The following is a 144,179-nucleotide window of genomic DNA, read 5'->3' as shown; positions in this document are numbered from 1 at the left end:
TTGCGCCGCCGTTGTGCGAATCAGAGTTAGTTTGTCCGCATAGGCCATGCTCAGTATATGGGGTTGAGCTCCCCCATGGATTATAATTATAAAAAGAACCGTCCCAGGCCATGGATTCTACATTATAACACATATCTAATCCACCCGGCACCCGTTCGCCTTGAAAAGCCATCTTATTTCGTGGAAATAATTTTACTGCTCGTGGTTTGGTGGGAATCGAGGGTCGCTCCACCAACCCCTGAACCGATTCCCGTGAATTTAGTTGGAGGTGGGATGGATCTGAATCCCACTCCCGGACACCAGTGTTACGAATTCTGGCCCGCCTGGCGTGCAATCGGCCGTGTAACTCCAATATCAGCTGCATCGCCCACCGGACGGACAATTCAGTCGTGACCCTCCTGGAACTACCGCCAGGAGCCAGTCACGGGTGGGGGGTTAACCTCACCACAACCCAGTCCACATTCTACCCGCGCGAAATAGGGTGAATCGCCGAATGTCGATATACCTAAATACCCGCGCGGGTAACCTACCGAGGGGTTGCACCACGCCGCAGGTCGGCTTAGGACATGAACCGCTGAAGTGGTTCGTTCCGTGCTACAGGGATAACCGAGCAGTGTTATCGCCGACCTCGACGGTTCAGTGATTCTTCTTTACTCGGGTGTTCAAAACCCACGACTCATTCCACGATGCAAGATGGCACTTTCAAAGGGGAAATAGGACACGATGAACGGGATACAGTCAAACAAAGCACATTTATTTATACAGCACGTATGTACAGCAAAGGCAGTCATGCAATATTCAGAAAAAAGCATGGAAACAAAAAGCAATAGCACCAAATATGCTTATAGTGTACAGTCACTTAAACAGGTTCCATTTACGGACATGGCGCCACATCATTCACACAGAACAAAAGAAATGACCCCCTCATAGGCAAGGGCGTAGACGGGGTTCGTAAACCTTTATGGCCGTGGGCTGTGGATGACCGAATGGGCCTACGAGACCGACGCTGGTTACCTGCACCCTCATGGTGCGACGGTCGGCGAGCTCTCTCCGGCACTCTCCTCCCGTGTGCACAGGCTTGCGCGCCCGAGCTGGCAAAGCGGCGCCTCCCATCCATGACCCAAGAAAAGAAGAAGCCCGAGCTCACGAACGAGCTGCTCGAAGGAGAAGAACCACCACGGACTGAACTGAACACGAGCTGCGAGCTTGACGAGCAGCCACCACAAACTGAACTGAACACGAGCTGCCCAAACTGCCAAGAGAAGAACGAACTCGACCCCGACCACCAAGAGAGGTTGGAGAGCCCACGTGCGGTCCGCCTGACATAGCGCGGGGCTCCGCCCTTCGATCCTCCCCGTTTTCAGCTCCGCCTTCCTTCGAGAAGCTTCTCGAAAAGGGGCGTGCCCTCACTCTGACCGCCTCACGCCCCGTGTCCACCAATCGCGAGCGCGCTCCTCGCCGCTTCTCGTGCCAGCCTTGGCGGTGCAAAAACGGCGGGAAAACTCCTGCGTCATCCCAGTTCTTTTCACTGGGCATTCGCTCGACGTTTTCGGACGGTTTTTGCGGTGGAAAGGGTCGTAGCGTGCTCTGTCGGACCAAAATAATGATAGCAAAAGAAAAACGGCTATCTCAAAGGGTCGCAGCCCAGTGAACACAAAGAAATTCCCTTTAAACAAAGGTGGGGACCTATCTGCACATAAACTTAGCGTCATAACTGAGCTGGGGACCTCTATGGTGTATTGCGAATTTCCACAGCCGTAACAATATATTGTTGCGAATTCACGCCCGCCGGCGTGCGGACAGCCATGTCACTCGAATTGCGACCGCGTCGCCCACCGGACGGACAATTCAGTCGTGACCCTCCGGGAACTATCACCGGGAGACAGTCACGGGTGGGCCTTTCGACCTCACCACAATCGTGCCAATCGGCCACCCGCGGAGGATAGGGTTGTTCGCCAAACTCGACCTACCTCAGTACCCACGCGGATGGTAAACCGGGCGATCGTACCTGGCCGCAGGTCGACTCTGGACACGAGCCGCTTGGGCGGCTCGTTCCGTACTATCGGGATAACCGAGCAGTGTTATCGTCGACCTCGATGGTTCAGATTATTTACCGTGCGTTTTGCACCCTCTACGAACCCTTTACGTGAAGCAAGATGGAGGGTCAATAAAGAAAAGACGAAGCGAAACGGGAAAACAGTTCACACAATGCACATTTATTTCCCGGCACACGGAAAGCACATAGATACAGCCAAACAGTCAAAATGCACATATAGCAACCAAAACAAAAGCAACAACGACGCAGAGTTACTACCGACTACGCGCACACACGGCAACACTTATAGAGTTCTACTTTACAGATGGCGCCAACACACATTTACTCAAAAGCAAAGGAAAGAAGCCACCCTCATAGACAAGGGGGCAGACAGGCCTGTAGGCCAATTGTGCGCGTGACCTGGAGGAGGGGCCATGTCCGCGAGACCTGGGGGGGTCCTACCCGCGTCCTCGTGACGGGTTGGCAGGCGAGCCACAGATGTGGCCGCGTGGCTGTGTCCCGACTCCGTGCTCCTTGGCGGGTTTCGTTGGCACGACGTTTGGAGTGGGGTGGGAACGGGGCCCCCTTTTTGCACTATGCCAGCACGGGGGAAAGGGGGAATTGTTGATGCCCTGGGGGAAGAGAATGGCTGGCTGGCTTGGGTCCCGCGATGAGCAATCCCACACTGTGACCTCGCCGCCGACCGCCATCCTTCTTGCCTCGGACCCGAGCTCCTTTGCCTCTTCTCGCAACTCTTCTCAGCCGACTCCAGAACCCAACTCTTTGCCACACCGATGACTTCGCCACCCGACCCCACTGACTTCATTCGCCTTGCGCTCGCCTACTTATAGGCTGGCAGGAGCAGCTAATATGCAAATATCCGGATCAGGACGACCTCGGGGGCGGAGCCACGCTCGCCCATTGGTCGGAGGAAAGGAGGCATGAATCTCCCCTGATCCTAGAATTTGCATATATCGATTTCACACAGACGCGCCTGGAGGCGGGGCCAAGCCGCCCCGCGCTTGCTAATTGGACGGAGGAAAAGTGGGCGTGTAGCGTTCTTGATCCGAATTCTCCCTTGGAAAAGCCGCGATTTGCGCTCGCGGCTCGGTGTGTTCGGCACCAATCGCCGAACAGGCCCGAGACAGCCCGACGCTCAGTGTTCACAGGTGGTGCGGGAATGGCCGTAGAAGGAGAGAGGTGAAGGTGGTGGAGGGTTTTCGGTGCTGGTTTGGTGGTTATGGTGCCGTTTGGGAATGGCGGTGATGCGATGTATGTGGGATTGAGTTGTGAAGGAAAAGGTCGTGGCTGTTGGCGTTGTTGTTGTTGTCTGAGGGTTGGAGCGTGGTTGGTTCAAAATAAAGATAGAACAGAAAAAATGGCTATCTCAAAGCATCGCAGCCCAGATGAATCACATAAATTCCCTCTATACAACGGGTTTGGGGCTAACTACACATGTACTTAGAGATATCTCACCTACGGGCCCTTCATGGTGTAATGCGAATTTCCACAGCCGTGACAAAATATATATATATATATATATATATATATATATATATATATATATATATATATATATATATATATATATATATATATATATATATATTGTTGTGAATTCGCGCCCGCCGGCGTGCGAACAGCCACGTAACTCGAATCGCGGCACGTCGCCCACCGGACGGACAATTCTGTCGTGACCCTCTCGGACCAACGCCGGGAGCTAGTCACGGGTGGGCCTTTCGACCTCACCACAATGGTGCCAATCGGCCACCCGCGTAGGATAGCGTTGTTCGCCAAACTCGACCTACCGAAGTACCCACGCCGATGGCAAACCGGGCGACCGTACCTCGCCACAGGTCGCCTCCGGACACGAGCCGCTTGGGCGGCCCTTTCCGTACTATCGGGATAACTGAGCGGTGTTATCGTCGACCTGGACGATTCAGATTAATTACCGGGATGTTGCACCCACTACGAACCCATTACGTGATGCAAGATGGAGAGTCAATAGAGAAAAGACGAAGCGAAACGGGCACAGTTCAACAACAAGATGAATCACATAAATTCCCTCTATACAACGGGTTTGGGGCTAACTACACATGTACTTAGAGATATCTCACCTACGGGCCCTTCATGGTGTAATGCGAATTTCCACAGCCGTAACAATATATACAAATACATATATATATATATATATATATATATATATATATATATATATATATATATATATATATATATATATATATATATCTTCTTCTTCTTCTTCTTTTGGCTGCTCCCTTTAGGGGTCGCCACAGCAGATCATCCGTATGATCCGCATTGTGATTTGGCACATGTTTTACGCCGGATGCCCTTCCTGACGCAACCCTGGTCGCTTCTTACGACACAGCGAAATGGTACACCTATTTTAACCGGGGTATACACCGGCCCAGTACACTGGTAATCTCGCCGACCTCGGAAGGATGACAGGCTGAGTCAACCCCCTGGTGTATTAATTCAGTGGCCCAACGGGGCTTGAACTCAGGACCTTTCAGATCCCAAGCCGCTGCCCTTCAAACTGCGCCAACACCAGGCTATATATATATATATATATGTATATATATATATATATATATATATATATATATATATATATATATATATATATATATATATATATATATATATATATATATATATATATACATACATATATATATATATATATATATATATATATATATACATATATATATATATATATATCTATATATATATATATATATATATATATATATATATATATATATATACATATATATATATATATACATATATATATATATATATATATATATATATATATATATATACATATATATATATATATATACATATATATATATATATACATATATATATATATATATATATATATATATATATATATATATATATATATATATATATATATATATATATATATATATATATATATATATATATATATATATATATATATATATATATATATATATATATATATATATATATATATATATATATATATACATATATATATATATATACATATATATATATATATATATATATATATATATATATATATATATATATATATATACATATATATATATATATACATATATATATATACATATACATATATATATATACATATATATATACATATATATATATATATATATATATATATATATACATATATATATATACATATATATATACATATATATATATATATATATATATATACATATATATATATATACATATATATATATATATATATATATATACATATATATATACATATATATATATATATATATATATATATATATATATATATATATATATATATATATATATATATATATACATATATATATATATATATATATATATATATATATATATATATATATATATATATATATATATATATATATATATATATATATATATATATATATATATATATATATATGTATTTGTATATACGATTACGGGCCCGTAGGAGCGGACCCGTAGATACGTAAACGACGACTGGATTGGTACTTCCCAGCGTCAATTGTGACGTCATATCAAACGAAGAAGAATTGTGATGCCCCCTCTCTCTCACCCCTCCTCTCTCCCCCTCCTCTCTCACCCCCACTCTAACCCCCCTCTCTCCTCCTCTCTTGAATTGTGACGCCCCCTCTCTCTCACCCCCTCTCTCCCTCCCCTCTCTTGCCTCCCCTCTCTCGCCCCTCTCTCACCCCTAGTCTCTCCCCCTCTCTCCCCCTCTCTCACCCCTAGTCTCGCCCCTCCTCTCTCCCCCTCCTCCCTCACCCGCACTCCCACCCCCTCTCACACTCCCTCTCCCATCCCCCTCTCTCGCCCCCCTCTCTCCCCCCTCTCTCCCCCCTCTCTCCCCACCTCTCTCCCCACCTCTCGCCCCCACTCCCATCCCCTCTCACACCCCCTCTCCCGTCCCCCTCTCTCGCCCCCACTCCCACCCCCTCTCTCTCACCCCCTCTCTTGCCCCCCTCTCTCCCCCCTAGTCTCATCCCTCCTCTCTCTCGCCCCCTCTCTCATCCTCCCCTCTCCCGTCCCCCTCTCTCGCAGATATATGGCCGTAACTTGGGAACCGCTCGTCCGATTAATATCAAACCTCGAAAAGGCACATCCGCGGGTCCCCAGCAATATTCCTGGCAAGTTTCAATCAGATCAGACCGTCAATCATGCAAAAAAATAATAATAATAATAAATAAATACATAAACATTGTGACGTCATAGCACCGTGTCTTGTCATTGGTCAACAGATAAATGGCCGTAACTTAGGAACTGCTTATTCGATTAATATCAAACCTTGAAAAGGCACATCCGCGGGTCCCCAGCAATATTCCTGGCAAGTTTCAATCAGATCGGACCGTCAATCGTGCAAATAAAAAATATTAATAAATAATAAAAATAACAAATAAATACAATAAATCTGTAAAATAAATAAACATTAATTGTGACGTCATTCGTGACGTCATCGCACCGTGTCTTGTCATTGGTCGACAGATAAATGGCCGTAACTTGGGAACCGCTCGTCCGATTGATATCAAACCTCGAAAAGGCACATCCACGGGGACCCGGCAATATTCCTGGCAAGTTTCAATCAGAAGAGGAAGCATTGTGACGTCATTCGTGACATCATAGCACTGTGTCCTGTCTGGTTGACAGACAATTTCCAGGTCGTTATTGGTTGACAGACTGGTCATTGTATCACATTATTCTTTTTATTAAATTATTGTGCTATTATTGTGTACTGGCAATTATTGTGCTATTATTATTATTATTAATATGCTGTTATCATTATTCTGAGAAAAAATGGAATGATAAGGGGAGAAGGTGGAACGACACTTCAGCTGCGATATATACACCTTTCCAACACTGAAAAAGGCAATAAAATGGCAGTAACTTGGGAACCGCTCGTCCGATTGACATCAAACCTCGAAAAGGCACATCTGCGGGGCCCCAGCAATATTCCTGGCAAGTTTCAATCAGATCGGACCAGCGGTGGACGAGAAACGGCGGTCGCAGACAAACAAACAAACAGACAGACAGACAGACAGACAGACAGACAGACAGACAGACACACACACACACACACACACACACACACACACACACACACACACACACACACACACAGATTGCTGGAATTATAGATGTATATGTATATGTATATATATATATATATATATATATATATATATATATATATATATATATACATATATATATATATATATATATATATATATATATATATATATATATATATATACATATATATAAACATACATACATATAAACATACATACATACAGTGGGGAGAACAAGTATTTGATACACTGCCGATTTTGCAGGTTTTCCCACTTACAAAGCACGTAGAGGTCTGTAATTTTTATCATCGGTACACTTCAACTGTGAAAGACGGAATCTAAAACAAAAATCCTGAAAATCACATTGTATGATTTTTCAATAATTAATTTGCATTTTATTGCATGAAATAAGTATTTGATCACCTTCCAACCAGTAAGAATCCCAGCTCTCACAGACCTGTTAGTTTTGTCTTTAAGAAGCCCTCCCATTCTCCACTCGCTACCTGTATTAACTGCACCTGTTTGAACTCGTTATCTGCATAAAAGACAGCTGTCCACAGTCAATCAGACTCCAACCTCTCCACAATGGGCAAGACCAGAGAGCTGTCTAAGGACATCAGGGACAAAATTGTAGACTTGCACAAGGCTGTGATGGGCTACAGGACAATCGGCAAGCAGCTTGGTGAGAAGGCAACATCTGTTGGCGCAATTATTAGAAAATGGAAGAAGTTCAAGATAACAGTCAATCTCCCTCGGTCTGGGGCTCCATGCAAGATCTCACCTCGTGGAGCCTCAATGATCATGAGAAAGATGAGGGATCAACCCAGAACTACACGGCAGGACCTGGTCAATGACCTGAAGAGAGCTGGGACGACAGTATCAAAGAAAACCATAAGTAACATACTACGCCATCATGGATTAAAATCCTGCAGCGCACGCAAGGTCCCTCTGCTCAAGCCAGCGCATGTCCAGGCCCGTCTGAAGTTTGCCAATGATCATCTGGATGATCCAGAGGAGGAATGGGAGAAGGTCATGTGGTCTGATGAGACCAAAATAGAGCTTTTTGGTTTAAACTCCACTCCCCATGTTTGGAGGAAGAAGAAGGATGAGTACAACCCCAAGAACACTATCCCAACCGTGAAGCATGGAGGTGGAAACATTATTCTTTGGGGATGCTTTTCTGCAAAGGGGATAGGACGACTGCACCATATTGAGGGAAGGATGGATGGGGTCATGTATCGCGAGACCTTGGCCAACAACCTCCTTCCCTCAACAAGAGCATTGAAGATGGGGCGTGGCTGGGTCTTCCAGCATGACAACGACCCGAAACACACAGCCAGGGCAACTAAGGAGTGGCTCCGGAAGAAGCATCTCAAGGTCCTGGAGTGGCCAAGCCAGTCTCCAGACCTGATCGCAATAGAAAATCGTTGGAGGGAGCTGAAAGTCTGTGTTGCCCAGCGACAGCCCCGAAACCTGAAGGATCTGGAGAAGATCTGTATGGAGGAGTGGGCCAAAATCCCTGCTCCAGTCTGTGCAAACCTGGTTAAGAACAACAGGAAACGTCTGATCTCTGAAATTGCAAACAAGGGTTTCTGTACCAAATATTAAGCTCTGTATTTCTGATGGATTCAAGTCCCGCAACCAGAGAAGCTCGACCAGACCGCACGAGGTGGACAGGTGCAAGTGCAGACTCTTGCTCTCAGCTCACCTTCCCTCCCGAGCTGAAGGGCAAAATAAAGGCCGCGACCACCATTTATTTTGGGTGTGTGCGTGTATGTCTGTGGGCCCAGTCTATAAGTAACAATTGTTTCAGTGCCTTGTACATTACTTGCATTCCTTCTTGATAGTCGGTTTAACTCTGCTCTTTTTGTGCTCCCCTGCCCCATTATAAATAAACCCTGATTGTTCAATGTACCAGCTCGTTGTCTGTCACTTTCTTTCATTGGTTTAGCACGGTGCGTATTGGGAATTAGGGAGGCCTTGTTGCTGTAATTTTTCATTTGGACCGACGGATCTTGGTAATCCCCGCTCGGTTTACACCCGGATCGGGCTCGGTAAATGGCCCGTTCTGCCCGAGGTCCATTGAGGGTGTGGTTTTCCCCGGTCGTTAGACGATGTTGGTACTTAGGTATATTTAAATTAGGCAATTAACCTTACCCCACGCCCTCTAAATATTGGCGACCACAGTCCGCTAAGGGACCCGTGACCTTTGGAGTTATCCAAGGGTTAAGACCTTGCAATTCTGGGTGTTCGGTGGAGACGACCCCACTGCTCCACCTTGCGGTCGCTCCTCGCCACCAACCCCCAGCCCACAACAATATGATGGAGATCTTTAAGATAATGAAAGGTGGAGAGAAAATAAGTGAAGGTGAATTATTCAACAGAGTAGACAGTGATAGAACCAGGAGCCATAGATTGAGGGTAGAGAAGAGGAGAGTTAACATGGTAGTACGGCTGGGGACTTTTACTCAGAGAGTAGTTGATGCATGGAATGGTCTCCCTGGAAAGGTGGTGGCAGCAGAAAGAGTAGATAAGTTTCAATTGAATCAAAGAAAAAGTAGATAATTAGATAGGTACCTGGAAGTTATGGAGATAGAGGGGTATAGGCTTGTTGACAGGACTTTTAGGTAGTTTGAGCATTGATGGGTGATTGTGTGCATGTGTATTATTGGTGGGAATCTCATCAAGGCTGTTGGTAGGGGTCTCATCAAGGGGTATTGTGTGGTTGATGTGTTTTTAACAAAGCCCATACCCCCTCCCCTGAGAGGGGGGGGACATAAACAACAAAAACTTAAAATAAATAGATTTTTTATATATGTGTGGATATATATATATATATATATATATATATATATATATATATATATATATATATATATATGCATGCATTTTCTAGGTTGGATCTTGTGTTGACAAATTAGTATGGTGCTCGTGCATGCATGATGGGCTGAATTGCCTCCACCTGTGTATGTTTTCCTTGTGTAGAACGCACATCATTTATCCCCCTTCTTTGCTTCCCCCTCCCCCTTTTCATGTTGGGACCAATGTAAGCTGACAAACTTGCGTCATGTAAGTGAGAGGTCGCCAATAAACCCTGCCTCCTTCTTCTCTGTCTATCACCCTTCCTTATCTTGTTTCCCAGAGTGTATGAGGCGCTGACATGTGTAGAAACGTACCAAGATGACTGACTAAGAGAGTTGATGTACTTAGGGGATAAGACCCTCCTCTTGTGAACTGTTTGCCTATAAATACGTGTCCTTTTGATCTTTATAAACCATTTCCAAATTGCCCCCATCATCTTTTCTCCATTGGTTAGACCATAGTGTGTTCTCGTGGCAGGGAATTCTGCCCCGCCGTTCTGTTATGGTTAGCCATTAGCCAACGTCCCACAAAAGGTAGCACTCATCCATTTTGATTAACAGCAGTGTGGCATTTACAGCACAGTTCCCTATCTGGGACGTTGAATTCGCCAGAAAGGTAAAGCAGTTAGATGCTGAGCCCTGCTTGAATTTAACATCTTCGATGACATCCGTGGTTGCTTAGCAACCCGTCATGCCATGGTGTTATCTGCGGTTCGTTGGCTTCAGGGTCACCGACTGGGAAGTGGGCCAAGAAACTCCCCTCGAGACCGTGCACCCCCCTACCGAACCCACAATACACTTGTAGTAGAGTCAATATACGGTTGAACCCCAAAAAATATTGAAACAAAACGTTTTATTGTTTTAAATGCTTTATCAGGTCATGGTGAATTCCAGAAAAAAAGTCTGGGGTAATCTGACCCCGGTGAAAGGGTTAATTTGCATATTTTCAAGATGGCCAGCAATGAAAATTTCAATGTACTGCAAACTTTTTTATGGTTGATTTTAGACCCTATATATGTATTAGCAACAGATAGGAACATGGGGTTTCTGAATCAAATAAACATAGTTCCATCCACCTATGACGTACTATGATGCAACTATGACATATATGACGTCATAGTTAAAAGATAAATGAGTATGCGATCGAAAAGCTGTTGTTTTTGTAATATGTAATGACATGTGATGCTATCATTTAACTCCTTGAACGAGTTAAGCTGTCCCTTTCCTGTAATTACATAGATGGGACGTCATCAATCCAAAAGAAATCTGTATGTATGCCACACAGCCTTTCCATAATATAAGCCACGCCCATTGTCGCCCGAGATCATCTCAGCATTGTCATTGTCATCATTCTCATTCTCATCCCCCAACATTTGATTGAAAGGGTTGCTACATGATTGCATTTGGCACTGTCCACAAGCTGATGTGCATGGTAGACCGTAGGTTCTGCATGTGCAACGTTGAGTACTGCACCCGGTAGTGCAGTTACAGTGAACTACCTTAAGCAAAGAGTCTGGTGCGGCATTAATTTCATTCATTCATTACTGGGATGAACTGATTCTCCTCTGTTTTCCACCCCCAGTCTTGCTTCCAAATCTGCCTCTTCTCCCATCCATGCCATGATCTGGAAATACGTGCGGAGTGAATGGTGCTTTGTAGCTGCTTCAGTTGGCGGCAGATGCTCTGGGATAACAAACGACACAGCCGATACCACTTTCTTTGTCAAGATGCTGTGGCGCAACGAAGTGAGAGTATCTGTTCCCTTTCCATCAAACACCTGGACCATTGCCTTGTACCCAATCTCTAAAATTGCATCTGTGCTTTGACCTGGTGCAGCAAATGCTTGGGCACATGACCTCAAACCAGCATCACCTTTCATGACTTTCTGGAAGAGATTTCTTGCCAACCCCAAATATGCGCGAAGTCGTATCACATCCAGTAAAGGCATGTACGAACAGCATCATGGTAGATGCCTGGGATCCTAAGAGGCTCTTCAGTCTGTTTATGTGATGCACTCTGCTTTGGTCCTGAGTCTTGTCAGATCGGAAGTACAAGTCCCGGTTGCCACCTTCAGCAAAATGGTGAAGCAGAAGAATAAGTAAGCCCGTATCTTCGCCTATCAGTGTTGTTGACTGCAGCTGGGAAGCTCGTACTGCTGCTTGCACGATGTCGTAGTCTGCATCACCTGTTGTGTTTATCACAGTGCACCCCTTTTCCTTTTGCCTTTGGCTAATGATGTTTATCAGTTCCTGCTTGTTGGAACCATGTGATAAGAACTCATCTTTTTTCCCCATGAACACGGTGTCTTCTGTGAAGTTGACTTTGGGATGATGTTTCTTTTGACGACGCTGGTGTGTGCTGTCCTTGATATATGGTTCATCCGAATAACCGTCGAAGACAACAGTAGCTTTCCCATAATTGTGGAGTACGAAGTCAACATAGCAGTTACCTATAGATCCGTATGTGCTCCCTTTCGTCCACTTAACGCGATGCATCAGTGAGCCACCATCCAACACATAGTGGTCCGTCTTGGGTACATCGTCCGACTCATCCTCGGTAGACAAACCTTTTGCATATTCATCTATTGCTCTCGCAAGCTGTGGCTTGTCCGCTTTCCTGAATATGTGCTTTGCCTCAAAGAGAGCTGGGGGAAATGGAGACAATTCATATTCAAGAACGTCCTCCAATGAGAGGTTCCCTGCCCGAGAAATGACAAGTAGCCTCTGAAACAGAAGAGCAGGGTCTATAGTTCGGTCGCCAGTAACCTGGACAGCAGATGAATCTCCCAGAGTTTTCGCTTTGTCCTTCCTTTTGCATGTGTAGGTGAAAACTGGTTGTCCAGTCAGCTTTTCAGCAACTTCTTTCCCCTCTACCTGCGAGTTGTCGACATTCACTTCATCCTTGGCTACAACATCAGTGAAAACATTTCTCAAGGCTGGATCATCAGAGAACGGATTGCATGACTGAAGTTTTTCTTGGATTTTTGCTAGATCTGACTGGTCCCTCTCCATCCTGGACTTGGTGGCCTCCTTGTGCTGTTCACTCGCGTGTAAGTGCAATCATTGAATTCTTGCATGGCTACATTATATTCCGAACATACGGGGGACGACAGTGTCCACAGGACACGTTGCTCCTTCGTCATGCCACTACCCCGGGTCATCCCACCAGTCGACTTGAGTGATCGCATAAGTGTCTTCGATAACAAGATCAGACCCAAGTCCAGCCCAGAACTGATCACTCCGGCAAACCACATGGAAAGAAAGGGGGTTGGCTTTCGGTTTTAGCTATGACGTCATAAACGTCATAGTTACGTCATAGTACGTCATAGATGGGAGAAACTATGTTTATTTGATTCAGAAACCCCATGTTCCTATATGTTGCTAATACATTTATAGGGTCTAAAATCAACCATAAAAAAGTTTGAAGTGCATTGAAATTTTCACTGGCAGCCATCTTGAAAATATGCAAATTAACCCCTTTACCAGGGACAGATTCCCCGAGACTTTTTTCTGGCACGCAACATGACCTATTAAAACATTAAAAACAACAAAACGTTTTGTTGCAATTTTTTGGGGGTAAGGTGATACGGATCATATTTTGACTCGACTATTGACAAATGAGCAGGGTAAGGTGTTCTCTGAACTCTCAAGTTTTATAATCATTATTTGTTGCCAACATAACAACCTGGCCTTTTGCATCGTCTTGGTAGTCACTTTCTTGGGTGTTCCGTTCGGACGATTAAACTACATTTTTACATATTCCTTCACAACAAATTGTCTGCTTTAACTAATTAATCACACATTTATTTTCCTACTATTTTCCAGTTTGGACCTCTGTCTTGTTGATTATATCTTGTTGGGGAGTACCTAATAATACAGATGCTTGAAGACTGTGGACTCCACTAGAATTTCGTCACTGTAGGAGAAAAAAACTCGTGGAAGGGACATCATATAGCTCGTAGTGGGTCTACGTATATTGAAGGATAAAAAGATGATGCCCTTGATGAACATGTGATCTTGACACAAAGACAAAGCTAACCTTCAAATTAAAGAGCAACCACATGGTGGTGGTGGTGTGGGCAGAGGATCACCAGTAGTGTCATGTACTCTGGAGACGAGTCCGTCATGGTGAACAGGCATATGAAAGCTCGTCACACTCATGGATTATTCGAGGCTTCGGCTATCTTCTGTGACTGTGTCCATAGCTATCTAACTGCAGCACATCTTCCACAAGCAACTTCAGCCATAGTCCAAATAAGGTTTCTCACACGTTCTCACAATATATATATATATATATATATATATATATATATATATATATATATATATATATATATATATATATATATATATATATATATATATATATATATATATATATATATATATATATATATATATATATATATTGTTACAGTTGAGGAAATTCGCAAACCACCATTCAGGTCCCATAGGTGAGATATCTCTGTAAGTACATGTGTAGTTAGCCCCAAACCCATTGTTTAGAGGGAATAAATGTGATTCATTCGGGCTGCGACCCTATAAGATAGCCGTTTTTCTGTTCTATCTTTTTATTTTGAACCAACCACGTCTCAACCGCCATCACACAACAACCACCAACCGCAACGCCGCTTCACAACAACAATAACGCCAACAGCCACGACCTTTACCTTCACAACTCGCTCCTGCAAACATCGCATCACCGCCATTCCAAACGTCGCCATGGCCATGGACCAGCACTTTAAACCCTCCACCACCTTCGCCTCTCCTTCTGCGGCCATTCCCGCACCGCTTGTGGGCACCGAGCGTCAGGCTGCCCTGGCCTCGTGCGGGACGCGCGCCGAGCCGCGGGTGCAAATAGAGGCCTTTCCGAGGAGAAGTCGGATCAGGAATTATACACGCCCACTTCTGATCCGTCCAATCAGCAAGCGCGGGGTGGTTTGGCCCCGCCTCCAGGCACGTCGGAGTGGAATCGATATATGCAAATTCGAGGATCAGGGGAGACTCACGCCCCTTTTTCTCCGTCCAATGGGCGAGCGTGGCTCCACCCCCGTGCTCGTTCTGATCCAGAAATTTGCATATGGGTTCTCCTGCCGGACTATAAAGCGCCGAGCGCGGGGCGAATTTAGTTTGTTTGGGAAGAAGTGAGTAAGGGAAGAGTGAGAGTTGGAGAAAAGGTCGAGGCAGTCAAGTCGGGTCTGGAGAGGAGCAGTCTGTGGAGCCTTGAGTCAAGTCGGGTGTGGAGAGTGGCAGTCTGTCGGGGTTCGGAGTCTGTCGGGGAGCTTCAGAGAGGGGAAGCCTGAAGCCTGGAGCGCGGTCGAGGTGGTTTGCTGCAGTCGGCTGAGGAGAATTGGGGAGGATGTCGAATAGCTCGGGTCCAAGGCAAGGAAGACGGCGGTCGGCGACGAGGTCGCAGTGGAGTCGCTCGGCGCGGGACCCAAGCAAGCCAGCTATCCTCTTTCCCCAGAGCATCAACAATTCCCCCCCTTTTTCCCCCCGCGCTGAGATAGTGCGAAAAGGGGGCCCCGTTCCCACCCCACTCCAAGCAGTGCCAATGAAACCCGCGCAGGAGCGCGGAGTCGGGGCGCCACGACATTTGTGGCTCATCACAAGACACGGGTAGGATCCACCCGGTCTCGCGGCCCACAGGCCCCGTCTGCCCCCTTGTCTTTGAGTGTGGCCCTTTTCTTTTGCTTTTGAGTAAATGAGTTGGCGGCGCCGTCTGTAAAGTAAAACTGTGTAAGAGTTGCCGTGTGCTCGCGTAGTCGGTAGTAGATCTCCATTGTTGTGTTTCTTTTGCAACATCTGCTTTTGGTGCATAATTGTTGTAATTGTATATGTGTGCTCTCCATGTGCCACGGAATAAATGTGAATTATGTTGAACTGTTTTTCCCGTTTCGCTTCGTCTTTTCTTTAATTGAATCTCCATCTTGCTTCACCAAGGATCTGAGACGGAGACTTAATTCCTTTGGTACCAGGTCTCTTCGGAGAATCCTTGGCTATCGCTGGTCGGATTTTGTGTCCAACGAGCGGTTGCTGAGAGAGACTCGGATGAGATTTGTTACCTGCATAGTCCGTGAGCGTCAGTTGCGGCTGTATGGACATGTGGCTCGTTTTCCTGACTCTGATCCTGCTCACCAGATTCTCTCAGCGAGGGAGTCTCATGAGTGGAGGAGGCCAGTGGGTCGACCACGTGCCTCATGGTTGCAACAGGTTGACCATCATCTCAAGGAGATGGGGATGGGCCTGGCATCTGCCTGGGGGATGGCCAGACGGAGGCCCCTGGAGTACTGGCGGAAAGTGGACGCAGCGACGTGCTGTTCTGGCACATGCTCCCATACCTGACCTGACCTGATGCATATTGTTTAGCTCACTCATTGAACCTATAAAGATTTGTTCATTCTCAAATTCCTTCAATAGTTTAATTTTCTTTGCACAATAATCCCCATCTAAAATATTGAAAAACAAAACATTTGAATCTTTATTTTTTTAAGATACCCTTTTTGTGCTATTACGAAATGATAAACTTCTCTTAATGATCTCATCTGGCCACCGCCCGAGTTGCAAATCATTTTTGTACATAAACCACGCCATAAAAAAAGTTTTGTTTCAAATGTTTTCAGTTCGTGCCATGAAAATGAGGAAGTGTTTTTTTTGACACGGTCGTGCTGTGTGAATGAGGAAGTGTTTTTGGACAGTCATGCTGTGAAAAAATAGGAACTATTCTGTGAGACAAGGTCTCGTGTTTATATTTTATCTCAGAACACGAACTGAAAACATTTGAATCAAAACCATTTTAGGGTATTTTAAGTATGTTTTAAAAATGATTCATACAATTTGAGAATATATCTCCCAGTTATTTTCCAAGCTGTCTCTCCCGAAGTGTCATTTCCTGTGGCCACACCCAATGATTAAGCAATCTCCTCATCGTTGCTTCATAAGTGATTCGCCAGACAAAGTTTCTGCCAGACGGGATTTTCATTTTTACAACTGAGACATGAGCGATCTTTCTTCCGCGAACAAATCAGCTCAACACAAAGTTGGTAAGCCTGTGTATAGGTTCCTCTTTGAACGATGAAGCAATTGATTATAAATTAAATCGTGATAATTCTGATATATATATATATATATATATATATATATATATATATATATATATATATATATATATATATATTTTTTTTTTTTTTTTCTTGGCAGGTCCTTGGAAGAAGAGCAGTTTACATATCACGACGAGGTGCATGAAATTAATGCTCTTATTGAAGAGGTCAATCATCTTAGAAGAGAATTGAAAAACATTTTTAAAGACTGACACGACCTCTTATCACGGCCTCTGATCTTTTTGCCATCTTGTACCAATGGTAAAAAAAACTGAGACATGGACTCACTCTCTTCCGATGAAGATAACAGCTCACTACAAAGTTGGTAAGTTTGTGTATGGTTTCCTCTTTGAACAATGAAGCAATTGATTATTAATTAAATCGTGATAATGCGAAAATATATATTTTTTCCTGGCAGGTCCTTGGAAGAAGTGGAGTTTACATATCACGATGAGGTGCATCAAATGAATGCTCTTATTGAAGAGGTTAATGATTTTAGAAGAGAATTGAAAAACATTTATAATGACTGGTACGAAGTCTTATCACGGCCTCTGATCTCGAATAAATTAAACCAATGGTGAGACACGTGTGTGTGTGTGTGTGTGTGTGTGTGTGTGTGTGTGTGTGCGAATATATGTGTGTGTGTGTGTGTGTGTATATATAAATAAATATATATATATATATATATATATATATATATATATATATATATATATATATAAATAAATATATATATATATATATATATATATATATATATATATATATATATATATATGTGTGTCTGTGTGTGTAAATGTGTGTATGTGTGTGTGTCTCTTTCCCTGTCTGTTTGTCTCTCTCTATCTCTCCCTGTCTGTTTGTATGTCTCTCTGTCTGTCTTTCTACCTACCTCTCTCTGTCTGTCTCTCCATCTATACCCTTGACTCATTATTTTTTTTTCAGCGCTATCACACAACATCAGCTGTTGAAGCAATGTGGTACAACACATGATTTTCTGGAGGTAAATGTTTCTGAATTATTATTTGGTTATTCTTTTATTAATATCACTCTCTCTTTGGAATGTCGTCTTATGTTGGTTGCATCATTAGTTTGGACGCGGTTTTACCAGTACACTGGAATTCATTTTATTGACCTTGGAAGGATGACAGGCTGAGTCGGCCTCCTGGTGTGTTAATTCAGTGGTCAACGAGGCTTGAACTTAGAACCAACAACAGGCTTACTCATATTACCATGTAATTATCTTTATAAAACCTAATTATTATCCACTTTTTGTTTCAAAACAGAATATGGTGTCTGAGTTTCGAAATCACAAGACATCTGAAGAAGATTGCTGGGAAAGATTATACATTCTCGCAAATGAATATTTAATATTTGCAATTTTGATTAATTATATTTGTTTTGTTTACAATTACTTGATTTTGAATTTCAAAAAAAGGATTGAGACATGAAGGAAAGGGAGGGAGGGGTGGGGGGGGTAGGTGCGCTCCCCCAACGACCCATCACCCCTCATCCCACCCCTCCCCTCCCCATGTGTGTGTGTGGGGAAGGGTGGGGGTGGGATGAGGGAGGTGGTGGGTCAAAGGTGGGGGCGCACAGGGGGGATAAGGGGTGGGGCTTGTGTGGGTGGGGTTTATGTGGGCGGGGCTTCGGTGTGGGCGGGGCTTGTGTGGGTGGGGTTTATGTGGGCGGGCTTCGGTGGGGTTTATGTGGGTGGGGCTTCGGTAGGGTTTATGTGGGTGGGGCTTCGGTGGGGTTTGTGTGGGAAGGGTTTATGTGGGCAGGGTTTATGTGGGCGGGGCTTCGGTGGGGCTTATGTGGGAGGGGTGAATGTGGATGAGGTTTGTGTGGATAAATGGATGGGTGGAGAGATGGGTGGATGGGTGGATGGGTGGAGCTTGTGTGGATGGGTGGATAATTTTTTAATTAAATAAACATGTTGTGTGTGGGGAACTAATTAACTAATCACTAATTATGTGAATATGATGAATATGGGTGGAGCTTGTGTGGAGCTTGTGGGGGGTTTGTGTGTGGTGGGGTTTGTGTGGGGTTTGTGTGGGGTTTGTGTGGGGTTTGTGTGGGGTGGGGTTTGTGTGGAGCTTGTGTGGGGTGGGGTTTATGTGGGTGGAGTCAAAAAGGGGCGGAGTCAAAAAATTTCAATTTATCTTTGTCTTTTGTAATTCCTGTGAATAAAATGAACCTAAAATCTCTTACCCTTCCAAATCATATATCTTATAAGTCCAAGGAACCGTATCTATTACATCAACAATTTTTAAAAGTTCGTTCGTCCCTCGTTTAGTAAAACCCTTTTCAAAATGAGATTTCCACCTATATATTCTTACGATATCACCAACTTTGAACTTAGGTTTTCTGACATTAATCTCTTTTTCATATTTTAATTTTGTAAATGTTTCTGATGGTTTCATATTTGTTGACGTGTGAATCGTGTCATTATACTTATCCACAATATCTTGAATAAAAGATGACCATTGTTGTGAACCGAGTTGTGTGAATTTTTTATATAGTCTCTCTTTTAAGGTACGATTAAAATGTTCAACAACAACTGCCTTCCCTTCATTAAAGGTACTGTATAATGTAATACTGTTATTTTTTGGAAAATTCATAAATGTCTTGTTATAAAACTCTCTACCCTCATCAGTCCACAATTTTTTAGGTTTTCTCTTACTTTTATTAAATATCTGTTGAAAGGCTAACATAAGAGTATTACCTGTTTTGTTTTTTAATGGTACAACCCATGCGTATCGACTCCTCAAATCAATAACGGTTAAAGCATACTTGTACCCCTTATCATTATTGAGTTCAATCAAATCAGCAGACCAGATATAATCTACTTCCTTGGAATAAACTTTCCTTCTCTGAAACTTTGTGAATATTGGTTTATGTAATTCATCAGCTAATTGCTCTTCAGTCTTAATGACATCATTAGAGCCTATACGTTTTTTGAATTTCCAAGTCCAAGTTTCAATTTAGCACTGATCATCTTCTTCACAATGAACCGATCAACTTTTTCTCTCAAGGTTGGATTTTGTATCAGAGACAAATTATACAACATTTCTCTATCGGCTTCATGCTTTTCTTCCAACGTTGTGGTATTCCCATAATCAATATCGTGTCTCATGCACACTTCATCCACTCTATTGATGGGTTTACTCCAGGATTTAGGATTGTCTGCCTCATCTAATCTTTTATCCAAGTTTGTGCCTGGACCGCAGAAAGAATACCCTGGAAGATGTAATTCCCCTGGTATTCCAGTAGTTGTAAATTTACTTCCTGATAAAAACTTTTGTATATCTCCTCCTCGTTTGTGTTTGGAGATAAATTGATTTTTTTTTTTTGAACCACACACCGAACATATACCTTTTTGTATAACCCTGTTATTTTTACTTTTAATATATGAAATATTTTTAGTATTAGTTTTCTTTTTACATTTGAGACAATAACTCATTTATTTATGAGAAAAATTCCTGCAGAGTGCAAAAACCTTTTTAGTTTCCAACATGCACATTTGAATCTTAATTTTTAAAACATAAAGAATCCTTAGAAATGCCTTCACTATCTCCTCCATTTATTGAAGAAAAAAATAAAAATGAAAAACTTGAATTAAAATGAATATCTTGTCGATGTCAATAGTCTTGAAGAAAATATTTCAAATAGACTTGTCAATTCTTTGTTTTCCTCAGTGGGTTGAGTTATTTTCTGAAATACCACCAATCTTTTTTTTAAATCTCACTGGTTTCCATATTTTCATATTTATTTCGTCTCGCTCTTTCCTCTGTCTCCTCCTTCTCTCTCTTCTCTTTTTCCTCCTTCTCTTTCTTCTCTTTTTCCTCCTCTTTTTTCTCCCTCTCCTCCTTCTCTCTCTTCTCCTTTTCCTCCTCTTTCTTCTCCCTCTCCTCCTTCTCTCTCTTCTCCTTTTCCTCCTCTTCCCTCTCTTCTTCAACTCCTTCCTCATCCCTTATTATCCTTGAATCGCTTACACCCCATAGAATATCATACATATATTCATCAGGATTTCTTGTTATTCCTGTATCAAAAATAATTTTTTTTAAAACAGGAAACCAATAACCGAAACCGTCTGGTGTCGTCCACCAGACGGCGGTCTCCTTGGGTTAACCTGAGGCGGTCCCTTCGGGTGGGTGCCTGGAATGTCCTCTCCCTAAGAGAGGATGATCACCTGTCTCTGTTATCATCTGAGCTCAAGAGTTTGGACATCGGGATTGCAGCTCTCTCTGAGGTTCGGAGAACGGATTGCGGCGAGATAATGGTGGGTGGTTACACCTACTATTGGTCTGGTCGCTCTGATGGTTACCATACCCAAGGAGTTGCTGTAGCTGTGTCCAATAAGCTGACCCCAATGATAATTGAGGTAACACCGGTCAACGAGCGTATTATGAGATTAAGGATTCGTCACTCCTTCGGTGTCATTTCCCTGGTCTCTGTTTATGCTCCGACTGAGGCGAGTGATCTCACCGTGAAGGATGCATTCTACGCCACACTCGAGTCTGTGGTTGATCAGTGCCCCAGACGAGATACACTTCTAGTCTTGGGGGATTTCAATGCATCGACTGGAACTGATAGGGACGGTTATGAGGTGTGTGTTGGTCCCCATGGGTCAGGAACTATGAACCAGAATAGCACTAAGTTCCTTGACTTTGCAAGAAGTCATGGACTTAGGGTGGCTGGTTCATGGTTTCTGCCCCCACAAGCTCATCGCTGGACTTGGTATTCCAACGCTGGCAGTGTGGCAAAGGAGAATGACCATGTCCTCATTGACGGTCGTTGGAGGATGATCCAGAACTGCAGGGTCTACCGGAGTGCTCAGTTCCTCAATACTGACCACAGGCTTGTTGTAGCAACTCTAAAGCTGCACCTTAAATCCTGGAGAATGGTACCATCCCAGCCGAGGCTGGATGTTGCCAAGCTCAGGGATGAGAGAGTAGCTGAGGAGTTTGCGAACAGGCTGAGTGGACACTTGGGGGGTCTGGGTGCTTTGGGGGGTCCTGAAGAGTTGTGGAGCGCCTTCAAGACCACCGTCCTTGATGATGCCGGTGGATGCCTTGGAGCTCACCGCAGGCAAAGAAGAATTTTGTCTCTCAAGGGACACTGGATACCATTGACCAGAGTCGCAGGGCCAGGCTGAATGGCAGAGCTGAGCTGTTCAGGGAGCTGAGGCGCAAAACTGTACGTGCACTGAGGGTGGACAAGGAGGCCGATGTGCGAGGAATCTGTGAGGGGGTAGAGCATCACCTGTGGACAGGTGATTCTCGTCCCGCTTACAGGGGAATTCGCGCATTACGTTCATCCAAGCCCATCCCTCGGAGCACTACAGTTCGAGCAGAGAGTGGTAGGCTCTTGACAGAGGAGTCTGAAGTGAAGGCCCGCTGGGCCGGTTACTTTGAGCGGTTGTACCAGGCTGATCCCCCAACTGTCGAGTTGGACGTCAAGGGCGTTACAATCCCTGTTGCTGACCCTCGAATCAACTGTGGTCCACCTACGCTTGTGGAAACACGGGCTACGGTGAACCAGTTGAAACGGGGCAAAGCTCCAGGGATCTGTGGCATCCATGCCGAACTTCTCAAGGCTGGTGGAAATGCTGCACTCGTGTCGTTGCATGCAGTTTTGTGCTCTGCCTGGAACACAGGCATCATCGCAACTGACTGGAAGAGGGGCCTTGTTGTCCCTCTCTGGAAAGGGAAGGGTGATCGCCAAGACTGCAACAACTACCGAGGGGTGACGCTGCTCTCAGTGCCGGGCAAGGTCTTTGCTCGGATAATTCTCGATAGGGTTCGCCACCATCTGCTTGAGCACCAGCGTCCAGAGCAGTCAGGCTTTACACCAAAGAGGTCAACGATTGACCGTATCCTTGCACTTCGTGTCCTCACCGAACGCAGACGAGAGTTTCGGCAGGGGCTGCTTGCAGCCTATGTTGATCTCTGTAAAGTGTTCGATTCAGTGAATCGGGATGTCCTCTGGAGGATTCTTGGTCTTCGTGGGGTGCCACCAAAACTGATCGATCTGATGTCTGAACTCTACTCTGGTACTGAGAGTGCTGTGAAGTGTGGTGGTACCATCTCTGACTTATTTCCAGTTGTTACTGGAGTTCGTCAGGGATGTGTACTTGCCCCCACACTTTTCAGCACTTGTATGGACTGGATTCTAGGGAGGATGTCGGAGAGATCAAGTTGCGGTGCGTCATTTGGGAATGTCAAGATCTCGGACCTTGACTTTGCAGATGATGCAGTCATCTTTGCGGAGACTTTAGACATCCTCTTAGGGGCCCTCGAGGTGCTGAATGAGGAGTCAGAACCGCTGGGATTACGGGTTTCTTGGGTCAAAACTAAGATCCAGGCTTTCGGTGACATCTTGGATGCTGCTGTCCTGTCTGTGTCTGTTTGTGTTGAGGATGTTGAGGTCGTGGAGAGATTCACTTACCTTGGCAGTGATATTCATGTCTCTGCTGGCTGCGAGTCAGAGGTCAATAGACGTCTGGGTCGGGCCTGGGGAGTCATGGATTCACTGGATCATGGGGTGTGGCGCTGCCGGTACCTGTGCGGGAGGACGAAAGTCCGAGTCTTCAGGTCCTTGGTACTTCCAGTCTTGCTCTATGGGTGCGAGACTTGGACTCTGACCAAGGATCTGAGACGGAGACTTAATTCCTTTGGTACCAGGTCTCTTCGGAGAATCCTTGGCTATCGCTGGTCGGATTTTGTGTCCAACGAGCGGTTGCTGAGAGAGACTCGGATGAGATTTGTTACCTGCATAGTCCGTGAGCGTCAGTTGCGGCTGTATGGACATGTGGCTCGTTTTCCTGACTCTGATCCTGCTCACCAGATTCTCTCAGCGAATTAGTCTCATGAGTGGAGGAGGCCAGTGGGTCGACCACGTGCCTCATGGTTGCAACAGGTTGACCATCATCTCAAGGAGATGGGGATGGGCCTGGCATCTGCCTGGGGGATGGCCAGACGGAGGCCCCTGGAGTACCGGCGGAAAGTGGACGCAGCGACGTGCTGTTCTGGCACATGCTCCCATACCTGACATGACACCAATAAAATTTCTTTTGAAATTCTAAAAGAGCCTTTCCTTTTCTTAACTTTATAATTTTTTTCATTATTTAACATTCTCATTAAATCTAAACTTGTCGGTTTATCAACATCAGCATAATGCCAATCTTTTATTGAAAACACCTCATTCTTATGTTGTAGAACATATTTATTAAAATACCGAATACCCTTTTCTTGAATGTATGCTTGGACACAGAAATGATAATTTTCTTGAAACATTCTTTCTTGCATTTATGTATAAGAAATATATGTAAGAATAATATTATGGCACGAAACACCTCCCCATCTTCCCATAGTTAAATCATTTTGTATTTCCTTACTTATTATATATAATCCTGTTTTTTCTGTTTTCATGAGATAAACAAGGGCAAAACCATTATTGTATTTACCCTTATTAAATTATTTTATTTGATGTTTACTAATCGTGGCCCCACAAAACTCATTCTCGATACCAAGTGGATAATATTCTTCCTTACGAGACTGATTTAATTGTTCCAGGTCTTCGAGGTTAATTTTAAATGACCAATTATACCATAAATCATTCATATCATACCCCCATTGTTCTATTCTCATACAAACGATACGCCCTTCTTTATAAAAATTTATTTTAATTCGAACTGTGAATTCTGTATGACCTGGAGATAATATCAACACTTCTGTATCTTTGGAATACACGGCCGTTTTATTTAAGGATATATATAGTGATAAATCGCTTAATCTCACCAAGTCATTCGTGTCAGTCGGGCTTGGATAATTTTTTAATTTATAAGCATTTTTCATGTTAATATTTTTGGTTATATTATATTTATGTCGTTCAGCCTGTGCCTTTGTGTAATAATTTGATAAATCAATATCCAGTTCTTGAGATACACCAAAGATAGAACCATCTTTACCAACATAAGTCATTTATATTAGATTAAAAATAATATCATAAAATGTTTTATTTTTGTTGAGTTGAAATAACACATATAGACATAATTGACCACAACACTTAGAATTTAATTCTTGGACTTGAAATGTTTGATAAACACCATTCTGTAAGAATTTTATGACTTCAACAGGTGGTGGAAGACCAAAACTATCAAAATAATATTTGTCTTGACTATTAAAAATACAAACCCAATGAGAACCGTTCCCATTATTATCTTCTAAGTTCATCATAATATTCTTTGTATGTTTCGGCACATTTGTTAATTCATCTCTCATACAAATAACCACATGATGAATTTTTAATTTCTTACAATATTTGACAAGTTGTAAATTTGATGTTGTATTCTTTCCAAATTCTTAAAACCACTCATCAATGCTCATTTATTTATTAGAAAGATATAATCCATTAACTCTTTTCGTTAATTTTACACCTGCTTGTGCTGTAGAAGAAAGCATATCTCCAACTAACAATCTCGCTTTATCAGGCAGACCTTCAAGTTTTTCAGCAAAATCTACAATTACACCACTTCCACTAATTTGTTTCTCCAACTCTTTGTTATGTCTTTCCAATTCTTTTTGAGCCTGGAGTTGAGCCTTCCTTTCGTTGGCAGTTTTCACCGCTGTTGAAATACCACCCGTCAATGCTCCAACCGCACTTAAACTAGCAAATAAAGGAATTAGAAATGGGAGAAATCCTCCACTCGTCTCTCTTATTGAATATTTTTTCAACATTGGTTTTGTCATTTTAATTTTAAGTGAGCCAGTGTCATTCAAGATTTTAACCTGTTCTCTTGTGAGCAAAACATCAATTCTTACTGCTCCTTTTCTCTGAATTGTATTAACGTTAATCGTACAAGGCTTTTGATTTTGAACACAAGATGATAGTTTATGAAGATTGATTTGATTAACATATACCCCAGTTGGTACTTTGCCACTCATTTATTTAACAAAAAATTATGTGAGATAATCATCACACCATTATCTGTATTAATCTGTAATTCTGTTTCTTCCAAAAGCAAACAATATGTATCAATTTCTTCACTCTCTCCTCTTTCAATGTATAGGGAAGTATCCACTCGATTAGACTTTATAGTTTCCTTTTGAGTGCTCAGGTCAAACACATAGATTGTATACAAACTTTTAAATGCTGTCATATCCAAAATAGGTTCTTTATTTCCATTACTTTCACACACCTTTTGGTAAGACTTGTATGCTTCAGCAAAATCATTTTTTTCCCAATTAATTTCCAATCTATCTCGTGGATAAAATGTTCCATCTAGAGAAACGCGAAGTTGTTTCACCTTAGCATTATCACTCAATGCATTATTCTTATCAGTCGCAGTATCACCATCTGGCTTTTTAAAAATGATCCACAGATATCGTGGCTTTCCTTCCAGAACACCCAAATTCCACGTGTAAGTAGTTTGGTTGAGTTTAACGTGTTGACATCTTCTTTTGAGGTATGATACACTAAGTGGTTTCTTTGAGTTAAGTCTTCGATTCAACATCTCTTCTGTTTTAAGATTAGGAGTATATTCACTGATATACCAACTCATCTCTTCAATTACAAATTTATTCTGTTCACCAACAGAACTACCAACACCAAAAAGCAATCTATTTTCATTATCATTCCTTTGTAGTTGAAATCTAATTTTAAGACCATACAGAACTTTATCATGATCACAAAATCCAAATATACCTTTAAGAGGAACTACCACAGTAAAACTATTTTCTGCTTTTGTATCATCATTATACGCTCCTTTCCTTTGAGTATGTCGAGGGTCTGTGTTTGTTCCCGTTGACATATCAGGAATAAAACCTTCGACAGACCCCTTTCCCATTCTATCACTGATTGTATAGAGTGTAAATTTCATCATTTCAGATACAGCAGAGACATAATCAACCGCTTCAACTTCTTGTGTTCCAATATACAAACGCACACGATCAAACATTTTCCAGAAGAAATCATTTACAAGTGTAGCGTTTGTGTTAGTAGCAGCCTTAGTGAATTTAAATTTACACAACAAGAAACTTTCGGATAGATTCAAATAGGTTTGTTGATTATTTATTTCAAAACTTTTTGTACCATTCGTATTCCAGTCTGTTCCAGTTATTGCATTTACCTTGAAGTAATCTTCTTTTTTCGTGGAGTTTGAGATAATAATAGTATCATCCAAATCATAGATACTATCAATTGCTTCCATACTTGTATTTATTTAGGAAAAAAGATGTTAAAACTTTTGAAACCCTGATCCAAGTATTCGAATTATTTTCTGTCGTTCTTGGGGGGACAACTGAGTTTTGCCTTTCTTAATTTCTTTTATTGCTTATAATTTATGAGATTCCTTCTGGGCATCTTTTATGCTCTTTACAGCACCTGCTACATTTCCCACAGCAGAAACAGTTGAACCAATTAGATCTTTATGTTTGACAATAGTTGAACCAATACCCATAAGAGTATCAATTATCCCATCTCCTCTAAATTGATGTCCAACACCCCTTTGTCTCTTAGGTTTATAGTATCCTCTACCAAGATACATACCTTCACCCTTGTAGTATGGGGAAATGAACATCCCATCCCCTGTAATTATTTTATATTTTCCCAACTCGTGTTTCCTCACAATAACCATCGTATTTATTTATTGGAAAACTTCACGTAGGTGAATTCTGATGGATATAACTTCTCCATTAAAAGAAATCATACGATTATCTTGGTCAGTTATCCTAAAATTTACTCTGTGTATGGTTTTTCCTGACACAGGGAGATAAACCAAATTTTTGGGTTCCATATTGAATTTATAATCAATTGGGGTTGAGTATGCGCTGAATGAAAATATTGCATTTGTTTTTTTTCCATCATTATAAGCACCATCAATCAAATCACAGTGAATTAACACCGAATTTATTCCTGAGGATATTTGAATGACATTATCACTGTAAAACGTCCCATTAGTTTCAATCTTTTTTGAGGAGAAACCCAATAACTCTCTAAATGAATTATCAATTGTGAAATCAACCTTGTAGTTATTTTTAACTTTAATCGTTGATTTTGAAGTATGTTTTTGAATGTCTATAACAATATTTTTTGGTTCTACACCCTGTTCTTTCATAAGACGAGCAATTTCGGAAGATATTTGAGAAATCTCATATGCTCCGGGTGAGACTGTTATCGTTTTGTATCCACTTCCGGGATTATAACTAAACTTGTCATTTATATCAGTTATATTAAATAAGGTATTATAAGTTTCCATGGACAATAAAGATGCCTCATATTCTTTTGTTGGGTCAAGTTGTAGTGGGTATGGGAATGAAGATGTCTGGTCGCTTGTTGTGAAATTAAAACTCAGGATTGTGCTTCTCATCTTATTTAATATGAGTTAAAATGTCTTTATATTGAGATTTATTAATTATTTTCATGTTCATCAACTGGTCTAAAATGGCTGATGCTTCATTAAAACAATTGTTATTTCCAGCCTTCTTACTACCTAACAACAATAACAGTCGATTAACTAATTGCGATGGGTCATTTGGAAGAAAACTAATACCTGAACCAAGGATACTTAAAGCCTGAATAATGTGTTTCTCCTTCTCATTTTTCCTACTTTTACTGGAAATACTAACCCTATAATTTAGAGTGTTCAGCAGATCAATATATACTCTATCATCATTATTTTTCATATCCAATGGTTTATCAATATACTTTGATTCATCCCTCACAGTTGAACCTTGTCGTCCATCTTTTGTGAGAAGAAACATTAATCTCGGAGTTAGTTTAACAGGGGGTTGCGCAGAACCTAAGAACCTTCATTCATCATTAAATATCAATACCTTTTCTTGAACAAGATGAAATATTGCTGGTTGTTCTGTTGGAATGAGTCCTGCTTTGGTTTTTGAATCCGCTGAATATTCATTGTTTTGAACAGCATTCACAATATAATCAGGGGGTTGATTAATCTCTTCCAGTTGTTGAAATAAACCTTCATCATCATATCCCTTTAATTCTCCGAAATGCTCTAATTCTTCCTCCGTCATTTGATCAAAATCTTTTAACATTTTAAGTTTTTTAGGAGTATATTCTACTGTGGGAACTGTGGAAACATCTTTCATTTTTTCTTGGGAAGTTTTTAAAAGTGGTTTAAAAAATTTCTCTTGTTTTCTTTCAAATGCTTCTTCGCCCGTTAGTTTCTGTCTGCGTTTCTTCTTTATGTCTTTCTGCTGTTTTACAACTTTTGAAACCAACTCTTGATGTTCCTTAAATCTTCTTGCTCTTTCTTTTGCATCCATTCATTTGTTGTAAAATATCATTTAATGAATTGTAAAGATCAACAGGGAAATTTTCCTTTTCTTCATCATTCAAGTAGATGTGTTCAAATAAATCCTTTTCTTTAAATATTTCATCAAATTCTTTATTAACATTAATGCGAGTTGTAATTTCTTCTTCACTAATACTTGCATCTCTGCTTTTCATACGTTTGCGTTGAGTTTCTTCATCAACATCAAAACCGAATGATAAAATCTTCACTCCGCTCAGATGTTTAATAATTTGTCTCGTTCCTTCTGGATTAGTTTCTAATATCCCAAGACCACCAGATTTTAGTTTCCTTAACTCACTCTTACAATGTGAATATTTTGTTGTACCAAGAGAAACCTCCTCAAATATTTGACCTTCATTCCTCAATCACATATGTTCCTCCACTGAAATATAGTGATAATCTTCACCTTTTACTTCTCCAGGTCTTATTGCTCTAGTTGTTGTTGATACAATGTGTATCATGGGGTGTTTTTCAAGTAAATTTACAATATTCTCATTTGTACTACACAAGAACCTTGATTTATGAAAGTTTTTTCCAGAAGCAGATTTACCCACAAGATTTACAATAATAGTTGTCATTTATATCTGTAATTGTTTATAAAACAAAAAATATATCCCTTAATATCTCATCTTGTTTCACAACAATATATTTATATTTTTCAGTCGTGTGCTTCATGTAATCCTCAAATTTCTTTTTACTACTAATGCAGAACAATTATCTCTCCAAAAATTATTGATATCTATTGAATTTAACTTGAATAAAATAAAAGTATTAGAATTGTTTCTGATGGAACGACGAGGAAGTTGAAAGTATGATTGACTAAGATAAATACAATTACAAGAAGAATGTCTCCCTCTTGTGTAGTAGCTGTCCATTACTGTTTGGTTTCTCTCATTAACACAATCATCAAAGATAACGAGGTTCTTTTTTGATTTATCCAAATCTTGGGGAGATGGTATATCATCCGTATTATCACTAAGAATACAAGTTATAGGATTTGATTTCTTTTTACATCTCTGTGTATCACAAAATAGTTGAATTATATCTTCAATGTTATAATCATTTAGGTTTTTTTGACGTTTAAATAAACCGATTATATCTTCTTTTTGAAGACCAGCATTAAAACCTTGTGAGAGTAGTTAATAATCTGGTTGAAAACTCGACTTTGTGAAAATTATTAAATTATCATAATATAAAAAGTTGGGAGTGAGGAGCATCTTTAAAAGTAAGCAGGTTTTTCCACATCCACTTGAACCAACTATGAGACATCTTAATGAATTTGGGAGATTTTTATGGTTGTTAAATTTTATCTTATTTTCCCAAATGGGTAAAAAATCATTCATTTATATATTTGGAAAACAGGTTATTTAATTTATTATTGGCTTTTTTAGAAACTCTATATTTTATCCTAAGTTCAGGTTTAATTTCAAGATAATCCATTATTTTATTTATACAATATCTTGTGTTGATATTTCCCTGAAAATTACATCCATGAATAATATATAACAACAATCCTTTGAACATTTCTCTTGTACGTTCAGTTTCTTCCCTTGTAAGGAAAGGTGTATTATCACCCTCATACTTTACATTCATTTCTCTAATCAATCTTGTAAAGTAATTCATTTTTGGTGTAAATCTAAAAGAATTATTTTCCTTTTTATATTTTTTATTATCATTAATTAGAAGATAATCACAGAATATACATTGTTTATAGGCTTTTGACTCTGTGTTTAATCCCCGTCTTTCACACGCAGGACAATTCTCAAATTTGTCATATGGAGAATCAGGAAAGTCTCGCATATTTATAAAGTAAAACTTTACTTAAACTGAAATTCATCTATACTTTCAGTTGTATATTGACTCATATTTAATAATATTACCATCGATATCAATATACTTTTTTTCATTACCAGATTCAACGACAACATTTTTTTATTAAAGGTAATTTTAAAATGATTGTTAACTACTATTGAACGAAATGTCATTTCACCTGATATATTAACATTCTTTATTTCATCAGGATTTACATTTTTAGGGTTGTTGAAAAAAAGACAAATTTCTCCTTGCATATTACAAATGGTCTTATCTTTTATTCTTTTCTTTCTTTCATCCATAAGGTTTTTGTTTTTTGATACTTTTTCTTGTTTCATTGCTTTTTCTAGTTTTGAATATATTACCAGAAGGAGAGGAGAAACTTTTGTTAGAGATACTTTAATTGATGTTCTACCAGGTATACTAAAAGCCCTTCCACTGAAGGAAATTGAAGAACTCATATTATTTACCATAATTGTTTTTATCCAATAGTTGTTATATTTATCTTTGTTCAATTTTACATCCTTGACATATTTCTCAGTATCTTTAACAAATGAAGAGATTGATTGAAACTTGTCTTTTGTGTCTTGAAACATTGTATTTATTAAGTGAAAAAGTTGGAGGATAAAATGGTTTTAAGCACAGATTCACCTGTAAAATAAACGAAATTTTCATCAAGAAAATTTTAGTTTAAGCAAAGATTTATTATATAAATATGGTGAATACAACATACTGCGATGTTTGTAATCACAAATATAAACATTATAGAAAACACCTCCGAACCAACAAACACACATTTAATCTATTTCATAAAATATCTCCTCTTGAGATGGAAAGAAAACATTGTGATATCTGCTCAAAGGATGTTTTGAAGAGTAGTTATAATAGACATCTTCAATCACAAAAACACAAGAAAAATGAGTTTAAAGTAAAGGGAGACTATTATATTGAAAACACTGATGGGGCTTTTAAAGGGCATATAAAAATAAGGATTTTTCAATTTGGAGAACCCGGTCCATCATCAATAGCTGAATCAATTGAAATAGTGAAACCTGATGTTGAAAAAGTTATTAATAAGACATTAAAAGAAATGAAAACTTTAAAGTTTTATATGGGAGTGAAAATGAATATGAAAAGACAAGATGAAGAACAAACTCCTTATATGAGAACAGATCTTCATTTTATAACATCATTTCAAGATTTTTTGAATAGTGGGGTTTATGAAGAACTATCAAAACAAGAGGAGGATGTTGACAATACAGTGGTAGGAAGTGGATTCAATATTAAAAAAATCATCTTTTTGGATATACACATTCTAAAATCAAACCCTCTCAAAGCTTCTTCTTATATTGAATTACCAAAAGAAATAAAACTAAAGAAGGCAGTTGTTAATATTAAGAACAATGATAATAAATGTTTTCTCTGGTCTGTTCTTGCTCACTTTCATCCACCAAAATGTAATTAAGAAAGAGTAAAACAATATATGAAATATGAGAATACCTTGGACATTAAAGATTTTAAATTCCCAATGCCACTAACAGATATTCCTAAATTTGAGAAAAATTTGGGAATGGCCCGTTGGGCCACTGAATTAATACACCAGGGGTTTAACTCAGCCTATCATCCTTCCGGGGTCGGCGAAATGAGTACCAGTATACTGGGCCGGTGTATACCCCGGTTAAAATAGGTGTACCATATCCCTGTGTCGTAAGAGGGGACCAGGGTTGTGTCAGGAAGGGCATCCGGCGTAAAACATGTGCCAAATCACTATGCGGATCATATGGATGATCCGCTGTGGCGACCCCTTACGGGAGCAGCCGAAAGAAGAAGAAGAAGAAGAAAGAAGAAGGATTAACGGATGCAAACAAAGTTCAAATATTAAAAATTTCAAACAACTATAAAAATGAAGAAACACACATTGATCTTTTATATTTTATTGTTGGAAATAATTCACATTACACATACATCAATAATTTATCAAGATTAATCTCTTCTCAGGTATTCAGAACAACAAACAAAATATATCCTTGTAAGCGATGTCTTAATTCATTTCATGCAAAAGAACGATTAGAACAACATTCAAAATATTGTAGTAATCATAAATCAGCTGTAATTACAATGCCTAAACCTGGTGAAAAGATTTCTTTTGAAGATTATAATAAATCTATCATGCACCCATTTGTGATATACGCTGATTTTGAGTGTATCCTTAAAAAGATAAATACTGCTTCTCCTAATCCAAAAGAATCATATACAAATAAATATCAAAAACATATTCCTTGTGGTTTCTGTTATTATATCAAATCATCTGTTGGAGAAAAGTATAACAAACTTGAACATTATAGTGGAAAAAAAGCTTCACAAGAGTTTGTAAAACGATTAGAAAAGGATTGTATAAGACTCACTAAATTAATGAAAGAAACAAATGAACCGATGAAATTAACCAAAGAAGAAAAATTAGAATTTAGAAAGAACAATATCTGTCATATTTGTGAGGGGGAAATTAAGGAGTCTAAAGTTAGGGATCATTGTCATCTTACTAGTAAATATAGAGGTCCCGCTCATTCCTGTTGTAATCTTAATTATAAATTACCTTCTTTTATTCCAGTCTTTCTTCACAACAGCGCCAACTATGATACACATCTATTTATAAATGAACTTTCAAAAACATCAGGGAATATTTCTGCCATAACAAACACAAGTCAAAAGTATATTTCATTTACAAAAATGATATTCACAAAACCTTTAACTCGTATTAGGTTTCTAGATTCTTACAAGTTTATGGGAACACCACTAGCCTACCTCACATCAAATCTAAGCTCCACGGACTCTTTTCCAAATCCTAATTCATTCTTTCCAAAAGAGGAAATTCTCACTAAAAAGGAAATTCAGATTAAAGAGAGAATTCAAAGTAAAGAGGAAACTCTAATTAATGAGGAAATTAATGAAGAAATTCTAACTGAAGATGAAATTCTAATAATAAAGAAAATTCGAACAATGAATGAAATTCTAACTAAAGAAGAAATTCTGATTAAAGATGAAATTCTGATTAAAGAAGGAATTCTCACGAGAGAGGAAATTCAAACAAGGAATGAAATTCAAAGTAAAGAGAAAATTCTTACAAGTAAGGGAATTTATCCTTATGATTATATGGATTCATTTATGAGATTTAAAGAAACACAACTTCCTTCAAAAGAAAGTTTCTATAATAACCTTTATGAAGAAGAGATAAGTGATAAGGAATATAAACACGCACAAGAAATATGGAAAATATTTAAGATAAAGAACCTTGGAGAATATCATGATTTATATCTAAAAACAGATGTTTTATTTTTAGCTGATGTGTTTGAAGCTTTTAGATCACTCTGTCATAATAAAAATTGTTATGGATTAGATCCTGCCCACTATTTCACAGCTCCTGGTTTAGCTTGGAGTGCAATGTTGAAAATGACAAAACAAGATATAGATTTAATCAGTGATGTTGATATGCTTTTGATGATTGAGAAGTCCAAGAGAGGTGGAATATCACAAGTATGTTCAAAAAGATATGCTAAAGCAAATAATAAATATCTTCCAAATTATGATAGTGAAAAAGATTGTAATTATTTGATGTATTTTGATGCTAATAATTTGTATGGATGGGCAATGTCTCAATCTCTGCCTTATGGTAAATTCGAGTGGGTGGAAGAAAAGGATTATGAAAAGGCTTTGATGAATATTGTTATTTCTTCTCAAGAGGAATTGAATGACGAAGAAGAAGGTTATTATTTTGAAGTTGATTTGAGGTACCCGAGTGATCTTCATAATAAGCATAAAGACCTTCCTTTTGCATGTGAGAAAGAAACCCCAAAGAAAGAATGGTTCAGTGATTATCATAAAAGTTTTAATATTAAAGGCAAATCAACAGAAAAGTTATTAACAACATTCTATGATAAAGAGGGATATGTTCTGCATCAGAGAAGCTTAAAACAGTTTTTGAGAGAAGGATTGAGAGTAGCTAAAATTCATAGAGTTTTAAAATTTAAACAAAGTCCTTGGGTGAAAAAGTATATTCAATTCAATACAGATATGAGAGAAAATACAAAAGTAAAATTTGAAGGGGACTTTTATAAATTAATGAATAATGCTGTATTTGGAAAGACTATGGAAAATGTTAGAAACAGGCAAAACATTAGATTCGCAACATCTTGGAAAGAAGCTTCGAGATTGATAAATAAACCAAGTTTTGAGAGAGAAGAGGTTTTTTCAGAGAACTTTTCTGCAATTCATATGAAAAAGGAAAGTATTGTAATGGATAAACCAATTTATATTGGAACAGCAGTTCTTGATTTATCAAAGATATTGATGTATGATTATTTATATAATGACTTAAAGAAAGAGTATGGTGAAAATGGTTCATTGTTGTATATGGACATTGATAGTTTTATCCGAGATATAAAAACTGATGATGTTTATAAACATATGAAGAAAAATATTGGAGTATATGATACAAGTAATTTCAGCAAGAAGAGTGACTTATTTTCCAAAAAGAATGAAAAGGTTATTGGTAAGTTTAAGGATGAGTTGGGTGGAAAAGTAATGAGTGAGTTTATTGGATTGAGAGCAAAGGCATATGCTTATAAGTATGGTGATCAGATTGACAAGAGGTTAAAGGGAATAAAGGAATATGTAATAAAGAAATCAATAACTTTTAGAAATTATTATAATTGTTTGATGAATAAGAAAGAAGAATATAGGAAAATGAATACAATAAGAAGTTATAAACATAACATATATAGTGAAGAAGTAAATAAAAAGGCATTAGGAGCCTTTGATGATAAGAGATTTATTTTAGATAATGGAATAGATTGTGTTCCATATGGATATTGTATGATAGAGTGAATAGAATAGATTGTGTTTTAACGATGGGAAGATGGGTTAGGGTTTTTTAAGGGCTACCGCCGCGTTTTTTTGCAATATATAAATGGTCAAACCAAGTATTAATCAAACTAAAGAGTGGAGAAAATCTCAGTCTTGGTATATAAATGGAAAACATAATGAATGTGAAAAATATCAAATAAGTCTTATTGAAAAAATAACTAAAACAAAGGTAAATAAAACAAATAAGCGAATCAATTTAAAAAGTAGTAAGTTCGAGGATGTAAAGAAAAAAATGAATATCCTTGAATGGACTGAAAACTTTGATGGTTATCAATTGAACAATGAAAAAACAATTTACTATAATCTCAAAATGATATGTGGCTCAGGAGGTGGTCAAACAAGAGCATTAAGAGAAGTTTATCATTTCGTAATGGCACAAAAGGGGTATCTTAAAAAAATATAAAGATTCAAATGTTTTGTTTTTCAATATTTTAGATGGGGATTATTGTGCAAAGAAAATTAAACCATTGAAGGAATTTGAGAATGAACAAATCTTTATAGGTTCCATGAGTGAGCTAAACAATATGCATCGGTTATTTGATAAAGAGTGTCCCGAGGCTTAGACGTTTTAGATATTTCTTTCGAATCACCTTCAACAAATCTTTATCTTATTGCATGGATTATTTGAAAAAAAAGTGTCCCCAGGTTAAAAGGGGAGACAAATAAATATACCTTGGGATAAAAAGGGGGTTTATTTTTCGGGAAAAAAAATATGAATCGCTGAAAATCCCCCATTCATTTACATGGGGAAAAGTGAGCCAGAACCAGTATATTCACCCTACACATCTATATATATATATATATATATATATATATATATATATATATATATATATATATATATGTATATATATATATATATATGTATATATATATATATATATATGTATATATATATATATATATATATATATATATATATATATATACATATATATACATACAGTAGACGACGCATAAGTCGGCAGCGTCAAAAAGTCCCGAATTTATCTAATGTTAAATCCCTTTGAATAAAGTCTGTAATTCGTCATCTCCAAGTCGTCACTTCATGTAAGTCGTCAGATGTTCTCCGTTCCCGCATAATGGAAGCTCAAGTAAATTACCACGCCAAACTTGTCACATGGAACTGCTGCCTCGTGAGAAGCCCGATTTCATGGAATCATGATGCGCGCTCATTGGTGTACACCTCCAGTGATAGGCTATTTATAACTGCGCTGCGTTCAGCTCATTCAGCGACCACAGTGGTCGCTGCCTCAGTGTGTGGCCAGGCTCGGCCGTGAAGCTGGGCATTGAGTACTGCATTGGGTATTACACAAGACGGGGTCATACGCCGTGGTCGTCGTGACGATAGTTGTCATTCTACTTTGGATATGCACAGACGTTAATCGCACTGCAGGAAGGACGATGGCGACGAAGCGTAAGCTTACAACTAAAACCTGCCAAGAAAAATACGACATTATCAAGTTTTGCGAGGCAAACCCACTGATGAAGAAAATAGCCATAGCTGAGAAGTTCGACATCAAACGGCAGACATTGAATGATATCTTGAAGAATAAGGGCAAGATACTTGGACAAGTGGAGAAGATCGCGAGGCCGGTGGTAAGTGTGAAACACGTGAAATGTGTGTCCTTTGAAGATGTCGATGACACGCTCATCGTCTGGTTTCGGCAAATGTCGGCTCAGCCAAATATTCGGTTGGACGGTGAAATGTTGCTGCTGAAGGCACGTAAATTTGCTGCGGACATCGGGCATGATGATGCCAAGACCTTGCAGTGTGGACAATGTGGACATTGTTGATCTCAAGGACTCAGGGGAGACATACATTCCAAACGTGCCTCCAACTATTCGGGAGGCATTCAGTGCCCTGGATGTGATGTGCCAATACTGTCTTTCGGTGGAGGAATGCCCAGATAACCTCATGGAATACAATGACCGGTTTGAGTCCTTTCTCATGCACCAGATGCGCAAGAGTTTGAGGCAGTCAAACATAACGGATTACTTCGCGAAGGAGTAAAGGATCGATCAAGCCCAGTGTTGAAGTCCGATCATGGTTTTATAATGGCTAGTTTTGTACATCACCAGACTAACTTACACATAGGCATTGAGTGGTAGTCATCACCACGATGACTGTGCGTCATGTAATTTGTCGACATACCATCACCAATGGTATATGAGTTGTCTTGCAGTTGTTCATTATCTTTACTTTTGATAAACTGATTCATGAATTCCATCTTTGCTTGATCACTTTCCAACCCACCAATGAACCCTCACCTATGCCCGAGGATTGTGTTTCCCTTTTGATGCAATAGCCGGCTTAGAGTTTGTTGCACCCTCTCATATGCACGTGTCCAGGCCACGCGCGACTTCATCCTTCACCCCACTGTCATCATGAATGTTCGCATACGTGTAAGTCGTCACCTTTTTCTAGGTCCCGATGGTGACGACTTACGAGTGGTCTAATGTCTGTATGTATGTATGTATGTATGTATATATATGTATATATATATATATATATATATATATCGTTTTAGCCCCATCACACAACGGTGAAAAAAGATCACTTAAAAAATTCTCGGATCCGGATTCGGATATTCACCGAAATCTAAATTAATTCTTCCTTTTTACATACCCATCCTCCCCACCACTTTTCGTCCGAATGTGTCTGCAATGTCTGCTCGATGTCGTTTTTGGCACTATTTCTCAATGGTGAAAAATTACTGAAAAATTCTCGGATCCAGATCCGGATTCGTATCCTCATGGAAATCTGATCATTTCGTCCTTGTCATATTCCCAAGCTCGTCACAAAATTTCGGCTGAATCCGTCCACAACTTTTTGAGATGTTTTGTTCACAAACAGACAAATAGACCGATAGATAAGGGTGAAAACATAACCTCCTTCCACCTTCGTGGCAGAGGGAAGAAAATGAATATTAAATACTTTATTCATTCTATATTTTTACTGACTATTATTAACGAACACTCAAACAATACTTTGAGTTCCTGCAAACAAAACTGCAGGTATCTCAGATGTGATGACAAGAACCTACAGCAGTACCAAGCATCAGATGACATCATTCTCAGCACACAGAATAACACTGCTTATGATACATATTCTTTGGTCAATCAGTATTCATTTAATAATTATAAAACAATTTTGACATGTACTTTGGAAAGACCTTGAAGATCAGCGGGGCAGTCACGATATCCTGGCAGCCCCAATACAGATGGGTGCCCATGGAGACCACAAGGTGAGAATAACCAGGGCTTTGCACAGCAAGATGAGCGAGTGCATTCATGAAGCTGAAACAGTGGCTATAAACTTCTGAGCGAGATGAATCCAGTGTTGGCGAGTTGAGGACTGGTGCGTGAGCACTAAATCTACATGGAATGCAAAGTTGTAAACTTCAGGCCCGAGGAGTCATGGTTTTGATCCAATCTGACTGATTTTCCCCTCTTTGTATATATCCAGTGTCCCTTTGTGCACCATGCCAGAAAATGGAGAGGAAAGTATTTTTCTACAACAGTATTGTATAGTTAGGAGCTCACGGGTTGGTTCGAGGTGTAACTTTTTCGAGCGTACCGTGAGCTGAGCTGCGCCGTGCTCACGTGCAGGATGCTTTCTTGTTCGGTGTATACAAGGCGTCAGGATAGCTCAGAGCCAGATTGGGAGGTAAGTTGCATTTGATACTCAATATTGTACTTTTCAGTCCGAGTACTGACGTAATCATGTTCCGATCGAGTAATTCTCGAATGTATTTTTTGAAGTTTGAGTTTAATTTTTCATTAAACGTTCACAACTTGTGGTGGATGCCTCCATGACCTGAATCTTAAGGAATAATATGATCAGGCACAAGCGAAGGTGGGTGGAAGTTATGTTTCAACACCATTTTGTCTTCCTGTGAGCAGAATATTTCAAAAAGTGATTGATGTATTTTGATGAAACTTGAGAAACAGGTTGGGTGTGTGACAAGGACGAATGGATGCGATTTTGGTGAAGATCCAAAATCGTGAAGAAAGACTTCCTTTCAACAAACACTCGTGAGGGAAACAAATATACACACTTTATACAAACACTCGTGAGGTAAACAAATATAGATAGTTTATACAAGCACTCGTGATGTAAACTAATATACACACTTTATGCAAACACTCGTGATGTAAACTAATATACACACTTTTTGCAAACACTCGTGAGGAAAACTAATATACACACCTTATACAAACGCTCGTGAGGTAAACAAAGAAAGATACTTGATACAAACACTCGTGATGTAAACAAATATACACACTTTATACAAATACTCGTGAGGTAAACAAAGAAAGATACTTGATACAAACACTCGTAATGTAAACAAATATACACACTTTATACAAACACTCGGGAGGTAAACAAATACAGATAATTTATACAAATGCTCGTGAGGTAAACTAATATACACACTTTATACAAACACTCGTGAGGTAAACAAATATAGATACTTTATACAAATACTCGTGAGGTAAACTAATATACACACTTTATACAAACACTCGTGAGGTAAACAAATATAGATAGTTTATACAAACACTCGTGATGTAAACTAATATACACACTTTATACAAACACTCATGAGGTAAACAAATATACACACTTTATACAAACACTCGGGAGGTAAACAAATACAGATACTTTATACAAATACTCGTGAGGTAAACTAATATACACACTTTATACAAACACTCGTGAGGTAAACAAATATAGATACTTTATATAAACACTCGTGAGGTAAACAAATATAGATAGTTTATACAAACACTCGTGATGTAAACTAATATACACACTTTATACAAACACTCGTCAGGGAAACAAATACAGATACTTTATACAAACACTCGAGAGGAAAAACAAATATACACACTTTATACAAACACTCGTGAGGTCACCAAATATAGATAGTTTATACAAGCACGCGTGATGTAAACCAATATACACACTTTATGCAAACACTCGTGATGTAAACTAATATACACACTTTATATAAACACTCGTGAGGTAAACAAAGATATATACTTGATACAAACACTCGTGAGGTAAACGAATATAGACACTTTATACAAACACTCATGAGGTAAACGAATATAGATACTTTATACAAACACTCATGAGGTAAACGAATATAGATACTTTATGCAAACACTCGTGAGGTAAACAAATATGGATAGTTTATACAAACACTCGTGAACTAAAACAAATACAGATAGTTTATACAAACACTCGTGATGTAAACTAATATACACACTTTATACAAACACTCGTGAGGTCAACAAATATAGATACTTTATACAAACACTCGTGAGGTCAACAAATATTGACAGTTTCGACAAACACTCGTGATGTAAACTAATATACACACTTTTTGCAAACACTCGTGAGGAAAACAAATATACACACTTTATACAAACACTCGTGAGGTAAACAAATATAGATACTTTATACAAACACTCGTGAGGTAAAATTTAGATACTTTATACAAACACTCGTGAGGTAAACAAATATAGATAGTTTATACAAACACTCGTGATGTAAACTAATAAACACACTTTATACAAACACTCGTGAGGTATAAATGAATATAGATACTTTATACAAACACTCGTGAGGTCAACAAATATACACACTTTAAACAAACACTCGTGATGTAAACTAATATACACACTTTATACAAACACTCATGAAGTAAACTAATATACACACTTTATATAAACACTCGTGATGTAAACTAATATTCACACTTTATGCAAACACTCGTGATGTAAACTAATATACACACTTTATGCAAACACTCATGAGGTAAACTCATGTACACACTTTATACAAACACTCGTGATGTCAACTAATATACACACTTTATGCAAACACTCGTGATGTAAACTAATATACACACTTTATGCAAACACTCATGAGGTAAACTCATGTACACACTTTATACAAACACTCGTGATGTCAACTAATATACACACTTTATATAAACACTCGTGAGGTAAACTAATATACACACTTTATACAAACACTCGTGAGGTCAACAAATATAGATACTTTATACAAACACTCATGAGGTAAACAAATATAGATACTTTATACAAACACTCATGAGGTAAACAAATATAGACTCTTTATGCAAACACTCATGAGGAAAACGAATATCCACACTTTATACAAGCACTCGTGAGGTAAACTAACATACACACTTTATACAAACACTCGTGAGGTAAACTAACATGCACACTTTATACAAACACTCGTGAGGTAAACGAATATACACACTTTAAACAAACACTGGTGAGGTAAACAAATATAGATAGTTTATACAAACACTCATGATGTAAACTAATATACACACTTTATGCAAACACTCGTGAGGTAAACTAATTTTCACACTTTATACAAACACACATGAGGTAAACAAATATAGATAGTTAATACAATCACTCGTGAGGTAAACAAATATCGATAGTTTATACAAACACTCTTGATGTAAACTAATATGCACACTTTATACAAACACTCGTGAGGTAAACAAATATAAATACTTTATATAATCACTCGTGAGGTAAACAAATATAGATAGTTTATACAAACACTCGTGATGTAAACTAATATACACACTTTATGCAAACACTCGTGATGTAAACTAATATACACACTTTTTGCAAACACTCGTGAGGAAAACTAATATACACACTTTATACAAACACTCATGAGGTAAACAAATATACACACTTTATACAAACACTCGTGAGGTAAACTCATATGCACACTTTATACAAACACTCGTGAGGTAAACAAAGATAGATACTTGATACAAACACTCGTGATGTGAACAAATATATACACTTTATACAAACACTCGTGAGGTAATCTAATATACACACTTTATACAAACACTCGTGAGGTAAACAAATATACACACTTTATACAAACACTCGTGAGGTAAACAAATATAGATACTTTATACAAATACTCGTGAGGTAAACTAATATACACACTTTATACAAACACTCGTGAGGTAAACAAATATAGATAGTTTATACAAACACTCGTGATGTAAACTAATATACACACTTTATACAAACACTCATGAGGTAAACAAATATACACACTTTATACAAACACTCGGGAGGTAAACAAATACAGATACTTTATACAAATACTCGTGAGGTAAACTAATATACACACTTTATACAAACACTCGTGAGGTAAACAAATATAGATACTTTATATAAACACTCGTGAGGAAAACAAATATAGATAGTTTATACAAACACTCGTGATGTAAACTAATATACACACGTTATACAAACACTCGTCAGGGAAACAAATACAGATACTTTATACAAACACTCGTGAGGTCACCAAATATAGATAGTTTATACAAGCACGCGTGATGTAAACCAATATACACACTTTATGCAAACACTCGTGATGTAAACTAATATACACACTTTATATAAACACTCGTGAGGTAAACAAAGATATATACTTGATACAAACACTCGTGAGGTAAACGAATATAGACACTTTATACAAACACTCGTGAGGTAAACGAATATAGATACTTTATACAAACACTCATGAGGTAAACGAATATAGATACTTTATGCAAACACTCGTGAGGTAAACAAATATGGATAGTTTATACAAACACTCGTGAACTAAAACAAATACAGATAGTTTATACAAACACTCGTGATGTAAACTAATATACACACTTTATACAAACACTCGTGAGGTCAACAAATATAGATACTTTATACAAACACTCGTGAGGTCAACAAATATTGACAGTTTCGACAAACACTCGTGATGTAAACTAATATACACACTTTTTGCAAACACTCGTGAGGAAAACAAATATACACACTTTATACAAACACTCGTGAGGTAAACAAATATAGATACTTTATACAAACACTCGTGAGGTAAAATTTAGATACTTTATACAAACACTCGTGAGGTAAACAAATATAGATAGTTTATACAAACACTCGTGATGTAAACTAATAAACACACTTTATACAAACACTCGTGAGGTATAAATGAATATAGATACTTTATACAAACACTCGTGAGGTCATCAAATATACACACTTTAAACAAACACTCGTGATGTAAACTAATATACACACTTTATACAAACACTCGTGAAGTAAACTAATATACACACTTTATATAAACACTCGTGATGTAAACTAATATTCACACTTTATACAAACACTCGTGAGGTCAACAAATTGCGATACTTTATACAAACACTCGTGAGGTAAACAAATATAGATAGTTTATACAAACACTCTGATGTAAACTAATATCCACACTTTATGCAAACACTCGTGATGTAAACTAATATACACACTTTATGCAAACACTCATGAGGTAAACTCATGTACACACTTTATACAAACACTCGTGATGTCAACTAATATACACACTTTATATAAACACTCGTGAGGTAAACTAATATACACACTTTATACAAACACTCGTGAGGTCAACAAATATAGATACTTTATACAAACACTCATGAGGTAAACAAATATAGATACTTTATACAAACACTCGTGAGGTAAACAAATATAGACTCTTTATGCAAACACTCATGAGGAAAACGAATATCCACACTTTATACAAGCACTCGTGAGGTAAACTAACATGCACACTTTATACAAACACTCGTGAGGTAAACGAATATACACACTTTAAACAAACACTGGTGAGGTAAACAAATATAGATAGTTTATACAAACACTCATGATGTAAACTAATATACACACTTTATGCAAACACTCGTGAGGTAAACTAATTTTCACACTTTATACAAACACACATGAGGTAAACAAATATAGATAGTTAATACAATCACTCGTGAGGTAAACAAATATCGATAGTTTATACAAACACTCTTGATGTAAACTAATATGCACACTTTATACAAACACTCGTGAGGTAAACAAATATAAATACTTTATATAATCACTCGTGAGGTAAACAAATATAGATAGTTTATACAAACACTCGTGATGTAAACTAATATACACACTTTATGCAAACACTCGTGATGTAAACTAATATACACACTTTTTGCAAACACTCGTGAGGAAAACTAATATACACACTTTATACAAACACTCATGAGGTAAACAAATATACACACTTTATACAAACACTCGTGAGGTAAACTCATATGCACACTTTATACAAACACTCGTGAGGTAAACAAAGATAGATACTTGATACAAACACTCATGATGTGAACAAATATATACACTTTATACAAACACTCGTGAGGTAATCTAATATACACACTTTATACAAACACTCGTGAGGTAAACAAATATACACACTTTATACAAACACTCGTGAGGTAAACAAATATAGATAGTTTATTCAAACACTCATGATATAAACTAATATACACACTTTATGCAAACACTCGTGATGTAAACTAATATACACACTTTATACAAACACTCGTGAGGTAAACAAATATAGATACTTTATACAAACACTCGTGAGGTGAACAAATATAGATAGTTTATACAAACACTCGTGATGCAAACTAATATGCACACTTTATACAAACACTCGTGAGGTAAACGAATATAGATAGTTTATACAAACACTCGTGATGTAAACTAATATACACACTTTATATAAACACTCGTGATGTAAACTTATATACACACTTTATATAAACACTCGTGATGTAAACTAATCTACACACTTTATACAAACACTCGTGAGGTAAACTAATATACATACTTTATACAAACACTCGTGAGGTCAACAAATATAGATACTTTATACAAACACTCGTGAGGTAAATAAATATAGATAGTTTATACAAACACTCTGATGTAAACTAATATACACACTTAATGCAAACACTCGTGATGTAAACTAATCTACACACTTTATACAAACACTCTTGAGGTAAACAAATATCGATAGTTTATACAAACACTCGTGAGGTTAACTAATATACACACTTTCTACAAAAACTCGTGAGGTAAACTAATATACACACTTTATACAAACACTCGTGAGGTCAACAAATATAGAAAATTTATACAAACACTCGTGAGGTAAACAAATATAGATAGTTCATACAAACACTCTGATGTAAACTAATATAAACACTTTATGCAAACACTCATGAGGTAAACTCATATACACACTTTATACAAACACTCGTGAGGTAAACGAATATACAGACTTTATACAAACACTCGTGAGGTAAACAAATATAGATAGTTTATACAAACACTCGTGATGTCAACTAAGATACACACTTTATGCAAACACTCGTGAGGTAAACTAATTTTCACACTTTATACAAACACACATGAGGTAAAGAAATATATATAGTTTATACAATCACTCGTGATGTAAACCGATATACACACTTTATTCAAACACTCGTGAGGTAAACTAATATACACACTTTTTGCAAACACTCGTGAGGAAAACAAATATACACACTTTATACAAACACTCGTGAGGTAAACAAATATAGATACTTTATACAAACACTCGTGAGGTAAAATTTAGATACTTTATACAAACACTCGTGAGGTAAACAAATATAGATAGTTTATACAAACACTCGTGATGTAAACTAATAAACACACTTTATACAAACACTCGTGAGGTATAAATGAATATAGATACTTTATACAAACACTCGTGAGGTCAACAAATATACACACTTTAAACAAACACTCGTGATGTAAACTAATATACACACTTTATACAAACACTCGTGAAGTAAACTAATATACACACTTTATATAAACACTCGTGATGTAAACTAATATTCACACTTTATACAAACACTCGTGAGGTCAACAAATTGCGATACTTTATACAAACACTCGTGAGGTAAACAAATATAGATAGTTTATACAAACACTCTGATGTAAACTAATATACACACTTTATGCAAACACTCATGATGTAAACTAATATACACACTTTATGCAAACACTCATGAGGTAAACTCATGTACACACTTTATACAAACACTCGTGATGTCAACTAATATACACACTTTATATAAACACTCGTGAGGTAAACTAATATACACACTTTATACAAACACTCGTGAGGTCAACAAATATAGATACTTTATACAAACACTCATGAGGTAAACAAATATAGATACTTTATACAAACACTCGTGAGGTAAACAAATATAGACTCTTTATGCAAACACTCATGAGGAAAACGAATATCCACACTTTATACAAGCACTCGTGAGGTAAACTAACATGCACACTTTATACAAACACTCGTGAGATAAACGAATATACACACTTTAAACAAACACTGGTGAGGTAAACAAATATAGATAGTTTTTACAAACACTCATGATGTAAACTAATATACACACTTTATGCAAACACTCGTGAGGTAAACTAATTTTCACACTTTATACAAACACACATGAGGTAAACAAATATAGATAGTTAATACAATCACTCATGAGGTAAACAAATATCGATAGTTTATACAAACACTCTTGATGTAAACTAATATGCACACTTTATACAAACACTCGTGAGGTAAACAAATATAAATACTTTATATAATCACTCGTGAGGTAAACAAATATAGATAGTTTATACAAACACTCGTGATGTAAACTAATATACACACTTTATGCAAACACTCGTGATGTAAACTAATATACACACTTTTTGCAAACACTCGTGAGGAAAACTAATATACACACTTTATACAAACACTCATGAGGTAAACAAATATACACACTTTATACAAACACTCGTGAGGTAAACTCATATGCACACTTTATACAAACACTCGTGAGGTAAACAAAGATAGATACTTGATACAAACACTCGTGATGTGAACAAATATATACACTTTATACAAACACTCGTGAGGTAATCTAATATACACACTTTATACAAACACTCGTGAGGTAAACAAATATACACACTTTATACAAACACTCGTGAGGTAAACAAATATAGATAGTTTATTCAAACACTCATGATATAAACTAATATACACACTTTATGCAAACACTCGTGATGTAAACTAATATACACACTTTATACAAACACTCGTGAGGTAAACAAATATAGATACTTTATACAAACACTCGTGAGGTCAACAAATATAGATAGTTTATACAAACACTCGTGATGCAAACTAATATGCACACTTTATACAAACACTCGTGAGGTAAACGAATATAGATAGTTTATACAAACACTCGTGATGTAAACTAATATACACACTTTATATAAACACTCGTGATGTAAACTTATATACACACTTTATATAAACACTCGTGATGTAAACTAATCTACACACTTTATACAAACACTCGTGAGGTAAACTAATATACATACTTTATACAAACACTCGTGAGGTCAACAAATATAGATACTTTATACAAACACTCGTGAGGTAAATAAATATAGATAGTTTATACAAACACTCTGATGTAAACTAATATACACACTTAATGCAAACACTCGTGATGTAAACTAATCTACACACTTTATACAAACACTCTTGAGGTAAACAAATATAGATAGTTTATACAAACACTCGTGAGGTTAACTAATATACACACTTTCTACAAAAACTCGTGAGGTAAACTAATATACACACTTTATACAAACACTCGTGAGGTCAACAAATATAGAAAATTTATACAAACACTCGTGAGGTAAACAAATATAGATAGTTCATACAAACACTCTGATGTAAACTAATATAAACACTTTATGCAAACACTCATGAGGTAAACTCATATACACACTTTATCGGGTTTGGACATCGGGATTGCAGCTCTCTCTGAGGTTCGGAGACCGGATTGCGGCGAGATAATGGTGGGTGGTTACACCTACTATTGGTCTGGTCGCTCTGATGGTTACCATACCCAAGGAGTTGCTGTAGCTGTGTCCAATAAGCTGACCCCAATGATAATTGAGGTAACACCGGTCAACGAGCGTATTATGAGATTAAGGATTCGTCACTCCTTAGGTGTCATCTCCCTGGTCTCTATTTATGCTCCGACTGAGGCGAGTGATCTTACCGTGAAGGATGCATTCTACGCCACACTCGAGTCTGTGGTTGATCAGTGCCCCAGACGAGATACACTTCTAGTCTTGGGGGATTTCAATGCATCGACTGGAACTGATAGGGATGGTTATGAGGTGTGTGTTGGTCCCCATGGGTCAGGAACTATGAACCAGAATAGCACTAAGTTCCTTGACTTTGCAAGAAGTCATGGACTTAGGGTGGCTGGTTCATGGTTTCAGCGCCCGCAAGCTCATCGCTGGACTTGGTATTCCAACGCTGGCGGTGTGGCAAAGGAGATTGACCATGTCCTCATTGACGGTCGTTGGAGGATGATCCAGAACTGCAGGGTCTACCGGAGTGCTCAGTTCCTCAATACTGACCACAGGCTTGTTGTAGCAACTCTAAAGCTGCACCTTAAATCCTGGAGAATGGTACCATCCCAGCCTAGGCTGGATGTTGCCAAGCTCAGGGATGAGAGAGTAGCTGAGGAGTTTGCGAACAGGCTGAGTGGACACTTGGGGGTCTGGGTGCTTTGGGGGTCCTGAAGAGTTGTGGAGCACCTTCAAGACCACCGTCCTTGATGTTGCCGGTGGATGCCTTGGAGTTCACCGCAGGGCAAAGAAGAATTTTGTCTCTCAAGGGACACTGGATACCATTGACCAGAGTCGCAGGGCCAGGCTGAATGGCAGAGCTGAGCTGTTCAGGGAGCTGAGGCGTAAAACTGTACGTGCACTGAGGGTGGACAAGGAGGCCTATGTGCGAGGAATCTGTGAGGGCTGAGAGCATCACCTGTGGACAGGTGATTCTCGTCCCGCTTACAGGGGAATTCGCGCATTACGTTCATCCAAGCCCATCCCTCGGAGCACTGCAGTTCGAGCAGAGAGTGGTAGGCTCTTGACAGAGGAGTCTGAAGTGATGGCCCGCTGGGCCGGTTACTTTGAGCGGTTGTACCAGGCTGATCCCCCAGCTGTCGAGTTGGACGTCAAGGGTGTTACAATCCCTGTTGCTGACCCTCGAATCAACTGTGGTCCACCATCGCTTGTGGAAACACGGGCTGCGGTGAACCAGTTGAAACGGGGCAAAGCTCCAGGGATCTGTGGCATCCATGCTGAACTTCTCAAGGCTGGTGGAAATGCTGCACTCGCGTCATTGCATGCAGTTTTGTGCTCTGCCTGGAACACAGGCATCATCCCAACTGACTGGAAGAGGGGCCTTGTTGTCCCTCTCTGGAAAGGGAAGGGTGATCGCCAAGACTGCAACAACTACCGAGGGGTGACGCTGCTCTCAGTGCCGGGCAAGGTCTTTGCTCGGATAATTATTGATAGGGTTCGCCACCATCTGCTTGAGCACCAGCGTCCAGAGCAGTCAGGCTTTACACCAAAGAGGTCAACGATTGACCGTATCCTTGCTCTTCGTGTCCTCACTGAACGCAGACGAGAGTTTCGGCAGGGGCTGCTTGCAGCCTATGTTGATCTCTGTAAAGCGTTCGATTCAGTGAATCGGGATGTCCTCTGGAGGATTCTTGGTCTTCGTGGGGTGCCACCGAAACTGATCGATCTGATGTCTGAACTCTACTCTGGTACTGAGAGTGCTGTGAAGTGTGGTGGTACCGCCTCTGACTTATTTCCAGTTGTTACTGGAGTTCGTCAGGGATGTGTACTTGCCCCCACACTTTTCAGCACTTGTATGGACTGGATTTTTGGGAGGATGTCGGAGAGATCAAGTTGCGGTGCATCGTTTGGCAATGTCAAGATCTCGGACCTTGATTTTGCAGATGATGCAGTCATCTTTGCGGAGACTTTAGACATCCTCTTGGGGGCCCTCGAGGTGCTGAATGAAGAGTCGGAGCCGTTGGGATTACGGATTTCTTGGGTCAAAACAAAGATCCAGGCTTTCGGTGACATCTTGGATGCTGCTGTCCTGTCTGTGTCTGTTTGTGGTGAGGATGTTGAGGTCGTGGATAGATTCACTTACCTTGGCAGTGATATTCATGTCTCCGCAGGTTGTGAGCCGGAGGTCAATAGACGTCTGGGTCGGGCCTGGGGAGTCATGGATTCACTGGATCATGGGGTGTGGCGCTGCCGGTACCTGTGCGGGAGGACGAAAGTCCGAGTCTTCAGGTCCTTGGTACTTCCAGTCTTGCTCTATGGGTGCGAGACTTGGACTTTGACCAAGGATCTGAGACGGAGACTTAATTCCTTTGGTACCAGGTCTCTTCGGAGAATCCTTGGCTATCGCTGGTCGGATTTTGTGTCCAACGAGCGGTTGCTGAGAGAGACTCGGATGAGATTTGTTACCTGCATAGTCCGTGAGCGTCAGCTGCGGCTGTATGGACATGTGGCTCGTTTTCCTGACGCTGATCCTGCTCACCAGATTCTCTCAGCGAGGGAGTCTCATGAGTGGAGGAGGCCAGTGGGCCGACCACGTGCCTCATGGTTGCAGCAGGTTGACCATCATCTCAAGGAGATGGGGATGGGCCTGGCATCTGCCTGGGGGATGGCCAGACGGAGGCCCCTGGAGTACCGGCGGAAAGTGGACGCAGCGACGCGCTGTTCTGGCACATGCTCCCATACCTGACCTGACACTTTATACAAACACTCGTGAGGTAAACGAATATACAGACTTTATACAAACACTCGTGAGGTAAACAAATATAGATAGTTTATACAAACACTCGTGATGTCAACTAAGATACACACTTTATGCAAACACTCGTGAGGTAAACTAATTTTCACACTTTATACAAACACACATGAGGTAAAGAAATATATATAGTTTATACAATCACTCGTGATGTAAACCGATATACACACTTTATTCAAACACTCGTGAGGTAAACTAATATACACACTTTATACAAACACTCGTGAGGTCAACTAATATACACACTTTACACAAACACTCATGAGGTAAACAAGTATGGACTCTTTATACAAACACTCGTGAAGCAAACAAATATAGATAGTTTATTCAAACACTCATGATATAAACTAATATACACACTTTATGCAAACACTCGTGATGTAAACTAATATACACACTTTATACAAACACTCGTGAGGTAAACAAATATAGATACTTTATACAAACACTCGTGAGGTCAACAAATATAGATAGTTTATACAAACACTCGTGATGTAAACGAATATACACACTTTATATAAACACTTGTGATGTAAACTAATATACACACTTTATATAAACACTCGTGATGTAAACTTATATACACACTTTATATAAACACTCGTGATGTAAACTAATCTACACACTTTATACAAACACTCGTGAGGTAAACTAATATACATAATTTGTACAAACACTCGTGAGGTCAACAAATATAGATACTTTATACAAACACTCGTGATGTAAACGAATATACACACTTTATATAAACACTCGTGATGTAAACTAATATACACACTTTATATAAACACTCGTGATGTAAACTTATATACACACTTTATATAAACACTCGTGATGTAAACTAATCTACACACTTTATACAAACACTCGTGAGGTAAACTAATATACATAATTTATACAAACACTCATGAGGTCAACAAATATAGATACTTTATACAAACACTCGTGAGGTAAACAAATATAGATAGTTTATACAAACACTCTGATGTAAACTAATATACACACTTTATGCAAACACTCGTGAGGTAAACTCATATACACACTTTATACAAACACTCGTGAGGTAAACGAATGTACAGACTTTATACAAACACTCGTGAGGTAAACAAATATAGATAGTTTATACAAACACTCGTGATGTCAATTGAGATACACACTTTATGCAAACACTCGTGAGGTAAACTAATTTTCACACTTTATACAAACACACATGAGGTAAAGAAATATATATAGTTTATACAATCACTCGTGATGTAAACCGATATACACACTTTATTCAAACACTCGTGAGGTAAACTAATATACACACTTTATACAAACACTCGTGAGGTCAACTAATATACACACATTAGACAAACACTCATGAGGTAAACAAGTATGGACTCTTCATACAAACACTCATGAAGCAAACAAATATAGATAGTTTATTCAAACACTCGTGATATAAACTAATATACACACTTTATGCAAACACTCGTGATGTAAACTAATATACACACTTTATACAAACACTCGTGAGGTAAACAAATATAGATACTTTATACAAACACTCGTGAGGTCAACAAATATAGATAGTTTATACAAACACTCGTGATGCAAACTAATATGCACACTTTATACAAACACTCGTGCTGGAAACGAATATACACACTTTATATAAACACTCGTGATGTAAACTAATATACACACTTTATATCAACACTCGTGATGCAAACTAATATGCACACTTTATACAAACACTCGTGATGTAAACGAATATACACACTTTATGCAAACACTCGTGAGGTAAACTCATATACACACTTTATACAAACACTCGTGAGGTAAACGAATGTACAGACTTTATACAAACACTCGTGAGGTAAACAAATATAGATAGTTTATGCAAACACTCGTGATGTCAATTGAGATACACACTTTATGCAAACACTCGTGAGGTAAACTAATTTTCACACTTTATACAAACACACATGAGGTAAAGAAATATATATAGTTTATACAATCACTCGTGATGTAAACCGATATACACACTTTATTCAAACACTCGTGAGGTAAACTAATATACACACTTTATACAAACACTCGTGAGGTCAACTAATATACACACATTACACAAACACTCATGAGGTAAACAAGTATGGACTCTTCATACAAACACTCATGAAGCAAACAAATATAGATAGTTTATTCAAACACTCGTGATATAAACTAATATACACACTTTATGCAAACACTCGTGATGTAAACTAATATACACACTTTATACAAACACTCGTGAGGTAAACAAATATAGATACTTTATACAAACACTCGTGAGGTCAACAAATATAGATAGTTTATACAAACACTCGTGATGCAAACTAATATGCACACTTTATACAAACACTCGTGATGTAAACGAATATACACACTTTATATAAACACTCGTGATGTAAACTAATATACACACTTTATATCAACACTCGTGATGTAAACTTATATACACACTTTATATAAACACTCGTCATGTAAACTAATCTACACACTTTATACAAACACTCGTGAGGTAAACTAATATACATACTTTATACAAACACTCGTGAGGTCAACAAATATAGATACTTTATACAAACACTCGTGAGGTAAACAAATATAGATAGTTTATACAAACACTCTGATGTAAACTAATATACACACTTTATGCAAACACTCGTGATGTAAACTAATCTACACACTTTATACAAACACTCTTGAGGTAAACAAATATAGATAGTTTATACAAACACTCGTGAGGTAAACTAATATACACACTTTCTACAAAAACTCGTGAGGTAAACTAATATACACACTTTATACAAACACTCGTGAGGTCAACAAATATAGATAATTTATACAAACACTCGTGAGGTAAACAAATATAGATAGTTTATACAAACACTCTGATGTAAACTAATATACACACTTTTTGCAAACACTCGTGAGGTAAACTCATATACACACTTTATACAAACACTCGTGAGGTAAACGAATATACAGACTTTATACAAACACTCGTGAGGTAAACAAATATAGATAGTTTATACAAACACTCGTGATGTCAACTAAGATACACACTTTATGCAAACACTCGTGAGGTAAACTAATTTTCACACTTTATACAAACACACATGAGGGAAAGAAATATATATATATAGTTTATACAATCACTCGTGATGTAAACCGATATACACACTTTATTCAAACACTCGTGAGGTAAACTAATATACACACTTTATACAAACACTCGTGAGCTCAACTAATATACACACTTTACACAAACACTCATGAGGTAAACAAGTATGGACTCTTCATACAAACACTCGTGAAGCAAACATATATCGACTTTTCAAGTCTGAAGACGACAATGGTTCACGAGCGGTATTTGACGATGTTGATTGTTTCAGAAGTCAAGGATGAGACAATGTGATAATTTTTGACCAACTTATAAAAATGATCAACATGATGTGGTACGAGTGACAGGTTGGTCGCTGCAAAATGTCGAAAACCCGGTTTCGTTCAACAACTTTAAAAATTTGACCTTTGCATAACCTTTAAAGGTCCCAAAACAATGTTGTGGACATTAAAATAATGAAACAGGATACGTGCTTTAGATTGTTGGAGTTAGTTCGTCGAAGAAGGTCGAAAACCCGGTTCGATTCCCACAACTTTGAAAATTCGACCTTTGTGAACTTTAAAGGTCAAAGGTCAAGGATTTTGACCTTTGGTGCAAAACTTCCTCTGGAACATTCCAGGAACAATATAACGTCATATAGGCTATATGGCATTTCACACTCCTCGGATTATCCATACTTTGATGAAATCAGCGTAAAAACAAAGTTGAAGGCGGCGCCACGGACAAGGTGTTCGAAATAGAGCAAAATGGTTTAAAGACTTTTGGTGGGGAATGACCTCAAGGTTATGCATAAAAAATATTGTCATTCGAGCTCTCAAAGTTTGGGCGGTCATATGATATTTGTCAAAATTCATAATTTTCTACGTTCGTTACCTTGTGACCTTGACCTTGGGACGAAAATGAAAAATTGAGCTCCCTGGGGGTATGCAGGTGCCATTGGGCTAACCAAATACCGAAACCCCTGCCAGATTCGACAAACCCCCTCGGAGAAGATGCAAATTGAAATCGGCTACCCCCTAAAAACACAGGTTTTAAACACACACATGGGCGCACCATGCCCATTCTCAGAAAAACATAACTAGATCATGATATAAACCTCCCACTTAAATTTTATCAAGATCGGATCAAAACCCACGGAGATATGCTCGGGACAGACATACAGACAGACAGACAGAGACAGACAGGCACACAACAATAACGAATATAGTGGTCACTTATTTTTTCGTGAAAATATATTTTCGTGAACCAATACAAACACTCGTGAGACCCTCGAGGTGCTGAATCAGGAGTCGAAGCCACTGGCCTTTCGGAGATCCGGACTTTTTCAATGACATCTTGGATGTTGCTATTTTGTCTGTACCTGTTTGTGGCGAGGATGTTGAGGTCATGTGGAGGTTCACTTATGTTGGCAGTGATATTCATGTCTCTGCTCGCTGTGAGACAGAGGTCAATCGACGTCTGCATCGTGCCTGGGGAGTCAGGAATTCACTGGATCATGGGGTGTGGTGCTGCTGGTTCCTCTGCAGGAGGATGAAAGTCCAAGTCTTCAGGTCCTTGGTGCTTCCAGTCTTGCTCTCCAGATGTGAAACTTGGACTCTGGCCAGGGATCTGTGTCAGAGACTTAATTACTTTCGTACCAGGTCTCTTCAGATAATCCTTGGCTCTTGCTGGTCAGACTTTGTTTCCAACGAGTGGTTTCTGAGAGACGAAAATGAGATTTGGGAACTGCAGAATCCGTGAGTGTCAGCTGCAGCGGAATGGACATGTGTCTCCTTTTCCTGATGCTGATCCTGCTCACCAGATTCTCTCAACGAGGGAGCCTCGTGAGTGGAGGAGGCCAATGGGCCGACCACGTGCCTCGTGGTTGCAACAAGTTGATCGGCATCTCAAGGAGATGGGGATGGGCTGTCTGGGGGATGGCCACATGGAAGCCAATGGATGCCACAAGGCGCTGCTCCGGTGCATGCTGCCATACCTGACCTGACCTACCCACCCACCTTAAGACATCTGCTGGAATTTCAAAATGTTTCAAAGAAAGTTTCACAAGGCTCACCAAAAAAAAAATAGGGAGTAGTTCAGGGACAGACAGAAAGACACTCCTGCTTTACAATACACTACAATATAAGACAAGTCGCTTCACTGACAGAGATACCAATCTTTGCTGTGATGACAAATCAATGGTGCAAGAAGAAAAAGGATTTTGATTGCAGGGATAACCAGCATCACAAGATGGTGTTTGCAGTTTCACCAAGTGTACCAACGTACCCATAAAAAAAATTCAACAATTTTTTTTTTCATCATAAACCTTCACGGGAGTTCCCTGAATCCACTGTAGTTCGATTTATTGAAATCCGTTGATCCGTTCTCAAGTTATAACACGACAAACAGACAGAGACATGACTTTGAACATCTGGATTTGGGGATTTTCTCCCATTCTAACTGGCAGATTTGCTCAAGCTCTGTCAAGTTGGATGGGGAGTGTTGGTGAGCAGCAATCTTCAAGCGTTTCCACAGATTCTCAATGGGATTCAAGTCTGGGCTTTGGCTGGGCCACTCCATGACTTTCATGTTCTTGTTCTGAAGCCATTCCAGTGTTGCTTTGGCTGTATGTTTCGGGTCATTGTCCTCTTGCAACGTAAATCTTTGCCGCAGTCTAAGGTCGTTTGTAATGTGAAGCAGGTTCTCCTCAAGGATATGCCTGTATTTGGCTCCATTCATTGTTCCCTCCATACTTACAAGTATCGCAGTTCCTGCCACTGAAAAGCATCCCCAAAGTATGATGCTCCACCCACCATGCTTCACAGTAGTGATGGTGTTGGATGGGTGATGAGCTGCGCCAAGGTTTCTGCCAGGCGTCGTGCTTTGCATTCAGGCCAAAGAGTTCAATTTTTTTTCTCATCGGACCACAAAATATTTTGCTTCATGCTCTGAGTCTTTCACGTGCCTTTTCGCAAACTCCAAGCATGCTGTCAGATGTCTTTTTCTTAGGTGTGGGTTCCGTCTGGCCACTCTCCCATCAAGCCTGGACTGGTGAAGTGCTGCAGAGATTGTTGTCCTTACCACAGGTTCTCCCATCTCAGCCAAGGAACTCTGTACTTCTGTCAGAGTGGTCATTGGGTTCTTGTTTACCTCTGACCAAGGTCCTTCTTGCCCAGTTGCTCAGTTTGGTCGGATGGACAGCTGTAGGAAGAGTCTGGGTCATTCCATATTATTTCCATTTCCTAATGATGGAGCTCACTTTGCTCTTGGGAACTTTCAACACTCTATAAATTGTTTTATACCCTTCCCAGATCTATGCCGTCTCACAATTCTATCTCGGAGTTCTATGGATAGTTCCTTGAACTTCATGGTAGAGTTTCTGCTCTGACATGCACCGTCAACTGTGGGACCTTGAAATAGAAAGGTGTGTTCTTTTTAAATCACGTCCAATCGATTGAATTGGCAACAGGTGGACTCCGATAACATTGTCGAGACGTCTCAAGGATGATCAAAGGAAATTGGATTCACCTGACATCAATATGGAGTGTCATAGCAAATGGGTTGAATACTTAATGACGCAAGACATTTCAGCTTTTCATTTTTAATTAATTTGTAGGAATTTCTAAAAAATATATTCTCACTCTGTCATTATAGGGTATTTTGTGTTGATTGGTGACAAAAAATTTAAATCTTAATCTTAAATTCAAGCGTAGCTCAACAAAATATGACAAAAGTCGAGGGGTATGAATACTTTCTGAAGGCACTGTATGTATTAGTGCTTGGCCGATATCGGCATTTTTCGGTCATCGGATGATTGGAGTCAGTGTGATTACCGACTGCAAAACATACTGAATACAACCCAGAGCCAGATTTAAGTTGAACAGCACCCGGGACATTGGAGTAGTGGAGCAGCCATTTTTTAGAACACCCTTTCCCCACCGCACAAAACTTGAAACGTCATGGTCAGAGAAAAAAAGAAATGAAAGAGCTGGTGTATTATTGTCTTGATCTATAAACATTTCAACACAACACTTTTTTTTAACAAGCTCGAATGAGCTAAGATCCTCGTCCTCTTAATGATGACATCATAAAAACGAATATGACGTCATTGTGATGTTTCAAGTTTGCGATAAATTATCTGTGCTAATGCCCGGCTTGATTCCCGCAAACAAAATTCAAACAGCTTGCCTAGTTTCGGAGATAATGGTATAGGTGATTTCCATTAGCGGCGATATTATGACGTCAACTTTTTTTCTCGGAAGAATTACCAAAATCGGAGATGGTTACTGCCTGCTCGTGGGCTTTCTGCATATACATGGCAAGTTTCACGAAGATCCGATGAAAACTCTGGGTTGTGAAACAAAAAATGTCAAAAATAGGAACGACGTCATAAAAATTGATATGACGTCATAGTGATGTATCTTATGTGCGGTAATTCATCTCTGCTAATGCCCTGTTCGATTCCCACAAACAGAATTCAAAAAGCTTGCCTAGTTTCAGAGATAATTTTTTAGGTGATTTCCATTAGCGGAGATATTTTGACGGCATAACTTTTTTTTCTAGGAGAAATTTTCAAAATCGGAGATGGTTACTGTCTGCGCAGGGTATTTTTACATATATATGCCAAGTTTCAGGAAGTTTCGATGAAAACTGTAGGCTGTGAAACAAACTAGTTTCAGAGATAATGGTATAGGCGATTTCCATTTGTGGTGATATTATGACGTTAACTTCTTTTCTAGGAAGAATTTCCAAAATCGGAGATGGTTACTGCCTGCGCGTGGGCTTTCTGCATATACATGACAAGTTTCACGAAGATCCGATGAAACCTCTGGGTTGTGAAACAAAAAATGTCAAAAAATATGAATGACGTCATAAAAATTGATATGACGTCATAGTGATATATCATATGTGCGCTAATTCACCTCTGCTAATGCACTGTTCGATTCCCGCAAACATAATTTTAAAAGCTTGCCTAGTTTGAGATAAGTTTTTAGGCGATTTCCATTCGCGGAGATATTTTGACGGCAACGTTTTTTCCAGGAGGAATTTTCAAAATCGGAGATGGTTACTGTCTGTGCAGGGTATTTTTACATATATATGCCAGGTTTCAGGACGTTTCGATGAAAACTGTAGGCTGTGAAACAAAAAAGTCCAGAAGAATAACAACGTGAGTAAGACTTAGAGATCCTCCACGAGGATCTAAAAAAAAGATAAATTAAGAGTAGAAATATTTTAAATTATCAGTGAAAGTTTAATAAAGTGATATCGAATTGATAAAGTGATTTTGACGGAACGTTAACACAAATTTATCAAAAACTGGATGGGGAAGTCGAATTGTCAGCCTTACAGAGCAGATGTGACCCTCTCTACCACTTCCCTCGCTCTGCTACCTTTGAGTCAACAAGGGAATAAGTAATACAGGAGACCCTCGTATAACTCGAGGCATGCGTTCCCACGAAATGCCGTGTTATCAGAAAACGTGTTATAGGGGCAATTTTTAACATGTAAAAATCTTATTTATGTTCCAAATAGGGAAGATTTCAATCTTTTAAGGTCGAAGACCCTCATTAAAACCTAAAAAAAACAGTAAACAATGCGTAAATAAAACATATGCCACATAAAAACATTAAAATGAATTACTTTTTAAAAAGTGTTACCACGATTGGGGTTGGATACAGTACATATTAATTGTGGCAGGCTTATTCAGTTGTTGTAGCCTGTCTAGTTGAGGTTGAAGGCTCAGAAGATTAAATGGAGGCTGATTCACTTCGGATTTTTGGAAGAACTTCATAATGGAGACTTCAGTGGCTGCCTTTATTTTCTGTTTTTGGAACTCCTTGTAACATTTCAAGACATTCTCCATCTCCCTCTGCACCTTGGAACTTCTCATGCAGTCAGGATCAGGCTCATCAGAACGACTCACTCAGAATGATGGAGCGCGGTCATTGTTGTTGTTGAATTAAATCTGCACTGTCACGAAAATGCGTTATTAAGGTTATGCAAGGGTCACCCGTACTAGCTTAAGAAATAAATAAATGTATCGTATGTTTTTAGTGGGCCCCCTAGAGCTTTGGCTCTAGCCAAATGTCCCGTTGGTCCTTCCCTAAATCCGGTCCTGATACAACCGAAAAACCTTGAGTAGCTTTCACCCTTGTTTTAGTGGAATTTCAATAAACAAATTTTTAAAACAAAGTTGCATAATAGATTCTTCAGGGAAGATGTGCATAAACATGATTTTTAATAAACAGCTACCAATCGTCATGTGACGGGTGGGAAAAAATATTGGGTTTGTAATTTAAAAAACATGTTAAAACAGCAAAAAGCTCGGAAATCGGGTGTTATCAAATATATTTTGCTTTGAAACTCACAAAGAGAAATCTTATAACCTTTGTAAAGCACACCCGATTCATCGGATGTCTGTCCGTCTGTCTTTATCTGTTTGTTCACGTTTTTTTGGCAAAGACCACTGGACTGACAACCATTAAATTTGGCACACAGCCCAACTCAGATCCAGAGATGTCCTCAAGGTATTTTCATCCACCACCTAAGCCTTTAACGATGACTTTTCTGACTTTTTCAGTGATATGCAATCTTATTGGTTAACAGATATCACGTGACATATAACACGTCCAAAGGCCAGCACACCCAATTAGTTGAGATGCACCTTCCACCCATTGGCTCACTGCACAGCTGGCCTGGCTCCACGCCCAATTGTAACCTAACTAAATAAATAATACTGTTGCGGACCTGGGGTCGGGGCGAGAAGACCACGAGAAGGGGAAGGCTACCTGAGGTTCCCACCAGACTCTCCGGAATCGCAGGCCATTGCACACAGATAACTCTGACGCTGTGGGTCGCTAATCGACCGTGAACGCGAATAACTCAACCACGTGACCTAGGGTCCTCCGTCTAAGGTTAACCAGTTACCTAAAATAGTCACGTGACCAAATTACCGGGGGACACACCCTCAGTACGCCTTGTCCAAACCGGGTCACCTTACCAGATGAGATGCAGCTGACCGTAACTGCCAAGGAACGTACCGGCTAGAAGAATGGATCGTTGGGAGATAACGTCACGGTTAGGCTAGGATACGGACCATGTTGGATCAATGAAGGAAAATACAAAAAGGAGCTAGGAACATTTCTACACAAGCATTTATTAACAATCAGGCGAGGAAAAGTATGTGGCACGGTCAATGGGTTTATTTTTATGTACAAAAGGGATAGCAAGGAATTTGTGAGGTGCAACAAAAGAAAGCAAGCAACTTACTAAGGCAGACGTATACGTTATATCTTCAACACTCTAACTTAAGCTAGGACAGGCACCATCACACATACACACACACACACACACACACACACACACACACACACACACACACACACACACACACACACACACAGAATATGAGATAATCAGAAGGAAGGACAGGAGATGAGGGCTAACGGCCTCACAATACCTCGCACGGTCGGCCGATCGCGCTACCGAGTACACTTTGGGGGATGCTTCGCTGAGCGATCCCACCTTGAGAGTCGGTGCGTTGTCTCCTGCTAATTACTATGCCGGGGCTCGTGGAAGTGCATACACCAGTCCAGAGAGTGGGCATATCAGGCAGGCAAGGAAGGCTGAGTCAGCAGGCGAGTAAGGCGGGTGGAGGGGGCGGACCCAGCAGGCAAGGAAGGCGGAGTCAGCAGGCAAATGCAGAGATCAACACAGTGAACGGCATCGCGATCTGCCTTTTATAAGCCCCGTGGTGTAGGGTAGGTTGACGACCCGAAGCAATGCGTTGTCACCCGAATTGTGCGCTCCTATTGGGCCCCGGTCCCGCGCTGCCAGGCTCCCACAGCCGGAAATGGTCCCATTCATACATCCGGCGCAACATAGCAGAGCCGCGGAATTGACTTGCACCGAACACCGGAACATGACTCACCCTGCACTGAACTCCCAGGCCATGTTCCGGCGACTGGCCGAGGATTGTGTCGGTCCTGCATGCCTGTTCGGGCACCCCTGGCGCTCTGCTGTTGGAACTGGTCAATGCATTTGCTCTGTCCGCATGCCACACAGCCCGAGTGGTCTGGGCCGTGCAGCACGCCACTGCTTGGTGGCAACTGCATCGGGGCGGAGGTGCGAGATATTGGTGGCTGAGTTGGCGAGTGAAGGTCGATGGTGAGACACCGTTGTAAATCAGCACGCAGACCCGAATGACGATGTGCGCCATGCACGTCCTGTACAGTGCGGTGGCGATTATAACACGGCTGCGCGCACGTCTGTTATTGTGCATATGTGCCTGCTTCGTTTTGTATCATGGATTGAAGGAAAAGGTTGGAATGAAATCAGGATTGAAAAGAACATATCCATCATCAATTTATCATTCAATCCATCATCACTTCAGACAATAAATCATTCCTCTTCTTCAATAGCCTGATTTCCAATCATCAATTTGGTTTCAGACCAGGTCACTCTTCCCTAGATATGCTGCTTCTGCTCTCTCAACAATGGATGGAGATCTTCAATGCCAGAAATGAAATCAGAGCCATAATCCCTCGACATATCCGTGCTTTTGACACGGTCTGGCACCCTGCCCTGCTCACCAAACTCTCTTCCTATGGTATCCAAAGCCATCTCCACACATGGCTCACAGACTTCCTCTCCTGTCGCAGCCAACATGTGGCCCTAAATGGAGTTCTTTCATCGCCTCTTCCTGTCCAGGCTGGAGTTCTTCAAGGGAGCGTTCTGGACCGTTCTTTTTCTGGTTTTCATCAATGATCTCTCAGACTCTCTGGAAAATCCTCTTTTTCTCTTTGCTGATGACTCCACCCTCTACCGTACCATCTGTCATCCCTCAAACCAGCAAGCAGCAGATTTTTTGCTCTCTCCAGATATGGGTAAAATCACAAACTGGTCCAACACGTGGAACATGTCTTTCGATTCGGACAAATCTCACACTCTCACCATGTCTCTCCGAAAGGACCGTTTGGACTTTTAAAGTGCAATTGAAATGCTCAATAACAACTGCTGTTCCTTCATGAAAGGTGCTGTACAATGTAATACCATTATCAGAAAATTCATAAATGGTTTGTTGTAGAACGTTGTGCCCTCATCAGTCCACAATTTTTTAGGTTTTCTCTTGCTTTTATTAAATATCTGTTGGAAGGTTAACATGAGAGTATTACCTGTTTTGTTTTTCAAAGGGACAACCCACGCATATCTACTCCTCAAATCAATAACGGTTAAAGCATACTTGTACCCCTTATCATTATTGAGTTCAATCAAGTCAGCAGACCAGATATAATCAACTTCTTTGGAATAAACCTTCCTTCTTTTAAACTTTGTGATTATTGGTTTATGTAATTCATCAGCTAATTGCTCTTTAATATGAATGGCATCATGAGAGCCTACACGTTTTTTTGTTCAATTCCAAGCCCCAAGTCTTAATTTAGCACTTACCATCTTCTTCACGATAATACCAGTTGCATAATCTGCGTCGAGGTTTGACAACAAACTCTCCACTTTGTCAGAAGAAAAGGACACAGAGTTCAGGACAGTTGGGTGCGACTGGGTAAGGTGGGAACAGAAAGCGATGGGTTTCGGACACAATATTTAGATGCAAACACCGAGGATAGGCAGTCAGCCTTTTTACGTGTGAAAAGGCTGAATTAAAAATAATTAACCATACATTGAGCGAAATCAATACTTTTAAGTTTTATATTGGAGTAAAAATAAAAATGACAAGAGAAGGTGGTGAAGAAACTCCATACATGAGAACAAACCCTCACTTAATCTCATCATTCAAAGATTTCTTAGATTGTGATGTATATGATGAATTTCTGAGATATGAACAAAATGTGAATGACAATGTGGAAGGTAGTGGATTCGTTATTGAAAAAAGTCTTTTTGGATGTTCACATCTTAAAATCAGATCCTCTCAAATTGATTTACCAAAAGAGATAAAACTTTGAAAGGCAGTTGTTAATATTCAAAACAATGATAATAATAAATGCTTTCTATAATCTGTTCTTGCTCACCTAAATCCTCCAAAAAGGAATGCTGAAAGAGTAACTCATTATAAGAAATATGAGAATACATTAAATGTTAAAGATTTAAAGTTTCCAATGTCATTGAGAGATATTCCTAAATTTGAGAAAATATATAATCTATCTATCAATGTATGTATATGGATTAATGGATACAAACAATGTTCAGATAATAAAAAATTCAAACAACGATAAAAATGATGAAACACACATTGACCTTCTCTACTTTACTTCAAAGGAAAAATAACATACATTACACTTACATCAAAAATTTATCAAGAATAACCAAATCACAACTATATAAGAGAAAATATAAAACATATCCTTGTAAGAGATGTCTCAACTCCCTTCACACAAAAGAACGATTAAATCAACATTCGAAATATTGCAGTAATCATAAATCAACCGTAATCAATTTACCAAAAGCAGGTTCAAACATATCATTCAAAGATTTCAACAAATCTAAAAAACATCCATTTGTGATATATGTCGATTTTGAAAGTCCAGTAAGACCCCGCTTAAAGTCGCCCCGATTAACGTCGTTTCATTATAGCGTCGCTTGAAATACATAACTGCATACAGTATAAAACAAGTTTTTCACACATGCATCATGAATGCTTTTAAATTGTATCTCTCAAGTTTTACATGCACCACACGACCTGAAGGCAAAAGTATCTGCACTGCAAATCAAATTGCTTGTTATCAGTGCTCTCGTGTCATATTTTATCGTGAATATGTAAAGCAGTGAAGTCCAGCTCTCGGGACAAGAAACATTTTTCAGGAATGTTGCTTCTGGGATACTTAACGATTGGCCTTTAACAAAAACGCTAAAAAGGTGCACAAAAACATCTAGGTCAAGCAAATACATCTCGGCGACACGAACGCATAATGCAATGCAAAATAAATAAAAAAAATAACGCATCGCACCATAGTCTGGAAGCCAAAATCTGTAGCTAGCCTAGAAAATAGGTTCGCTGCTGATTTCATGTTGGAATGGTGCAACTGGTGTTTTTGAAGAGTCTAGGCATGACCAAGTCTAGTTTCACTTGTTGCCAAGTCTGCATCTGAATATTATGGCCGCCATGACAGTAATCAAAATGGCCGCCATCAGATTTAGTCTTTTTCTTACTGCAAATTGTACTAGCCAGAAATTTGTCATGATTGTGAAATACTATGTAATCTGACACGAGGAACACTATTATGTGCTTTATTTTTATACTGGATCACAACTTTTCACATAATTGACAACTTAAAGACGAAATTGAAAATGCACATACGAGCAACAAATGTGAAAACGAAAATATTTAGCACTATTGATGGAGATGGGTTTACAGTCAGTCAAAGGTTATTTCAACAGCTGTCAGATTCTTTCTAACACAAAATTACGTTGCTTTGCAGAAGAGAAAAGTGTTGTGAGAACACCCAAGTACAATTTTCAGAGCTATTGATCGGCTTGTACACTGAACGGGTTCCTACAAAGGGCTTTGCATCCACATGCTTTCGTGCAAGGCAGTCCATTCCGTGTACATTTGCACCGTCGAGTTGAGCATGACCCACGGCATTTGCATGTCGTCAGTTCTACACAGTAAGCAGTAATAGGCTGTGCAGTCATGAGTCGCGGCTGAAATGTCTCGTTGCCATCTTTGATGACCTGTTCCCACCCACAGTTCTCAGGTGCAGGTAGATGTGGTTCAGATTCCAAGGCTCTTCTCCACACAAAAGTCTGGTAGTGCGCTCGCTTGATGTGTAGAATCAGAGCATCGCGAGTTGGAGGCAGATTCTCAATAGCTTTGGTCAGACTGAGAAACAGATCACATCTTACTCGCTGAATTGAGTTATCTTGGCCATGGTTCAGAGAAAACAGGTTCTGGCTTCAAGTTGGTCATATTGGCCTCTTGGACGCTTGTCATTTCAGGAGGGGCACTGAGAACTTTGGAGCGGCCAGGTTTAATCTGAATGTCCATCACTGGCTCTTGTTCTCCCTTGCGTCTGAGGGCCACGCACTGACTTGCATGAAAAGTGCCAGACCCAGTCAGCGTCTCCTCAATTATGTCAATGTTGTCATTAGAATATCTCAAATATCCTGTGGTAGTTGGGATGTTGACAAAGTTCCTTGGGATCATGACATTTCCATTATCTCGGAAGCATTGTATAACATCATTGGCAATTGCTGTGTCAATGCGCCTCACTGTATCGTACCCAACTGTGTGTGCAGCTGCATGAAAAAGATTGACAAGCTCTTTTGAGCATGTAGCCTGGTGAAGAGCAAGGCCAAGGCCCAGGTGTTTGGGGGTCAGTTTTTTGCCTCCTGAAGCCACATGAATAATGTCTTGGCAGATGCTGAGAACTTTGTTCTTGGTATCTGTCTCATCCGCTTCTTCATTGTCCATCTTGTCAGTGCTGTCACCACCACAAAGAAGCTTTACAAGCATGTACAGGGTTTCAGGTGCAATTCGCTCTGCATTTTCTGTGTTCAGTCCACCGATAATGCTATGCCCTGGAGAGTGTTTTACGTCACTGTAAATCTTTATGCCCACTCTGAAGATCCAGCTTAGGATTTCGTTCTCATGATGAGGCAGACTGCACTGGGCCAATTCATCTTCTTCAGAAATTTCACCTTCTTCAGATAAATCATTCACGGCGGTTCTCATGGCAAACTTTGTCACAGTTGAGGACGCAACTATGAGGGGTTTTGTGACATCCAATGGCTGCACGAATGTCACCTTGTCACTACCAAAGTGAACCTCCACTTTCTGCTTGAAATTGTAGCTTTTGTAGGCTCCAGCCTCAATTCCAAAATCATTCAATAACAGCATGCTGTAGTGTTCCCAGATGTTTTTCAGGGTAAACACATGTCCCTTCTGCAGCTCTTTCTCAAGCTGGTTCATCACATTTCTGAAACAGATGCTTTCAGGAGACTGGTTTTTCTCTCCACTCTCCTTTTTATACTTTCTGCGAAAAGAAACATAACACTTGAGGTGATATTTACCTTCAGCTGCCATCAAGTCTGAAACACCTGCAAATCTGTGACGCATGGTGGGGTCAAATTGGGCCAAACTAAGCATCCTGGATGATGTGTGATCAAATTCAACATTTGTCAGGACACCAGCTTTTCCAAGAATGTCAGTCTGGCAGAAAGCGCATTTTGACCAATCCATAGCGCTGTGCGCGGATCTTAGTGACTTTGGGACATGGTATTTCTCTGAGGAACCTGATGTTGTGGGTATCTCTTCTGCGTAAGTCACAGATTGTGGCTGAATCCTTGACTTCAGTCTGTCTATTTTTTGTGCGTGAGTAAAGTCACTATAGCAGAATTTGTGCCATTGAATCTTTTCGACGTGCTCCGGTACAGAATATTTTCTGATTCTTGAGAATGAGTCAACATATTTAGCGTCATTATATTTCTCTCTTTCTTTGCAACATTCAGCTACAGTTTTCACACCAACGATTGTAGTCTTTCGAAGTGGCGTTGACTTGCTAGTTTTTGAACTGTCCTGGCAAATAAAGCATTTATTCCAGTCTACATGCTCTTCTTCTTCTCGATCCCTTGAACCCCCTGTGAGAAATCTTGCGGCTTTCATTTTTCAGTTAGTCCTGGGTAACAGAAAAACACACAGTTATGTAGTTTAGGTTCATTTTATAGCAAAGTTGTAAAATTCATTGATTGTGGTTTGTATAATCAGACATTCTAATTCGAGCCTGAACATTTCTTTAAAAATAATATAGTGAAAAACAAGTCACATTATTTTTAGAAAATGGATGGAGCAATGTTTTTTTCTATACTCCCATCAGCTCAGGCATGCTCAAAAACATGGAAATCGACCCTAATTTTGTAATTTCATGTCAATTTGCGGCTGAAATATGACGAAAAGTGTATTTAATGGCGACCATTTTGTAAACTGTCATGGCGGCCATACTATCCATATCCAGAGTTGGCAACAAGTTGATTCACGTTTCTGTGTGTCTGGACAGTCAATTTACACCTGTTGCACTATTCTAACACGGAATCAGCAGGGTCGTACACTATTCTGCATTGGGCCTCCTGACTACCATTCGAGTGACGCTACATCCGGCACTCTATTTTTGTTCATCTCCCGCCATCCCTCGCTGTGTCATAGTGTTGTTGTGCTTGCTTTTTTCTGTTATAAAGTGATTGCAGTGTTAAATATGGCGTCAAAATGCCCAGCTAATGTTAATGTTGCATCTGAAAGCACAGTGTCTTGTAAAAGCATACCACTGGAGCAAAAAGTGAAGGTGATTAGGCACTTTAATTCAGGTAATTGGGCCGTGGATATTGCACATGATACAGCACATGCTCCGACCATGGTGAGAACAATTTTTTTAACTTGCGGACAAAATTAGAGCTGGTGGCCAAAATGTGACGCCTTTGACTGCAACCAAGGTGACACGTAGTAGAAGCAGTGCGATGGAGCGAATGGAGAGACTGTTGTCCGTGTGGATTGAGGACCAAAATGAGCGGAATATGCCCCTGAGCCAGCTGGTTATTATGAAAAAGGCTAAAAGTTTGTTTGAAAAATTAAACAACAAGAAGGCGACAGTTCGACGGTGGAGAATTTTACAGCGAGCCATGGTTGGTTCGAGCGTTTTTAGCATCGCAGAAACCTGCACAGTGTCAAGATTACTGATGAGACAGAGTGCTAACATGCAGGCACTAGATGAGTTATCTTCCAACCTTGCAGGTGATAACGGAACGCTGCAATTACCCCACACAGCTTGTTTTCAACGTGGATGAAACGGGGCTTCACTGGAAGCGGATGCCATCCCACACTTTTATTGCAAGTGAAGAAAAGAGTGCTTCAGGATTTAAGGCTGCCAAAGATCGCCTTACACTGTTGCTTGGAGGCAATGCAGCAGGAGATTTTAAATTAAAGTCCATGTTTGTTTCCCATTCTAAAACATCACGAGCAATGAAGGGTTTCTGCAAGACTACCCTGCCTGTCATCTGGCGGTCAAATCGCAAGGCTTGGATGACCAGGGACATTTTTCAGACCTGGTTTGTGCATGATTTTTGTCCAACAGTGAAAACTTGTGAAAAACATAGCTTTGAAAAGAAAGCGCTGTTACTATTGGCCAATGCACCTGGTCACCCAGTCAACCTCGACTCCTCATCAACTGGCATCAAAGTTGAAGTTGTGTTTCTTCCTCCAAACACAACTTATCTCCTACAGACGATGGATCAGGGCACCATCGCAGCATTCAAAGCTTACTACCTGTGATGCACCTTTTCTCAGATAATCCGTGACACCGTTGGTAAAGAAAGACAATCAATTTGAGGCTTTTGGTAGTCTTTTAACATCATGAAAGCCATTGAACTGCATAAATGGTGTTTGGAGCAAGGTTTGGCCGGAGTGCATCAAGGACTTCATGGGATTTGAACCAGAGCTACCCACACTGCACAACGAAATCGCCAAGATGGCTAATGAAGTGGGATTCCATGAAATCACCACAAGAGATGTCGAGGAGTTGCTGAACTCTCATGGGGAGAGCTTGACCAATGAGGACCTGATGGAGTTCGATCAACAACAGAAGAGGACCAATCAGAGAGGGTTTTAACGTGTAAAATTCTTTCAAACATCCTGAATAAAGTTAATGAGAATCTAAGTCTTGCATATAAAAATGATCCGACTTCGAGCGCAACACTGCAGTGAAAAGAACGGCATTGAATGCTTTTGCATGCTACAATGAGCTCTAGAAGAAGAAGAAGAAGAAGATGACCAGACAACTTTCTCTCAACTCATTCTTCAAGAGAAAACAGCCTGAACCTGCACCAGACTGAGGGTGACATGGATAACCCCACTACCTCTCCCTCACCCTTGCATCCCCTACCAACCCCACATCGGAGCAAAGGCATTCAGTGGCATCAACACGACCGACATTAGCTTCGAGATAAGACAAGTGCGTGTTAAATTAACTTCGTTTTTGTTCATTTATTTACGACCTGAGGAATGTTTTTCAGATACAGTATATATTATTTTAGCATCTATATACTGTATAATACATGCAAGTCCATGAGAAATTAGACCCTGCTTAACATCGTTTCGTTTAACATCGTGTTCTTCTGGAATGCATCTCAACGCTAAGTGAGGTATACCTGTATCCTTGAAAAGATAGACACTGTTTCTCCAAATAAATCATTCACAAATAAATATCAAAAACATACTCATTGTGGTTTCTGTTATTCTATAAAATCATCTGTTGGTGATGAATACAGCAAGTTAGAACTTTATAGAGGAGAAGATGCCTCGAAGGAGTTTGTGAAACGACTAGAAAAAGACTGTCTTAAATTATCAAAGGTAATGGGAGAAACTCATAAACCAATGAATCAGACAAAAGAAGAGAAGAGGAAATTCAGGCAACCACAGACTGTCTGTCATAGTTGTGAGGAGAAAATTAGTGAAGGTCTAAAGGTAAGAGACCATTGTTATCTCAATTGTAAATACAGAGGTCTGGCTCATCAGAGTTATAATCTCAATTTTAAATGTCCCTCTTTCATTCCAGTATTTGTTCACAACAATGCTCACTATGATAGACATCTTTTTATAAATGAATTGAATAAAACCAGTGGAGACATTTCAGCCATTCCTTACACTAACCAGAATTACATCTCATTCACAAAAATAATCCACACATCTCCCATAACTCATATCAGAATTCTTGATACATTCAAGTTTATGTCTCGTCCATTATCTGCCTTTACTTGGTATCAAATATTAAAAACTTTCCAATTCTCCAATCACATTTCTCAAATCAAAAAGAGATTGATATCCTATCACAAAAGGGAATATATCCTTTTGATGAAATGAACTCATTTGAGAGGTTTAAAGAAACACGACTTCCCTCAAAGGAAAGCTTCTATAATGAATTAAATAAAAATCAAATAACTGATGAAGATTATGCACAAGCACAAAATGTTAGGAAAAAGTTTAATACAAAGAACCTTGGGGAATATCACGATTTGTATCCTGAAATTTGTTCTTTGTAGATTTGTTCTTTTATTGGCTGATGTATTTGAGACTTTTCGAACAGTATGTTAAAATAAAAATTCCTATGGATTAGACCCCGCTCACGATTACACAGCCCCAGGATTGACTTGCAGTGCCATGTTAAAAATGATAAAACAACCATTGGAATTAATCGGTGATATAGATGTGCTTTTGATGATAGAGAAAGCTAAAAGAGGTGGAATATCACAACTCTGTTCAAAGAGATACGCTGAAGCTTACAACAAGTATCTTCCCAACAATGATTTTTTTTAAATATAGTTCTTACTTGATGTATTATGATGCTAACAATTTGTATGGATGGGCTATGTCTGAATCTTTACCTCACGAAAAACTTAAATGGGTGAAAGAAAAACATTATAAAAAAGTTTTACAGAACATTATTATCTCCTCTCAAAAATAATTAGATGAAGCTAAAATAGGATTTTTTTTGAGGTTGATTTTAAATAGCCTGAAGAACTCCATAAGAAACATAAATACCTCCCATATGAGCCTGATAAAGAAAGTCCAAAGAAGGAATGGCTTAGCAGTTATCAGCACTCATTTCTTACAAAAGGCAAACCAACAGAGAAACTGCTTATTACATTATATGATAAAGGGAATTATGTTTTACGTCAAAGGAATTTAAGATAACATTTATCTGCAGGGTTAAGAGGAAAGAAAATTCATAGGATTTTGAAATTTAAACAAAGTCATTGGTTAAAAAAGTATTTTGACTTTAACACAGAAAAGAGAACACTTACTACAAATGATTTTGAGAAGAACTTTTAAAAATTAATGAATGATGATGTATTTGGAAAGACAATGGAAAATGTTAGGAATAGACAAAACATAAGACTTGCTACATCTTGGAAACAAGCATCCAAATTAATTAATAAACCAAGTTTTCAAAGAGCAGAGGTGTTTTCAGAGAACTTTTGTGTTATTCATTTGAACAAAGAAAGTACTGAAATGGATAAACCTATCTATATAGGACAATCAATTCTTGGGTTGTCAAAGTTATTAATGTATGACGACTTCTACAACAACCGAAGGAAAAAATATGTGGAAGGGGTTAATCTACATTATATGGATAGACAATTTTATTTTGAAAATCAATACGGAAGATATTTTTAAGGATATGTCTCAAGATGTAGGTATTTATGATACAAGCAATTATAAATCAGATAACAAATTATTCTCTACAAAGAATAAAAATGTTATTTAGAAGTTAAAAGACGAGTTTGGTGGAAAGATAATGAGTGAGTTTGTGGGATTGAGAGCAAAGGCTTCTGCCGCTAAATATGTTGATAATAGGATTGAAAAGAGTGATAAAATTTAAAGGGGGTAAAGAAAAATGTAATGAAAGAAATAATAAATTTTGAAGTTTATTACAACTTAAAGAGTACAAGAAACAAGAGTATAAGAAATACCTTTAAGAAAGAAGAGTATAGAAAAATGAATACAATAAGAAGTTATAAACATCATTTATATACATGGGAGGTAAATAAGAAGGCATTGGGGGCTTTTGATGATAAGAGCTTTAATTTAGAAAATGGGATTGACAGCCTCCCTTTCAGATATATGTATATCCAGAAATAAAATAAGGGTTGGGGGGTTTTAACAGGCTATCACCGCCTTTTTTACTGGTATACTCGACGGTGATGAGTAACCATGAACAAATATTTGTTGGAATCATGATGAGTTTTGGTGTGAGTCAAGTAAATTTTTGTAAGCGTCTCAGAACCCCTGATAAAGGGAGGAAGATTTTGGGAAACTTTGGGAAGAAAAGGAAGTAAAAAGGGAGGAAATCAGGGGGATTTTGGTGTCATTCATTAACTTTTACCTTTTCCCCCATTCACTGACATGTAAATTTTTGAGGTGCACCAGAAGCCCTAAAGTCCAACTACTCAGACCCTCACCAGGACTTGTTTTGTGTGGTGTGGTGTTTGTGTGGTGTATTTTGTGCGGCGTTTATGTACTAGTGTGTTACGTAAGTAATAAGAGGCATAGTTAGAACTGCCACTATATAAATGCTGGCAGTGATGATTGGTTCAGCCATTTCAGAGATTTTTGAAGGTTTTGAAAAAAATAAACAATATGGCTGCTGAATCACATGACCGATTATGTCATTGAAAATGTTTGTGGACCATTTTATCCCGAGATGACCTTCAAAGATTTTCATACTGATCGGATGTAGCGTTGTACATATGCAATTATGATTCCATAACTGACGATATTTGTGTTGCTGTCTCGAATAAAAAAGATTTTTCTGAGGTCCATCGATGTCTAACCCAGTTTGAGCTCGCTTCAACTGCAAGGGTTAATTGGAATAAAAGTGTAGCTTTTTGGGTCGGCCCCAGATCGCTTTCCTCGTCCCTGCCTGTTTTACCAGGAGAAATGCAGTGGAGTAATGAGGGGTTTAAGTATTTTGGCTATTTCTTGGAAATGGAGCACATGAACAAAAAAATTGGGAGAACTTCCTGGAAAAAATTAAACAAACTGGCAAGGTGGAAAAGATTGCACCACCTTCTTTCGCTTAAGACACGAGTGACAATAATAAACAACCTGGTGGTTCCATTTATTTGGCATAAAGTTATCTCACTCGAGCCTCCGAGATACTTGGTCAGGGGCATTCAGAGGGTTCTGACTGATTTTTTTCTGGGGTGGCCAACATTGGCTTGGCCCAGATGTGGTCTGCAGACCCCGAAATGCGGGTGGTCAAAACCTGATGCATATCCCAAGTTGGATAATGCCGTTTCGGATTTTCATGACAAAGCACTTACTGTACAGTGAATGTGTTCCTTGACTACCTCTCACAAACGCCTGGCTACATGAAGCAGAAGGTCCGAAATACTGTATGACCGTGAACTCTTCCTCATCGACCTGCAACACGATATGTCTCAGCTCCCCAGTTTTCATCGGAGCCTTTTGAATGCTTGGCAAGTCCTCGGAGTGCAATGTTTAGAGGTGTCATACGATGCCCAAAAGTTTGTACATTAGCCACTAGTTCAGAATCCCTTATTCTCCAGAATTTCATCCTCCAGGTCGTTTATGCATCGTTTCACTAGTGTTGGAATAAACAGAGTGCGAGACCTGTTGGAGCCATCCTTAATTGCCTGGTTACCTGCTAGCTAACTTTCCTCAATCAATGGGGTTCGTTCTGCTAGAATAGTGGAAAATGTCTTGAAAACAGTAATTCAAACCTTTCTTAGACTAAAAATCGGGTGGACTGGGGTGGATGAAGTGGTAGACTCACATCTCTATTTCCCCTGAACAACAAGTTGCCTCAAAAAAACAAGAGAGTGTGGTCTCCTCAAATTTAAAGGAAATTGGTGTGTTTCATGTCATGGGGAAAAGGGCGATCTAAAAGATATGCTTAGAGGTGTGTACACCTGGTTTTACAAAACTGTTAAAAAAAAAACGGTGGAATGAGAAACCTGCTGGAGCTTTCTTAACTCCAGTATGGAATGATATGTGTAGTTTTCCAACTCTTGGACGAATAGGAGACTTGAATTGGAGACGAGCACATCAAGCCCTGGCCACACAGATATTACTTCATAAGTTTAACTCTTCTGTTCCCATGTTTTGTTCTTTTTGTGATTTAAGTGAAAACCTGACCCATGCTCTTATTGACTGTAACAGATTGGTACTCCATTTTTTCTTCCTTCAACAGCTATTTTATAAATTTAATTTTGGTTTTTCCTTTCCAGTCTATATTTATGGAATTGAGGGGAGTTCTAAGAGTAAACCAGTCCTCTCGTTTTTGTCTTTTCTGTTGGGTATTACTAAACTGGCAATATATAAAACCAGGAAAGTAAAATTGAAAGGAAAAGATTACCCCCATGTGGGGGTGACGGTAATCTCTATAATACCACAAGTTCTCAATGTTCAGTTCAGGTAACCACAAAACAGTCCAAACTAACCATTTAGATTGAAATAGTTCAGAGAGATACACTAGGATAATACTACTAATGACATAATGAATAAATATGTATTGTTCATTTAATACCCGGATTAACACATCAGAATCACCAGTAAGTGCAATGCATGGTTTTCCGGTCCATCCACTCTCTGGGGACATTTCACTTCCGGTTGTAGAAAAAAACGAAAAAATAGGCTTAGCACTCGGAGATTATGATAATCCTGTAGATTATAATGCAACTTTAAGAATGAAAATTGGTCAAGTATTTATAGAGATATTGAGGTTTGAAAAATCGTTAGAGCAAGCAAATTCATTAATTATTAATTCCACAGAAGTTTCGTGACTGCACAAAGTAACATGTCAGGTATGAAAAAACATTTTGTATGCCAGATTCATTAATTATTAATTCATTAATTCTGGAATGTACTCATTGATATATTAATCAGAAAGCCCGAAGCATGAAGCATAATTTATCACTTATCCCCTCATCCGGGATCCGTGGCCTCGCCCTACAGCCTGCAGCCCTATGTCCGCCGGTGATTATGTTAGATACCGGCACGATCGAGAGGAGCCTGCGAATTATCCCTGCTGATGCACTGAACTGATGCAATCGCTCGGCCAGAATATTCGTCGTCAAGATGTTGCGTGATTAAATCACCAATACAGTCACTCGAATTTATACCACCGATATACTTCTTAACAATCACCTTCGCCCCAGAAACCATAGTCAATATTAACCACGCTGGCCACTGCTCAGACGCCATGACCGGACTACTGCGCAGTTTCGTTAAAGATGACTCGGCATTTTGGCGCGTGCGCACGAAATTATATTTTGAAAATAAATGCTAACATTTACATTTCAGGTTTTGAAACTTTTGCACCGTCAGTGGAAAATGTATAAATATAAAAGGCTAAAAATGTGTTTTATATTTATATTTAATTTCTCCTTCCTTCCTTCCTTCTTTGCGAATCGCATCGGCGTTTTGGCCATCTTCCAGATCACGTGACGATCAAACGGGAAGGAAATTCAAAAATCTGTCTGGTTAGGTACAAGATAATATTTTTTACTATCATAATCAATAAACAGTTGCCGAATATCTTGTAGAATGGCAGACTAGATAGGTTTTGAAAATGGCGATTTTTATAATTTACGTGACCTCGTGACCTCATCCCTGACCTTGAACCCGGACAAAAGTTATATCGTTGTGCAACACTCATCGACCTCTACCCACATACTAAGTTTCATCAAGATCGGAAAGAAAAATTGTTGACGGACGTACGGACAGACATTTGGTCTGGCTTTATTAGTAAATAAAAATGTAAATGTGCTTTTCTGCAAAAAGGTATGGTTTTGGCACGGGTATAATAAAGCAAGCTTATCCTTTGAGCTTGGACATCGTGGGTGATCAGTGGTACACTGAGGTTTTGAGTTAATTTTTTTGTGATATAATATGATTTTGTAAAAGTGTAAAGTACTTGCACATACTTTTGCATGTGTATATCATTCTGTGATGTGTTTGACATGAACATACATCCTTGTTTGGATTGCTTTTGTTGAATTTATTATATTTTTTGGGATTTGTTTTTATGGAGTGTGCTGTTCTGGTGTTTTTATACTTTTATAATAAAAGTATACAAAAGTCAGGTCTCCCATATCCCCCTCTCTCCCACCTCTCCCTCTCTCTCTCCCTCCCACTCCTCCCCTCTCCCTCCCACCCTCTCCAAGTAACAAACTAAACAAATCGCTCAACATAAAGTGCTGTACTCGGTAGCAAACAAACTAACAAACAGACCCAAACGCAATACCCTGTGTGTTCTGGTGAGAGCAATAACGAACATATTAAATCAAAGTTGTGTTGGCGAGGGAATGGTGTTCAGGTTCATATTCGCTTGCGTAAAGATTCTGTGTCGTGATGATCCAAATGAATAACCAGTAAAATAGCACGCAAGTAAAATGGTGCATCTCACATCAACTATCTGGGGGGTGTGGGTTAAAGAAGAAGGGAATACGGTATGAAAAGGTGTCTGAAGCAGGAAGTGGATGATGTCAGTGTTGGTGCCGAGGAGTTATGCTATTGGTAGCACCGTGCAGATGGATCGTGGTGCTGAGGAGTTATGGTTGCACTGTGTGGATAATTTTGTAAATGAAACACCAGCAAAATGCTCAGCAAGAGAACCCACTTTGAAACAGAAGCAGCACAAGACAGCCCTTCAATATGGTGCACACCAGGGGGAATGAGATCATTTTCCCCCTCACGTTCAAATTTCAACTTCACTTGGAAAAAGTGGTGGTAGAGCGTTTTATCCATTTTTAACATAGATGAGTCATGAATGCTCAAGTGTGGACCTATCATGGTGTTTCAAATGCAAGATCGTTAATATCTTGTCGCTAGCTTGTGCACGGATGGATGATACAGGGGTTGGTGCAGCACAGGCATGATGGGCCGAATGCCCTCCTCCTGCACCCAAGTTCCTTGTGTAAGAGATCTTACCGCAGATCTGGAATAAGAACTCCATGATGTATTGTGTGTAAATGAGACAAGTCTTTGCACAGAACATGAGCATTAACGTAGACCACTACCCCCAAGTGCACAACTGTATCATAACACGGGTAATGTTATGTTTGTGGGGTAGATGGAGGAATTTCATAGTAATGGTAGGATTGTATGGTGTCGCGTGATCAGTGGACGGGCAGAAGACATCTCCATGTAAACTAAGTCTGGAAAACTGTGAGCTTAATATTGTTACGTGTCACCACACAGGGGTGGTTCTGTGTTAACTAGGTCAGGTTTAAGGCTAGTTTCTCCTTGAATGTGATTGCCCACTGTGACTTTTTCCTACGTTTTTGCATTCACAAAGCCGGAAAGAAAAAACACGTTTTTAACCCAACAACAACAACAAAGCCGAACGTTTCCAAGCAGGCAAAACCCCACCTTCCCGGCTTTGTACCAGCAGGCCATGCCCCCCCCCACCCCCCAATGTTGATGATTGGTCGATGTGATGTAAGAGGGAAGATGATGGTGGTACTGAGAGGAGGGATGTGGAAATCTCGATCATGAGAAAAAAAAAACTGTGCGGCGGTTCGTGGGCCCTGGTGGTGAAGACCTCAGCACGCATCACCTCACCTACATAACCGCGAGGAGCGATTTGGCACCATTTTTGTGTGGTTTCCCACATGGTGGCTCCGAAGTTTTGAGGATCGCCAGGCTCCTAAAAGATCATCTCTGGACACGCAGCTAAGTGCCGGAACAAAGGGAGGATTTTCTTTTGTTTTATTCGCTGTATGTGGTAGATATCCCTTATTGTCGGGTTTTCCGTCTGTGTGTGTGTGCGTGTGCGTGTGCGTGTGCGTGTGTGTGTGGTGTGCGCGCGCGCAACGCGAGACTCCACAGCACGAACCAGTGAACCAATTTCGATGAAACTTTGCCAACAGGTGCCATATGGGGTGGGAATGTGCGCGTTTGAATCTCGTTGCCTAGCAACCACCCGTTGCTGTGCAACGGCCGAAAAACCACGTTAAGTATTTTCAATACTTGTCCTTCAGTTTTGAATGTAGAGAAACGAGACTTCGGAATTAAACACTTCGAGATATTTAGAAAATTTTACTTGAGCCGATTTTTGATTGAGGTTTTATTTTTCAAATGGTAGTCCTTCAAAAATCAGGTGTCTATTTACCGTCATTTTTACGAGGGGCTTAGGAAAGTGGGCGGAGCTTAGGGAAAGTGGACGTGGTTGATGAAAAGTGTGAGTGGCGTAGGTAAGTGGGCGTGGCTTATGGAAAGTGGGCGTGGCTTATGAAAAATATTGTGGCTCAGGAGGTGTGGTCAAACAAGAGCATTGAGAGAAGTTTATCGGGTTTTCCGTGTGTGTGTGTGTGTGTGTGTGTGTGTGTGTGTGTGTGTGTGGGTGTGTGTGTGTGTGTGTGTGTGTGTGTGTGTGTGTGTGTGTGTGTGTGTGTGTGTGTGTGTGTGTGTGTGTGTGTGTGTGTGTCTGCAACGCGAGGCTCCAAAGCACATACCAGCAACCCGATTATTTTTCAAATGGTAGTCCTTCAAAAATAGGGTGTCAATTTACCGTCATTTTTATGAGGAGTGCCAGTTGGCAAAATACGCATTAGGAAAAATCTTGCCAGGCAGAGGAACAATTGTATGTGAACCAATACGTCTTGGCAATGAATCTTTGTTGGTGGATCAGTCAGAATGAAAAGCATCGTATCCAGCGCTTCGATCCTCGCAAATCCCTCGTCACCTACCGGCTTGTCTGTTTTTGTAACCGAGTAGAGATGTCTCAAATTCGATTTTAGTTTACCTCACGTTTTATATATTTTCATTATCACTTGTTGAGTTATTTTCATTATGAATCATTGAATTATATTCATAAAACCATCATTTGTTAAATTACTTGGTTTATCTATTCATTTTGGATTCGAGGTAAAACACGTGTGCTTCCGTTTTGGTGAAAGCCTCTGGTAAATGCCCTCGTTTCCATTCCACACGTGCCATTATCTCTGTTCGGCTCCAAGGTAAAACCGTTTGGCTGTCCGTTCAGATGTGCGTTAACCACCCCACCACGACATCTGGGTCAGGAGTGGGATATCACCAATCCACCATGGACACCACAGTATTTACAAACATATTCATAGCACTGAGCTTGGAGGTGAGCACACACACGTCTGAGCTGTTGAGCCTGTGCTCGAATCTCAAAGCAGCAAAAAACTGTCGTCCTGGTGTTTCTTGTGGATGGAGAGGCATCGCGTATATATGTGTCGCACATGGGACGAATGTGAAGTTGGAGGTACAGATGACAGCACTGGGGGTGTTGGTGGATGTTAACAAACTAGTGTCTTTCATGAGCACATCTATAAAGTACATACAATTAAAATGTGAACACATCCAGAAAGTACGTACAATTTAAATGTGAACACATCTATAAAGTACGTACAATTAAAATGTGAGAACATCAATAAAGTATGTAAAATTAGAATGTGAGTACATTGACAAGTAAATACAATTAAAATGTGAGTACATCTATAAAGTTTTTCGAATTAAAATGTGAGCACACCATAAAGTACATACAATTCAAATGTGAGCACATCCATAAAGTAATATTAGAATGTAAGTACATCAATAAAGTATGTACAATTAAAATATGAGCGCATCTGTAAAGTACATAAAATTAGAATGTGAGCACATCTATAAAGTATGTAGAATTAAAATGTGAATACATCTATAAAGTACGTGCAATTCAAATGTGAATACATCGATAAAGTGTATGCAATTAAAATGTGAGCACATCGAGAAAGTGCATACAATTAAAATGTGAACACATCAATTAAGTACACACAATTAAAATGTGAGTACATCTATAAAGTACATACAATTAAAATGTGAACACATCGATAAAGTACGTACAATTACAATGCGAGAAAATCTTTAAAATACATACAATTCAAATGTGAGCACATCTAGAAAGTATGTAGAATTAAAATGTGAGTACATCTATAAAGTACAAACAATTAAAATGTGAACACATCCATAAAATACGTCCAATTAGAATGTGAGTACATCAATAAAGTACGAAAAATTAAAATGTGAGCACATCCATAAAGTGTGTACAATTAAAATGTGAGCACATCTATGAAGTAAATACAATTAAAATGTGAGCACATCTATAAAGTGTGTAGAATTAAAATGTGAGTACATCTATAAAGTACATACAATTAAAATGTGAACACATCAATAAAGTACGTACAATTGGAATGTGAGCAAATCTATAAAATACATACAATTCAAATGTGTACACGTCTATAAAATGTGACGAATTAAAATGTGAGAATATCAACAAAGTACATACAATCAAAATGCGAGTACATCTATAAAAGTAAATAAAATTTAAATACGAGTACATCTATAATATACGAACAATTTAAATACGAGTACATCTATAATATACGTACAATTAAAATGTGAACAAATCAATAAAGTACGTACAATTGGAATGTGAGCAAATCTATAAAATACATACAATTCAAATGTGTACACATCAACAAAGTGTGAATAATTAAAATGTGAGTACATCTCTAAAGTACATACAATTAAAATGTGAACACATCGAGAAAGTGCATACAATTAAACTGTGAACATATCAAGTGCATGCAATCAAAATGTGAGCACATCTACACAGTATGCAGAATTAAAATGCGAGTACATCTATAAAGTACATACAATTAAAATGTGAACACATCAATAAAGTACGTACAATTGGAATGTGAGCAACTCTATAAAATACATACAATTCAAATGTAAACACATCTATAAAGTGTGAAGAATTAAAATGTGAGTATATCTACAATGTACAAACAATCAAAATGCGAATACATCTATAAAAGTAAATAAAATTTAAATACGAGTACATATATAATGTACGAACAATTAAAATGTGAGTACATTTATAAAGTAAATACAATTTAAATGCAAGTACATTGAAAAGTACGTCCAATTAAAATAATTACATCTATAAAGTACATATAATTAAAATGTAAACACATCCATAAAGTAGGTACAATTAGAATGTGAGTACATCAATAAAATACGTACAATTAAAATGTGAACACATCCATAAAGTACGTACAATTAAAATGGAAGCACATCCATAAAGTAAGTAAAATTAGAATGTGAGCACATCTTTCAAGAAAATACAATTAAAATTTGAGCACATCTATAAAGTATGTAGAATTAAAATGTGAGCACATCTATAAAGTGTGGAGAATTAAAATGTGAGTACATCTCTCAAAGTAAATACAATTAAAAGTAAATACAATTAAAATGTGAGCACATCTATAAAGTATGTAAAATTAAAATGCGAGTCCATCGAAAAAGTAAATACAATGAAAATGTGAGTACATCTTTCAAGTAAATACAACTAAAATGTGAGCACATCTACAAAGTACGTAAAATTAGAATGTGAGTACATCGATCAAGTAAATACAATTAAAATGTGAGTACATCTACACAGTATGCAGAATTAAAATGCGAGTACATCTATAAAGTACGTACAATTAAAACGTGAGTACATCGAAAAGCAAATACAATTAAAATGTGAGCACATCAATAAAGCATGTCGAATTAAAATGTGAGTACATCTCTAAAGTATGTGCAATTAAAATGTGAGCACGTCCACAAAGTATGTAAAATTAGAATGCGAGTACGTTGATAAAGTACATACAATCAAAATGCGAGTACATCTATAAAGTAAATACAATTAAAATGCGAGTACATCTATAAAGTAAATACAATCAAAATGAGAGTACATCGAAAAGCATGTACAATTAAAATGCGAGTACGTCTATAAAGTACATACAATCAAAATGTGAGTGCATCTATAAAGTAAATACAATCAAAATGGGAGTACATCTATTGAGTAAATACAATCAAAATGGGAGCACATCTATAAAGTAAATACAATTAAAATGCGAGTACATCTATTAAGTAAATACAATCAAAATGGGAGCACATCTATAAAGTAAATACAATTAAAATGCGAGTACATCGAAAAGTATGTACAATTAAAATGTGAGTACATCTATAAAGTACATACAATTAAAATGGGAGCACATCTATAAATTAAATAAAATTAAAATGAGAGTACATCGATAAAGTACGTACAACTAAAATGCGAGTACATCTATAAAGTAAATACAATTAAAATGCGAGTACATTGAAAAGTATGGACAATTAAAATGTGAGTACATCTATAAAGTAAATAAAATTTAAATGTGAGCCCATCTATAAAGTAAATGCAATTAAAATGTGAGCACATCCACAAAGTATGTACAATTAAAATGTGAACACATCTATAAAGTATGTACAATTAAAATGTGAACACATCCATGAAGTGTGTAGAATTAAAATGCGAGTACATCTATGAAGAACATACCATTACAATGTGAGTGCATCTATAAAGTATGTACTATTAAAAGGTGAAAACATCCATAAAGTATGCATGATTAAAATGTGGTGCATCTCTAAAGTACATACAATTAGAATGTGAGCACATCTATAAAGTACATACTATTAAAATGTGAGTACATCAATAAAGAAAATGACAATACAGCAACTTGACAATGCAAAACCTCACTCAGCACGTCTGATATTGGAGGAAATCTCAAAGAATGGCTGGGAAGTGTTCCTCCAACCCGTACAGTCTGGACTTGACCCCCTACAATCTGGTAGGGCCCATAAATGAAAGATCACCTGACAGGCCAGCACTATGAAAATGAAGAGGCAGTCCGCGTTGCCAGGTGTACGTGGTTGCAGTCTTGGAACGGACTTCTACCGCAGTGGGATTTTTAAGCTCCTGCAGCAGTGACAGAAATGCATGGATCGTTCTCGAGATTTTGTGGAAAAGTAATACGATATGTCCAGTTACTATTGACCAAGCCTGGTGTTGGCTTAGTGGTTAGGGTGGCGGCTTGGGATCCAAGGGTCCTGAGTTCAAGCCCCGTTGGCTGCTGAATTAACACCAGGGGGTTGACTCAGCCTGTCATGCTTCGAGGTCAGCGAAATGAGTGCCAGTGTACTGGTCCCGGTGTATGCCCCGGTTAGAATAGGTGTACCAATATCCCTGTGTGTCGTAAGAGGCGACCAGGGTTGGCGTCAGGAAGGGCATCCGGCCATAAAACATTGCCTCAAGAAAAAGCCAAACCCCTGCACAGCAGGGAAAAATGGCTGTAAAAACGGGGTTTTTTTTCAGTTACTATTGACCACATCACTTCTTGTATGTACTGCTGGACCCGAAGTTACGAACGACAGTACTTGTGAACAAAATCCCATCAAACAATACTGAAAAATATGCTCTGACGTATGAACAGGCATGGTACATATGAACAGCTGGCCGACTTTGTTTGGCAGATTCCTCCATTCGGACGCTGAGAGTCCTGGCTACAACAGCCAGCATTTTGTGTCTTGTTGCTGACGTTGATTCCCTGTTGTTGCGAAGCTTCGCCTGGAATTTTTTTTGCCCTTTATCAACATGTCAGAGAAGCACAAGAGTGATACAGAAACCCAAACAAGATGATCCTCCAGATAGTGCACCCAAGAAGCTTAGGAGCCTGAGTATTGAGGTCAAAATGGACATATTAAGGTTTCAGAGAAGAGTGAAACTCCATTTCACACCGGCCATGCCTTGGACACCTCCCAGACTAGTCCTCACGACCGTCGAGACGATTTTGAAGGACAAGGTGAGAATTCTTGAACATGCAAAGGGATCAGCACACATGAAGTCAACTGATTACTTCACGACAACAACTACACCTCCAAGAACAGGATCGCATTCAGAACTTGAGATGAACTTGATGGGGTGCGTACCTCCTCTGTGCAACGTTTTTAGCTGTCCATCTCTCAATGGTGAAGAATAACTTTAAAAATTAACAACAATATCCCCCTTCCGCCACGCGGCGGGGGATAAAAAAGATGTATCCAGATCCAGATTCTGATCTTCACCAAAATTGAATCAATTCTTCCTCGCCACACATCCAACATGTCCACCAAGTTTCATCCGAATCCGTCCACAACTTTTTGAGAGATCGAGCTCTTTATTAGTTTAGCCCAATCTCTCAATGGGGAAGAATCACGTTTAAAATTCTAGTAGCCTTCCGGTTCTGGGTTTGGAGAGTCAGCAGGTCTCTCTCGTGGCTCTCTGCTGACTTTCTCAAAGTCAAGTTTCCGGTCGTTATCCGTCCCGTTTTAACAGTTTATTTTCTCACCAACATGTTTCTGTGTATTCCCAGTTCGGTTTTGTTTCAAAAACCGTGCTATTTTGTGAGTTTTCCTCGACCTTGTCTTACCGGGTTCCTTGAGGCCTTCCCCTCTCAGTGTACGATCATGTTTATTTGTATTCTCTCCCAATTACCTTCGATTTCTATTTTCCCCACTTTCCCAACGTCCCCATCCCTCCAAATCTAAACACTCTGGTTCTTGTCTTAAATCCAAAACAAAAAAACAACAAACAAACAAACAAACAAACAAACAAAAAAAACTACATTTCACCGTGCATATCCACGAGTCCTGATCCTTCTCCTTCTTCTTCCTCCTTCTGCTGGCACACCATCTTTATTCTACTTGAGCTGACCCTCTCTCGCCATTACCTTCACGATTTCTTCCTACAACCTCCCATTCCCGAATCTTACCTGTTCTTCAAAAATTAATAATCTTTTTTTTTTTTTGAGGGTTTAATGGTGCTGTCAGAGCCAGGAGGCTCTATCCACGCCACGCACCAGAATCTGATCAAACTCGCCTACAGCCATAGCCCTTCAAAGGCAGATACATTTTAAATCGGTCTCCCACATTCCTTCAGGAATTTTAATACTGCCTTACAGAGTTGAGGGTGCTTCCAGTTCATCCGCCGCAGCATCACTTGCAGGTCCAACACCCTTATCCCCATAACTCTTATACACCGTATGAGACGCTGCCTCGATTCCCCATAGAGAGGGCAATTTAGAAATAAGTGGTTTAAATATTCAGGTTTTCTGCACACATCACAGAACCCCGTTGGGTGACATCCAATTCTATGGAGGTATGCATTTAAGCGACAGTGCCCGAGTCTTATTCTACAAAGCACTACCTGGTCCCTCCGGGAGAGCCTGGGGAGCTTAACAAGCGGAACCACCTCCGACTGCACCTTGTGAAAAAGTCTCCCCTTTGTGCAGGAGTCCCATTGACATTGCCATTTTCCCACAATATGGTCCTTGACCAGATTAATGATTTCTGAAGGTCCCAAGGGGATTTGGCTGACATTGTCCATTCTGAGGGCATGCTTTGCCACAAGGTCACTGGCCTCATTCCCCCCGATGCCCACATGAGCAGGGATCCAGCACAAATCCACCACCAGACCCCTCCAGTTCATGATGTTATACAAATGCCAAGCTTCGAGGACCAAGTCATTTGAGGACTGCAGCCACCCTGTAAGGATTCCAGCACCTGTAATGCCGAAAGTGAGTCCGAGAGGATAACTGCACTAAGAGGATTGAACTCGATTATCCATTCCATAGCTAGGACGATTGCAAATAGTTCCGTCGAGAAAACTGAAAGATGATCGGTTAACCGAAAAGCCCTGACCACACGGACATCGGGGATACATATAGCCGCCGCTGCCTTCCTAGAGAGGGCTTTTTGGACCCATCCGCATATATATGCAAAGATTGACTCCAACTTGTATTTATAAACTCGATAGCCAGGTTGTGCTTTACCACAGGATTAACTGAATCCATTTTCCCCCAGAGATCCATGTGGAGACGAAGGGGTTCGAGTGTCCAGGTGGGCCAAATGGGGACTTTATGTTGGGGGCTGACTGGAAGGGAGTTCAGCTTCATTTCCTTGGCTAACTTGATACAGGCCAGGCCAAGAGGCAAGGAAGCAGAGTTGTTGTCTTTCAGGTATTCCCAACAATTTTCAAATAAGGATTTGCCAGGATGGCTGTCCCCAGAAGAAATGGATCTAGCCCAATATTTCACTCAACATCTCCCAGCGAAGGGACAAGGGCATCTCACCTATTTCCACCAGAAGGGCAGACACTGGAGTGCTTGTAAAAGCACCTAAACATACACGAAGGGCTTTTGACTGGACAGTCTCAAGTTTTTTTTCAGTTGCTCTTGGCCATATCACCGAAAGCCAGGCATCCGTAATCCAGGTGGGAACGAATTTTAGCTTTGTATATCATGAGAAGACTGTCACGATGTGCTCCCCACTCTGTTCCAGAGAGACAACGTAATAAATTTATGCCTTTGGCACATTTACCTATCAGCTCCTTCACCTGCGGGGTCCAGGTTAGTCCCTTATCGAAGGTGACTCCTAAGAAAGACACCACTCGAGATGGATGGAGGCAAGTGCCATTAATTACCATTGCTATATCATCCATTTTCTTCTTACGGGAAAATATGATAAACTTGGACTTATCAGCTGATAGTTTAAAACCCCAGTCTTCGGCCCATTTCTCCATGAGCCGGATATCGCCCTGGAGTTTTTTTACTCGAAGCAGCAAGATTTTTACACCGAATCCACATAGCAATGTTGTCAGCAAACAGGAATAGCTTGCTATGGAGCTTGCGGAGGGAGGCAACATCATTTATCATAATACTAAAGAGTGTTGGGCTTAAGCAGCTTCCCTGGGGAATGCCCTTTTCAGAATGAAACGAAGAGGAGAGGCTCAGGCCAACCCTCACCTGAAATGTTCTATTCGATAAAAAGTCACTGATCCAATCGTGCATTCTGCCATTGACCCCGAGATTACTCAGTTTATAAAGGAGGCCATTTTTCCAGACTGAATCGTATGCCTTTTGGATATCGAGGAACACTCCCAGAAGAGACTCCTGATTACCTCGGGATTTCCTTGCATCATTTGCCAGTGCGGAAATGTGATCCATAACGGACCGTCCCTTTCGAAAACCGCTCTGGCCTTTATACAATAGGTTGTTCTTTTCCAAGAAGAAGACCAATCGGTTATTCACCATTTTCTCCATTAATTTGCAAACAACTGAGATAAGGGAGATTGGGCGATATGAAGATGGGACAGTGCCATCTTTCCCCTCTTTCAGGATAGGAATTACAATAGCCTGTTTCCAATCGCTGGGAAGCTTCCCTAAAGCCCAAATCCTATTGAAGAAACTCAGGAACACTCTCAACACCCGATCCTCCAAGTGTTTGAACATAAGGAACGATAACTGATCCGGGCCTGGGGCGCTATTCTTAATCGAACGAATCACCTGCTTCAGTTCCCAAATCGTGAAGTCAAGATTGAGTGAAGGGTTTGAAGGCAGAACTGTATTGGTGATCACCCTGGTTTGACTTACAATTTGGGGAAAACGAGCCTCTAAAACGTCATACTTTATGATATTCTCACTACTAGAAAAGAATTTGCAGACAGCTAGTGCCTTGTCTGAATTAGAACACAGGGCTATGTTCTGGGAAATGATCACTGGAAAAGATCTCCCTCCCGACTTAACTCCCTGTATACTTTTGACTATTCTCCATATCGTTTTGAGAGGGGTATCCGGATTAACTGATGAATAAAATGATATCCAAGAGGCAGACTTGGCCCGTTTTATAGTTCTTTGTGCTATCGCCCTTTTCCTCTTATACTCTATAACGTCCTCCAACCTGAGGGTTTTCCTAAGTCTCTTTAGAGCAGCCCATCTTCCTATCCCTGGATTGCCAATTTGCAATCCTCATTCCACCAGGGGACCTTAATTTTCCTACCCCCTGAAGGAATTGAGGTTGGGATTGTTTCCCAAGCAATGTTATACATAATTTGAACAATATTCTTATTGATGCTATCTATGTTGTGAACACCAATCTCTTCCTTCACTTCCCTGACACATCGATCTGAAAACTGACCCCAATTCGCCTTAGAAAAGTTCCAAGAAGCCGGACCGAGTGAGTCCACGGAACCCCTTTCACATTGGAGATTTGTGATCACAGGAAAGTGATCACTCCCTAGGTTGTCATCATGGACTTCCCAATCGCATCTCGCAGCTTCTATTGAAGAAATAAGAGTGAGATCCAGAGGGGACATCTTCCCTGTGGATGGATTTATACATGTTCCCTGTCCGTCATTTAATATCATCATATCGAATTCATCGATCAGATCCTCGATAATATCGCCGTTCCTATCAGTGTCTTTGGAGCCCCAGAGAATATTATGACTGTTGAAATCGCCACAGACAAGTACCACCCCCTCACACCTTCCAAAAACCTCCTGAAGACTCTTGTGCATCAATGGTTGTCAAGGATTATAGAAGTTTATAATTGTAACCCTCCCCTTGAGCCATGGACCTTGATAAGAATACAGTCCAGCTCCGTAATGTCTTCCGTTTCCGTGAAGGGAACACCAAATTTCACCATAATGCCACCCCCTTTACCTCGAGCTCTATCCCTACGAATAAGGGTATACCCCGGCATATGAAATCGATTATGCTCCTTGAGCGATGTTTCTTGAAAACAAATAATATCTGGTTTAGTTAACAACTCAGAGACCTATTTTTTAAATTCGGACCTGTGCGTCACGAGACTTTTAGCATTACATTGGGTCCTGAGACTGTTTGGCATCAGGACTGGTTTCTCTCTCTCTTTTTTATTGCCAGTCTTGTTAAATATCTTATTAATATCCTTGGTAGAAATACCATCCCAACCCAGATGTTTGCAGGCTGCTGAAGCAATAATGCTAATCTTCTCCGATCTCCTTTGTACAACAGCTGTGCAATTTACGACCTCAGTAATAAATCCAATGAACCCTAATTTAGAAATGTTCAAAACCACCATGGTACTTCAATCCTCAGTTTGGCAATCCTGATCCATTGTCTCCGTCTGACAACCCACCAAAACTGTTTGTATCTTAACCGGAGCTGGAGTTTTAGTAATCCTATTCGTTTCTTTAACTGGCAACACAACTTTGGGGACCTTGAGCACCGCCTCCGCATACGATAACTTCCCAGTGGTTTTCACTTGCTGAATCTGGGCCGCTCTTTGAAATTCCAGACAGCCTCTGTAGGCTGCACTGTGCTCCCCACCGTAATTGACACAGCACATGTTAACGCACGTACAACTCTCATACTCATGATCTCCATTACACTTGCTGCAACGCCGTTTACCCCGACAGGATGCTGCAGTATGACCGAATCTTTGGCATTTGTAACATCTTAAAGGGGGAGGGATATACTCCCGAACAGGAAAGGCTTGGTAGCCCAGGAACACTTGAGGGGGAAGGACCGGGATGGGGAAGGGCAACACCACACATGTGGTATCGACCTTCACACCATCGCTCACCGACGTAAGGCGACGAGCATCACCTACTCCCATGTCAGCCAAATGCCTCTTGATAACCTCCATATCAATGTCCAGGTCAATCCCGTAAATTACCCCCCGGCATTCCCTTAAAGACCTGGGGATGTGAGCAGATATTCGAATATCCCCGAAAAGAGAGACTCTCAGAATCTTTTCCCGCTGGGCCACCGATTTGCACTGGATCAGAAGGTCACCCGATGGAAGTTTCCTTGCACAAATGTACGTCACCAAATTCTTTTCCAATTACGGTAGCCAATTTTATCGGGTTATGGAAAATTAACGACTTGGACCCTTCCACAGCCGAAATTATAATGGGGAATTTATCCCCCGGCTCCTCTTTATCCTTAACCCCTTCCCGCACCTCCGACTCCTCATGACTTCCATCACCGGGCCTGCCCCTCTTCATGGCCAACACTCGAGAAGTTCTAACACTTCTTGACGAGGGCACCCAATCATCCTCACCCGGAACCCCCTCCATATACTCTCATCCCCTGGGGATCCCCAAGAGTGAAAATAAGGACCTTACCGATCAATACCAAAAAATACAAGTACTCAGAACCAGAGGTGATACCGAATACCGGAAGTACTTGGAAGCACCCCCTCGTCGATCTCTTCTCGGACACCGATATTTATAAATCGTAAAGATTCCGTTCACTGCGATAATTAATTAACACCAATAAGTGATTAAAAAGGGATCCAACGCCGGACTCCTCACATTAATAATCTTCCTTGTATCCTTTCGATATATATATATATATATATATATATATATATATATATATATATATATATATATATATATATATATATATATATATATATATATATATATACACCTGTAACCACGTGTCTCTCTCCATCCGCTTCCTGGTATTTTTCATCGAGCCAGCAGCTTCACTCTGCGTTTACCATCCAAATTCACCACACACCGCCACGATTTTACTTCAACCTTCCCTTTTCCGAATGTTACGCAATCCTGATTTAAAATAAAAAAATTCACTTTTGACTATACACCTCCCGTAACCACGTGATCTGTTTCCACCCTCGACGTTTACCAATCCAATTTCACCATTCACCTCACGATTTTTATCTACAACCTTTCCATGACCAAATCTGATGAACACTCTGTCAAACAATAATAATAATAATAATAATAACGATCTCTTATAATGCTTCATCTTCCTCTTTCACACGTGTGGTACTCTTTACTGAATCATAATTCACGACTCTTCCACCATTTACACAGACTGCTCTCAATTTGACCTTTCTGTCATTCCTTGTCGAAAAAATCCAACTGTTACAGCGTTTCTTCTCTCCATTCTCTTAATTCGCCTTTATTGCATTGACCAAGAAATGTCCTAAATCGCATCACTCACCTAAAAAAATTTAAAACCCAGTTTGTAATGAATGTTCAGTTTCCATCAACCATTCTTGTTTTTCCAACGACAGTGCGCACTCAGTCCCTCTCACCCCTCCCTCTCAAAGCAACCATCACACACTTCTCCCTCCAAGTCTCCCTTCTCACCTCTCTCAAAAGCTCGCCCCTCACCTTTCTCCATCAACTCTCCCTACTCACCCTTCTCCCACCATTCACCCCTCTCACTCACCCTTCTCAAAGTTGCCCCCCCCCACTATCCTCCACAAAGCTGCCTCCTTCCCCTGCCCTCTCACCTGCCTCTCATCAGTCCACCTCCTCAAATCCTCACCTGCCTTCTGCCCCCTCTCTTACCCCCCTCTTCCCCAGCACCACAGAGCCTTTTCTCCTCCTCATTGGGGCCCCATCCCAAAGCTAATCTGCAATCCCCCACACTCTTTCAACAACTCTCCTTACCCCCCCCCCAATCCTCCCTTGTCCTTCACTCCCCCTCCCCTCCCATCCCCTGAACCCAAAGCCTCCTCCACTCCCTCTTCATTAACAGTGTGGACCTCAAATATTCAGGGCCTTCGCTCAAACCTTTCAGATATTTCCATACAGGCTGCCAGTGACAAACAAGACATAATCTGCCGAACAGAAACTTTCCTCCCCCAAGACGTCTCCCAAGTATCTCTCCCTGGTTACTCCCTCCTCTGGTATGACAGACCTGAGCCTCGTCCTGGTGGAGGTGTTGCTCTCTTCATCAAAGACTCTATTCCTCACACTCCATGCACTGCCCTCACTCCCCCACACCCCCAGTAATACCTCTGGCTACGGCTTCCCCTCCACTCCCATCTCATGTTTATATGTGTGTTGTACCATCCACCAAACAGTGATGACTCCATTCTCTCTATAGAGTGCAGCCTGTGGCTGCTGGTTGCATCATTGGTTGGGACGCGGCTCTGCCACTGATGCAGTGTCCCCCTTACCAGTACACCAGCACTCATTTTGCCGACCTTGGAAGGATGACAGGCTGAGTCAACCTCCTGGTGTATTTTAATTCAGCAGCCAACGGGGCTTGAACTCAGGACCCTAGGATCCCAAGCTGCCACCCTAACTAGTAAGCCAACGCCAGGCTTATATCACTCCATTTACACTTCACCATCCAAAAACATGGACTAACTTCTATTTTCTCATCTAAACTCTCTCTTCCTAATATGTGGTGACTTCAATTGTCACCACGTCAGTTGGCTAGGTGTGGGTACCTCTCTCACCTGCCATGGCACTTCAGCAAAAGACTTCAGCGACTCATTGGGACTGACTCAATCGGTCAACTTTCCGACCCGGATCTCAACCAATGGTGCTCTCATCTCTTCTGGATCTGATTTTGACAAATTTCCCTGAAAATATCTGCTGTTCTTCCTGCGCTCCAATTGGTGCTTCTGACCACGTCCTTGTCAAAGTGGACATCTCTCTGGCTGTTATCAGAGAACCACCTCACCGCCTTCGAGTCTGGCATTTCACTCAAGCCGACTGGCAGGGTCTCCAAGCAGCCATCAAACTTACAGACTGGTCTCCTATCACTACTTTCTCAAACATCAACTCATCCTGGGAATTCTTTCAAAGAAACTTGCTCTCCCTCATGCACAGATTTATCCCCTCTCATCTTCAGTTGTCCTACCCTTCCTCCCACCCTTGGTTCACTGAAGCTTGTGGTGAGGCAGTTGTCCTGAAACAACTTGCCTTTGCCTCATGGAAAGCAAACCCAACTGAGGGTAATCTCAGTTCCTTCCATAAAGCTCGGATCAAGTGTGTATCTACCCTCAGGAGAGCCAGAAAACAACATCTTTCCAAGCTTGTCTGAACACTCAAACCTCTGTTCCTTCTCCAAATTCTGGTGGCGTCTAATCAAATCTGTTTCTGGTGTATGTTCCCCCTCCATCCCCTCCCTCACCTCAAATGGCCGCACTGCTGATACCGCACGTAAAAAGGCTGAATGTCTAAACTCAGTGTTTGCATTGAAATCTTGTGTCCTAAACCCATCACTTTCTCCACCCACCTTACCCAGTCGCACCCAACTGTCCCTGGACTCTGCGTCCTTTTCTCCTGACAAGGTGGAGAGCTTGCTTTCAAACCTCGACTCAGATTCTGCAACCGGTCCAGACGGCAAAAACTGTTTTGTGTAGTTTTGTGTGGTGTGTTTTGTGTAGTTTTGTGTGGTGTGTTTTGTGTAGTTTTGTGTGGTGTGTTTTGTGTAGTTTTGTGTGGTGTGTTTTGTGTAGTTTTGTATGATGTGTTTTGTGTAGTTTTGTGTGGTGTGTTTTGTGTAGTATTGTGTGGTCTTTTGTGTAGTTTTCTGTGGTGTGTTTAGTGTAGTTTTGTGTGGTGTATTTTGTGGAGTTTTGTGTGGTGTATTTTGTGTAGTTTTGTGTGGTCTATTTTTTGTCGTTTTGTGTGGTGTGTTTTGTGTACTTTTGTGTGGTCTATTTTGTGTAGTTTTGTGTGGTGTATTTTGTGTAGTTTTATGGGTGTGTTTTGTGTAGTTTTGTGTGGTGTGTTTTGTGTAGTTTTGTGTGGTGTACTTTGTGTAGTTTTGGGTGGTGTGTTTTGTGTAGTTTTGTGTGGTGTATTTTGTGTAGTTTTATGTGGTGTGTTTTGTGTAGTTTTGTGTGGTGTGTTTTGTGTAGTTTTATGTGGTGTGTTTTGTGTAGTTTTGTGTGGTGTACTTTGTGTAGTTTTGTGTGGTGTACTTTGTGTCGTTTTGGGTGGTGTGTTTTGTGTAGTTTTGTGTGGTTTATTTTGTGTAGTTTTTTGTGGTGTGTTTTGTGTGGTGTATTTTGTGTAGTTTTGTGTGGTTTATTTTGTGTAGTTTTGTGTGGTGTGTTTTGTGTGGTGTATTTTGTGTAGTTTTGTGTGGTGTATTTTGTGTAGTTTTGTGTGGTGTTTTGTGTAGTTTTGTGTGGTGAATTTTGTGTAGTTTTGTGTGGTGTATTTTGTGTGGTGTGTTTTGTGTAGTTTTGTGTGGTGTGTTTTGTGTAGTTTTGTGTGGTGTATTTTGTGTAGTTTTGTGTGGTGTATTTTGTGTGGTGTGTTTTGTGTAGTTTTGTGTGGTGTATTTTGTGTAGTTTTGTGTGGTGTATTTTGTGTAGTTTTGTGTTGTGTATTTTGTGTAGTTTTATGTGTGGTGTATTTTGTGTAGTTTTGTGTGGTGGTGTTTTGCGTAGTTTTGTGTGGTGTATTTTGTGTAGTTTTGTGTGGTGTGTTTTGTGTAGTTTTGTGTGGTGTTTTGTGTAGTTTTGTGTGGTGAATTTTGTGTAGTTTTGTGTGGTGCATTTTGTGTGGTGTGTTTTGTGTAGTTTTGTGTGGTGTGTTTTGTGTAGTTTTGCGTGGTGTATTTTGTATAGTTTTGTGTGGTGTATTTTGTGTGGTGTGTTTTGTGTAGTTTTGTGTGGTGTATTTTGTGTAGTTTTGTGTGGTGTATTTTGTGTAGTTTTGTGTGGTGTGTTTTGTGTAGTTTTGTGTGGTGTATTTTGTGTAGTTTATTTTGTGTAGTTTTGTGTGGTGTTTTGCGTAGTTTTGTGTGGTGTATTTTGTGTAGTTTTGTGTGGTGTGCTTTGTGTAGTTTTGTGTGGTGTATTTTGTGTAGTTTTGTGTGGTGTGTTTTGTGTAGTTTTGTGTGGTCTTTTGTGTAGTTTTCTGTGGTGTGTTTAGTGTAGTTTTGTGTGGTGTATTTTGTGGAGTTTTGTGTGGTGTATTTTGTGTCGTTTTGTGTGGTGTGTTTTGTGTACTTTTGTGTGGTCTATTTTGTGTAGTTTTGTGTGGTGTATTTTGTGTATTTTTATGGGTGTGTTTTGTGTAGTTTTGTGTGGTGTGTTTTGTGTAGTTTTGTGTGGTGTACTTTGTGTAGTTTTGGGTGGTGTGTTTTGTGTAGTTTTGTGTGGTGTATTTTGTGTAGTTTTATGTGGTGTGTTTTGTGTAGTTTTGTGTGGTGTGTTTTGTGTAGTTTTATGTGGTGTGTTTTGTGTAGTTTTGTGTGGTGTGTTTTGTGTAGTTTTGTGTGGTGTACTTTGTGTAGTTTTGTGTGGTGTGTTTTGTGTAGTTTTGTGTGGTTTATTTTGTGTAGTTTTGTGTGGTGTGTTTTGTGTGGTGTATTTTGTGTAGTTTTGTGTGGTGTATTGTGTGTAGTTTTGTGTGGTGTATTTTGTGTAGTTTTGTGTGGTGAATTTTGTGTAGTTTTGTGTGGTGTATTTTGTGTGGTGTATTTTGTGTAGTTTTGTGTGGTGTGTTTTGTGTAGTTTTGTGTGGTGTATTTTGTGTAGTTTTGTGTGGTGTATTTTGTGTGGTGTGTTTTGTGTAGTTTTGTGTGGTGTATTTTTTGTAGTTTTGTGTGGTGTATTTTGTGTAGTTTTGTGTGGTGTGTTTTGTGTAGTTTATTTTATGTAGTTTTGTGTGGTGTTTTGCGTAGTTTGTGTGGTGTGTTTTGTGTAGTTTTGTGTGGTGTGTTTGTGTAGTTTTGTGTGGTGTGTTTTGTGTAGTTTTGTGTGGTGTGTTTTGTGTAGTTTTGTGTGGTGTATTTTGTGTAGTTTTGTGTGGTGTATTTTGTGTGGTGTGCTTTGTGTAGTTTTGTGTGGTGTATTTTGTGTAGTTTTGTGTGGTGTATTTTGTGTAGTTTTGTGTGGTGTGTTTTGTGTAGTTTTGTGAGGTGTATTTTGTGTAGTTTATTTTGTGTAGTTTTGTGTGGTGTTTTGCGTAGTTTTGTGTGGTGTATTTTGTGTAGTTTTGTGTGGTGTGCTTTGTGTAGTTTTGTGTGGTGTATTTTGTGTAGTTTTGTGTGGTGTGTTTTGTGTAGTTTTGTGTGGTGTTTTGTGTAGTTTTGTGTGTTTTGTGTGGTGTATTTTGTGTAGTTTTGTGTGGTGAATTTTGTGTGGTGTGTTTTGTGTAGTTTTGTGTGGTGTATTTTGTGTAGTTTTGTGTGGTGTGTTTTGTGTAGTTTTGTGTGGTGTGTTTTGTGTAGTTTTGTGTGGTGTATTTTGTGTAGTGTGTTTTGTGTAGTTTTGTGTGGTGTATTGTGTGTAGTTTTGTGTGGTGTATTTTGTGTAGTTTTGTGTGGTGTGTTTTGTGTAGTTTTGTGTGGTGTATTTTGTGTAGTTTATTTTGTGTAGTTTTGTGTAGTGTGTTTTGTGTAGTTTTGTGTGGTGTATTTTGTGTAGTTTTGTGTGGTGTGTTTTGTGTAGTTTTGTGTGATGTATTTTGTGTAGTTTTGTGTGGTGTGTTTTGTGTGGTGTGTTTTGTGTAGTTTTGTGTGGTGTTTTGTGTAGTTTTGTGTGTTTTGTGGGGTGTATTTTGTGTAGTTTTGTGTGGTGTGTTTTGTGTAGTTTTGTGTGGTGTATTTTGTGTAGTTTTGTGTGGTGTGTTTTGTGTAGTTTTGTGTGGTGTGTTTTGTGTAGTTTTGTGTGGTGTATTTTGTGTAGTGTGTTTTGTGTAGTTTTGTGTGGTGTATTGTGTGTAGTTTTGTGTGGTGTATTTTGTGTAGTTTTGTGTGGTCTATTTTGTGTAGTTTTGTGTGGTGTATTTTGTGTAGTTTTATGGGTGTGTTTTGTGTCGTTTTGTGTGGTGTATTGTGTGTAGTTTTGTGTGGTGTGTTTTGTGTAGTTTTGTGTGGTGTTTTTGTGTGGTTTGTGTAGTTTTGTGTGTTTTGTGTGGTGTACTTTGTGTACTTTTGTGTGGTGTATTTTGTGTGGTGTGTTTTGTGTAGTTTTGTGTGGTGTATTTTGTGTAGTTTTGTGTGGTGTGTTTTGTGTAGTTTTGTGTGGTGTGTTTTGTGTAGTTTTGTGTGGTGTATTTTGTGTAGTGTGTTTTGTGTAGTTTTGTGTGGTGTATTGTGTGTAGTTTTGTGTGGTGTATTGTGTGTAGTTTTGTGTGGTGTATTTTGTGTAGTTTTGTGTGGTGTGTTTTGTGTAGTTTTGTGTGGTGTATTTTGTGTAGTTTATTTTGTGTAGTTTTGTGTGGTGTTTTGCGTAGTTTTGTGTGGTGTATTTTGTGTAGTTTTGTGTGGTGTGTTTTGGGTCGTTTTGTGTGGAGTATTTTGTGTAGTTTTGTGTGGTGTGTTTTGTGTGGTGTGTTTTGTGTAGTTTTGTGTGTTTTGTTTGGTGTATTTTGTGTAGTTTTGTGTGGTGTGTTTTGTGTAGTTTTGTGTGGTGTGTTTTGTGTAGTTTTGTGTGGTGTATTTTGTGTAGTTTTGTGTGGGGTGTGTTGTGTAGTTTTGTGTGGTGTATTTTGTGTAGTTTTGTGTGGTGTGTTTTGTGTAGTTTTGTGTGGTGTGTTTTGTGTAGTTTTGTGTGGTGTCTTTTGTGTAGTGTGTTTTGTGTAGTTTTGTGTGGTGTATTGTGTGTAGTTTTGTTTGGTGTATTTTGTGTAGTTTTGTGTGGTGTGTTTTGTGTAGTTTTGTGTGGTGTATTTTGTGTAGTTTATTTTGTGTGGTGTTTTCCGTAGTTTTGTGTGGTGTATTTTGTGTAGTTTTGTGTGGTGTGTTTTGTGTAGTTTTGTGTGGTGCATTTTGTGTAGTTTTGTGTGGTGTGTTTTATGTGGTGTGTTTTGTGTAGTTTTGTGTGGTGTTTTGTGTAGTTTTGTGTGTTTTGTGGGGTGTATTTTGTGTAGTTTATTTTGTGTGGTGTTTTGCGTAGTTTTGTGTGGTGTATTTTGTGTAGTTTTGTGTGGTGTGTTTTGTGTAGTTTTGTGTGGTGTATTTTGTGTAGTGTGTTTTGTGTAGTTTTGTGTGGTGTATTGTGTGTAGTTTTGTGTGGTGTATTTTGTGTAGTTTTGTGTGGTGTGTTTTGTGTAGTTTTGTGTGGTGTATTTTGTGTAGTGTGTTTTGTGTCGTTTTGTTTGATGTATTGTGTGTAGTTTTGTGTGGTGTGTTTTGTGGTGTTTTGTGTAGTTTTGTGTGTTTTGTGTGGTGTATTTTGTGTAGTTTTGTGTGGTGTATTTTGTGTGGTGTGTTTTGTGTAGTTTTGTGTGGTGTATTTTGTGTAGTTTTGTGTGGTGTGTTTTGTGTAGTTTTGTGTGGTGTGTTTTGTGTAGTTTTGTGTGGTGTATTTTGTGTAGTGTGTTTTGTGTAGTTTTGTGTGGTGTATTGTGTGTAGTTTTGTGTGGTGTATTTTGTGTAGTTTTGTGTGGTGTATTTTGTGTAGTTTTGTGTGGTGTGTTTTGTGTGGTGTATTTTGTGTAGTTTATTTTGTGTAGTTTTGTGTGGTGTTTTGCGTAGTTTTGTGTGGTGTATTTTGTGTAGTTTTGTGTGGTGTGTTTTGTGTCGTTTTGTGTGGTGTATTTTGTGTAGTTTTGTGTGGTGTATTTTGTGTAGTGTGTTTTGTGTAGTTTTGTGTGGTGTATTGTGTGTAGTTTTGTGTGGTGTATTTTGTGATGTTTTGTGTGGTGTATTTTGTGTAGTTTTGTGTGGTGTGTTTTGTGTAGTTTTGTGTGGTGTATTTTGTGTAGTTTATTTTGTGTAGTTTTGTGTGGTGTTTTGCGTAGTTTTGTGTGGTGTATTTTGTGTAGTTTTGTGTGGTGTGTTTTGTGTAGTTTTGTGTGGTGTGTTTTGTGTGATGTGTTTTGTGTGGTGTTTTGTGTAGTTTTGTGTGTTTTGTGTGGTGTATTTTGTGTAGATTTGTGTGGTGTATTTTGTGTGGTCTGTTTTGTGTAGTTTTGTGTGGTGTATTTTGTGTAGTGTGTTTTGTATTTTGTGTTGTGTGTTTTGTGTAGTTTTGTGTGGTGTGTTTTGTGTAGTTTTGTGTGGTGTGTTTTGTGTAGTTTTGTGTGGTGTATTTTGTGTAGTTTTGTGTGGTGTATTTTGTGTAATTTTGTGTGGTGTATTGTGTGTAGTTTTGTGTGGTGTATTTTGTGTAGTTTTGTGTGGTGTGTTTTCTGTAGTTTTGTGTGGTGTATTTTGTGTAGTGTGTTTTGTATTTTGTGTAGTGTGTTTTGTGTAGTTTTGTGTGGTGTATTGTGTGTAGTTTTGTGTGGTGTGTTTTGTGTAGTTTTGTGTAGTTTTGTGTGGTGTTTTGTGTAGTTTTGTATGTTTTGTGTGGTGTATTTTGTGTAGTTTTGTGTGGTGTATTTTGTGTGGTGTGTTTTGTGTAGTTTTGTGTGGTGTATTGTGTGTAGTTTTGTGTGGTGTATTTTGTGTAGTTTTGTGTGGTGTGTTTTGTGTAGTTTTGTGTGGTGTATTTTGTGTAATGTGTTTTGTGTAGTTTTGTGTGGTGTATTGTGTGTAGTTTTGTGTGGTGTATTTTGTGTAGTTGTGTGTGGTGTATTTTGTGTAGTTTTGTGTGGTGTGTTTTGTGTAGTTTTGTGTGGTGTATTTTGTGTGGTGTGTTTTCTGTAGTTTTGTGTGGTGTATTTTGTGTAGTTTTTTGTGGTGTGTTTTGTGTAGTTTTGTGTGGTGTGTTTTGTGTAATTTTGTGTGGTGTATTTTGTAGTGTGTTGTGTAGTTTTGTGTGGTGTATTGTGTGTAGTTTTGTGTGGTGTATTTTGTGCAGTTATATGTAGTGTATTTTGTGTAGTTTTGTGTGGTGTGTTTTGTGTAGTTTTGTGTGGTGTATTTTGTGTAGTTTATTTTGTGTAGTTTTGTGTGGTGTTTTGCGTAGTTTTGTGTGGTGTATTTTGTGTAGTGTATTTTGTGTAGTGTGGTGTGTTTTGTGTAGTTTTGTGTGGTGTTTTGTGTAGTTTTGCATGGTGTGTTTTGAGTAGTTTTGTGTGGTGTTTTGTGTAGCTTTGTGTGGTGTATTTTGTGTAGTTTTGTGTGGTGTGTTTTGTGTAGTTTTGTGTGGTTTATTTTGGGTAGTTTTGTGTGGTGTGTTTTGTGTAGTTTTGTGTAGTTTTGTGTGGTGTTTTGTGTAGTTTTGTATGTTTTGTGTGGTGTATTTTGTGTAGTTTTGTGTGGTATATTTTGTGTGGTGTGTTTTGTGTAGTTTTGTGTGGTGTATTGTGTGTAGTTTTGTGTGGTGTGTTTTGTGTAGTTTTGTGTGGTGTGTTTTGTGTATTTTTGCGTGGTGTATTTTGTATAGTTTTGTGTGGTGTATTTTGTGTAGTTTTGTGTGGTGTGTTTTGTGTAGTTTTGTGTGGTGTGTTTTGTGTAGTTTTGTGTGGTGTGTTTTGTGTAGTTTTGTGTGGTGTTTTGTGTAGTTTTGTGTGGTGAATTTTGTGTAGTTTTGTGTGGTGCATTTTGTGTGGTGTGTTTTGTGTAGTTTTGTGTGGTGTGTTTTGTGTAGTTTTGCGTGGTGTATTTTGTATAGTTTTGTGTGGTGTATTTTGTGTGGTGTGTTTTGTGTAGTTTTGTGTGGTGTATTTTGTGTAGTTTTGTGTGGTGTATTTTGTGTAGTTTTGTGTGGTGTGTTTTGTGTAGTTTTGTGTGGTGTATTTTGTGTAGTTTATTTTGTGTAGTTTTGTGTGGTGTTTTGCGTAGTTTTGTGTGGTGTATTTTGTGTAGTTTTGTGTGGTGTGCTTTGTGTAGTTTTGTGTGGTGTATTTTGTGTAGTTTTGTGTGGTGTGTTTTGTGTAGTTTTGTGTGGTGTTTTGTGTAGTTTTGTGTGTTTTGTGTGGTGTATTTTGTGTAGTTTTGTGTGGTGAATTTTGTGTGGTGTGTTTTGTGTAGTTTTGTGTAGTTTTGTGTGGTGTATTTTGTGTAGTGTGTTTTGTGTAGTTTTGTGTGGTGTATTGTGTGTAGTTTTGTGTGGTGTATTTTGTGTAGTTTTGTGTGGTGTGTTTTGTGTCGTTTTGTGTGGTGTATTGTGTGTAGTTTTGTGTGGTGTGTTTTGTGTAGTTTTGTGTAGTTTTGTGTGGTTTTTGTGTAGTTTTGTGTGTTTTGTGTGGTGTATTTTGTGTAGTTTTGTGTGGTGTATTTTGTGTGGTGTGTTTTGTGTAGTTTTGTGTGGTGTATTTTGTGTAGTTTTGTGTGGTGTGTTTTGTGTAGTTTTGTGTGGTGTGTTTTGTGTAGTTTTGTGTGGTGTATTTTGTGTAGTGTGTTTTGTGTAGTTTTGTGTGGTGTATTGTGTGTAGTTTTGCGTGGTGTATTGTGTGTAGTTTTGTGTGGTGTATTTTGTGTAGTTTTGTGTGGTGTGTTTTGTGTAGTTTTGTGTGGTGTATTTTGTGTAGTTTATTTTGTGTAGTTTTGTGTGGTGTTTTGCGTAGTTTTGTGTGGTGTATTTTGTGTAGTTTTGTGTGGTGTGTTTTGTGTCGTTTTGTGTGGAGTATTTTGTGTAGTTTTGTGTGGTGTGTATTGTGTGGTGTGTTTTGTGTAGTTTTGTGTTTTGTTTGGTGTATTTTGTGTAGTTTTGTGTGGTGTGTTTTGTGTAGTTTTGTGTGGTGTGTTTTGTGTAGTTTTGTGTGGTGTATTTTGTGTAGTTTTGTGTGGTGTGTTTTGTGTAGTTTTGTGTGGTGTATTTTGTGTAGTTTTGTGTGGTGTGTTTTGTGTAGTTTTGTGTGGTGTGTTTTGTATAGTTTTGTGTGGTGTATTTTGTGTAGTGTGTTTTGTGTAGTTTTGTGTGGTGTATTGTGTGTAGTTTTGTTTGGTGTATTTTGTGTAGTTTTGTGTGGTGTGTTTTGTGTAGTTTTGTGTGGTGTATTTTGTGTAGTTTATTTTGTGTGGTGTTTTGCGTAGTTTTGTGTGGTGTATTTTGTGTAGTTTTGTGTGGTGTGTTTTGTGTAGTTTTGTGTGGTGTATTTTGTGTAGTTTTGTGTGGTGTGTTTTGTGTGGTGTGTTTTGTGTAGTTTTGTGTGGTGTTTTGTGTAGTTTTGTGTGTTTTGTGGGGTGTATTTTGTGTAGTTTATTTTGTGTGGTGTTTTGTGTACTTTTGTGTGGTGTATTTTGTGTAGTTTTGTGTGGTGTGTTTTGTGTAGTTTTGTGTGGTGTATTTTGTGTAGTGTGTTTTGTGTAGTTTTGTGTGGTGTATTGTGTGTAGTTTTGTGTGGTGTATTTTGTGTAGTTTTGTGTGGTGTGTTTTGTGTAGTTTTGTTTGGTGTGTTTTGTGTAGTTTTGTGTGGTGTGTTTTGTGTCGTTTTGTTTGGTGTATTGTGTGTAGTTTTGTGTGGTGTGTTTTGTGGTGTTTTGTGTAGTTTTGTGTGTTTTGTGTGGTGTATTTTGTGTAGTATTGTGTGGTGTATTTTGTGCGGTGTGTTTTGTGTAGTTTTGTGTGGTGTATTTTGTGTAGTTTTGTGTGGTGTGTTTTGTGTAGTTTTGTGTGGTGTGTTTTGTGTAGTTTTGTGTGGTGTATTTTGTGTAGTGTGTTTTGTGTAGTTTTGTGTGGTGTATTGTGTGTAGTTTTGTGTGGTGTATTTTGTGTAGTTTTGTGTGGTGTATTTTGTGTAGTTTTGTGTGGTGTGTTTTGTGTAGTTTTGTGTGGTGTATTTTGTGTAGTTTATTTTGTGTAGTTTTGTGTGGTGTTTTGCGTAGTTTTGTGTGGTATATTTTGTGTAGTTTTGTGTGGTGTGTTTTGTGTCGTTTTGTGTGGTTATTTTGTGTAGTTTTGTGTGGTGTGTTTTGTGTGGTGTGTTTTGTGTAGTTTTGTGTAGTTTTGTGTGTTGTGTTTTGTGTAGTTTTGTGTGGTGTGTTTTGTGTAGTTTTGTGTGGTGTATTTTGTGTAGTTTTGTGTGGTGTGTTTTGTGTAGTTTTGTGTGGTGTATTTTGTGTAGTTTTGTGTGGTGTGTTTTGTGTAGTTTTGTGTGGTGTGTTTTGTATAGTTTTGTGTGGTGTATTTTGTGTAGTGTGTTTTGTGTAGTTTTGTGTGGTGTATTGTGTGTAGTTTTGTGTGGTGTATTTTGTGATGTTTTGTGTGGTGTATTTTGTGTAGTTTTGTGTGGTGTGTTTTGTGTAGTTTTGTGTGGTGTATTTTGTGTAGTTTATTTTGTGTAGTTTTGTGTGGTGTTTTGCGTAGTTTTGTGTGGTGTATTTTGTGTAGTTTTGTGTGGTGTGTGTTTGTGTAGTTTTGTGTGGTGTGTTTTGTGTGATGTGTTATGTGTGGTGTGTTATGTGTAGTTTTGTGTGGTGTTTTGTGTAGTTTTGTGTGTTTTGTGTGGTGTACTTTCTGTAGGTGTGTGTGGTGTATTTTGTGTGGTCTGTTTTGTGTAGTTTTGTGTGGTGTATTTTGTGTAGTTTTGTGTGGTGTGTTTTGTGTAGTTTTGTGTGGTGTGTTTTGTGTAGTTTTGTGTGGTGTATTTTGTGTAGTTTTGTGTGGTGTATTTTGTGTAATTTTGTGTGGTGTATTTTGTGTAGATTTGTGTGGTGTATTTTGTGTGGTCTGTTTTGTGTAGTTTTGTGTGGTGTATTTTGTGTAGTGTGTTTTGTATTTTGTGTAGTGTGTTTTGTGTAGTTTTGTGTGGTGTATTGTGTGTAGTTTTGTGTGGTGTGTTTTGTGTAGTTTTGTGTAGTTTTGTGTGGTGTTTTGTGTAGTTTTGTATGTTTTGTGTGGTGTATTTTGTGTAGTTTTGTGTGGTGTATTTTGTGTGGTGTGTTTTGTGTAGTTTTGTGTGGTGTATTTGTGTGTAGTTTTGTGTGGTGTATTTTGTGTAGTTTTGTGGGGTGTGTTTTGTGGAGTTTTGTGTGGTGTATTTTGTGTAGTGTGTTTTGTGAAATTTTGCGTGGTGTATTGTGTGTAGTTTTGTGTGGTGTCTTTTGTGTAGTTGTGTGTGGTGGATTTTGTGTAGTTTTGTGTGGTGTATTTTGTGTAGTGTGTTTTGTGTAGTTTTGTGTGGTGTATTGTGTGTAGTTTTGTGTGGTGTATTTTGTGTAGTTTTGTGTAGTGTATTTTGTGTAGTTTTGTGGGGTGTGTTTTGTGTAGTTTTGTGTGGTGTATTTTGTGTAGTTTATTTTGTGTAGTTTTGTGTGGTGTTTTGCGTAGTTTTGTGTGGTGTATTTTGTGTAGTGTATTTTGTGTAGTGTGGTGTGTTTTGTGTAGTTTTGTGTGGTGTTTTGTGTAGTTTTGCATGGTGTGTTTTGTGTAGTTTTGTGTGGTGTTTTGTGTAGCTTTGTTGGGTGTATTTTGTGTAGTTTTGTGTGGTGTGTTTTGTGTAGTTTTGTGTGGTTTATTTTGGGTAGTTTTGTGTGGGGTGTTTTGCGTAGTTTTGTGTAGTTTTGTGTGGTGTTTTGTGTAGTTTTGTATGTTTTGTGTGGTGTATTTTGTGTAGTTTTGTGTGGTGTATTTTGTGTGGTGTGTTTTGTGTAGTTTTGTGTGGTGTATTGTGTGTAGTTTTGTGTGGTGTATTTTGTGTAGTTTTGTGTGGTGTATTTTGTGTAGTTTTGTGTGGTGTATTTTGTGTAGTTTTGTGTGGTGTATTTTGTGTAGTTTTGTGTGGTGTGTTTTGTGTAGTTTTGTGTGGTGTGTTTTGTGTAGTTTTGTGTAGTTTTGTGTGATGTATTTTGTGTAGTTTTGTGTGGTGTTTTGTGTAGTTTTGTGTGGTGTATTGTGTGCAGTTTTGTGGGGTGTGTTTTGTGTAGTTTTGTGTGGTGTTTTGTGTAGTTTTGTGTGGTGTGTTTTGTGTAGTTTTGTGTGGTGTTTTGTGTAGTTTTGTGTGGTGTTTTGTGTAGTTTTGTGTGGTGTGTTTTGTGTAGTTTTGTGTGGTGTATTGTGTGCAGTTTTGTGTGGTGTGTTTTGTGTAGTTTTGTGTCGTTTTGTGTGGTGTTTTGTGTAGTTTTGTGTGGTGTTTTGTGTAGTTTTGTGTGGTGTTTTGTGTAGTTTTGTGTGGTGTTTTGTGTAGTTTTGTGTGGTGTTTTGTGTACTTTTGTGTGTTGTATTTTGTGTAGTTTTTTGTGATGTGTTTTGTGTCGTTTTGTGTGGTGTATTTTGTGTAGTTTTGTGTGGTGTGTTTTGTGTAGCTTTGTGTGGTGCGTTTTGTGTAGTTTTGTGTGGTTTATTTTGTGTAGTTTTGTGTGGTGTGTTTTGTGTGGTGTATTTTGTGTAGTTTTGTGTGGTGTGTTTTGTGTGGTGTAAGTAGGGTGAATATACTGGTTCTGGCTCACTTTTCCCCATGTAAATGAATGGGGGATTTTCAGCAATTCATATTTTTTTCCCTAAAAATAAACCCCCTTTTTATCCCAAGGTATATTTATTTGTCTCCCCTTTTAACCTGGGGACACTTTTTTTTTCAAATAATCCATGCAATAAGATAAAGATTTGTTCAAGTACTAAAGTGGTAATGTGATTTGTTAAAGGTGATTCGAAAGAAATATCTGAAACGTCTAACCCTCGGGACACTCTTTATCAAATAACCGATGCATATTGTTTAGCTCACTCATTGAACCTATAAAGATTTGATCATTCTCAAATTCCTTCAATAGTTTAATTTTCTTTGCACAATAATCCCCATCTAAAATATTGAAAAACAAAACATTTGAATCTTTATATTTTTTAAGATACCCCTTTTGTGCCATTACGAAATGATAAACTTCTCTTAATGATCTCATCTGGCCACCGCCCGAGTTGCAAATCATTTTTGTACATAAACCACGCCATAAAAAAGTTTTGTTTCAAATGTTTTCAGTTCGTGTCATGAAAATGAGGAAGTTTTTTTTTTGACACGGTCGTGCTGTGTGAATGAGGAAGTGTTTTTGGACTGTCATGCTGTGAAAAAATAGGAACTATTCTCTGAGACAAGGCCTCGTGTTTCTATTTTATCTCAGAACACGAACAGGCTTTTAAACATGTTTAATCAAAACCATTTTAGGGTATTTTAAGTATGTTTTAAAAATGATTCATACAATTTGAGAATATATCGCCCAGTTATTTTCCAAGCTGTCTCGCCCGAAGCGTCATTTCCTGTGGCCACACTCAATGATTAAGCAATCTCCTCATCCTTGCCTTATAAGTGATTCGCCAGACAAAGTTTCTGCCAGACGGGATTTTCATTTTTACAACTGAGACATGAGCGATCTTTCTTCCGCGAACAAAACAGCTCAACACAAAGTTGCTAAGCCTGTGTATAGGTTCCTCTTTGAACAATGAAGCAATTGATTATAAATTAAATCGTGATAATTCTGATTTTTTTTTTCTTAGCAGGTCCTTGGAAGAAGAGCAGTTTACATATCACGACGAAGTGCATGAAATTAATGCTCTTATTGAAGAGGTCAATCATCTTAGAAGAGAATTGAAAAACATTTTTAATGACTGACACGACGTCTTATCACGGCCTCTGATCTTTTTGCCATCTTGTACCAATAGTAAAAAAAAAACTGACACATGGACTCACTCTCTTCCGATGAAGATAACAGCTCACTACAAAGTTGGTAAGTTTGTGTATGGTTTCCTCTTTGAACGATGAAGCAATTGATTATAAATTAAATCGTGATAATGCGAAAATATATATATTTTTTTCCTGGCAGGTCCTTGGGAGAAGTAGAGTTTACATATCACGATGAGGTGCATCAAATGAATGCTCTTATTGAAGAGGTCAATGATTTTAGAAGAGAATTGAAAAACATTTATAATGACTGGTACGAAGTCTTATCACGGCCTCTGATCTCGAATGAATTAAACCAATGGAGAGATGTGTGTGTGTGTGTGTGTGTGTGTGTGTGTGTGTGTGTGTGTGTGTGTGTGTGTGTGTGTGTGTGTGTGTGTGTGTGTGTGTGTGTGTGTGTGTGTGTGTGTGTGTGTGTGTGTGTGTGTGTGTGTGTGTGTGTGTGTCTCTTTCCCTGTCTGTTTGTCTCTCTCTATCTCTCCCTGTCTGTCTCTTTGTATCTCTCTCTGTCTGTCTTTCTACCTACCTCTCTCTGTCTGTCTCTCCATCTATACCCTTGACTATATTTTTTTTTTTCAGCTCGATCACACAACATCAGCTGTTGAAGCAATCTGGTACAACACATGATTTTCTGGAGGTAAATGTTTCTGAATTATTATTTAGTTATTCTTTTATTAATATCACTCTCTCTTTGGGATGTCATCTTATGTTGGTTGCATCATTAGTTTGGACGCGGTTTTACCAGTACACTGGAATTCATTTTATTGGCCTTGGAAGGATGACAGGCTCCTGGTGTGTTAATTCAGTGGTCAACAAGGCTTGAACTTAGAACCAACACCAGGCTTACTCATATTACCATGTAATTATCTTTATAAAACCTAATTATTATCCACTTTTTGTTTCAAAACAGAATATGGTGTCTGAGTTTCGAAATCACAAGACATCTGAAGAAGATTGCTGGGAAAGATTATACATTCTCGCAAATGAATATTTAATATTTTCAATTTTGATTAATTATATTTGTTTTGTTTACAATTACTTGATTTTGAATTTCAAAAAAAGGATCAAGACATGAAGGAGAGGGAGGGAGGGGGTGGGGGGGAGGGGGGGGGAGAGTAGGTGCGCTCCCCCAACGACCCATCACCCCCTCATCCCACCCCTCCCCTCCCCATGTGTGTGTGTGGGGAAGGGTGGGGGTGGGATGAGGGAGGTGGTGGGTCAAAGGTGGGGGCGCACAGGGGGATGAGGGGTGGGGCTTGTGTGGGCGGGGCGTGTGTGGGCGGGGCGTGTGGGTGGGGTCTATGTGGGCGGGGCTTCGGTGTGGGCGGGGCGTGTGTGGGCGAGGCTTGTGTGGGCGGGGCGTGTGTGGGCGGGGCTTGTGGGAGGGCGTTTATGTGGGTGGGGCTTGTGTGGGCGGGGCTTCGGTGGGGTTTATGTGGGTGGGCTTCGGTGGGGTTTGTGTGGGCAGGGTTTATGTGGGTGGAGCTTGTGTGGGAGGAGTTTATGTGGGCAGGGTTTATGTGGGCAGGGTTTATGTGGGCGGGGCTTCGGTGGGGCTTATGTGGGAGGGGTGAATGTGGATGAGGCTTATGTGGATGAGGTTTGTGTGGATAAATGGATGGGTGGATGGGTGGATGAGTGGAGCTTGTGTGGATGGGTGGATAATTTTTTAATTAAATAAACATGTTGTGTGTGGGGACCTAATTAACTAATCACTAATTATGTGAATATGATGAATATGGGTGGAGCTTGTGTGGGGTTTGTGTGTGTGGAGCTTGTGTGGAGCTTGTGGGGGGTTTGTGTGTGGTGGGGTTTGTGTGGGGTTTGTGTGGGGTGGGGTTTGTGTGGAGCTTGTGTGGGGTGGGGTTTATGTGGGTGGGTTTTGTGTGGGCGGAGTCAAAAAGGGTGGAGTCAAAAAATTTCAATTTATCTTTGTCTTTTGTAATTCCTGTGAATAAAATGAACCTAAAATCTCTTCCCCTTCCAAATCATATATCTTATAAGTCCAAGGAACCGTATCTATTACATCAACAAAACTTAGGTTTTCTGACATTAATCTCTTTTTCATATTTTAATTTTGTAAATGTTTCTGATGGTTTCATATTTGTTGACGTGTGAACCGTGTCATTTTTCTTATCCACAATATCCTGAATAAAAGATGACCATTGTTGTGAACCGAGTTGTGTGAATTTTTTATATAATCTCTCTTTTAAGGTACGATTAAAACGTTCAACAACAACTGCCTTCCCTTCATTAAAGGTACTGTATAATGTAATACTGTTATTTTTTAGAAAATTCATAAATGTCTTGTTATAAAACTCTCTACCCTCATCAGTCCACAATTTTTTAGGTTTTCTCTTACTTTTCTTAAATATCTGTTGAAAGGCTAACATAAGAGTATTACCTGTTTTGTTTTTTAATGGTACAACCCATGCGTATCTACTCCTCAAATCAATAACGGTTAAAGCATACTTGTACCCCTTATCATTATTGAGTTCAATCAAATCAGCAGACCAGATATAATCTACTTCCTTGGAATAAACTTTCCTTCTCTGAAACTTTGTGAATATTGGTTTATGCAATTCATCAGCTAATTGCTCTTCAGTCTTAATGACATCATTAGAACCTATAAGTTTTTTGAATTTCCAAGTCCAAGTTTCAATTTAGCACTGATCATCTTCTTCACGATGAACCCATCAACTTTTTCTCTCAAGGTTGGATTTTGTATCAAAGACAAATTATACAACATTTCTCTATCGGCTTCATGCTTTTCTTCCAACGTTGTGGTATTCCCATAATCAATATCGTGTCTCATGCACACTTCATCAACTCCATTGATGGGTTTACTCCATGATTTAGGATTGTCTGCCTCATCTAATCTTTTATCCAAGTTTGTGCCTGGACCACAGAAAGAATACCCTGGAAGATGTAATTCCCCTGGTATTCCAGCAGTTGTAAATTTACTTCCTGATAAAAACTTTTGTATATCTCCTCCTCGTTTGTGTTTGGAGATAAATTGATTTTTTTTTTGAACCACACACCGAACATATACCTTTTTGTATTACCCTGTTATTTTTACTTTTAATATATGAAATATTTTTAGTATTAGTTTTCTTTTTACATTTGAGAAAATAACTCATTTATTTATGAGAAAAATTCCTGCAGAGTGCAAAAACCTTTTTAGTTTCCAACATGCACATTTGAATCTTAATTTTTAAAACATAAAGAATCCTTAGAAATGCCTTCACTCTCTCCTCCATTTATTTAAGAAAAAAAATGAAAAACTTGAATAAAAATGAATATCTTGTCGATGTCAATATTCTTGTTGAAAGTATTGCAAATAGACTTGTCAATTCTTTGTTTTCCTCCTCGGTGGGTTGAGTTATTTTCTGTAATACCATCAATCTTTTTTTAATCTCACTGGTTTCCATATTTTGATATTTATTTTGTCTCGCTCTTTCCTCCCTCTCCTTCTCTCTCTCTCCTCCCTATCCTTCTCTCTCTTCTCCCTCTCCTTCTCTCTCTCTCCTCCCTCTCCTTCTCTCTCTTCTCTTTTTCCTCCTCTTTTTTCTCCCTCTCCTCCTTCTCTCTCTTCTCCTTTTCCTCCTTCTCTTTCTTCTCCTCTCCTCCTTCTTTCTCTTCTCCTTTTCCTCCTCTTCCCTCTCTTCTTCAACTCCTTCCTCATCCCTTATTATCCTTGAATCGCTTACACCCCATAGAATATCATACATATATTCATCAGGATTTCTTGTTATTCCTGTATCCAAAATATTTTTTTTTACAACAGGAAACCAATAAAATTTCTTTTGAATTTCTAAAAGAGCCTTACCTTTTCTTAACTATATAATTTTTTTCATTATTTAACATTCTAATTAAATCTAAAGTTGTCGGTTTATCAACATCAGCATAATGCCAATCTTTTATTGAAAATACCTCATTCTTATGTTGAAGAACATATTTATTAAAATACCGAATACCCTTTTCTTGAAGGTATGCTTGGACACAGAAATGATAATTTTCTTGAAGCCTTCTTGCTGTTATTTATGTATTAGAAATATATGTTAGAATAATATTATGGCACGAAACAACTCCCCATCTTCCCATAGTTAAATCATTTTGTATTTCCTTACTTATTATATATAATCCTGTTTCTTCTGTTTTCATGATATAAACAAGGGCAAAACCATTATTATATTTACCCTTATTAAATTCTTTTATTTGTTGTTTACTAATCGTGGCCCCACAAAACTCATTCTCGATACCAAGTGGATAATATTCTTCCTTACGAGACTGATTTAATTGTTCCAGGTCTTCGAGGTTAATTTTAAATGACCAATTATACCCTAAATCATTCATATCATACCCCCATTGTTCTATTCTCATACAAACGATACGCCCTTCTTTATAAAAATTTGTTTCAATTCGAACTGTGAATTCTGTATGACCTGGAGATAATATCAACACTTCTGTATCTTTGGAATACACGGCCGTTTTAGTTAAGGATATATATATTGTGATAAATCGCTTAATCTCACCAAGTCATTCGCGTCAGTCGGGCTTGGATAATTTTTTAATTTATAAGCATTTTTCATGTTAATATTTTTGGTTATATTATATTTATGTCGTTCAGCCTGTGCCTTTGTGTAATAATTTGATAAATCAATATCCAGTTCTTGAGATACACCAAAGATAGAACCATCTTTACCAACATAAGTCATTTATATTAGATTAAAAATAATATCATAAAAATTTTTATTTTTGTTGAGTTGAAATAACACATCCAGACATAATTGACCACAACACTTGGAATTTAATTCTTGGACTTGAAATGTTTGATAAACACCATTCTGTAAGAATTTTATGACTTCAACAGGTGGTGGAAGACCAAAACTATCAAAATAATATTTGTCTTGACTATTAAAAATACAAACTCAATGAGAACCGTTCCCATTATTATCTTCTAAGTTCATAATAATATTCTTTGTATGTTTCGGCACATTTGTTAATTCATCTCTCATACAAATAACCACATGATGAATTTTTAATTTCTTACAATATTTGACAAGTTGTAAATTTGATGTTGTATTCTTTCCAAATTCTTTAAACCACTCATCAATGCTCATTTATTTATTAGAAAGATATAATCCATTACCTCTTTTCGTTAATTTTACACCTGCTTGTGCTATAGAAGAAAGCATATCTCCAACTAACAATCTCGCTTTATCAGGCAGACCTTCAAGTTTTTCAGCAAAATCCACAATTACACCACTTACACTAATTTGTTTCTCCAACTCTTTGTTATGTCTTTCCAATTATTTTTCAGCCTGGAGTTGAGCCTTCCTTTCGTTGGCAGTTTTCACCGCTGTTGAAATACCACCCATCAATGCTCCAACCGCACTTAAACCAGCAAATAAAGGAATTAGAAATGGGAGAAATCCTCCACTCGTCTCTCTTATTGAATATTTTTTCAACATTGGTTTTGTCATTTTAATTTTAAGTGTGCCAGTGTCATTCAAGATTTTAACCTGTTCTCTTGTGAGCAAAACATCAATTCTTACTGCTCCTTTTCTCTGAATTGTATTAACGTTAATCGTGCAAGGCTTTTGATTTTGAACACAAGATGATAGTTTATGAAGATTGATTTGATTAACATATACCCCAGTTGGTACTTTGCCACTCATTTATTTAACAAAAAATGTGAGACTAATCATCACACCATTATCTGTATTAATCTGTAATTCTGTTTCTTCCAAAAGCAAACAATATGTATCAACTTCTTCACTCTCTCCTCTTTCAATGTATAGGGAAGTATCCACTCGATTAGACTTTATAGTTTCCCTTTGAGCGCTCAGGTCAAACGCATAGATTGTATACAAACTTTTAAATGCTGTCATATCCAAAATAGGTTCTTTATTTCCATTACTTTTCACACACCTTTTGGTAAGACTTGTATGCTTCAGCAAAATCATTTTTTTCCCAATTAATTTCCAATCTATCTCGTGGATAAAATGTTCCATCTGGAGAAACGCGAAGTTGTTTCACCTTAGCATTATCACTCAATGCATTATTCTTATCAGTCGCAGTATCACCATCTGGCTTTTTTAAAATGATCCACAGATATCGTGGCTTTCCTTCCAGAACACCCAAATTCCACGTGTAAGTAGTTTGGTTGAGTTTAACGTGTTGACATCTTCTTTTGAGGTATGATACACTGAGTGGTTTCTTTGAGTTAAGTCTTCTATTCAACATCTCTTCTGTTTTAAGATTAGGAGTATATTCACTGATATACCAACTCATTTCCTCAATTACAAATTTATTCTGTTCACCAAAAGCACTACAAACACCAAAAAGCAATCTATTTTCATTATCATTCCTTTGTAGTTGAAATCTAATTTTAAGACCATACAGAACTTTATCATGATCACAAAATCAAAATATACCTTTAAGAGGAACTGCCACAGTAAAACTATTTTCTGCTTTTGTATCATCATTATACATTCCTTTCCTTTGAGTATATCCAGGGTCTGTGTTTGTTCCCGTTGACATATCAGGAATAAAACCTTCAACAGACCCCTTTCCCATTCTATCACTGAATGTATAGAGTGTAAATTTCATCATTTCAGATACAGCAGAGACATAATCAACCGCTTCAACTTCTTGTGTTCCAATATACAAACGCACACTATCAAACATTTTCCAGAAGAAATCATTTACAAGTGTAGCGTTTGTGTTATTCCCAGCTTTAGTGAATTTAAATTTACACAACAAGAAACTTTCGGAGAGATTCAAGTAGGTTTGTTGATTATTTATTTCAAAACTTTTTGTACCATTCGTATTCCAGTCTGTTCCAGTTATTGCATTTACCTTGAAGTAATCTTCTTTTTTAGTGGAGTTTGAGATAATAATAGTATCATCCAAATCATAGATACTATCAATTGCTTCCATACTTGTATTTATTTCGGAAAAAAAGATGTTAAAACTTTTGAAACCATGATCCAAGTATTCAAATTATTTTCTGTCGTTCTTGGGGGGACAACTGAGTTTTGCCTTTCTTAATTTCTTTTATTGCTTGTAATTTATGAGATTCCTTCTGGGCATCTTTTTTGCTCTTTACAGCACCTGCTACATTTCCCACAGCAGAAGCAGTTGAACCAATTAGATCTTTATGTTTTAGAATCGTTGAACCAATAACCATGAGAGTATCAATTATCCCATCTCCTCTAAATTGATGTCCAACACCCCTTTGTCTCTTAGGTTTATAGTATCCTCTACCAAGATACATACCTTCACCCTTGTAGTATGGGGAAAGGAACATCCCATCCCCTGTAATTATTTTATATTTTCCCAACTCGTGTTTCCTCACAATAACCATCGTATTTATTTATTGGAAAACTTCACGTCGGTGAATTCTGATGGATATAACTTCTCCATTAAAAGAAATCATACGATTATCTTGGTTGGTTATCCTAAAATTTACTCTGTGTATGGTTTTTCCTGACACAGGGAGATAAACCAAATTTTTGGGTTTCATATTGAATTTATAACCAATTGGGGTTGAGTATGCGCTGAATGAAAATATTGTATTTGTTTTTTTTCCATCATTATAAGCACCATCAATCAAATCACAGTGAATTAACACCGAATTTATTCCTGAGGATATTTGAATGACATTATCACTGTAAAACGTCCCATTGGTTTCAATCTTTTTTGAGGAGAAAACCAATAACTCTCTAAATGAATTATCAATTGTGAAATCAACCTTGTAGTTATTTTTAACTTTAATCGTTGATTTTGAAGTATGTTTTTGAATGTCTATAACAATATTTTTTGGTTCTTCACCCTGTTCTTTCATAAGACGAGCAATTTCGGAAGATATTTGAGAAATCTCATATGCTCCGGGTGAGACTGTTATCCTTTTGTATCCACTTCCGGGATTATAACTAAACTTGTCATTTTTATCAGTTGTATTAAATAAGGTATTAGAAGTTTCCATGGACAATAAAGATGCCTCATATTCTTTTGTTGAGTCAAGTTGTAGTGGATATGGGAATGCAGATGTGTGGTCGCTTGTTGTGAAATTAAAACTCAGGATTGTGCTTCTCATCTTCTTTAATATGAGATAAAATGTCTTTATATTGAGATTTATTAATTATTTTCATGTTCATCAACTGGTCTAAAATGGCTGATGCTTCATAAAAAAAATTGTTATTTCCAGCATTCTTACTACCCAACAACAATAACAGTCTATTAACTAATTGCGATGGGTCATTTGGAAGAAAACTAATACCTGAACCAAGGATACTTAAAGCCTGAATAATGTGTTTCTCCTTCTCATTTTTCCTACTTTTACTAGAAATACTAACCCTATAATTTAGAGTGTTCAGCAGATCAATATATACTCTATCATCATTATTTTTCATATCCAATGGTTTATCAATATACTTTGATTCATCCCTCACAGTTGAACCTTGTCTTCCATCTTTTGTGAGAAGAAAGATTAATCTCGGAGTTAGTTTAACAGGGGGTTGAGCAGAACCCAAGAACCTTAATTCATCATTAAATATCAATACCTTTTCTTGAACAAGATGAAATATTGCTGGTTGTTGTTGGAATGAGTCCTGCTTTGGTTTTTGAATCCGCTGAATATTCATTGTTTTGAACAGCATTCACAACATAATCAGGGGGTCGATTAATCTCTTCCAGTTGTTGAAATAAACCTTCATCATCATATACCTTTAATTCTCCTAAATGCTCTAATTCTTCCTCCGTCATTTGATCAAAATCTTTTAACATTTGAAGTTTTTTAGGAGTATATTCTACTGTGGGAACTGTGGAAACATCTTTCATTTTTTCTTGGGAAGTTTTTAAAAGTGGTTTAAAAAATTTCTCTTGTTTTCTTTCAAATGCTTCTTCGCCCGTTAGTTTCTGTCTGCGTTTCTTCTTTTTGTCTTCCTGCTGTTTTACAACTTTTGAAACCAACTCTTGATGTTCCTTAAATCTTCTTGCTCTTTCTTTTGCATCCATTTATTTTTTGTAAAATATCATTTAATGAATTGTAAAGATCAACAGGGAAATTTTCCTTTTCTTCATCATTCAAGTAGATGTGTTCAAATAAATCCTTTTCTTTAAATATTTCATCAAATTCTTTATTAACATTAATGCGAGTTGTAATTTCTTCTTCACTAATACTTGCATCTCTGCTTTTCATACGTTTGCGTTAAGTTTCTTCATCAACATCAAAACCGAATGATAAAATCTTCACTCCGCTCAGATGTTTAATAATTTGTCTCGTTCCTTCTGGATTAGTTTCTAATATCCCAAGACCACCAGATTTTAGTTTCCTAAACTCACTCTTACAATGTGAATATTTTGTTGTACCAAGAGAAACCTCCTCAAATATTTGACCTTCATTCCTCAATCGCATATGTTCCTCCACTGAAATATAGTGATAATCTTCACCTTTTACTTCTCCAGGTCTTATTGCTCTAGTTGTTGTTGATACAATGCGTATCACGGGTTGTTTTTAAAGTAAATTTACAATATTCTCATTTGTACTACACAAGAACCTTGATTTATGAAAGTTTTTTTCCAGAAGCAGATTTACCCACAAGATTTACAATAATAGTTGTCATTTATATATGTAATTGTTTATAAAACAAAAAATATATCCCTTAAGATCTCATCTTCTTTCACAACAATATATTTATATTTTTCAGTCGTGTGCTTCATGTAATCCTCAAATTTCTTTTCACTACATAATGTAGAACAATTATCTCTCCAAAAATTATTGATATCTATTGAATTTAACTTGAATAAAATAAAAGTATTAGCATTGTTTCTGATGGAACGACGAGGAAGTTGAAAGTACGATTGACTAAGATAAATACAATTACAAGAAGAATGTCTCCCTCTTGTGTAGTAGCTGTCCATTACCGTTTGGTTTCTCTCATTAACACAATCATCAAAGATAACGAGGTTCTTTTTTGATTTATCCAAATCTTGGGGAGACGGTATATCATCCGTATTATCACGAAGAATACAAGTTATCGGATTTGATTTCTTTTTACATCTCTGTGTATCACAAAATCATTGAATTATATCTTCAATGTTATAATCATTTAGGTTTTTTTGACGTTTAAATAAACCGATTATATCTTCTTTTTGAAGACCAGCATTAAAACCTTGTGAGAGTAGTTGATACTCTGGTTGAAAACTCGACTTTGTGAAAATTATTAAATTATCATAATCTAAAAAGTTGGGAGTGAGGAGCATCTTTAAAAGTAAGCAGGTTTTTCCACATCCACTTGAACCAACTATGATACATCTTAATGAATTTGGGAGATTTTTATGGTTGTTAAATTTTATCTTATTTTCCCAAATGGGTAAAAAATCATTCATTTATATATTTGGAAAACAGGTTATTTAATTTATTATTGGCTTTTTTAGAAACTCTATATTATATCCGAAGTTCAGGTTTAATTTCAAGATAATCCATTATTTTATTTATACAATATCTTGTGTTGATATTTCCCTGAAAATCACATCCATGAATAATATATAACAACAATCCTTTGAACATTTCTCTAATACGTTCAGTTTCTTCCCTTGTAAGGAAAGGTGTGTTATCACCCTCATACTTTACATTCATTTCTCGAATCAATCTTGCAAAGTAATTCATTTTTGGTGTAAATCTAAAAGAATTATTTTCCTTTTTATATTTTTTATTATCATTAATTAGAAGATAATCACAGAATATACATTGTTTATAGGCTTTTGACTCTGTGTTTAATGCCCGTCTTTCACACGCAGGACAATTCTCAAATTTGTCATATGGAGAATCAGGAAAGTCTAGCATATTTATTAAGTAAAACTTTACTTAAACTGAAATTCATCTATACTTTCAGTTGTATATTGACTCATATTTAATAATATTACCATCGATATCGATATACTTTTTTTTATTACCAGATTCAACGACAACATTTTTTATATTAAAGGTGATTTTAAAATGATCGTTAACTACTATTGAACGAAATGTCATTTCACCTGATATATTTACATCCTTTATTTCATCAGGATTTACATCTTTAGGGTTGTTGAAAAAAATACAAATTTCTCCTTGCATATTACAGATGGTCTTATCTTTTCTTTCTAAAGCTTCATCCATAAGGTTTTTGTTTTTTGATACTTTTTCTTGTTTCATTGCTTTTTCTAGTTTTGAATATATTACCAGAAGGAGAGGAGAAACTTTTGTTAGAGATACTTTAATTGATGTTCTACCAGGTGTACTAAAAGCCCTTCCACTGAAGGAAATTGAAGAACTCATATTATTTACCATAATTGTTTTTATCCAATAGTTGTTATATTTATCTTTGTTCAATTTTACATCCTTGACATATTTCTCAGTATCTTTAACAAATGAAGAGATTGATTGAAACTTGTCTTTTGTGTCTTGAAACATTGTATTTATAAAGTGAAAAAGTTGGAGGATAAAATGGTTTTAAGCACAGATTCACCTGTAAAATAAACGAAATTTTCATCAAGAAAATTTTAGTTTAAGCAAAGATTTATTATATAAATATGGTGAATACAACATACTGCGATGTTTGTAATCACAAATATAAACATTATAGAAAACACCTCCGAACCAACAAACACACATTTAATCTATTTCATAAAATATCTCCTCTTGAGTTTGAAAGAAAACATTGTGATATCTGTTCAAAGGATGTTTTGAAGAGAAGTTATGATAAACATCTTCAATCACAAAAACACAAGAAAAATGAGTTTAAAGTAAAGGGAGACTATTATATTGAAAACACTGATGGGGCATTTAAAGGGCATATTAAAATAAGGATTTTTCAATTTGGAGAACCCGGACCATCATCAATAGCTGAATCAATTGAAATAGTGAAACCTGATGTTGAAAAAGTTATTAAAAAGACAGTAAAGAAATGAAAACTTTAAAGTTTTATATGGGAGTGAAAATGAAGATGAAAAGACAAGATGAAGAACAAACTCCTTATATGACAACAGATCTTCATTTTATAACATCATTTCAAGATTTTTTGAATAGTGGGGTTTATGAAGAACTATCAAAACAAGAGGAGGATGTTGATAATACAGTGGTAGGAAGTGGATTCAATATTTAAAAAAATCATCTTTTTAGATATACACATTCTAAAATCAAAGCCTCTTAAAGCTTCTTCTTGTATTAAATTACCAAAAGAAATAAAACTAAAGAAGGCAGTAGTTAATATTAAGAACAATGATAATAAATGTTTTCTCTGGTCTGTTCTTGCTCACTTTCATCCACCAAAATGTAATTCAGAAAGAGTACAACAATATATGAAATATGAGAATACCTTGGACATTAAAGATTTTAAATTCCCAATGCCACGAACAGATATTCCTAAATTTGAGAAAAAGAATAATCTTTCTATTAATGTATAAGGATTAAAGGATACAAACAAAGTTCAAATATTAAAAATTTCAAACAACTATAAAAATGAAGAAACACACATTGATCTTTTATATTTTAGTGTTGGAAATAATTCACATTACACATACATCAATAATTTATCAAGATTAATCTCTTCTCAGGTATTCAGAACAGCAAACAAAATATATCCTTGTAAGCGATGTCTTAATTCATTTCATACAAAAGAACGATTAGAACAACATTCAAAATATTGTAGTAATCATAAATCAGCTGTAATTACAATGCCTAAACCTGGTGAAAAGATTTCTTTTGAAGATTATAATAAATCTATCATGCACCCATTTGTGATATACGCTGATTTTGAATGTATCCTTAAAAAGATAAATACTGCTTCTCCTAATCCAAAAGAATCATATACAAATAAATATCAAAAACATATTCCTTGTGGTTTTTGTTATTATATCAAATCATCTGTTGGAGAAAAGTATAACAAACTTGAACATTATAGTGGAAAAAAAGCTTCACAAGAGTTTGTAAAACGATGAGAAAAGGATTGTATAAGACTCACTAAATTAATGAAAGAAACAAATGAACCGATGAAATTAACCAAAGAAGAAAAATTAGAATTTAGAAAGAACAATATCTGTCATATTTGTGAGGGGGAAATTAAGGAGTCTAAAGTTAGGGATCATTGTCATCTTACTGGTAAATATAGAGGTCCCGCTCATTCCTGTTGTAATCTTAATTATAAATTACCTTCTTTTATTCCAGTCTTTCTTCACAACAGCGCCAACTATGATACACATCTATTTATAAATGAACTTTCAAAAACACCAGGGAATATTTCTGCCATAACAAACACAAGTCAAAAGTATATTTCATTTACAAAAATGATATTCACAAAACCTTTAACTCGTATTAGGTTTCTAGATTCTTACAAGTTTATGGGAACACCACTAGCCTACCTCGCATCAAATCTAAGCTCCACGGACTCTTTTCCAAATCTTAATTCATTCTTTCCAAAAGAGGAAATTCTCACTAAAGAGGAAATTCAGATTAAAGAGAGAATTCAAAGTAAAGAGGTAACTCTAATTAATGAGGAAATTAATGAAGAAATTCTAACTGAAGATGAAATTCTAATTATAAAGAAAATTCGAACAATGAATGAAATTCTAACTAAAGAGGAAATTCTGATTAAAGATGAAATTCTGATTAAAGAAGGAATTCTCACGAGAGAGGAAATTCAAACAAGGAATGAAATTCAAAGTAAAGAGAAAATTCTTACAAGTAAGGGAATTTATCCTTATGATTATATGGATTCATTTATGAGATTTAAAGAAACACAACTTCCATCAAAAGAAAGTTTCTATAATAACCTTTATGAAGAAGAGAGAAGTGATAAGGAATATAAACAGGCACAAGAAATATGGAAAATATTTAAGATAAAGAACCTTGGAGAATATCATGATTTATATCTAAAAACAGATGTTTTATTGTTCGCTGATGTGTTTGAAGCTTTTAGATCACTCTGTCATAATAAAAATTGTTATGGATTAGATCTTGCCCACTATTTCACAGCTCCTGGTTTAGCTTGGAGTGCAATGTTGAAAATGACAAAACAAGATATAGATTTAATCAGTGATGTTGATATGCTTTTGATGATTGAGAAGTCCAAGAGAGGTGGAATATCACAAGTATGTTCAAAAAGATATGCTAAAGCAAATAATAAATATCTTCCAAATTATGATAGTGAAAAAGATAGTAATTATTTGATGTATTTTGATGCTAATAATTTGTATGGATGGGCAATGTCTCAATCTCTGCCTTATTGTAAATTCGAGTGGGTGGAAGAAAAGGATTATGAAAAGGCTTTGATGAATATTGTTATTTGTGTCCCAAACCCATCACTATCTCTACCCACTTTACCCAGTCGCACCCAACTGTCCCTGGACTCTGTATCCTTTTCTCCTGACAAGGTGGAGAGCTTGCTTTCAAACCTCGAGTCAGATTCTGCAACCGGTCCAGACGGCATCAGCCCACGTGTCCTCAAAGCCTGCTCTTCTGCTCTTGCTCACCCTCTCTCTGTTCTATTCACCCTCTCATTTTCCCAAGGTCATCTGCCATCTGCTTGGAAATCTGCTAACATCACTGCCCTGCATAAAAAAGGTGCAAAAACAGATCCCTGTAACTATAGACCAATCAGCCTTCTCCCAATCATCAGCAAGGTTATGGAATCCATCATCGCTTCAGACATGAAATCCTTCCTCTTCTCCAATGGCTTGATTTCCAATCATCAATTTGGTTTCAGACCAGGTCACTCTACCCTAGATATGCTGCTACTGCTCTCCCATCAATGGATGGAGGTCCTCAATGCCAGACAGGAAATCCGAGCCGTATCCCTGGACATATCACGTGCTTTTGACACAGTCTGGCACCCTGCCCTACTCACCAAACTCTCTGCCCATGGTATTCAAGGCCATCTCCACTCATGGCTCGCAGACTTCCTCTCCTGTCGCAGTCAACGTGTGGCCCTAAATGGAGTTCTTTCATCCCCTCTTCCTGTGCAGGCTGGAGTTCCTCAAGGTAGCGTTCTGGGCCCTGTTCTTTTTCTGGTTTTCATCAATGATCTCTCGGACTCTCTGGAAAATCCTCTATTTCTCTTTGCCGATGACTCAACCCTCTGCCGTACCATCTGTCATCCCTCAGACCGGCAAGCAGCAGCTTCTTCGCTCACTGCAGATCTGGATAAAATCACAAACTGGTCCAACACGTGGAACATGTCTTTCAATCCAGACAAATCTCACACTCTCACTATGTCTCTTCGAAAGGACCGTTTACAAAACCCCCATCCACTTTCTCAACAATCCTCTGGAAGAAGTCTTTTCTTTCAAGCTTCTGGGTCTCACTATCTGCCATGACCTTTCCTGGGAAAGTCACATTTCCAACCTTGCCTCAAAAGCCAGTCGCCGAATGGGAATCCTCCGTCGTGCAAAGTCCTTCCTCGGCCCTCTTGAGCTCCTGACCACTTACAAAGCTTTTGTCCGTAGCCTGATGGAGTACTGCTCTCCCCTCTGGGCTGGTGCTCCTGCCTCCCACCTTTCTCGACTTCACGCTGTCGAAACCAGGGCTTTTAAGATCATTGGCATCTCCCGCAATGAAGCTGAGTCTTTGGGCCTCTCACTCAATCACCGCAGGTTGGTCGGTGGTCTTTCTGTCTTCTACCGACTCCTCTCCAGCCTTGCCCCCCCTGCTCTCCTTGCGATTTGTCCCAACCACATTTCCACAGGGTGCTCAAGGTCCGCCAACAACCCCCTTCTGGTAAAACTACCAAAATCACGAATCACTGCTCATCTTCACTCTTTCATTCCTCTTTTTTCCCGCCTTTGGAATAAACTTCCTCACTCTATTCTTTCCCATTCTTCCCTTCAGGCTTTCAAAACAGCTGTTCACCACCACCTCTTATCTTCCCCCATCCAAATCCTCGATCTTTTCTACCCCGATAATCCACCCAAGCCCACTTCCTTCAATTCTCCTGCTTTCCTTCCTGAAAGTCCCTTTAATGTCCATCTTCCCCTCGCCATGTTCCCCGTCCCATCCCCATCCCTCTCCCTTCCACAGTTCACCTGTGTCTGTTCCCCAATGTTTTGTCCCTTCCACTCCCGCCCCTCTTGTCTCATGCCTCCTTGCTGTGAGTTGTGTGTTAGCTCTCATACGAGCCTCGACCAAGGTATACAAAAAAAAAAAAATAAAAAAAAAATAAAAAAAAATATTTCTTCTCAAGAGGAATTGAATGACGAAGAAGAAGGTTATTATTTTGAAGTTGATTTGAGGTACCCGAGTGATCTTCATAATAAGCATAAAGACCTTCCTTTTGCATGTGAGAAAGAAACCCCAAAGAAAGAATGGTTCAGTGATTATGATAAAAGTTTTAATATTAAAGGCAAATCAACAGAAAAGTTATTAACAACATTCTATGATAAATAGGGATATGTTCTGCATCAGAGAAGCTTAAAACAGTTTTTGAGAGAAGGATTGAGAGTAGCTAAAATTCATAGAGTTTTAAAATTTAAACAAAGTCCTTGGGTGAAAAAGTATATTCAATTCAATACAGATATGAGAGCAAATACAAAAGTAAAATTTGAAGGGGACTTTTTTAAATTAATGAATAATGCTGTATTTGGAAAGACTATTTGGAATTTGCTGTATTTGGATAATTGAGGTAACACCGGTCAACGAGCATATTATGAGATTAAGGATTCGTCACTCCTTAGGTGTCATTTCCCTGGTCTCTGTTTATGCTCCGACTGAGGTGAGTGATCTCACCGTGAAGGATGCATTCTGCGCCACACTCGAGTCTGTGGTTGATCAGTGCCCCAGACGAGATACACTTCTAGTCTTGGGGGATTTCAATGCATCGACTGGAACTGATAGGGATGGTTATGAGGTGTGTGTTGGTCCCCATGGGTCAGGAACTATGAACCAGAATGGCACTAAGTTCCTTGACTTTGCAAGAAGTCATGGACTTAGGGTGGCTGGTTCATGGTTTCAGCGCCCACAAGCTCATCGCTGGACTTGGTATTCGAATGCTGGCGGTGTGGCAAAGGAGATTGACCATGTCCTCATTGACAGTCATTGGAAGATGATCCAGAACTGCAGGGTCTACCGGAGTCCTCAGTTCCTCAATACTGACCACAGGCTTGTTGTAGCAACTCTAAAGCTGCACCTTAAATCCTGGAGAATGGTACCATCCCAGCCTAGGCTGGATGTTGCCAAGCTCAGGGATGAGAGAGTAGCTGAGGAGTTTGCGAACAGGCTGAGTGGACACTTGGGGGGTCTGGGTGCTTTGGGGGGTCCTGAAGGGTTGTGGAGCGCCTTCAAGACCACCGTCCTTGATGTTGCCGGTGGATGCCTTGGAGCTCACCGCAGGGCAAAGAAGAATTTTGTCTCTCAAGGGACACTGGATACCATTGACCAGAGTCGCAGGGCCAGGCTGAATGGCAGAGCTGAGCTGTTCAGGGAGCTGAGGCGTAAAACTGTACGTGCACTGAGGGTGGACAAGGAGGCCTATGTGCGAGGAATCTGTGAGGGGGTAGAGCATCACCTGTGGACAGGTGATTCTCGTCCCGCTTACAGGGGAATTCGCGCATTACGTTCATCCAAGCCCATCCCTCGGAGCACTACAGTTCGAGCAGAGAGTGGTAGGCTCTTGACAGAGGAGTCTGAAGTGAAGGCCTGCTGGGCCGGTTACTTTGAGCGGTTGTACCAGGCTGATCCCCCAACTGTCGAGTTGGACGTCAAGGGTGTTACAATCCCTGTTGCTGACCCTCGAATCAACTGTGGTCCATCTACGCTTGTGGAAACACGGGCTGCGGTGAACCAGTTGAAACGGGGCAAAGCTCCAGCGATCTGTGGCATCCATGCCGAACTTCTGAAGGCTGGTGGTAATGCTGCACTCGTGTCGTTGCATGCAGTTTTGTGCTCTGCCTGGAACACAGGCTTCATCCCAACTGACTGGAAGAGGGGCCTTGTTGTTCCTCTCTGGAAAGGGAAGGGTGATCGCCAAGACTGCAACAACTACCGAGGGGTGACACTGCTCTCAGTGCCGGGCAAGGTCTTTGCTCGGATAATTCTCGATAGGGTTAGCCACCATCTGCTTGAGCACCAGCATCCAGAGCAGTCAGGCTTTACACCAAAGAGGTCAACGATTGACCGTATCCTTGCACTTCGTGTCCTCACCGAACGCAGACGAGAGTTTCGGCAGGGGCTGCTTGCAGCCTATGTTGATCTCTGTAAAGCGTTCGATTCAGTGAATCAGGATGTCCTCTGGAGGATTCTTGGTCTTCGTGGGGTGCCACCAAAACTGATCGATCTGATGTCTGAACTCTACTCTGGTACTGAGAGTGCTGTGAAGTGTGGTGGTACCATCTCCAACTTATTTCCAGTTGTTACTGGAGGTCATCAGGGATGTGTACTTGCCCCCACACTTTTCAGCACTTGTATGGACTGGATTCTAGAGAGGATGTCGGAGAGATCAAGTTGCGGTGCATCATTTGGGAATGTCAAGATCTCGGACCTTGACTTTGCAGATGATGCAGTCATCTTTGCGGAGACTTTAGACATCCTCTTGGGGGCCCTCAAGGTGCTGAATGAGGAGTCGGAACCGTTGGGATTACGGGTTTCTTGGGTCAAAACTAAGATCCAGGCTTTCGGTGACATCTTGGATGCTGCTGTCCTGTCTGTGTCTGTTTGTGGTGAGGATGTTGAGGTCGTGGATAGATTCACTTACCTTGGCAGTGATATTCATGTCTCTGTGGCTGCGAGTCAGAGGTCAATAGACGTCTGGGTCGGGCCTGGGGAGTCATGGATTCACTGGATCATGGAGTGTGGCGCTGCCGGTACCTGTGCGGGAGGACGAAAGTCCGAGTCTTCAGGTCCTTGGTACTTCCAGTCTTGCTCTATGGGTGCGAGACTTGGACTCTGACCAAGGATCTGAGACGGAGACTTAATTCCTTTGGTACCAGGTCTCTTCGGAGAATCCTTGGCTATCGCTGGTCGGATTTTGTGTCCAACGAGCGGTTGCTGAGAGAGACTCGGATGAGATTTGTTACCTGCATAGTCCGTGAGCGTCAGTTGCGGCTTTATGGACATGTGGCTCGTTTTCCTGACTCTGATCCTGCTCACCAGATTCTCTCAGCGAGGGAGTCTCATGAATGGAGGAGGCCAGTGGGTCGACCACGTGCCTCATGGTTGCAACAGGTTGACCATCATCTCAAGGAGATGGGGATGGGCCTGGCATCTGCCTGGGGGATGGCCAGACGGAGGCCCCTGGAGTACCGGCGGAAAGTGGACGCAGCGACGTGCTGTTCTGGCACATGCTCCCATACCTGACCTGACCTGGAAAGACTATGGAAAATGTTAGAAACAGGCAAAACATTAGATTCGCAACATCTTGGAAAGAAGCTTCGAGATTGATAAATAAACCAAGTTTTGAGAGAGAAGAAGTTTTTTCAGAGAACTTTTCTGCAATTCATATGAAAAAGGAAAGTATTGTAATGGATAAACCAATTTATATTGGAACAGCAGTTCTTGATCTATCAAAGATATTGATGTATGATTATTTGTATAATGACTTAAAGAAAGAGTATGGTGAAAATGTTTCATTGTTGTATATGGACACTGATAGTTTTATCCTAGATATAAAAACTGATAATGTTTATAAAGATATGAAGAAAAATATTGGAGTATATGATACAAGTAATTTCAGCAAGAAGAGTGAGTTATTTTCCAAAAAGAATGAAAAGGTTATTGGTAAGTTTAAGGATGAGTTGGGTGGAAAAGTAATGAGTGAGTTTATTGGATTGAGAGCAAATGCATATGCTTATAAGTATGGTGATCAGATTGATAAGAGGTTAAAGGGAATAAAGAAATATGTAATAAAGAAATCAATAACTTTTAGAAATTATTATAATTGTTTGATGAATAAGAAAGAAGAATATAGGAAAATGAATACAATAAGAAGTTATAAACATAACATATATATATTGAAGAAGTAAATAAAAAGGCATTAGGAGCCTTTGATGATAAGAGATTTATTTTAGATAATGGAATAGATTGTGTTCCATATGGATATTGTATGATAGAGTGAATAGAATAGATTGTGTTTTAATGATGGGAAGATGGGTTTGGGTTTTTTAAGGGCTACCGCCACGTTTTTTGCAATATATAAATGGTCAAACCAAGTATTAATCAAACTAAAGAGTGGAGAAAATCTCAGTCTTGGTATATAAATGGAAAACATAATGAATGTGAAAAATATCAAATAAGTCTTATTGAAAAAATAACGAAAACAAAGGTAAATAAAACAAATAAGCGAATCAATTTAAAAAGTAGTAAGTTAGAGGATGTAAAGAAAAAAATAAATATCCTTGAATGGACTGAAAACTTTGATGGTTATCAATTGAACAATGAAAAAACAATTTACTATAATCTCAAAATGATATGTGGCTCAGGAGGTGGTCAAACAAGAGCATTAAGAGAAGTTTATCATTTCGTAATGGCACAAAAGGGGTATCTTAAAAAATATAAAGATTCAAATGTTTTGTTTTTCAATATTTTAGATGGGGATTATTGTGCAAAGAAAATTATACTATTGAAGGAATTTGAGAATGAACAAATCTTTATAGGTTCAATGAGTGAGCTAAACAATATGCATCGGTTATTTGATAAAGAGTGTCCCGAGGGTTAGACATTTCAGATATTTCTTTCGAATCACCTTTAACAAATCACATTACCACTTTAGTACTTGAACAAATCTTTATCTTATTGCATGGATTATTTGAAAAAAAAAGTGTCCCCAGGTTAAAAGGGGAGACAAATAAATATACCTTGGGATTAAAAGGGGGTTTATTTTTAGGGAAAAAAAAGGGAATCGCTGAAAATCCTCCATTCATTTACATGGGGAAAAGTGAGCCAGAACCAGTATATTCACCCTACTGGTGTATTTTGTGTAGTTTTGTGTGGTGTGTTTTGTGTGGTGTATTTTGTGTAGTGTTTTGTGTAGTTTTGTGTGGTGTGTTTTGTGTAGTTTTGTGTGGTGCATTTTGTGTCGTTTTGTGTGGTGTATTTTGTGTAGTTTTGTGTGGTGTATTTTGTGTGGTGTGTTTTGTGTAGTTTTGTGTGGTGTGTTTTGTGTGGTGTATTTTGTGTAGTTTTGTGTGGTGTGTTTTGTGTAGTTTTGTGTGGTGTATTTTGTGTAGTTTATTTTGTGTAGTTTTGTGTGGTGTGTTTTGTGTAGTTTATTTTGTGTAGTTTTGTGTGGTGTGTTTTGTGTAGTTTTGTGTGGTGTTTTGTGTAGTTTTGTGTGGTGTGTTTTGTGTAGTTTTGTGTGGTGTGTTTTGTGTAGTTTTGTGTGGTGTGTTTTGTGTAGTTTTGTGTGGTGTGTTTTGTGTAGTTTTGTGTGGTGTGTTTTGTGTAGTTTTGTGTGGTGTATTTTGTGTAGTTTATTTTGTGTAGTTTTGTGTGGTGTGGTTTGTGTAGTTTTGTGTAGTGTGTTTTGTGTAGTTTTGTGTAGTATATTTTGTGTAGTTTTGTGTGGTATATTTTGTATGGTGTGTTTTGTGTAGTTTTGTGTGGTGTATTTTGTGTAGTTTTGTGTGGTGTCTTTTGTGTAGTTTTGTGTGGTGTGTTTTGTGCAGTTTTGTGTGGTGTGTTTTGTGTGGTGTTTTGTGTAGTTTTGTGTAGTTTTGTGTAGTGTGTTTTGTGTAGTTTTGTGTGGTATATTTTGTGTAGTTTTGTGTGGTATATTTTGTATGGTGTGTTTTGTGTAGTTTTGTGTGGTATATTTTGTGTAGTTTTGTGTGGTGTGTTTTGTGCAGTTTTGTGTGGTGTATTTGTGTAGTTTTGTGTGGTGTGTTTTGTGTAGTTTTGTGTGGTGCATTTTGTGTAGTTTATTTTGTGTAGTTTTGTGTGGTCTTTCTTGTGTAGTCTTTTGTGTAGTTTTGTGTAGTGTGTTTTGTGTAGTTTTGTGTGGTATATTTTGTGTAGTTTTGTGTGGTATATTTTGTATGGTGTGTTTTGTGTAGTTTTGTGTGGTGTATTTTGTGTAGTTTTGTGTGGTGTGTTTTGTGCAGTTTTGTGTAGTTTATTTTGTGTAGTTTTGTGTGGTGTGTTTTGTGTGGTGTTTTGTGTAGTTTTGTGTGGTGTATTTTGTGTTATTTTGTGTGGTGTGTTTTGTGTAGTTTTGTGTGGTGTATTTTGTGTAGTTTTGTGTGGTTTATTTTGTGTAGTGTGTGGTTTATTTTGTGTAGTTTTGTGTGGTGTATTTTGTGTAGTTTTGTGTGGTGTATTTTGTGTATTTTTGTGTTGTGTTTTGTGTAGTTTTGTGTGGTGTATTTTGTGTTGTTTTGTGTGGTGTGTTTTGTGTGGTGTATGTGTACTGGTGTGTTACATAATTAATAACATATGTAATGAGAACTGTCACTTCTAGTCTTGGGCGATTTCAATGCATTGACTGGAACTGATAGGGATGGTTATGGGGTGTGTGTTGGTCTCCATGAGTCTGGAACTGTGAACCTGAATAGCAATAAGTTCCTTGACTTTGCAAGAAGTCATGGACTTAGGGTGGCTGGTTCATGGTTTCAGCGCCCACAAGCTCATCGCTGGACTTGGTATTCGAATGCTGGCGGTGTGGCAAAGGAGATTGACCATGTCCTCATTGACGGTCGTTGGAGGATGATCCAGAAATGCAGGGTCTACCGGAGTGCTCAGTTCCTCAATACTGACCACAGGCTTGTTGTAGCAACTCTAAAGCTGCACCTTAAATCCTGGAGAATGGTACCATCGCAGCCTAGGCTGGATGTTGCCAAGCTCAGGGATGAGAGAGTAGCTGAGGAGTTTGCGAACAGGCTGATGGACACTTGGGGGGTCTGGGTGCTTTGGGGGGTCCTGAAGAGTTGTGGAGCGCCTTCAAGACCACCGTCCTTGATGTTGCCGGTGGATGCCTTGGAGCTCACCGCAGGGCAAAGAAGAATTTTGTCTCTCAAGGGACACTGGATACCATTGACCAGAGTCGCAGGGCCAGGCTGAATGGCAGAGCTGAGCTGTTCAGGGAGCTGAGGCGTAAAACTGTACGTGCACTGAGGGTGGACAAGGAGGCCTATGTGCGAGGAATCTGTGAGGGGGTAGAGCATCACCTGTGGACAGGTGATTCTCATCCCGCTTACAGGGGAATTCGCGCATTACGTTCATCCAAGCCCATCCCTCGGAGCACTGCAGTTCGAGCAGAGAGTGGTAGGCTCTTGACAGAGCAGTCTGAAGTGAAGGCCGGCTGGGCCGGTTACTTTGAGCGGTTGTACCAGGCTGATCCCCCAACTGTCGAGTTGGACGTCAAGGGTGTTACAATCCCTGTTGCTGACCCTCAAATCAACTGTGGTCCACCTTCGCTTGTGGAAACACGGGCTGTGATGAACCAGTTGAAATGGGGCAAAGCTCCAGGGATCTGTGGCATCCATGCCGAACTTCTCAAGGCTGGTGGAAATGCTGCACTCGTGTCGTTGCATGCAGTTTTGTGCTCTGCTTGGAACACAGGCATCATCCCAACTGACTGGAAGAGGGGCCTTGTTGTTCCTCTCTGGAAAGGGAAGGGTGAGTCTCATGAGTGGAGGAGGCCAGTGGGTCGACCACGTGCCTCATGGTTGCAACAGGTTGACCATCATCTCAAGGAGATGGGGATGGGCCTGGCATCTGCCTGGGGGATGGCCAGACGGAGGCCCCTGGAGTACCGGCGGAAAGTGGACGCAGCGACGCGTTGTTCTGGCACATGCTCCCATACCTGACCTGACCTGTTTCAGTCACTCATGGTATCTGTTTGATTATCTGCACAGGTGATCTGCTTGATTATCTCAATCATCAAGGTACACTCATGACTGAGGAACAGGTGCGACCCATTATTCATCAGGTGAGCTGAGCCGATGTTGATTGGATTCGTTATTTGTGATGTTTATCGTGTGGTTTAAAAACAGGATATTTTAAATGAATAAGATTTTTTGGAAACTCCTATTTGTGTAACCACCCATTAAGTCAGTCCTTTCTTTCCAGGCGGCTTCTGTGTTCAGCTGCATGCACAGCAAGAACGTCATACACGGAGACATAAAGGTAAAATGAATCTACACAAAACATGATGATCATGCAGTCGGAGAAGGAGATCAGTTAAAGACCAGGATTTGGAGAGGTTTCTGTCATTGTATGTGGATGTGTGCATGTCATTGATAAGACAGTATGACTCACCCTTCAGAGATCTTTGTAAGCCAACGGCCATCCATATCTGGTGCCCAACTATGTCGGTGGACATCCGCTTCCAGTTGGGGACCTTTCTCGGAGGTTGGTGCCAGGATTTGCAATCCGGCCACTGTAAAACACTTTATTCTACAAAACACACAAAACAACGCAAGTCAAGCATTCAATGTTGTTACTCCGTATATACGAAATCAAAGATTCCCCTTTGGTACGCTGATCCAACTTGTGGAAATTGAGTTATTTTCCACCACACCCTGCATATCCCATGGGGAGATGACATGTGTCAAGTTTCAATTTTGTTTGTTGACCGGTTTTGGAGAAAATTATGTCCAAATTTATTCCTTTAACCCAACATGGCTGCTATACCATGTGACCTATGACATCACAGTTAGCAATAACATATTCTCCACGAGGAGTCTCTCCGATGTTTGAAGTTTCGCATCGATCAGACAGGCGGTTGCAGATAAAAACATTTTCTAAGTGAAAATATAGAGATGCGCACGCACACACACACACACACACACACACACACACACACACACACACACACACACACACACACACACACACACACACACACACACACACACACACACACACACTAATCGTCTTGCATCCCATTAAGGGCAAGACCAATAACGATTGCTGTAAGCGACGGTAATATCACAAGTTCCACTTGGTTTGATCTGCTCAGCCATGTAGGTGGAGAGCAGATAGGACACCTGGTACAGTTCAGATCGGTCAGGTTCACTGCACAGGTTGGTGAAAGTAGCTCAGCTGACAAGGGAAACAGTGACACTGGTGTCGACCTCCATTTCCAAACATCGATACCGATGAGAACCAGCAGAGGTTCAGATTTGGTGTCAGAGATGATGTAAAATCTTTCATACATCTTGAAGGTGTCACCAAAAGTGAAGCTTGCCTCGTCGACATGCTACACTGAACTGATGAGATGTCCTTGTTCTGCTGCTTTCTCCTTGTGTTTGAGGGGGAGAGAGAGAGGCTGGAGCGATTTTGGCACCTCTTGTGACAAACATTGCATGTGCAATTTTTGTCGCGACATTCATCCAGTGAATGCTTACCATGACAGCGGTCACACATGTTGCTGGCGTAGCTAATTGATGGTGGACATCTGGGCTTCTTTTGCTGGTGCTGGGATGATCGACCCGATGACAGCGAGGTTGGTCGGAGCCTGACCGGATGAACGGTGATGCCGATGTCAGCAACGTTGATGTCCACACCCTCCATGGCAATGGCAAAGTCATTTGCTGTCGTGAATTCGAATGTCCGATTGGCCAACAGGCTTCAACGCATGCGATTGTCCGTCACACCGATGATGAGCAGGTCACGTCGCACGTCCTCTGGTGCTTTTCCGAACTCGCAGAAAATTTGAGAGTTTCTTGAGCTCAGGAACAAATGTGCACGTCGACTGTCCTGTTGCTTGATGGTTCATAAAGAAATTGAAATGTTGAACAATAAGTGATGGGGTACTGGTTGTTGTTGTCCAATAGAACTTCCAGTTCTTGAGTATGTTGAGATATTGCTGTTGTGGGTTGTGGGTGTTGTAAAGCATCAACATGTTGTCTGTATTAACATAACCTTCACTTAATTGCATGGCCTCCCCTCCCCCCACTTCTCCAAGTTGTACTCATGCATTGCTTGATTATGTTACAGTGGGGTTGATATGCCACAGGCATGATTGGCCAATTGATCTCATACGTTGAGATATCAATTTTCACCTGTCAGACATTTCTGTGTTTTAAGTTGATAATGTTCATGCAATAAGTAACATTGTTGTTAAAACATTCAGTGTTGTATTTGTCTCACCCAATGTCCTCAAACCACGTGATCTTGTGGTGTGTTTATTTAGAGTTCAGGTGATATGACATTTTTGGTGATTACATTTCATGTGATATAAAGTAAATAAAGAGTGAGCTTTGTAAAGGAATGGTGATACGAGTTGAGTAAAGCAGGTATAAGATTCCTTTCTGAAAATACAAACTTTATATCTTCCACACTTTGATCTTATCTTCGTCTGCTCCCCCCCCCCCCCCAACAGCTCGAGAACATCATGTACGATGACCTCGGTGCCCTTAAGGTCACCGACTTCGGCCTTTCACTTGTGTTGACACCTGGCACACTCCTGTTTGGAAGACGTGGAACACCTGAATATATGGCTCCGGAGATGTACAGAGACGAGGGCTACAATGGTCCTGCGGTCGACGTGTGGGCTCTTGGGATTCTCCTGCATGCGGCAATAGAGGGATCTTTCCCATTCCAGTGGCAGATCATGATGGTGAGTGTTCTCTCCCTCCTCACAATGGTCCGAATCATCGCGATGATCTTCATCATGATGATCAAAGGGAATGTCTCCGTCATGGTCATTCATAGTTATGAGTATCCTCATCAGATTCAACATCAGCCCAGGTCAATAAAATCGTTACAATGAGAGTCCAGTAACTGTGAAGAAACAATGATTTTTCGGGAGCACATCACCATTGCAATGGAGAAAGCAGCAGCATTGTACAATTTGTTCACTGCATGTTATTTTATCCTTGGTATAAATTCAGAATGTAAAAACTAGAGGGGGAGCACTCAGGAGAGTGCAAAACCTACGCCGCCAATACTGCTGGGTCACTCAAGTGAACCTTATATCTTATTCATTAAATATGTCAACAGTGCTGAGAATTATAGTTCTTTTCTCCAATATTTTTTTTGGGGAGGGGGGGTTGGAAATCACTTAAAACATGTAAAAATGCAAAAAATAAAATAAAATAAAAATCGAAATTTTGTTGAAAAAAAAGTTGCAAATTTTTTTTTTCTCTTACAATTTTTTGGGGGGTTTGGAAATCACTTAAAACATGTAGAAATGCAAAAAAAAATTGGGGGGGTAACAATTTTTTTGGGGTGGGGGTTGGAAATCACTTAAAATATTGTTGTGGTTACCAGATTCGCAAACCACCATTCAGGTCCCTTAGGTGAGGTATCTCGGTAAGTGCATGTGTAGTTAGGCCCAAACCCGTTGTCTAGTGGGAATACATGTCATTTATACGTGCTGCGACTCTTTAGGATAGCCGTTTTTCTTTTACTATCTTTATTTTGGACCAATCGCCACCATCACAACCACAACAACAACCACCAACCACAACGCCGCTTCACCACAACCGCCATGACCTTTACCGTCGCAACTCGCCACCATCGCATCACCGTCATCTCGCGCCACTCATGGGCACCGATGCTGGACTCGTGTAGGGCGCACGTTGAACAGCGTGTACAAAATCACGGATTTTCTGCTTCAAAAACGGATCCAAACGACACACGCCCACTTTTTGCCGTCCAATCGGTGAGCGAGGGGCGAATTGGCCCCGCCCCCAGGGCGATCGATATATGCAAATTTGTGGATCAAAAAGCCTTCACGCCCACTTTTTCTCGGGCCAATGGGGAGCGAGTTGAAAGGTCAAAGGGAGGGGGTCAAAGGCGAAGTTACGGGGGGGATAAAAGGACGGTGTTCGTCAGTCAAAGGAGTAGTAAAGGTCGGAGCGAAGGAGTAAGAAGTCGGAACGAGGAAGAAAGGAGTAGTAAAAGTCGGAACGAGGAAGAAGGGAGTCGTAAAGGTCGGAACGAGGCGAAGGAGAGTCGGAACGGAGGGGACGAGCTGTGGAGAGGCGGCGAGTCGGACGAAGGGTGCTCGCGTCGTGCAAGGAGCTGCGCGCCCGAGGGAGGCCGGCAGCGCGACCTGGCCGAGGTGGAGACGCTCGTCGCACATAATAAAGATCCTCTATACCCCGAGCATCAGCAACCCCCCTCCTGTTTCCCCCCGCGCTGAGATAGTGCGACCAAGGGGGCCCCTTTTCCCACCCCCTGCCTGACACTGTCCGCGAGGCCCGCGGAGTGAGGCGCCATCGCCGCTCCGCGTCTCATCACCAGACGGGTAGGCCCGACCAGGTCTCGGCCCCAGGCCTACCTCATTCTTGAGGGTATTTCTTTTCCTTGGTTTTGGGTATGTGTTGTCGGCGCCGTCTGTGAAGTAGAATTGTATAAGTGTTGCCGTGTGCTCGGTAGTCGGTATTAGCTCTGCACTGTGTTTTCACTTTTATATTTGCTTTTTGTGTAAATGGAATTGTGTTTTCTTTTTTGTGTGCATTTGGTGGAATTGTATTTGTGTGCTTTCCGTTCGTCGAGAATAAACGTGCTTTATTGTTGAACTGTTTCCCGCTTCGCTTCGTCTTTTTCCTCCATTGAATCCCCATCTTGCTTCACGTAAAGGGTTGGTAGTGGGCTGAATACGCCCGATAATTAATCGAACCGTCGAGGTCGACGATAACACCGCTCGGTTATTCTGATAGTACGGAACGGGTCGCTTAAGTGGCCCGTGTCCGAAGTCGACCTGCGGCGAGGTGCGATCGCCCGGTCTACCCTCCGCGTGGGTACTTAGGTAGTTCGAATTTGGCGAGCAACCCTATCCCACGCGGGGCTGATTGGCTCGATCCGGGTGAGACCGAAAGGTCCACCCGTGACTGGTTCCCGGCGTTAGTCCGAGAGGGTCACGACTGGATTGTCCGTCCGGTGGGCGACGTGCCGCGATTCGAGTTACGTGGCCGTCGCACGCCGGCGGGCGCAAAACCGCAACACTGGTGTCAGGAGTGGGATACAACCATCGCTCTCCTCGCGGCACTGGTATTGGAGAGCGGGACAACAGGCTCTCCTGTCTCCAGCGAAATTCACGGGAATCGGTCCAGGGGTGAGAGAAGCGACCCCGATTCCCCTCCAAATTACGAGCGAGCAAATTAACCCTTCACGAGAAGCAAGATGGCGTCTCAAGGCGAGCGGGAGCCGGGGGTATTAGAAATGTATATGTGTAATAATGTAGAGTCCATGGTCCAGGGATGGAATCCCCAGCAGGAAATGTTGATTGTGCAGGAACACGGACTCGCCCAACTGAACCCAGGGCCCGAGGTGGGTGCGGCAGCGTGCCGCGGTGTATGACACCTTCCCCCCCTCTCCACCAAGACCCTTCCCCAACCCCCTGCCGAAACGGCTCACTTGAGTGCATCCGACATGGCCCAGCCTATTGCCATGCTGGCGGCAATGACAAATGAAATAAAAAACGAAATGAAAGGCATGAACGAAAAAGACGAATGGGAAAATGATCGAAAAGATGGATACAAATACAAATGAAGTGAAAACGACGATGGATGCGAATACACAGCAAATAAACGGAATGGAAGCAAACATGAAAGAAGAAATGAAAGAGCTGCGGGGTGAGACGCAGAACATGGGCCGATGCCTGCAGGCGGGCATGAAGGCCGTGACCAGGGAGCTGGGAATGGCGACTTCACGTGTGGGAGCAAACGAGCTGGGTGGGGGTGCAACGGCTGACAGGCCCGCGGTGGAGGCGCGTGAAAAAATAATTCGTGGAACGTGTTGGGCGAGGGTCGTGGACGATGACCGAAAGGGAAAAATTAAATGGGAGACCAAAACGTGTGAGACGAGACACGAGGTGACGACAACAGAAATAATAGTTGAGACAAGGGAGGTAAAGGGTGAAGAGTTGGCAGAGACACGGGAGACAGAAAAAATAGAGGGAAGACTACACGATGAAGACGGGGTAAGTGACGCGCACGCACACACGGAGGTAGTGGAGGACAATGGGGTTGAGCTCGCGGAGCGTGTAGGGACCCGGTGCGAGCACCTGGATGGCCTCCTCCAGGAACGAGGGGAGGGAGTATGCCCCCTTGAGGCGAGTCACGACCAGGTGAGTTCGGTCGTGCTTTGCGAGGTTGAGGGGACGAGTGCTGTGGACAGGTGCTTGGAGAGCTTGGGGGGTATAGAGGCCCCGGAGACCCTTGTGGGGACACGAATCCCCAGTGTGGTTGTCCCTGTGTGTGTGGTGCAAGGTGTGAGTGCGTCCCCGTGTGTGGAAGCGACCCCGTGTGTGAGTGGTGTGGTGGCGATGGTGCCAGAGTGCGTGCTTCCCAGCACGCCGGGTGTGGATGGGGCACCGTGTGTGAGTGTCGCCGTGTGTGTGAATGAGGCACGGAGTGCGAGTGAGGCACCGCGGGTTAGTGCCCCCGCGTGTGTGGGTGAGGCACCGTGTATGGAAGAGACCGCGTGTGTGAGTGTCGCCGTGTGTATGAGTGAGGTACCGCGGGTGAGTGCCCCCGCGTGTGTGGATGAGGCACGGAGTGCGGGTGAGGCACCGTGCGTGAGTGAACGGCCGTGTGCAAGGTCGCTGTGTGCCAGGGAGACCGTGTGTGTGAGAGAGCGGTATGAGAGGGAGATGTCGGTTGGCATGCGGGAGCACGCAGCCGCGTCTCCCCGTGTGAATGTGATGGTGTGGACTGTGTGCGTCGTGACACGCAGGTATGCGTGTGTGGAATGGCGACGGAGACGGCGACAGAGGAGAGAAAGCCGAGTAGCGGCTGTAGTTGTTTCGAGGACCGTGCCGGGTTCACCCAGCAGTGAGCACGCGGTTCGTGCTGTGCAACGCACGAGACCGCCACGTGCTCGCTTGCGAGTGAAGTCCCGGTCCGGAAACGCACGCGGTGGATTTGCCGATCCCGCGGACGGACAAAGTTTAGGCAGGTAAATGGATTTGGACCGACGGGTTCTCCACGCGATCGTGTGTTCAGCTCCAACGGGCAAAGCACATGTGTTCGCGTGGGGAACCCTCGAAACGTGGGGCTTGTGTTTTTTTATATGCGCACGGTGACGTCATGGCTGCACGTGGGGTTGGAATCCGCAGGAGGGGTATCTCTGCCGGATGGTCCCGTCCAAGGAGGGACGAGGAACACGTGCAGCTGCATGACGTCACGGGCAGTTGCAAGGTGCAAAGAGCGCGAGTTGCCGCACAGGTGCTGCGCATGGAAAAAAAAAAAAAGGAAAGCCAAGCCTCACTTTCGGGTGCAAAGGATTCCTGGGCAAGGGTGAAAGACCCCTTACCTGGGCACAGGATGGAAACTAGTTAGGGGAAGGGTTAGCCAGTTAGACCGACTTCATGGGGCAGGGGTAAGTCCTCATGGAGTCCGTGGAATGGATTAGTTAGAGGGATTGTAGCCAGATTTAGGTTGGAAATAAAATGGGATATTTTGAAGACAGTGACAGACTTTGGATGTGTAGAGGGGACGTAGCTTAGCTACGTAGTGTTAAAAGGAACGTGCTGTAGTATAAGGGACGACGTGGGAGCACGAGTTAGTTAGGGGATGTAGTTAGGAGGATGACAGAGTTCAGTGGTGTGTGTGTTGAAGAGTTGGTGAGTGAAGTGGAAGCATGTGCTTGGTGAGTGAGTGAGGCCAGCGGGTCTGTGTGAGTGGAGCGAATGGGGAATGCATGGTGCGATGAGTGATTGGGGGAGGAGTGACTCCGCCCAAGGGACCCCGGGGGTCAGTATAAAGTGAGTTAGCTGGGTTAGTCAAATTGAAAAATGGAGGTCGTTTTGTTGTTGGTGGGAAAGTAGGCTCGAGACCCATTTGGAGGGGTGCAGGAGCCCTGTTGACGGGCTTGGGAGCGTGGCTGCGAAAGGTGAGTATCGCTGAGTGGGTACCCCGGGCACCAGGCTAGTCGGCCGCGGTAGGACAGTGGCCCATGGGGGCCGGGATAGAGTAGTGGGCACGGGTGCGCCTGCTTGGTGCGGGGGCCCGGGCGCCATTAGCCGCGTGGGCAGTGTTGTGGGCACGGGTGACCCTCGGAAAGGGGCCCGGGAGGCCGGCCTGCCACGTGTGCGTTTCAGGGGAGGTGCCATGGGGGCACTCCCCGGTGTTAGGGAGCTGGTAGGCTCGGAGGCAGTGTAGTGCCCGGGGTGCCATAGCGGGAGATTCGGCAGAGGGTCGTGCCTGCCAAAGGGAGCCACGTGTCCCAGCCAGAGACCGTGTGAGGGCACGGAGAGAAAATTGGGGGCGAGGCCCGAAATTGTGAGGACACCAACACAGGCGACGGGAATCTGGGTTGTTAGAACCAATAGTTTAAGCGAGAGGCGCTTGTTGAAAGCCCCGGGGTAGTTTAACAGTTAAATGGTTAGGGTAGATTAGGAGATGTACCCCCTCCGCACCATCCATCCCTCGCTCGTTGTGGGCCGCTGGACCCACTGGGTTAGATCGCCGAACTCTGGGGAGGCCATTCTGAGGCTTCGCTGGGCCTCGACACAGGACGTTAGCTCTCCCTTGTTCCCCTCCGGGAAGGGACCGTAGGGGTTGGGAGTAGGCTAGGTGACAGGATACGTTAGCCGGACAACGACCGTAAATGCGGATAGGGGACGATGTATAGTGGGGGAGTAAAAATAAAAACAACAAAAAAATAAGTTGGGGCTAAATTGGGGTTTGACAAATTAAGGGAGTGGGTATGTACAGTGACAGGCAAAGGCGATAGGTTGGGAGGGAGACAGGTAGGTAGGTCCGAGCCCGCCTTCCAAGTGGCCAGCACCACCGCACTCCCTCCACCAACCTCCACTGAACGGCAAAGGCTGGCCAGCTTCATCTGCTGGCTGCGTTGCTGCGAGGCAGAGGCCGGCCAACTTCATCGGCAGCTGTTTTGCTGCAAGGCCTGTGCCATCGGCTGGCCGTGTTTTGCTTCAAGGCCTGTGCCGGCCACTTCATCTGCAGCTGTGGTACTTCAAGGCCTGTGCCGGCCAGTTCATCTGCCGGCTGTGTTTGCCTGCAGCGGCCTTCTTCTGCGGGCTGTGTTTGCCTGCCACCTTTGCCATGCCATGCCCACTGCCCACGTTCACCAGCCCCGTTCAATTTTTGCTTTCCCCCCCCCCCCTGTTCATTTCCATGTGCGCCAGGATCCGCAAGGCAACAGTTTGCAAGCTGCAAGAACTGCCCTGTTGGCAGCTACAACACGGGCCTGCAGTGGCGGCCCGTGCACCGTGTTTGTGTTCATGCATCCATTCGTTGTGCTCATTGCGTGTGCCACTTGAGCTGGCACGGAGACTACGTTTGTGCGGCCCATGCACCGTTGTGGTTCACTGAGTTCAGTTCAAAAGGGAAGGCCTTGGACTGCGTGTGAGCAGCCAGCCACGTTCCCTGTCACCTGCATTGTTTGAGTCAGAGACTGCATGTGGGCAGCCTGGCTCCCTGCTAACTGCTTTCTTTTGCAGAGTTCAATGATCCTGGGCCATGGTTTAGTGTAAAATTTGTAAGTTAAGGTAAGATGTACTGTAAATATGAGTGCGCCCCCGGCATGTATGTCTTAGCGCCGGCAATTTTATTTAAGTCGTCCGTGTGAGTGAGTTTGTTTAGGTAGTTACGCAGCCCTCAGGTTATTTATTTTGGGGACACGAATACCATGAATGTCGCACTCAGGGATCCGTAGGTAAAATGTACTAGGGGAAAACTACACATGATGGCACACGAAAATTTGACGACTCGGGACGAGTCTGTAAAAAGGGAAGAAGGGGTAGTGTTGTGGTTACCAGATTCGCAAACCACCATTCAGGTCCCTTAGGTGAGGTATCTCGGTAAGTGCATGTGTAGTTAGGCCCAAACCCGTTGTCTAGTGGGAATACATGTCATTTATACGTGCTGCGACTCTTTAGGATAGCCGTTTTTCTTTTACTATCTTTATTTTGGACCAATCGCCACCATCACAACCACAACAACAACCACCAACCACAACGCCGCTTCACCACAACCGCCATGACCTTTACCGTCGCAACTCGCCACCATCGCATCACCGTCATCTCGCGCCACTCATGGGCACCGATGCTGGACTCGTGTAGGGCGCACGTTGAACAGCGTGTACAAAATCACGGATTTTCTGCTTCAAAAACGGATCCAAAACGACACACGCCCACTTTTTGCCGTCCAATCGGTGAGCGAGGGGCGAATTGGCCCCGCCCCCAGGGCGATCGATATATGCAAATTTGTGGATCAAAAAGCCTTCACGCCCACTTTTTCTCGGGCCAATGGGGAGCGAGTTGAAAGGTCAAAGGGAGGGGGTCAAAGGCGAAGTTACGGGGGGGATAAAAGGACGGTGTTCGTCAGTCAAAGGAGTAGTAAAGGTCGGAGCGAAGGAGTAAGAAGTCGGAACGAGGAAGAAAGGAGTAGTAAAAGTCGGAACGAGGAAGAAGGGAGTCGTAAAGGTCGGAACGAGGCGAAGGAGAGTCGGAACGGAGGGGACGAGCTGTGGAGAGGCGGCGAGTCGGACGAAGGGTGCTCGCGTCGTGCAAGGAGCTGCGCGCCCGAGGGAGGCCGGCAGCGCGACCTGGCCGAGGTGGAGACGCTCGTCGCACATAATAAAGATCCTCTATACCCCGAGCATCAGCAACCCCCTCCTGTTTCCCCCCGCGCTGAGATAGTGCGACCAAGGGGGCCCCTTTTCCCACCCCCTGCCTGACACTGTCCGCGAGGCCCGCGGAGTGAGGCGCCATCGCCGCTCCGCGTCTCATCACCAGACGGGTAGGCCCGACCAGGTCTCGGCCCCAGGCCTACCTCATTCTTGAGGGTATTTCTTTCCTTGGTTTTGGGTATGTGTTGTCGGCGCCGTCTGTGAAGTAGAATTGTATAAGTGTTGCCGTGTGCTCGGTAGTCGGTATTAGCTCTGCACTGTGTTTTCACTTTTATATTTGCTTTTGTGTAAATGGAATTGTGTTTTCTTTTTGTGTGCATTTGGTGGAATTGTATTTGTGTGCTTTCCGTTCGTCGAGAATAAACGTGCTTTATTGTTGAACTGTTTCCCGCTTCGCTTCGTCTTTTTCCTCCATTGAATCCCCATCTTGCTTCACGTAAAGGGTTGGTAGTGGGCTGAATACGCCCGATAATTAATCGAACCGTCGAGGTCGACGATAACACCGCTCGGTTATTCTGATAGTACGGAACGGGTCGCTTAAGTGGCCCGTGTCCGAAGTCGACCTGCGGCGAGGTGCGATCGCCCGGTCTACCCTCCGCGTGGGTACTTAGGTAGTTCGAATTTGGCGAGCAACCCTATCCCACGCGGGGGCTGATTGGCTCGATCGCGGTGAGACCGAAAGGTCCACCCGTGACTGGTTCCCGGCGTTAGTCCGAGAGGGTCACGACTGGATTGTCCGTCCGGTGGGCGACGTGCCGCGATTCGAGTTACGTGGCCGTCGCACGCCGGCGGGCGCGAAAACCGCAACAATATGTAGAAATGCAAAAAAAAAAAAAAAATTCTCTAAATTTTTTTTTGGGGGGGTAACAATTTTTTTGGGGGGGTTGGAAATCACTGAAAACATGTAGAAATGCAAAAAAATTCCCCTTTTTTGGGGGGGGGGTAACAAATTTTTTTGGGGGGGGTTGGAAATCACTTAAAACATGTAAAAATGCAAAAAAAAAAAAAATAAATAAATAAATCGAAATTTTGTTGGAAAAAAAAGTCGCAAAAATTTTTTTTTCTCTTACAATTTTTTTTTTGGGGGGAGTTGGAAATCACTTAAAACATGTAGAAATGCAAAAAAAATTCTTTTTTGGGGGGGGTAACAATTTTTTTGGGGGGGGTTGGAAATCACTAAAAACATGTAAAAATGCAAAAAAAAAAATTTTTTTCTCAAACAATTTTTTTGGGGGGGGGTTGGAAATTACTTAAAATATGTAGAAATGCAAAAAAAAAATTTCTCTAACAATTTTTTGGGGGGTGGAAATCACTTAAAACATGTAGAAATGCAAAAAAAATTCTCTATTTTTTGGGGGGGGTAAAAAAAAATTGGGGGGGGGGTTGGAAATCACTTAAAACATGTAGAATTGCAAAAAAAAAAAAATTTCTCGAACAATTTTTTTTGGGGGGGGGGAGGGGGACCAAGTCCAAAATTTAATGGCATGATCCTTGGACCATACCTCACCCCCCCCCCCCACCAAGTTTCGTCGAAATCCGTCGTGGAGTTTTTCCGTAATACTGTTCACAAACAAACAAGCAAACAAAAAATAAACCAATGTCACCCGCAGGGTGACCCGTATCTTGCCAAAAGGTGACCACGTGTGACTTCTTTAAGGTCACACTGAGGTGAACAGAGCTGCTATCCACCAGGAGCAACTCCTTGAGGAATATCTGCCTACGAGAGATTCCGATGAGAATCGTTCTACAGAGTAACCATGAAAAATGTTTGCCTCAAAACGTCACCAAATGTCATCATAATGTCTCAAGCTTGACATATCGAGAAAGCACTCATCGAGGTGTTCAATTTGAGATACTACACGATATGGTTCCTAAAACTTGAAAATTTGACCTTGGGGTAAAATATGTTTGACCTCAGGTGCTAACCTTGAAGGTCAAGGCCAATCGCCACCAAAAATTAATCACCTGAGCGCCAGACCATGAATTATATTCCCATGAAGTTTGAAGACGATCCGATCAAAATTATTCAAAAAAATAAGGGTTTCGTCGACTCCCCTGATTTGCGACAAAGTGACCTTGACCTTTGACCTTGACCTTCAAAATGTTATGCGCTGAAAGGGACCTCTATAGGCCTCTGATATGCGAAGTTACAAATTTTCCAATGATAACTGTGATCTGCAGAATTTTTTATACGTGATTACAGATAA

At 39.9% G+C, this 144,179-nt stretch overlaps 1 long non-coding RNA gene across 1 annotated transcript; it reads left to right on the top strand.

Moving 5' to 3' along the window:
• Positions 1-17,238: 17,238 nt before the first annotated feature.
• LOC147033781 (uncharacterized) lies at positions 17,239-18,752 on the top strand. Its single transcript, XR_015058665.1, has 3 exons — positions 17,239-17,479; positions 17,573-17,731; positions 18,100-18,752. It is a non-coding gene; the product is annotated as an uncharacterized LOC147033781 (long non-coding RNA).
• Positions 18,753-144,179: the final 125,427 nt, after the last annotated feature.

Source organism: Eptatretus burgeri, chromosome 1, assembly GCF_056783735.1.
Source record: "Eptatretus burgeri isolate ZD-2024b chromosome 1, Ebu_testis_v1, whole genome shotgun sequence".
Taxonomy (NCBI): Eukaryota; Metazoa; Chordata; class Myxini; order Myxiniformes; family Myxinidae; genus Eptatretus; species Eptatretus burgeri.
The sequence above is the reverse complement of the archived record's forward strand: the minus strand, read 5'-3'. Positions and strand labels throughout refer to the sequence as shown.